The 138,675-nt window shown below is 36.0% G+C and overlaps 19 protein-coding genes, 2 long non-coding RNA genes and 3 pseudogenes across 24 annotated transcripts; 11 read left to right on the forward strand and 13 right to left on the reverse strand.

Annotated features, from left to right (window-relative positions):
• Positions 1-2,845: 2,845 nt before the first annotated feature.
• LOC111215921 lies at positions 2,846-5,552 on the forward strand (annotated as a pseudogene).
• Positions 5,553-15,263: 9,711 nt separating this feature from the next.
• LOC106451848 (organic cation/carnitine transporter 4) lies at positions 15,264-20,155 on the reverse strand. The gene is made up of 2 exons (XM_013893825.2): positions 19,651-20,155; positions 15,264-16,609 (listed from the first exon to the last, which is right to left on the reverse strand). The coding sequence occupies exons 1-2, from the start codon at positions 20,054-20,056 to the stop codon at positions 15,453-15,455; spliced, it is 1,563 nt and encodes a 520-aa protein (XP_013749279.1). The 5' UTR covers positions 20,057-20,155; the 3' UTR covers positions 15,264-15,452.
• Positions 20,156-20,935: 780 nt separating this feature from the next.
• LOC125603080 (probable histone H2A.2) lies at positions 20,936-21,620 on the forward strand. Its single transcript, XM_048774342.1, has 2 exons — positions 20,936-21,181; positions 21,266-21,620. The coding sequence occupies exons 1-2, from the start codon at positions 20,993-20,995 to the stop codon at positions 21,476-21,478; spliced, it is 402 nt and encodes a 133-aa protein (XP_048630299.1). The 5' UTR covers positions 20,936-20,992; the 3' UTR covers positions 21,479-21,620.
• A 9-nt stretch (positions 21,621-21,629) lies between these two features.
• Positions 21,630-23,334, reverse strand: LOC106453888 (putative F-box protein At3g20705). Its single transcript, XM_013896086.2, has one exon. The coding sequence runs from the start codon at positions 23,173-23,175 to the stop codon at positions 22,069-22,071; it is 1,107 nt and encodes a 368-aa protein (XP_013751540.2). The 5' UTR covers positions 23,176-23,334; the 3' UTR covers positions 21,630-22,068.
• A 205-nt stretch (positions 23,335-23,539) lies between these two features.
• On the forward strand, positions 23,540-25,367 carry LOC125575373. The gene is made up of 5 exons (XR_007335220.1): positions 23,540-23,873; positions 24,415-24,522; positions 24,641-24,695; positions 24,864-25,196; positions 25,285-25,367. It is a non-coding gene; the product is annotated as an uncharacterized LOC125575373 (long non-coding RNA).
• On the forward strand, positions 25,365-28,208 carry LOC106453889. The gene is made up of 8 exons (XM_013896087.3): positions 25,365-25,857; positions 26,043-26,214; positions 26,336-26,429; positions 26,513-26,592; positions 26,684-26,756; positions 26,895-26,938; positions 27,298-27,365; positions 27,646-28,208. Exons 2-8 carry the CDS (start codon positions 26,140-26,142, stop codon positions 27,647-27,649), a joined length of 438 nt encoding a protein of 145 aa, XP_013751541.1. The 5' UTR covers positions 25,365-25,857; positions 26,043-26,139; the 3' UTR covers positions 27,650-28,208.
• Positions 28,209-33,882: 5,674 nt separating this feature from the next.
• On the forward strand, positions 33,883-42,562 carry LOC125603074 (annotated as a pseudogene).
• Positions 42,563-44,501: 1,939 nt separating this feature from the next.
• LOC106453892 (TBC1 domain family member 17) lies at positions 44,502-46,203 on the reverse strand. The gene is made up of 10 exons (XM_013896091.2): positions 46,093-46,203; positions 45,894-45,999; positions 45,738-45,826; positions 45,619-45,669; positions 45,406-45,501; positions 45,248-45,327; positions 45,080-45,134; positions 44,957-45,016; positions 44,637-44,726; positions 44,502-44,546 (listed from the first exon to the last, which is right to left on the reverse strand). The coding sequence occupies exons 1-10, from the start codon at positions 46,201-46,203 to the stop codon at positions 44,502-44,504; spliced, it is 783 nt and encodes a 260-aa protein (XP_013751545.2).
• A 278-nt stretch (positions 46,204-46,481) lies between these two features.
• On the reverse strand, positions 46,482-47,804 carry LOC106451850 (polyubiquitin 11). Its single transcript, XM_013893827.3, has 2 exons — positions 47,668-47,804; positions 46,482-47,317 (listed from the first exon to the last, which is right to left on the reverse strand). Exon 2 carries the CDS (start codon positions 47,315-47,317, stop codon positions 46,628-46,630), a length of 690 nt encoding a protein of 229 aa, XP_013749281.1. The 5' UTR covers positions 47,668-47,804; the 3' UTR covers positions 46,482-46,627.
• A 1,818-nt stretch (positions 47,805-49,622) lies between these two features.
• LOC106453895 (pentatricopeptide repeat-containing protein At3g20730-like) lies at positions 49,623-52,984 on the forward strand. Its single transcript, XM_048774340.1, has 2 exons — positions 49,623-51,696; positions 51,792-52,984. Exons 1-2 carry the CDS (start codon positions 51,054-51,056, stop codon positions 52,862-52,864), a joined length of 1,716 nt encoding a protein of 571 aa, XP_048630297.1. The 5' UTR covers positions 49,623-51,053; the 3' UTR covers positions 52,865-52,984.
• On the reverse strand, positions 52,949-55,794 carry LOC106451849 (polycomb group protein FERTILIZATION-INDEPENDENT ENDOSPERM-like). Its single transcript, XM_013893826.3, has 13 exons — positions 55,534-55,794; positions 55,113-55,178; positions 54,841-54,963; positions 54,652-54,732; positions 54,472-54,564; positions 54,314-54,389; positions 54,146-54,225; positions 53,997-54,068; positions 53,843-53,902; positions 53,665-53,761; positions 53,517-53,580; positions 53,365-53,424; positions 52,949-53,237 (listed from the first exon to the last, which is right to left on the reverse strand). Exons 1-13 carry the CDS (start codon positions 55,762-55,764, stop codon positions 53,144-53,146), a joined length of 1,197 nt encoding a protein of 398 aa, XP_013749280.1. The 5' UTR covers positions 55,765-55,794; the 3' UTR covers positions 52,949-53,143.
• A 3,534-nt stretch (positions 55,795-59,328) lies between these two features.
• Positions 59,329-62,359, reverse strand: LOC106453896 (polycomb group protein FERTILIZATION-INDEPENDENT ENDOSPERM-like). Its single transcript, XM_048774341.1, has 13 exons — positions 62,153-62,359; positions 61,699-61,764; positions 61,337-61,456; positions 61,116-61,196; positions 60,920-61,012; positions 60,711-60,786; positions 60,546-60,625; positions 60,395-60,466; positions 60,261-60,320; positions 60,067-60,163; positions 59,911-59,974; positions 59,762-59,821; positions 59,329-59,639 (listed from the first exon to the last, which is right to left on the reverse strand). The coding sequence occupies exons 1-13, from the start codon at positions 62,303-62,305 to the stop codon at positions 59,579-59,581; spliced, it is 1,083 nt and encodes a 360-aa protein (XP_048630298.1). The 5' UTR covers positions 62,306-62,359; the 3' UTR covers positions 59,329-59,578.
• A 1,436-nt stretch (positions 62,360-63,795) lies between these two features.
• On the forward strand, positions 63,796-65,753 carry LOC106451856. The gene is made up of 6 exons (XR_002664581.2): positions 63,796-64,010; positions 64,310-64,447; positions 64,575-64,685; positions 64,909-65,013; positions 65,102-65,413; positions 65,519-65,753. It is a non-coding gene; the product is annotated as an uncharacterized LOC106451856 (long non-coding RNA).
• Positions 65,754-71,006: 5,253 nt separating this feature from the next.
• Positions 71,007-74,567, reverse strand: LOC106453898. Its single transcript, XM_013896096.2, has 5 exons — positions 74,083-74,567; positions 73,344-73,963; positions 72,651-73,241; positions 71,663-72,549; positions 71,007-71,573 (listed from the first exon to the last, which is right to left on the reverse strand). Exons 1-5 carry the CDS (start codon positions 74,565-74,567, stop codon positions 71,007-71,009), a joined length of 3,150 nt encoding a protein of 1,049 aa, XP_013751550.2.
• Positions 74,568-75,523: 956 nt separating this feature from the next.
• On the reverse strand, positions 75,524-78,371 carry LOC106453899 (annotated as a pseudogene).
• Positions 78,372-83,474: 5,103 nt separating this feature from the next.
• Positions 83,475-84,400, reverse strand: LOC125603075. The gene is made up of 2 exons (XM_048774332.1): positions 83,815-84,400; positions 83,475-83,632 (listed from the first exon to the last, which is right to left on the reverse strand). The coding sequence occupies exons 1-2, from the start codon at positions 84,398-84,400 to the stop codon at positions 83,475-83,477; spliced, it is 744 nt and encodes a 247-aa protein (XP_048630289.1).
• A 2,987-nt stretch (positions 84,401-87,387) lies between these two features.
• Positions 87,388-90,401, reverse strand: LOC106365963 (polycomb group protein FERTILIZATION-INDEPENDENT ENDOSPERM-like). The gene is made up of 13 exons (XM_048774372.1): positions 89,970-90,401; positions 89,649-89,714; positions 89,410-89,532; positions 89,229-89,309; positions 89,051-89,143; positions 88,896-88,971; positions 88,728-88,807; positions 88,575-88,646; positions 88,430-88,483; positions 88,232-88,328; positions 88,080-88,143; positions 87,928-87,987; positions 87,388-87,799 (listed from the first exon to the last, which is right to left on the reverse strand). Exons 1-13 carry the CDS (start codon positions 90,144-90,146, stop codon positions 87,658-87,660), a joined length of 1,185 nt encoding a protein of 394 aa, XP_048630329.1. The 5' UTR covers positions 90,147-90,401; the 3' UTR covers positions 87,388-87,657.
• A 3,241-nt stretch (positions 90,402-93,642) lies between these two features.
• LOC106453900 lies at positions 93,643-96,107 on the forward strand. The gene is made up of 4 exons (XM_013896098.2): positions 93,643-94,102; positions 94,207-94,661; positions 94,767-94,858; positions 95,093-96,107. Exons 1-4 carry the CDS (start codon positions 93,643-93,645, stop codon positions 96,105-96,107), a joined length of 2,022 nt encoding a protein of 673 aa, XP_013751552.2.
• A 2,668-nt stretch (positions 96,108-98,775) lies between these two features.
• Positions 98,776-101,670, reverse strand: LOC106451855 (protein ETHYLENE INSENSITIVE 3). The gene is made up of 2 exons (XM_048774370.1): positions 101,409-101,670; positions 98,776-100,923 (listed from the first exon to the last, which is right to left on the reverse strand). The coding sequence occupies exon 2, from the start codon at positions 100,894-100,896 to the stop codon at positions 99,052-99,054; it is 1,845 nt and encodes a 614-aa protein (XP_048630327.1). The 5' UTR covers positions 100,897-100,923; positions 101,409-101,670; the 3' UTR covers positions 98,776-99,051.
• A 454-nt stretch (positions 101,671-102,124) lies between these two features.
• Positions 102,125-106,723, reverse strand: LOC106451858 (DNA topoisomerase 6 subunit B). Of its 2 annotated transcripts, XM_013893834.3 has the most exons (18): positions 106,522-106,723; positions 106,380-106,432; positions 106,199-106,296; positions 105,964-106,069; positions 105,692-105,829; positions 105,470-105,521; positions 105,300-105,364; positions 104,997-105,103; positions 104,688-104,790; positions 104,509-104,594; positions 104,207-104,403; positions 103,979-104,094; positions 103,742-103,827; positions 103,502-103,574; positions 103,105-103,196; positions 102,865-103,003; positions 102,517-102,786; positions 102,125-102,438 (listed from the first exon to the last, which is right to left on the reverse strand). In XM_013893834.3, the coding sequence occupies exons 1-18, from the start codon at positions 106,616-106,618 to the stop codon at positions 102,289-102,291; spliced, it is 2,028 nt and encodes a 675-aa protein (XP_013749288.2). In that variant the 5' UTR covers positions 106,619-106,723; the 3' UTR covers positions 102,125-102,288. The 2 variants fall into 2 exon arrangements, with proteins under 2 accessions (XP_013749288.2, XP_013749289.2); XM_013893835.3 differs by lacking the exon at positions 106,522-106,723 and having other exon boundaries at positions 105,964-106,064.
• Positions 106,724-106,829: 106 nt separating this feature from the next.
• LOC125603094 (uncharacterized protein YMR315W-like) lies at positions 106,830-109,552 on the forward strand. The gene is made up of 12 exons (XM_048774373.1): positions 106,830-107,091; positions 107,242-107,382; positions 107,476-107,524; positions 107,721-107,738; positions 107,836-107,951; positions 108,031-108,144; positions 108,376-108,426; positions 108,518-108,606; positions 108,693-108,753; positions 108,843-108,920; positions 109,013-109,120; positions 109,224-109,552. The coding sequence occupies exons 1-12, from the start codon at positions 106,963-106,965 to the stop codon at positions 109,335-109,337; spliced, it is 1,068 nt and encodes a 355-aa protein (XP_048630330.1). The 5' UTR covers positions 106,830-106,962; the 3' UTR covers positions 109,338-109,552.
• Positions 109,507-111,809, reverse strand: LOC125603095 (CCR4-NOT transcription complex subunit 9-like). Of its 2 annotated transcripts, none has more exons than XM_048774374.1 (9): positions 111,507-111,809; positions 111,304-111,375; positions 111,043-111,132; positions 110,889-110,970; positions 110,593-110,699; positions 110,334-110,429; positions 110,074-110,264; positions 109,917-109,986; positions 109,507-109,822 (listed from the first exon to the last, which is right to left on the reverse strand). In XM_048774374.1, exons 1-9 carry the CDS (start codon positions 111,675-111,677, stop codon positions 109,721-109,723), a joined length of 981 nt encoding a protein of 326 aa, XP_048630331.1. In that variant the 5' UTR covers positions 111,678-111,809; the 3' UTR covers positions 109,507-109,720. The 2 variants fall into 2 exon arrangements, with proteins under 2 accessions (XP_048630331.1, XP_048630332.1); XM_048774375.1 differs by having other exon boundaries at positions 110,889-110,931; positions 111,507-111,807.
• A 17,875-nt stretch (positions 111,810-129,684) lies between these two features.
• Positions 129,685-131,951, forward strand: LOC125603096 (lysine-specific demethylase JMJ30-like). Of its 2 annotated transcripts, XM_048774376.1 has the most exons (6): positions 129,687-130,277; positions 130,371-130,580; positions 130,711-130,845; positions 130,932-131,075; positions 131,369-131,461; positions 131,567-131,951. In XM_048774376.1, the coding sequence occupies exons 1-6, from the start codon at positions 129,804-129,806 to the stop codon at positions 131,753-131,755; spliced, it is 1,245 nt and encodes a 414-aa protein (XP_048630333.1). In that variant the 5' UTR covers positions 129,687-129,803; the 3' UTR covers positions 131,756-131,951. The 2 variants fall into 2 exon arrangements, with proteins under 2 accessions (XP_048630334.1, XP_048630333.1); XM_048774377.1 differs by lacking the exons at positions 131,369-131,461; positions 131,567-131,951 and adding an exon at positions 131,221-131,335 and having other exon boundaries at positions 129,685-130,277.
• A 2,089-nt stretch (positions 131,952-134,040) lies between these two features.
• On the forward strand, positions 134,041-135,322 carry LOC106451863 (DNA damage-repair/toleration protein DRT100-like). The gene has a single exon (XM_013893842.3). The coding sequence runs from the start codon at positions 134,116-134,118 to the stop codon at positions 135,211-135,213; it is 1,098 nt and encodes a 365-aa protein (XP_013749296.2). The 5' UTR covers positions 134,041-134,115; the 3' UTR covers positions 135,214-135,322.
• The last annotated feature ends 3,353 nt before the right edge of the window (positions 135,323-138,675 follow it).

The raw sequence follows: 138,675 nt of genomic DNA on the forward strand, positions 1-138,675 counted from the left end.
CATCCGCCTCAGATTCTTAGCTACAACCATCATCATTAAACTCAATAGATCAGCGGAAAAAATGGTGATGAAATCGGTAAAGATCTCCGACAAGACTTCACTGATCTAATTTTTCGGTGACTTCTCTCTAGGACTTGCGGAATCGGAGTTAAGCGACGACACCTCTGTCACTATTGACACAGACAGTTCCCGGTTTCACTTACATGAAGGTGACCTCTAAGGTAAGGCGTCAAAACCCTAAAATCGTCTGCAAATTAATTGGTTTGATACATCCTAATTTAGATAACTCTAGGCCACCTTTTACTAGTAATTTTCTCAACATGGATGTATATGTTGTTGGGCACATAAAGCTGGTTAATGTCCAGTCTCTCATAAACCGGCCCGTCCTTGATGAAGTGGAAATAACTATCATACAGTCAGTGGTGAATCTAGAAAATATTTGAGTGGGAGCAAAAAAAAAATTAATGTATTAATAATTTTTGTTTGATGTTTTATTTAATAAAGATAACATTTAAAAGAAAAAATAAACTAAATAATACAGCTACAAAAATTTAAACCGGAAGAAAAAGAATGACCCATTAACAAAAAAAAACTGGAACTATTGTGAAAAAAAAATTAATTGACTGAAAAGAACTCATGAACGGAAAGACTCAAAAGAAAACAAGGTGAGGGTAGAACTAATACATGGAAAAAAAATCAGAAAAGTAAGGAGAAAACAATATTATAAAAATCAATGTAGAAAGGGAAGGATGGGGGAGTCAAGCCTGGTTAAGTGGGGGCATAGTGAGATAACTAGCCAACTAAAATGGAAGATACAAGTATATTCTGATACAAATAAATTTATTTGTAATTATTGTGGGGCAGCTGCCACCTTTTGGGCAATGTAGATCCGCCTCTGCATACAGCGTGATTTGATTCACCTCAAACTAAATAGTATGCTGGATAAAATTATTAAAAACCAAAACTTTTTCTTTATGACTTATTCTCGGGTTCACTGGGTGAACCTCTGGGAAGCTCCCACATTCCATTTAAATACGAGCCTCTTTTTGACAAAAAAACGAGCCTCTTTAAATACGTTGAGTCGGGCGAAAGATCAACATTTAAGAACTTCTTCTTACTCTGTAGAGAAAAAGAGGAACTAGACTATTGAAATGGGTCGGGCGTTGGGCTGTTTTGGGCTTTTGTTATTTATATTCAAATTTTGAAAGTTTTTTTTAACATCAAATTTTGAAAGTATATAAACACTAACATATTAAAATGAATCATCAAATAGCCGTTTAGCTAGAGGATCATGGCTTTTGAATCCGAACTTGGATATTGGAGGTTTCCTTTCTTATTTTTTTTCAAAAGTTATATTAAGGTTTCATCTCGATGATTCGTTTTCTTCGTGAACATGAATTGCTTTTTTCTTTTCTTTTTCTTCTTTTCTCTATCTAATTTTTCTTGTAGCCGTTTATAGAGAAGAATTTGAATCAGAACTTGAAATTGGGTGTTTATTTTTGTTAAAGAATGTTTAGGTTAATTTCAAATTTAATCTGAATATTTAGGTTACAATCTCACTCAGACGACGACGACGTTCCGTACAATCCCCCGGGTTTTGGTGAGTGCTAACGCCGCAAATGTCGTCGAGTTCGACAGAACGACGTCGTTTCTTCGATTCCTTTGCAACCGATTCCGAGAAGCTCCGGTCCGATCAACGGTTTAGGTTTATTCGCGTTCGAGAGGACGACGTCGTTTCCTCACCGGTTCTCAAATTTGTTCATGTTTAATCATCAGGTAATGAATCTGTTCGATTAATTGGTTGTTGTTTTTTTCAATTTTCATCATCACTAGTTTTTTTCCTCTTTCAGTTTTTTCTTGTGGTATTTTAGGTTTGCAGTTATACATGATACATCGCGAAATTTCCAGAAATCATCTGGGAGGTGGTGTAACTTTACTCTTTTGATTTTTATAATTTCACAATTGTATCTTTCTTTTGCAGTAAGAGCTCAGAAACTACGTAATCTCAAATGGGTTTTTCTCAATCACTCAAAGTAATACACATCTGCATGCATTGATATGCATCAAACATTCATCATGTGCATTCATACATTTCATCATATGTCATTCATACATTCATCATATGCATTCAAACATTCATCATGTGCATTCATACATTCATCATATACATATGCATACATCCATATAACATACATACCCAGCTTACTTCTTTCTTTCTTTTTTAGATTTTTTGTACGTTACTTATTTACAGCTTGCTTCTTTTTATAGTTTCTGTTTCTTTGTTGATTCTTTGCTTCTTTGTCCTTATTTTCTTTGTTGTCTATTCTCTTTGCTTCCTTCCTTGGTTTCGTGTTTTCTTAGTTTCTTCCTTAATTCCTTGGTTTCTTGATTCAATTGTTTGTATACCTGCTTGCTCGATAAGTTGGTTTCTATTTCTTCTACAACGGATGGATCCTGTAAGGCATCTGACACTTCTTCTCGTGATATATACTTTTACTCAACTGACCTTTTTATATCTGCCTTTTCTCTAACTTATTCAGTTCCTGACATGCAAGATAATACCTCAGAGTCTTAGAAAAACGGCTAGATCACATTAGCAGGATCCACAGAAGTAAGCCTCAGTACTCCCAAAGAGAAGATGGCTGCTTGACTTGACCAAGGCTTGGTTAGCAGAGCTTCTAGTAGTACTAAGTACTAACATGAACAATCAGTCCAGGTGACTTATAATCTTGTATCTTTATTATTTCAGTGTTTACTAATTAAACATCATATTGGGCATTGCAATCATAAAGTCTGTTTGCCTTGTAGTCGTTCACATGCCATTTTCACAATCACTGTGGAACAAATGCGCAAGATCAATACAGATTCTCCTGAAAATGGTATTTACAATGGGAGCTTGAAAGAAGAGTATCTTTGTGCCAAGTTGCACATAGTATACCTTGCCGGTTTAGAACGCGCCAAAAGAACAGGTTCTGACGGTATGAAAGTTAAAGAAGGTTAGTGTTCTTGTGTTTCATTTTTTAGACCAGCAATAAAGCCTTGTCGATTATTTTGTTGTAATGGAAGTTGATCATTTTTCACCAGGAGTTTACATAGATAAAGGCCTTCTTGCGCTGGGTAATGTCATTAGTGCGCTTGAAGATGAGAGAAAGCGTAAAGATGGTGCTCATGTTCCTTACATACAGTAAACTTACACATAAATAAAGGTATACTTGTCTTCTAATTTCTTGAATATCACATTGCTCAGTGTTTGCTCCTTTCTCACAAGTTGTTGCATGCTAACTTCTTAGGTAACCTGCAGGGTTCTTTTAAGCCCTTAACATTTTGGTTAATGCTAGTTTTGTATCTCTAATGCTTGCTATGTGGGTTTCAGCTTGCATCAGTACTGCAGATATTAATGCTGAGTAAACACTTAACACACTTAAATATGCAATCCGTGCTCGAAACATCCGGAACAAACTTGTTGTAAGCTATTCCGAGATATCATGTCAATAGAAGAGACCAGTTATTTGTTGAAACTAAGTTACTCTAATTTTCTTGTTCTATAATTTGATATTTATAAACATAGGTTAATAGAGATCATGTGTCCAGTGAGATGCTGAAAATGCGCCAACAGCTAGAGTACTTGCAGGCAAAGCTTCCCTTATGGAATGGAGGATCCTCATGTGCGAACTCCAGTTATGTTGACCTTGGTGTCTGGTTTTTACTTGAAAATTCAAGAAAAAATTGACGTATAAAGGAAAGGATTGCTTATCTAGAAACTGCTAATGAAGACCTTTGTCGTGAACTCCATCAGTGTCGTAGCAGATATGCTGGTGTAAAGCATTATGAAAAAGACTTTAAAGACATACAATATGTAATGTTCGAACTGATACATTTATAATTTTGTGTACTCATTATTTTTATGAAGCATTGAATTGTTTGGTGGTAGGATGAAATCATCGGTCTCGTCAAACCTGATGGGCTAAAAAGGAGCTTGCACAGTATGGAGTCGTCCAATTGTGCTATGGTTGAAGCCACAATAGGAAAAAGAAATCTTCCAAAGAGTTCTGAAGAAAACAATGTTATTTAAGACGAGACTTCTCATTATGTGCAGGTGATTCAAGGGAAATAGATGAAGAGGCAAAGGAGTGGGAGCACAAACTCTTGCAAAGTAGTATGGATAAAGAGTTGCATGAACTGAACCGTTGTCTTGAGGAAAAGGAGGTATCTTTCACTTGTTTTCTTAGAACTAAAACGTCCTGGAGGGTTTGAGATTTATTCTTGTCCATAACTACATAATTGATGTGTGAAAACAGTCTGAAATGTTGCTTTTTGACGGCTATGATCCGGCTGCGCTAAAGCAATATTTTGGAAGAAAGTTGCCGAGGTGGAGGATGAAAAGAGATTTGTTCAGGTGGAATTTTTTTTGCATTTGATGCTCAAGTCTCATCAAAAAGGACCATTTCGAGTTGTTGAACTGTTTGGCTATTTCTTGCTTTAGGGAAGAGAGAAACCGTTTGTTGGCTGGAATTGAGAACCTTGCTTCTGTTGGTGAAGTACAGAAGTTGCAAAATGTGCATGCTCAGAATTTGAAATCGCTTGAAGTACAGCTTCAAAACCTTAAGAAAAAGCAAGAGAACCATTGTCAGCTACTGAAGCAGAAACAAAAGAGTGACGACGCTGCTCGGAGGTTAGAGGAAGAATTCTATCCATCAAGGCACAGAAGGTATAAGCATGATGCGTTTTTCAACTTCGAATATATATTTTTCAGTTATCATATATACTCATGTCACATCTTCTCTTTGAAAATGCATTTGTTTGATTGTCTTCGTTGGATTTGATAGGTTCAGCTGCAACATAGAATGAAACAAGAAGCAGAACAGTTTTGACAGTGGAAAGCCTCCCGGGAGAAGGAACTTGTGCAGGTACCTTTGCCTTTTATATCTTACCTAAGTCCTTGCGTTGATATTTTTATCCATAAGAAATCTTCTCTCAAATAATCTTAGATTCTAACTGTACCTTTACACTTATACTTCCTGGCTAACAAAATTACGGCAAGATGGCAGAAAGAGCGAGTATGAAAGGCATAAGCTACAAGCTTCGAATCAGCGCCAGAAAATGGTATGCACAAGATTCTTACTATGTAATTCTATAAGTTTGAACCTTGAGTAGTGTTCCATGGTCTCTGAAAGATAAAAAGATTCAGCTGTGATATTAAGGAAAATTTTCACTCTCAGGTTCTTCAGAGGAAGATAGAAGAGGCTGCAATGGGTACCAAGAGATTAAAAGAATTGTTGGAAGCTCGAAAATCTTCTCCTCGTGAACACACAAGTATGTTTTTTTTTTGAAACAGAACACACAGGTATGTTGTAAAATGCTTTTAACACTTAAATGGAATCATGTCACTGAGTAAAGTAGTTGATATGTGAAGCCTGTTGAATAGTTAGCTTGGGCCCTACATGAGTTATCCTCGTATTTAAAGAAATTAAATGGTGATCCTTTTGTGCTTTTGAGATTCTAAGTAGAACACTCTTTGTGCAGGTGGTACACACGGTTTTGGAACAAATTAGGTGCGCATTCACCATATCACCTTCATTACAAATCTAATTCAGTTCATACTCTTCTATACCAATGAGAAGGCGTTGCAGCGATGGCTAGATCATGAATTGGAAGTCATGGTGAATGTACATGAAGTACAAGAAACAAAGCCATGTGTATGTGTCCCTAATGCATTTAGCCTTTGTAATAAGTTAATCATCACCAAGACTGTTCACTTTGTGTGGTTAGCCTTGTCGAAGAGTTTTCTGTGTTAAGACAAGTGGAAGAGTTGGCAGTGAAAGGCTTAAGTCCTCCAAGAGGGAAGAATGGCTTTGTTAGGTACTTCTTCTCGGATGAACTTTTTCATTCGGTTTCTAATTTTGCCTTTGACCTTATTTTACAAGTTTTGTCTCAGGGGATCATCGTTGTCACCTAATGCAAGGATGGCTCGAATATCTTCACTTGAGAACAGCTCGGCATATCTTCAAATTCTCTAGTAGCCATGGCCTCACAACTCTCTGAGGCAGAAGAACAGGAACATGCTTTAACAAACTGCCTGCTGGAACCAGCTACGTTCAGTGGGAGAGGCAAAGAACTTGCTTCAATATATGTTCAACTCTCTTGCAGAAACAAGGTGCCTCCAGATTCCAAGTGACACACCTCTAACATCAAAGAGAATATATTTCAGCGGTAAAATTAGCCTTCAACAAGTGTGTTCATGTCCTTTCTTTGTGCTCATGCAGGTGCCAAGCTTCTGATAAAGTTTGAACTTCCTGAACTCGATCAAACTCGATCGCAATCGATAAAAATCAAACGAATGAATGTATTTGCGCTTTGTATTAAGAACCAACTGAGAATCGCTGGCTTAACCCAGGCGAATCCTCCTCAAGTCTCTCGACTCAATCCAAAATACAAAAGCTAACTAACAACGATCACAAAGCGTCTTATTTAAAGCTTCCAACGAACTCTAACGGAAAACCCTCTTTCTCGTCTAGAGTCTCTCGCCTGCTTCCCTTTCTTTAAGACCCGCTAGTTGATTCCGAGTCTTCCTTCAAACTCTCCCTCTCTCCTCTCTCCCGCGCTTCTCCTTCTTCCATTCTTTTCTTCCTTCTCACGTAACGATATTGTAGCTTATCAATACCCCCCTTTTCGAAATTAAGCTTGTCCTCAAGCTTGAACTGTGGATACTGATCACGAAGCTCCCCATAAACGACCCATGTATTCTCTGATGACGGAAGTGCTCGCCACTGTACCAATAACTCCAAAGCCCCCTTATCATTGTAGCGAGTTTCCAGAATAGCTTCTGGAATGATTAACAGATCATCCAAACTTGTAGGAAGTGCTGGTAACGGAAGGACCTTATGCTGAGCCCCTAAGACCGCCTTGAGCTGAGACACATGAAAAACAGGATGAATCTTTGTCTCAGGAGGCAAAGCCAAACGGTAAGCTGTCTTTCCAATACGTTCTTGCACTGCGTAAGGACCAAAGAACTTTGCCGAAAGCTTCTGACACACGCGACGAGCCACGGATTGCTGTCTGTAGGGTCGTAGCTTCAAGTAGACCATATCTCCTACGGTAAACTCTACATCCCTTCTGTGTTTATCGGCGTTATTCTTCATTAGCTGCTGCGCATGAACGAGGTGATTTTTGATATCTACCAACATAGCATCACGCTCCACCAGCATAGTTTCCAAATCAGCATTAGTCGTAGAACCAGATTCAAATCTCAACAATGCAGGAGGTTCTCGACCATACACAACCCGAAAAGGTGAAGTTTTCAAGGAAGTGTGATAGGAGGTATTGTACCAGAGTTCGGCCCAACAAAGATACTTGTACCACGTTCGTGGATGAGACGACGCGAAACACCGCAGATACGTCTCCATACATCTGTTTAACACCTCTGTTTGTCCATCAGTTTGCGGGTGAAACGCAGTGCTGAACTTCAAAGACGTCTCAGATAAACGAAACAGTTCTTTCCAAAAAGAGCTTAAGAAGATCTTGTCACGATCTGAGACTATTGATTTCGGAAACCCGTGCAGACGAACCACTTCTCCAATGAATTTCTTCGCAACATCACTAGCTTGGAAAGGATGCTTAAGGCCAATGAAATGAGTATATTTACTCAAGCGATCCACCACCACGTATATGACGTTGTAACCAAAAGAGGTCGGTAAGCCCTCGACAAAATCCATAGACAGGTCTTCCCATACAGCCACTGGTATCGGAAGAGGCTGAAGCAGTCCCGCGGGGCTCAAGGTGGAATATTTGTGTGTCTGACACACATGGCAAGCCGCCACGTATTGCTGAACTGAACGTAACAACCCTGCCCAATGGAACCACCGTTGAATCCGCTTCACTGTTTTAAGCACCCCTGAGTGACCGCCTTGAAGTCCATCATGACATTCTTTCAGAATTGTAGTGACGAAGGTAGAAGAGCTGGGAATGACCAAACGATGTTTGTACCAAAGTTTGTCATCTGTGATTGTATAATGTTTTAAACCTGTGTCTCCTTCCTGTACCCTCTGCTTCAATAACTGTATCTCTTGAGACTCTTGTATTTCTTTATAGAGGTCCTGCAGCTGGAGAGAAACGGGAATGGTTATAGCAAATAAGGTAGCCTCAGAGACTTGTAAAGAAGAGTGTTCAATACGTGAAAGGCCATCTGCAGCTTTGTTCTGAATTCCCGGCTTGTAGATTATATCAAACTCATACCCCAACAACTTGATTAACCACTTCTGATACTCCATACTGACTTCCCTCTGTTCCAACAAAAACTTTAGGCTTTTCTGATCCGTGTGCACCACAAACTTTCTACCGAGAAGGTAGTGTTTCCATTTACGTATTGCGAGCACCACTGCCATCAGTTCCCGTTCGTAGATTGGTTTTAACTGCTCCCTTGCTGACAACGCATGGCTGAAGTAGGCTATAGGTCGACCCCCTTGCATCAGTACTGCTCCCACCCCAAATCCAGATGCGTCACACTCCACCACAAAAGTCTGAGTAAAGTCTGGCAGAGCCAATACCGGTGCCGTTATCATTGCTTTCTTCAAGTTATCGAAAGCCATCTGAGCTGCTTGAGACCAGCCAAACTTATCTATCTTCAAAAGATCTGTTAATGGTCGAGCTAAAATCCCATAACTCATCACAAAACGCCTGTAGTACCCAGTCAATCCTAAGAACCCGCGTAGTTGTTTAATGTTCTTGGGTGTAGGCCACACTCTCATTGCTTCTGTCTTTACATTATCTGTCGCCACCCCTGCAGCTGAGATAACATGACCAAGGTACTCCACTTGGCTTTGTGCAAACAGACATTTCTTTTTATTCGCAAAGAGCTGATATTTGTCAAACACCTTCAAAACCTCTTCCAAATGACGGACATGTTCCTCTTCGTTCTTGCTGTATATCAACACATCATCAAAGAACACCAGCACGAACTTTCCCAAAAAAGGGCGAAACAGATCATTCATCAGAGACTGAAATGTAGAAGGAGCATTTGTGAGCCCAAATGGCATTACTAAGAATTCGTAATGGCCATCATGGGTTCGAAATGCTGTCTTCGGAACATCCTTCTCCTCCATACGTATTTGGTGAAAACCCGCAGTCAGATCCATCTTTGAAAAGACCTTTGCTCCGTGCAGTTGATCCAGGAGTTGGTCAATCATAGGAATATGATACTTGTCTGCTATTGTTGCCTGGTTTAAGGCTCTATAGTCCACGCAGAATCGCCAAGATTTATCCTGCTTCTTGACCAAGAGCACCGGACTAGAGAACGGGCTTCGACTCACACGTATCAATCCTTTTTCAAGCATTTCCGCAACCATTGTAGACATGGCCTCCTGATGTGCTTGTGGGTAACGATACGGTCTTACATTGATAGCTGTAGTTCCTGCTTTCAGTGTAATCGCATGTTCCCTGCCTCTTACCGGAGGAAGGCCTTGTGGTTTGTCGAAAATGTGTGCGTACCGCTGTAACACTCTCTCAATGTCAACTGGTAACACTGGACGCACCTTCTTCTCTTCCTGCAACAAGCTAAACCAAGAATCACAGGGGACCTCCCACTGACCGTCATCCACAGAAAGACTTTGAAAAGCTGGTTGCAATTGGTGAATATCCAACTCGCCACTTAACATTGCTCGTTTTCCTTTATGCCAAAAACGCCAATCTTGAGTCATCCAATCAATCTCACATTTACCAAGCGTTCTCAACCATTGTATCCCAAGAACCAAGTCTACCTTTCCCAACTCAAGGGTGATGCAATCAATCTCAAATTCAAGTCCCTGCATCTCCAACTTGACGTTTCTGCAAATTCCTCCTGCGTTAATAGCAACACCATTCCCCAACACGACATGCATTTGTGTGTTTGAATTTGCAGATAGGCCCGCCTTCAATGCTAGCTGTGGAGTAATAAAATTGTGTGTGGCTCCGCAATCAATCAAGACCACTGCTTTTACTCCAGCTAACTGCCCCCACAGTTTTGTTGTTACAAGTGAATCAATGCCAAGGTAAGCATTGAGAGAAATTTCCATCAGTTGTGGTCCCTGTACATCCTTCTCCTCCGTATCAGCGGTTTCCACTTCTTCTGGATAAACGTCTTGCAACACTTCAACTTCTATGTCATCTATCAGCATCAATATTTGTAACTCCGCATTCGCACACACATGACCTCGGAACCAACTCGTCTTACATTTAAAACACAGCTTTAGCCTCTTCAACTCAGCTAATTCCGCTGGAGTTAAGTGTAATCGTGGTCTCGGAGGTAAGTTCTTGTGCGTTTCCGGTTGCTTACTTTTGTCGTCGGCAAGTGGCTGCAGAGCACGTTGACCAAACTGATTTGATCGGTGGTGTTTGTTATTGTAATCCGTCTGTCGAGGTTTCCCTCGTTCACTCATGACGTGACAGAAGGTACTGCTTTCCATCTTGATCACAGCAGCAATGTGGTTACGCAGACCTTTTGGTTCCTTGAGTTTGATGACCTCTTTCATTTCCTGTTTCAGTCCCGTATAGAACTTGCTGATCAGATTAGGCTCATCAATCCCTTTAACTTGAGTTATCAATTCTTCAAACTCCTTGACATACTGTCGCACAGAACCCGTTTGCTTCAACGCACACAAGCGATTACGAGGCTCATCATCAATTGATTCCGCAAATCTCTCCAGCATCCGCTGTTTAAAGTGGAACCAGCTCTCGAATCTCTCCTCCTCTGCCTCCCACAAATACCAATTCAACACTTCACCCGTCAAGCTCAGAGCCACCAATTCAAGCTTCTCCTGCTCTGAGTATTTTGCTGCTCGAAAATATCTCTCCACGTTCCGTATCCAACAGTACGGCATCAAGCCATCAAACGTAGGCAACTCAATCTTCTTTAACAAACTTTCTCGACTCGCAAACATATCTGTATTCCTCCGATAACCTAACGGATGATTCTCCGATACTGGTATCGCATCATGTACCTGAGGTTCTGAAGACGCTGCTACGTCTTTACCGTGAGGTTTCGACGAAGTCGTATTGGACTCGATTCTGTCGATTGCAGCCGCTATCTTCTGTAACTGAAACTCAACTGAGCCCAAACGTGACTCAACGGCGCCGACTCGTTCATCCGTCGTTGTGTTAGCCTCCGTCAGCTTCCTCCATCCCTCATAGATCACCTTTACCGTCTTCTCCGTTTCCACGGCCGATCGCTCCATGTGATCCAATCTTCCCTCCGATTCTTCGGTCAAATCCATCGCGAGATGCTCACCGCACCAATGATAAAGTTTGAACTTCCTGAACTCGATCAAACTCGATCGCAATCGATAAGAATCAAACGAATGAATGTATTTGCGCTTTGTATTAAGAACCAACTGAGAATCGCTGGCTTAACCCAGGCGAATCCTCCTCAAGTCTCTCGACTCAATCCAAAATACAAAAGCTAACTAACAACGATCACAAAGCGTCTTATTTAAAGCTTCCAACGAACTCTAACGGAAAACCCTCTTTCTCGTCTAGAGTCTCTCGCCTGCTTCCCTTTCTTTAAGACCCGCTAGTTGATTCCGAGTCTTCCTTCAAACTCTCCCTCTCTCCTCTCTCCCGCGCTTCTCCTTCTTCCATTCTTTTCTTCCTTCTCACGTAACGATATTGTAGCTTATCAGCTTCTTCCTTAATTCCTTGATTTCTTAACTCAAATGTTTGCATTTCTGCTTGCTGGATATGTTGGTTTGTATTTCGTCTAGAATGGAAAAGGATCATGTAAAGCATATGGAACTCTTTCTCGTGATATACTTTTACTCAGCTGTCCTTCTTATATCTGCTTTTTCTCTAACATGTTCATTTCTTACATGCAAGATAATACCCCATGCTCTTAGATAAACGGCCAGATCACATTAGCAGGATTCACTGAAGTAAGCGTCAGTACTCCCAAAGAGATGGCTGGTTGCCTTGACCAGTATTGTATTGTTTGTTTAGGAGAATGTCTGATGGATCCAAAATATTAACGGTAAATATTAAATTTTCATCTTCGTCTCATGTTGCAAAGTATCAGCTTTTAAGAGAAAATTGACATTGTTTATCTTTTTGAGTCTAAAACTGTTTGCATTTTTTTTTTCAGATATAAAAATAAATATATGTACTCTCCTCACTTCTTTAAAACTGTAAAATGACATAACAATTTGCATCTAGGAAGGAGAAGTGGATTATTTCACATAAGTCGACATTTTATCGTTGCATTACTGACCTTCAATGAAATTTTTTGAGATTTTCTTTCATTAACATTTTCCACTCTTTTCTTTTTACCTACATTCATAGTCCTGAACATATTTTTGTCTTTTGTTTCTCAGGTATGTTTGTTTCCACACTTGCATTGCACATCCCTGCACATGACTTTTTCTTTGTTCAAAAGTAGTTTCGTTTGCTTGAAGCTGCAAATCTTTATTCGTTACTGATAGGACACTTGTGACCAGTTTATCAAACTGTTTCAGGACTGTCAGGACAAAGGTACAATTATTTAGATCATCTAGAAGGATTTTGCTACACACGTATCCTACGTAGTCAAAGACACGTTTTTGCTTAATCAGGTCCATTGCAGATGAAACTCTAAATGCTTCTGCCAGGTATTTGTCTACGCTTTTATTCAGTTTACATGTGATGCACTTTAGGTATCTGCCATCATTCTAGAGTTGAATAAGAGTGTATTTGGATATGAGAAAGTCAATATTCATCTGGAGACATGTGAAGCTTGAGGTAACTGCAGAATGAAGCATAATGAGACTATGTTCGAGTAATGAAGACTAACTACTAAGCAAACACCATCTCACTTTTTTTTTGTTCACAGGTGTCTTTCTTCTATATTACGTCGGCTTTCTTTCTGTTGCTCTCAATTCAAGTCCCATGTTAGAATAGAGCTGGAGCAATCAAAAGTTCTTTCAATTTAATAGTTCATAGAAACTGCAAAGTGAGAATTCACTTGAAACATTTGTGAAGACATAATGTTATTCAAATTGATTAATATGTGTATGTTCTTTTCATCTTGGGTGGTGGTGGTGAAGTGAAGGATGTGTGCTTATTAAGAAAAGTATCAGGAATTCACTGCAGGTAACACCCGTTGTATACTCATTTTATATGAGCTTACTCTGATGTTTGGTATCTGGGTTTGTGTGCTTTGAGGATATTTGTATTTTGTTGTTGTTGTTGTTGAAGATGTCTACGAAAGTCAAAAGGGATTTGCATACATGAACCGGTCTTACCCATTTAATATGTAACCTTGATGCTATATTTGGGTGGTAGTTAGCTAGCTGACTTAGATTTCATATCATTCATTTGACAATTGTTTGATCAACTTTGCAGGTATCTTTTTATTAGAGGTGAAAACAGTTGAAAGCGGTACTGGATTGCAGATACTCCATCCGGTGAGGTGTTGGTCTGGCAAAAAAAAACAAATAAGGTATAAGGTATTAAAGTTTAACCTTGTCTTAAACCTGTATAAGGATTGTGACATTTTGTACATGCCTTCTTGGCATTCGTTTTGTGGACTATAGGCAGTGCTTGAGAGTGGGAATTTCAAGAAAAATTTGCATCTTTCAACTAACACAAGCTTCACTCTCTTCCGATATGGTGTTCATTCTTGTTGTTTTATTCAGTCTTCGATTTTCTTCTATGATTTGAAAGTTAATTTCTCTTTTATGTTCAGTGTAGCAGATTTCATAGCCAAGGTAACCGAGAACATTATAGGTATATACTATCGAAATCACAACAGTTATGCTATCCACAGAGTGTGATCGTTGTGATTTCAGGACATGCATTCATGCATCGCATTCATACATACATGCATATGTTCATGCATTGCATACACACATACATTCATGCATATTTGCATCCTTTATTCTAGTTTTGTTCATTTCTTTCATCATATGCTTAATTTAATTGGTTTTTTGCTTATTTAATCAATTTGCTTGATTCCTTGTTTTTGTTTTCTTCGTTTCCTTGATTGCTTCCGTACATGCTTAAGTTGTTTGCTTGCTTGCTTTTTGTGTTTTTTTTTGAACTGTTTTGTGTTTCTTTTTGCTTTCTCTGCTTCTTTCTATTTTTCTTCTTAGCGCTTTGGTTGCTTTTTTTGGGTTTATTATTTACTGCATGGCTTCTTTGCTACTTTCTCTTATTTGCTTACATGCTTCTTAAAATACAATAAATTATGCATAGCTAAATATTATTACTCTTACAGTTTATGTACACTTTAAATTATTATTTGTATGAAGACTATATTTTATTTTATAGCTGTGTATTTAAAAATATTAGTTTTAGTCTTTTAAACACTAATTAATACAAAATATAATTTATTAACAATAGACAATTATGTTAATTGTTACAGTTGGTTATTTTTCCGTAAATTGTTGTCTGTACAATTTTTATCATTACCAATAATATTTAACATATTTAGCAAAATTCAAAAAGACAAATTAAATATTTACACATTCTCATTTTGCAAAATATTATAACAGTAATGACACCGAAATTTATCGTAATCAAAACTAATAACTTTATATAATTTTAATAAAAAGTATTAATCAAAAATATTCCGCGAATCAAAACCTAGTAATAGTCTTAATTTCATATGAAAGATTATAGTAATTGTTTGAAAAACTTACTTACCACATGTCCATTGCTCATATATACTTATTAAAATGAGTATTTTAGAAATTCAAGAGTCTCCATTACTTATCTTCTGTTAGATACTCTTGTAATAAGAATTATTTCTAACTGTTAATTTTCAAAAGAAAATAACAATTACATAAATAAATATGTTAAAAATACTTAAATAAGAATACCTTTTGAATTATTTTGATCCATGAATTATATCAGTTGAGCAATTTCATTGAGAATTTCCTATAGAGTAAACCACTTGATATATCATAAGAAATTTATGAGATTACGAGAACTTTTGGTGTCATTAATATAGGTTCAGTCACTTTTTAACAACATTTAATAAATTAAATACTTCTTATGTTCATAAAAGTAAATTTTTTTAGAGTATGCACGCTTATTAAGAATTTAATAAATGTTTATAATTTAATTTATTTTTTATTTTATTATACACTTTCCAATGATATTCCACCAATGAAATTTAATCAATTCAAATATTCTCAATTAATGTTCTTCAAAAGTATAAAAAAGTACCTTAACAATATATAAAATCTATCTTTGTGGAATAAGAAAATATCTTACTTTCGGGAAAGGAGGTAATAAGTTTTAGTAAAATATCAACACCTAACGCATTAACCGGGTAACAAAATCATCATTAATTTTGTAAAAGCGTTCCACCATTCAAAACCAAAGACTTGCAAGCAAAATCACAACACTTGAAACATGAAGAGAGCAAAACAAGTTAGACTACAAACAAAACAACCCGTTACTTTTTTGCCCCTAAGATCTCCATGTCTCCCATATCTAAATCTTTTTCTTCTTTAACACACTTGATCTCTTCCTCTATTACTCTCAGCTTCATGCATCCCAAACATTGTATCATACATGGGCTTGTTCAACGTCTCCGGCAAGTAAAACGCAAGCCCCCCTCCCACTAACCCACAAACCGCAAACACACCAAACGGTAAACCCTCTCCTAAAACCACCACAAACGGCGCAAGAATCGCTCCCATCTGAGCCGCTTGAGTCGCGCAACCCAATGCGGCGTTCCTCACCACCGTAGGAAACAGCTCCGCTATATATATAAACAAAAGATTGTACGTTCCAGCCATTCCAAAAATCCCCAAAACACCTGAAACCATCCTAACCGTTTTCCACGGACCGACGCCTCCTACAACGAAACCGGTTATACAGAACACGCAGCTGAACCACTGAGTCCCTATGGTTAACGGTTTCCTCCCGTACCGATCTAACAAAACCGCTGTGATGGCGAAAGCTGGCATCTCGGTGACGGCGTTGAGGAAGACGTTGAGGTAGAGATTGGTCTTGAGGTTGCCTACGTTGAGGCTTAGTCCGTAGTATACTATCGAGACAGTGAAACTTATTGCAATGGCTAAGATAAGCCGTATCCGCGTTAGAGGCGAGTTTAAAACGTCTTTAAGCGATCCTTCGACAACACTATTCCTCTCGCCCTCCTTATCTTCCTCGTCATCTAGAGAAAGTGTGACACCAGCTGGAATGTGACGGCCGTTCGTTTTAGCTATCGTATGCATCAGCTCCATAGCCTCGTCTACTCTGCCTCTAACTAAATACCACCTCGGGGACTCAGAGATAAACGGAATGACGATGAGGAGGAAAAAGAGAGACGGTAATGACGATACAATGAAAAGCTCTCTCCACGACCTGAAAACGTAAGCTATCCCGGAGAGGAGCGCAATGCCGGTGGAGAAGAAGTAGAACGTCGACATTCCGGCTACACCGCGTTTGCTTGGTCCAACCGGTTCTGTGGCTAGGACGAACGCGGTTAGACCGACACCACCGGTGCTGAAACCGGTTAAGAATCTGAGAGCCACGTAGACCCAGTAGTTTGGGGAGAAAGCTGTTGCGATGCCAAATATTGCATTGATGATGCAGACAACTGTTAGTGAGCCTTTTCTTCCTAGCTTCGAGTCCGAGAGGTGTCCGAATACTCCCGCACCTGCACATAAGTCAAGTCGGTATAAATTTTCATTATGACATGTTTGTAACTAACCAGAAAACGTGATCATGAAATGTATACAATAATTGAAAAGGGTTAAAGACTTGTTAAAATAATCGATAGTTCATGTATAGGCACCTGCATATAGTCAAGTCGGTATAAATTTCATGATGACATGTTTGTAACTAACCAGAAAACGTGAATCATAAAAGTTAAAAAGGGTTAAAGACTTATTCAAAAGTTCGATAGTTCATGCATTGGGACCATAACATATGTATGGTGTAAAAAAAGTGAAGTGCTTTATGTTGGACTAGTGGCTCACAATTCTTTTATTGATATGATAACGATTATCTTTAACGTCATCGAAGTTTGACAAGTATGCAAGTGTAATTGGATATTCCTTCGGAGTTCGGATATCCTGTTCATTTATATAATATGTAGCAAATTTAGAGATTGGATATATATGCCAAAACCAAACTAGCTCTTTTTAAGAACTAGTCTAAACATAACCCACAAAAGACTACTACTTTTGATTTTTCTATCGGGAATTCGACCAAAAAAATCACGAACTTTGCACGAATTACCAAAATAAACCTGAACTTTTGGACTGGCTAAAAAAATACCAAACTTTTCATTGACTTTAAAATTTATTAACAATGTCTTTATTGACTTGCCAATTTAGCACACCGTTAGCAAACTTAACAGAAAAAAATTGACGTCGTTTATTGTTCCGTTAACTGAAACGACGTCGTTTTTGTTTTACATGATCTGAAAATAAAAACAAGTAGAACCCTGGATTTGAACTCGGGTTGCTTGGGTAAAATGAAAATATATTTAACCACTAGGCTAAAGGCGTTTTCAATATAGTTCCAAACACATTTAACTTTATTTGGTACTCACTGAATATAAAAAGTTCTCTAAAAACATAAAAGATCTTTAAAATTACAAAATATTGAAAAATAAAGATTTTGTAAAAAACAAATTGAACTTAGAAATATTTTTTTTCTTTAAATAATCAAAACATTTCCAAAAAAATTCATTTTTTAAAAATTAAATTAAAAATTGAAAAATAAAGAACTTTTTTATAAAATTAATTTTGAAATTAAAATAATTATTTTTCTTTAAAAAAACAAAAATCTTCCAAAATTTTCCATTTTTTTAAATTAAACTAAAAATTGAAAAAATAAATAATTTTTTTATAAAATTAATTTTGAAACTAAAATAATTATTTTTCTATTAAAAAAAATCTTCCAAAATTTTCAACTTTTTTAAAAAATTTAATTTTTAGCTGATAATTGTAACTTAATTTTTTGCATTTTCTTTGATTTTTTAAAAAATTTGGATTTTTTTTTAAAAGAAAATTTTGAAGATTTTTGATTTTTAAAGAAAGAAAAAGTTTATTTTAATTTCAAAAAATTTACAAAAAATAATTATTTTTCAATTTTTTGGAAATTTAAAGATTTTTCAAAAGTTTTTAGAGAATTTTTTGAGTTTATGAGAAATTAGGGTTATGTTTTGTTTTATTTCAATCATCCATGTCTTTTGATCAATAAAAAGAAATTTGTATCTAATCTTTTAAAAAGTCTCACTAGCCCAGTGGCAAAGCTCTCCTCTGTTAAGTTGAAGAGTGCGTGGGTTCGAGTCCAACCAACAACAATTTTAAGATTTTGTCTTAAACAAAAGAACTGAATGAAACGACGTCGTTTCACTAAACGGTAGTATTTAACGGTGGGTTAACACAGTTTTAACTGTCGGTTAACGGTTTGTTATTTTGGTCAGTCAATCGTAAGTTTCTTAATAAACTAAAAAAGTCAACGAAAGTTTAGGATTTTATTGGTCAGGCTCGAGTACATGTTTATTTTGGCAATTCGTGTAAAGTTCGTGTTTTTTTTGGTCGAATTCCCTTTTTCTATCACAAAGCCTATATATATATAAGTCATTACTATAATGCTACTTTTTATGTTGTCTAGTAGATAAGTGTGTTGTCACGTTTATTTCAAACGCGAATGTGATTTGTGATAATCATCATTATGTTCATGTTTGCAGACTACTTTATATTAAACACATTTTGATAGACATTTTTGAACAAACACATGTAGAAAGATGGATGAAATGATGAGTGATGGGCATAAAATAACCCAATGAATATATTCCAGGCAGAGCCACGAACAAAATATGTGTTCTAACTTTTCAGTTTTAAGTGAATTAAAGAAATGAACTATATTATGACTTTTATACCAAAAAGCCAACAAGATAAAATACAATGTGACTCATTTGTCAGTCACACGTATATCATATACTACAAGTAGCATTCGAGTCTACATGACTACAACTCACTTTGTTGTCGTTATATAGTTTCCTTTATTCTGCCGCAATACAGCTATAATGTAATTCAAATTCTTTCTGTTCTTTTGCGGTAATCAAATTCAGTTTTTTTGGTGAGTAGGTCAATTTCGACCGCATAATAAAATATGAGTGAATGCATTATCATTCATTTTTATTAAAAAAATTGAGATATATCTTTTACACTACCGAATAATGGTGTGTTTCCAAAATTTGGATAAATCATTAAAAGAGTCATGTGAACGGGGCACGTGGTACGATCCTGAAGGATCCGGATTCAAGCCTAACGTGGTCATCGAAATGCTTTAAATCCTGTTGGTCGATTGATATTATTTTAAGCACAGCTAAGTACAACTAATTATGTCAATCTATTAATTAGTTAACAGATAACCTCAAAAAGAGCTAAATCCGCTTAAATAAAGAAAGATATCAAATTAATATCCCATTTATACACCTCTCGTATATAGTAAAAATATTTTAATTATTTATTTGGTTGAATATGTGTGTTCCAAAATCTTGGATTCCTTGAAACATTAACACATATCCTCGAAGTTGGATTTTGTTTTTATTTTGCTAAACCTTAATTTTAACAGAGAAAAATTGACGTGTAATTCATTTTCGACAGCTGTTACTTTCTGTTTTTTCCAATTTTCAGAGTTCAGCGAAAAAAAACTTTGTAGGTGAAAAAACGAACTTACCGATCATGCAACCAGCGAAGAAGAGGGCTTGAACGAGACCGATCTTATACTTCTCGCCGCACACCAATCCCCACTCCGACACCGTGGAGCTTCCTTTGCCTTCTGTCCATTCCCAAGAACCCGGATCCATATCGCAATACGAAAATCCGACCGGACAATCCGACCCGACACACCTCCAGTTCGGTTCTTGATCGGCGAATATCATCACCATGGTGTGAAACGCCTCTAGTGCCCAGGCTAGACACGTCAGCACGAAGTGCTTCATCTGCCACCGACCAAACTCGCCGCAGTATCGCTGTAGCATATCGTCTATGCATAATCTCTCCACCTCGTCGGCTGCTTTCTTCGCTGGAGTATCCAGCAGCGGCTGCCGGACGTTGTTATTGTTATCCTCCGGAGATTCCATATTTATTTTCGAGTTTTTAGAGTATATTATTTTGGAGGCGTTGATTCGTTTGACGCAAATAAAGAGAAGCCTTCTTTGCCGTATTTATATTAGAGATGTGTGTGGAGAATGAGTCTCTTTTTGCTGGTTGTTATCTGAAAACAAAAGGGAAAAATATTTTTTAATCACTTTTTTTTAATGAGTTGTTCTTTAGGAAATTCGTATGTCACATTCTATATTAATCCAATTTCTAAGAGTAGATTAAAGCCAGGGTCGATGCAGAATATAATCTATATTTGGTTCGTTTATATAAAGCGTAAGCGTGGACTGTATTTACGTGCGTGTTTCAATAATATTTATGCTAAATTGTTCAACCATATAACAAATATATTTTACAAGTACATCTTAACATGATGCCATTCTCTTAATCAAATAAATTAACTATGCAAAATAAGTAAACATTATGTATATGTTTTGCTAGACAAAAACTTCCATTAATCAACAATTAACAAAAGTTACATACTGTAAAAAAACTGCACTGGGACTGTGAAGACTGAAGAGAGCCGTCATTTCCGCTAATTTCTCTGCACAATGATGACTAAATATTACAGCAAATGTTGTTAAGTTCATTTATTAAACGTTGTTAAAACCTTTCACATTAAATTCATTGACTAGTTAACGCACGACGTCACCAGTCACCACTAGTAATTGACTAGCTAACCGAAGGATACTTGGGTCAATCTCACACAAAAGTGTGCATCTTCCAAGTCTTGATTACTAACCGTTGATTCAAATCCCAATCCAACGGCAGACAATACAATCCGCGTGATTGCTTTCTATTGGCTTATCATCACTCACACGTCTCTACGCGCTAGTATATATAAATCACCGAGAGCGTTGTTTCCACTGTATAATTTTTTTCCCTCTACTTCGCTTTCAAAATTTTCATAAAACAAAATGGCGGGTCGTGGAAAAACTCTCGGATCTGGGGTTGCTAAGAAAGCGACGTCTCGGAGCAGCAAGGCGGGTCTCCAGTTTCCCGTGGGTCGTATCGCCCGGTTCTTGAAAAACGGCAAGTACGCCGAACGTGTCGGCGCCGGAGCTCCGGTCTACTTGGCCGCCGTACTCGAATACCTCGCCGCGGAGGTAATTAATTTACTCAGTTCTGTCGATTTTGTTAGATTAATTTCGTAAACCGGTTTTAACCGGTGTGAAATTGGATTTGTGTAGGTTTTGGAATTGGCTGGGAACGCGGCGAGGGACAACAAGAAGACAAGAATCGTGCCGCGTCACATTCAATTGGCGGTGAGGAACGACGAGGAGCTGAGCAAGTTGCTTGGAGACGTGACGATTGCTAATGGAGGTGTGATGCCCAACATTCACAATCTTCTTCTTCCCAAGAAGGCTGGTGGTGCTTCCAAACCTTCCGGTGACGACGAATAGATCTCAGTTCAGTTTCTATAATGTTGTCTAGATTTAGATTAGTCCTGTTTTAAATCGATCTTGTCTGTAAACGTTTGCAGTGTGTTTCAATTGTATTGTTTAGGTTAAACATGTCTGGTCTTAAAAGATTTGATCTTGAACTCTCTTTTTCTTTTGGGAACTGAAGATAGAACATCGTGAACTTGAACAATGTTTTTCTGTTGGAAGATCAATCAGTACATAATATGAAATTAAATAGCGCGATAGTCTAGTTGACACAAGTATACAATGTCGTCTTTCAAGTTTGTATATTTATCATATGGGCTCAAGGTAAGGCCAAGTTCTTGGATTTGTAATTATTAGGTTGAAGGAGTTATGTTTCTTGATAAAGAAAATAAAAGAGATTCACTATTAACTATAGGGAAAGTGAAAACTGAACACAGTACATCTAAATCTTTGAAGGTCTGTTAATTGAATTTTGAAGAGAGTACAAGTAGAGGATGATAAAGTCATTCAGAAACATATAATGAAGATGTCAAAACAATTGAGTTTCAAGAGAATATTAGAAGCAGCAGCCACGATCATTAAGGATAGGAGAGAGATAAGTTAACTTAGACTTGCACAGAGCTTGGAACATAACAGCCGACAAGATTGTAAAGTTTCGAGTCTTGAGAACCTATTCTCTCCACTTGTCTGATATCACCACTCTCCCCATCAATGATATATCTACTTTTTGTGTAACATCCGCCGTAAATATAAAAAACCACCACGGTCTTCTTCTCCTCGTCAATCAAGAAACTCCCAAACATACAACCATGACAGAGTAATTGCAACGTTTCAACTTTGAACAACTTGCTCCACGACACAGCGCCGGGCTCGATCTTATCCGTAACCCAAACATCAACCTTAGTACCACACTGGTGTTTAAACAACAATGCAAGCTTCTCTTCTTTAACCGAAGACAGAGACGCAAAAGAAAAAAACTCACATGGTATAGGCAGACGCGGTCCAAAACCCTCTCTCGTAAAATCAAAACACTGTAAGAAATTCTTTCCTGATTGCTTATCTTTAGCAAGCCAGTAAGAGTTTCCCTTCAAAGACACGCCAGGTTCAGTATACTTTATTACATTGTTGCTGTGAAAAGCTGCATGAGGACGAGTCTTCCATGAATCACAACTCAAGTCGTAGATGTCGAAATTATCACTGGTGCTTAGCCTAAAGATTTTATGGCTACCACATGATTTGTCGTATCCAAAAGCAAACAACTCATTATACGAACGTTGTATTGGGCATTCGATCCATCTTGTTTTACCCCAATACGGGTTATAAACCAAAAGCCAACGTTTGTTGCGTCTCCATATACATAGCAGTAAACCGTTGCAGTGAAAGACACGTTGTACAAAGCAAACTTTATCTGAGTTTTTTGGAGTAATAAGTATACCTTTACGATTTATGCATGGACCAAAGGTTTTGTTGTGAAAGTCATAAGGATTGACGCTTAACACAAGATCATTGGTATCCCCCGTGATCACAAGAACCACCCTTTCTCGTTGTGCTGCTGCTGCTTTTTCAATGTGCTTATTGGCAAAACTTTGATCTTTAGTTAAAACGTTCCAGCTTTTGCAAGTAGATCGTACTGTTACTATGGATTTCACCGGAACCCTAGAGAGAATCTCCTCTAGCAATTCCATAGGAAGATTGGATATCTTCGTCTTCATATTGTTTCAAGCTCCAAACAAAGGTCGATGAACAAAAATAAGTTTAGATCAATCTTTGAAGACTCTATTCCTTTTTTCTTCCCTAGATGCTGTCGATAGATTGTTATTGAAACCCTAATGATTGTTAACGCCTCATAACTCGATTCACTGCTAATGGGCCTTTTTATCCAGTGGCCCAATGACAATGATCAAATGAATAGCTTTTACTTAAGATGCATTCAACTTATCGTAGAGCTGCATGTGATGTCTGGCGTTTTATAGGAAACGTTAAACCCCAGAAAACTACGTAAGATTCATTATCTCAGGCCGGTCAGACAATTCACGCGTGCGTAGCGAGTAACCACGCACGTGCCAGTCAGTCTTACAGTAACAAACATCCTCACTAATTAACTGTCTGTCTTCTCTTTTGTGAATTTCCCAAGATTTAGCTCTAAGGACGCAACAGTTATGGATCATCCCACGCCTATGCTCCTTTTGTCTGCGGACACACAGCTTCCCGGATCTGGGAATCGATCGTGATCACGAGCAAGTCCATGAGGTGTTGTTCTTGATCCATCTTCTTGATTTAGAAGAGCCATAAAGAATCATCAGGGGACAATGGAGCCCTGGAGTATACTCTCAAGTATTGGCTCAAATCATTCACTAGAGATCAATTCAAGCTTCAAGGCCGTACAGCTCAGCTTTCTAATCTAATCTAGGTCCACTTCTTCTCCTTCTTCAGTGAGTTGAGCTGGAAAAGATTGTGTCTTTATGGTTCAGGTTTTGTGTGTGTGTGTTTGCAGATATTAATGGTTTGTGTTCGCTAGCCTACTGATGAACATCTCATTTGTTGTTGAATTGTTTCATCTGTGCATCTTAGTTTTGTCTTTTCTTGATTTTCAGATGATTTGTTGAAATAAGGAACCCCTCATGAGCATTGTGTGTGTATATCTTACTAGTTTCTATCATATAAGATTGTTAAAGAACATGGCTTTGATGTGTGCTAGTTTCTCTAGGATGATAGAATTGTGACAGTTTAAGCAGGGACTGTTAATGGGACTATAATAGCTCTGAGGTAGTTCTGATGGAATATAGATTCAGGATTCTGAAAAGTAATAGCATAGCTTCTGCTTGTGACAGTTTAAGTAGATAGAACATAGCTATTAAACTGAAATGTTATTTTATTTCTGTTACTTCTGCCATCTCTATTGTTCTCCACAAGTATTGATTTTTTTCTATTTCACTTTTCTGCTCAAATAGCTGCCATGCCATATGTCAGCAATCAGAGCCTGTAGTTGTGCAAATCGATAAAATTGATCTTGTTCTTGAAGAGAATCCTGATGCTGATGTGACAAAGGGCCCAAGCAGGTAAGGGAACCTTTCTTCATCTGTTTTACTTCTACTTAGTCTTGAGTGAGGCTTGCTTTATCCCCCAGAATATTATTGAGTCTGTGATTCTTGTTCTTTTTTTTTCCATTACGTTCAGTGCTCAATCTCCAACAGGCTCTAGAAAAAGTAATGGCTATGGATTCGCTGACAAGGTGAGGTATCTCTGCTACTTGGTCTATATTCCAAAAATTTATTTTCTGGAATCATATAATCCTTTTGTTTTCCTGAAACAATCATGTCTACACTGTGTCTTTTTTCTTCGGGTTTATAGTTCTTATCATAGGTCCTCGTGCAATTATATATTTCATTATGTTAAACAGATAGCAGATGGAATGACTTTACTAGTTAAGGTGGTGGGGCTCACCGTGTAGGAGGTGCACTGCAGCCTGGTAAGTTGCTTTTACTGCCTCAATTGTCTAGCAGTTGGAATTGTAGCTTCACGTCTATTAGCGGTATTTGATACATAAACCTGGTTATGATTTTTAATTATTGGAATTTATCTATGCCTTTCACTCTCGACCTAAATATGAATGCATTGGTTGTTTCTTATCTTATGTATGTGTAAGCTCTTGTACTTCGTATCTAGGGCTGCTCCTCTGGCATCCATTACAATACGCAACCTTGTTCTGTACACCACTAATGAGAGTTGGAAGGTGAGCTCTACGAGCATGATTTAAGAAAATCCTCTTTTTTTTTTTCCTGGAAGAATTAGTGTTTCTGAACCTTATTTATCATTTACAGGTTGTAAATCTGAAAGAAGCAAGGGACTTCTCTACTAACAAAGGATTTATTTATTTGTTTAAGGTTTTGATGCCACTCTTTTTTTTTTTTTTTTTTTTTTTTTTGATAAAATGTGAATTTATACCAAAAAATGGAACATTAGTAGAGTTTACAAGAGCTAGGATTAGCAGGAAGTTACAAATGGCTCAAAAAAAAAGGAAAAAACCATATTGGAACTAAGGTGGAACTTTGCAGTGAGAATTACTCATATTGGAACCATAGGGAGAGAAGTTCTTGGCAGCGCCCATGGGAAAGTCGAGCAAGGAGAGTGTCCCGAATCTGTCTGTCTAGAGACTTGAACAAAACAGAAGGGGGTTGAGTAGTACCATTGTGAATGCGGCCGTTCCTTTCCCTCCAAAGGATGGAGATGAGAGCTTGGACTGCAAGGCGATTCAGGGTGCGGGAGAGACCGTGAGGTGGAGAGAGCAACCATTGCATCAGGTGTTGCCAACTGTTAAGCGTGAACCCCGTCTGACCAAGCCGCTGGAGCAGCTGAGACCAGACCTGAGTAGAGACAGAACATTGTAGGAACAGGTGATCTCTAGTCTCAGCAGATTGACCGCAAAGAGAGCAAGATGCCACTCTTTTTACCTAGTTGTCCTTGATGCTACAATGTCTTTCATGGCGATTGCTTTCCAAACTACTTTATTCCTTCCTGATAATCATCTTTGAAGATAATATTATTGATATGTTTAATTTTTCTACCTGTTCATTGCCAGAAACTTGAATGGGAAGCTTTATCAGTTGATCTTCTGCCACATCCTGATATGTTCACTGACGCTAATTTAGCCCGCTCTGAAGAAGAAAATCTCAGAGATGATGATGGTGCAAGCAAAACGAGTTTTCTTTGGCGGAGAACGATTTTTAGAAGGAATTTCTGGCCAAGCACATGTAAAACATTTGTTTCTGATTGTCATTTTCACATGTATATATCGTACTATAGTAGGATGCTTTACGGAATTTAATGTTTTGGTGCGTTATCTATTAGCTCTGATGGTGGCCTCTTGTTCAGATTACAGTTCAGAGAACAGCACTAAACAGTCCACTTGGGCTTGAAGTCCAGTTACACATTCCAGAAGCTGTTTGTCCAGCTCTAAGTGAACCAGGTTTGAGAACATTCTCTCTTAGTTTTTAGATAGCCGGTTGATGGATATGGATAACTTAGTCTACCCATTATCATTGGGAATAGGGTTGCGCGCTCTCCTCCGCTTTTTAACTGGAATGTATCTATGCCTAAACCGAGGAGATGTGGATCCAAAATCTCAGCAGGTCCAAAATTCATATTTCTTGTCGATAATTTTGAAGGAAAAGTTTGATATTAAAATCTTTTTTCTCACTCTTTATGGTGTCTGTCAAGCAGTCTGCTGAAGCAGCAGGAAGGTATCTTCTCTCTGTTCTTGTGGACCATGTGTTTCTCTGCATTAAAGATGCTGGTAAGTTTCTAACATGCTTAAATATAAAATATTTTTCACATTGCTGGGCTCAAAGTATGACTCCAGTCAACTGTTAGCTAAGAGTGCATTTTTGTTGTTTCTTGGGTTTAACTTTTATCATTCTTCATGGCATTTCAGAATTCCAACTGGACCTACTGATGCAATCACTCCTCTTCTCTCGAGTATGTTTTCATCGATTTTTATCTAGTAACTTTCATGATACTGTTTCCTGTGTATACATTGACGCTTTCTTAGTTCTGGAACATGTATAAGTTTTGTATGAGTTTGAACATAAGACACACATTATCTATAATGAAATTAGATTCTGGACAAAGTGAGGAGTTCCATAAAGAAATTAGGGATATGACTAGCTTTAGCTCTCTCACTGAAATGGTCTAGTAGTTAATATGATTAATGCATTCAATAAACTATATTTTTCTTCCCAGTGAAGTTGATATGTTAAGTGCACTTCCTTACTCTGAGCATCTTATTGAATTATATGGCTCTGTAATCTTACATCCGTAGACATATATGCTTGCAGGCCTGTGTTTCGGATGGAGAATCAGCTAACTATTTGATTAAGATCTTGATTGGTGGACTATTTTTAAGGTGAATATATGTCTATAGCCTTTTTGAAAGTTCAAATTGCTCTCTGTCGGTATATCAATAATTTTCTCGTCGCATGTTTACTAGGCTGATCTCTGAGAACTTTTTAATTACTGTTGATAATTATATTCTACATGCTCAAATATTTGTTTCTGATGGCTCTTTCAAGAATTATACTATTACCTTTCTGTTACCACTGTTTATAGAATGAGGAACCCAAAAACTCACTTGACAGTGAATGCCAGTCAATATTAGTTCTTATGCAGTGATTGTTTCTGTGAAGGTGAAGCCGTGATGACCAAGTAACAGAAGTGGACAAACACGCTAAAGAACTTAACTCATGTCTTAACCGGGGTCGATGTAAACTGTACTACGGTTAAGAATACTTTTGGGACCACAACAGGAGGAAACGGCTACACTGCGGGTTCGGCGCTCACACAAGCTGTCCTCATGTGGGATTCAGAAGGAACAAGGCGTGCTTGTACCCTCCCTGCAAACGCAATCAGTGAGCTGTCTTAGTGTCCAAAGGAAGCGTCTGCGTTAGGTCATGAAGCGAGCTGCTCCAGGGTTTCTCTATAAAGAGAAGGAAGTGTCAAGAGAGAGAGATACGGTGTAATAGATAGAGAGAGAGAAAACTTGTAATAGCATAAACTGATTAGCTTGTTTTCTCAGTCGTAGGAATCGTTAGAGTGAATCTCAAGTGCTAGTGAAGGGCATTGAGGTGGGTCACTTAAGTTTCCTATTGTAAACTCTATCTGAATCTAGTGGATTCCGAGTTACCGACTCGGCCAGACGTAGCTACCCTCGTTAACGGGAGTGAACTGGATAAACTTGCTTGTGTGCTCCCTTTTCTTTTCTCTGTTTACTACTTCATCTTCTTCATACAACTCTGTTTCTTCAGTTCCCTTGAAGCCATATCCTCTGTTCTTGGTTTGTTGGGACTTCTCTAGAGGAAAGTCGACGCCTTTAGGGTCTAGAAGTCTTAACAGAGTGGTATCAGAGCTGAGGTTCAGTGAACCATGTCTTCAGCTCGAATAGAGGTTGAGAAGTTTGACGGACGTGGAGACTACACGATGTGGAAGGAGAAGCTCATGGCCCATCTGGATATACTGGGGCTGAGCGTCGTTCTCAGAGAAGCCGAAGCTACGGTAGAGAAAACTCCAGATCCAAAACAAACTGAAGAAGAAGAGAAAGAAGCTAAAGAAAAGCAAGAAGCTTTAGAAGAGAAGAAGAGAAAGGCACGTAGTACTATCGTACTGAGCGTTACAGACCGAGTGTTGAGGAAGATCAAGAAGGAGACGACAGCCGCTGCGATGATAAGTGCTCTAGACAAACTGTACATGTCTAAAGCCCTCCCTAACCGGATCTACCTCAAACAGAAGCTATACAGCTTCAAGATGTCTGAAAATCTGTCTATTGAAGGTAACATTGATGAGTTCCTTCAGATAATAACAGATTTGGAGAACACAAATGTCTTGGTGTCAGATGAAGACCAAGCCATTTTGTTGCTGATGTCCTTACCAAAACCTTTCGATCAGCTGAGAGATACCTTGAAGTATGGTACTGGCAGAACCATCTTAACGCTAGATGAAGTGATTGCTGCGATATACTCTAAGGAACTTGAGTTTGGTTCTATCAAGAAGAGCATTAAAGGTCAAGCTGAGGGTCTCTACGCAAGAGAAAAGGTAGAGACTAGAGGAAGGTCAGACAACCGTGAGAAGAACTCCAAGTCCACAAAGTCTAGATCTAAATCGAGGACTAAGAAAGGATGTTGGACTTGCGGTGAGGAAGGACACTTCAGAAGCGCATGTCCTAACAAGAACAAGTCTTAGTCAAAGAAGGACTATGGTGGTAACAAAGGAGAATCATCTGGACGAAAGAATAATCTTGCAGAGGCAGCTGGCCTCTACGTCTCAGAAGCTTTGTCCTCCACTGACGTTCATCTTGAAGACGAGTGGATAATGGATACTGGATGCAGTTACCATATGTGTCACCACCGAGAATGGTTTGAAGACTTAGATGAGGAAGCTGGCGGTTCTGTGAGGATGGGTAATCAGACAGTGTCTAGGGTGAGAGGGGTTGGTAGCGTCAGAGTCAAGAATGAAGCAGGTCTGAACGTTTTGCTTACAAACGTAAGGTTCATTCCTGAGATGGACAGAAACCTCTTGTCACTTGGAACCTTTGAGAAAGCTGGTTACCGTTTTGAGTCAGAGAATGGTGTTCTAAGCATCAAAGCTGGAGAACAAACTCTGCTCACTGGAAGAAGATACGACACTCTCTATCTGCTGCAGTGGAGACCAGCAGTTGCGGAATCATTAGCCATCGAGAGAAGGCAAGATGATACTGTACTATGGCATAGGAGATTAGGCCATATGAGCCAGAAGAACATGAATCTTTTGTTGAGAAAAAGTCTTCTGGACAGAAAGAAAGTGTCTACTCTGGAGGTTTGTGAAGACTGTATCTATGGAAGAGCCAGGAGGGTTGGGTTCAATCTTGCACAGCACGACACCAAGGAGAAACTTGAGTACGTACACTCAGACTTGTGGGGTGCGCCGTCTGTGCCTTTATCGCTTGGGAAGTGTCAATACTTCATTTCTTTCATCGATGATTACACTCGGAAGGTGTGGGTCTACTTTCTGAAAACTAAAGATGAAGCGTTCGAGAAGTTTGTAGACTGGATCAGCTTGGTGGAGAATCAGAGTGAGAAGAAAGTTAAGACTCTGAGAACCGATAACGGTCTCGAGTTTTGTAACAGACAGTTCGATGAATACTGCGCCTCAAAGGGCATTCAACGACATCGAACCTGTGCATACACTCCGCAACAGAACGGTGTTGCGGAACGCATGAACCGCACCATTATGGAGAAGGTGAGGACTATGCTCAGCGACTCTGGCCTTCCTAAGAAGTTTTGGGCAGAAGCCACACACACTGCAACCGTCCTCATCAACAAGACTCCCTCATCATCTCTGAACTTCGACATTCCTGATAAGAAGTGGACTGGGAGAAACCCCGTTTACAGCTATCTAAGAAGATTCGGGTGTGTGGTGTTTGTACACACTGACGATGGAAAGCTCAGTCCTAGAGCTAAGAAGGGAATTCTGATTGGCTATCCCGTTGGAGTAAAGGCATACAAGGTGTGGTTGGTTGATGAAAGAAAGTGTGTTGTGAGCCGGAATGTTATCTTTCAGGAGAATGCTTCTTACAAAGATCTCATAAAGAGAAAGGAAGCTCAACCTGAAGAATCAGATGATGATCACACAGGTTCTCATTTGGATTTGGATCTGGAAGCAGAAGAGGATACCATCTCGGGTGGAGAACGTACGAGTGATCAAGAGCATCATCATACTCTAACTCCAAGCTCTGCCCCAATGTCTCCTCTTCAGAACCATGATGAATATGACTTGGAGGCTGACGTAAATCCTACACCTCCAAGCTATCATTTAGCAAGAGACAGAGAGAGGCGAGAAGCCAGAGCTCCTAGACGTTTTGATGATGAAGACTACCTCGCTGAAGCTCACTGTACCGCAGAAGATGGTGGAGAGATTGAACCTGCAGGGTACAGAGAAGCTCAGATTAATGCAAGGTGGGGAGATTGGAAGCTGGCTATGGACGAAGAGATGAAATCTCAGAATAAAAAAAACACTTGGACCATAGTCAAGCGGCCAAGAAACCAAAGAATCATTGGGAGCAGATGGGTGTACAAGTATAAACTTGGAACTCCAGGAGTAGAAGAAGCAAGGTTTAAAGCGAGATTGGTGGCTAAGGGGTATGCTCAGCGAGAAGGAATCGACTATCATGAGATCTTCGCCCCTGTAGTCAAGCATGTATCCATAAGGATACTACTCTCGATCGTTGCTCAAGAAGATTTGGAACTGGAGCAACTCGACGTTAAAACTGCCTTCTTGCATGGGGAACTTAAAGAGAAGATCTACATGACTCCACCTGAAGGCTACGAGTCTCAATTCCAAGAAGATGAAGTTTGCTTGCTCAACAAATCTCTCTATGGACTCAAACAGTCTCCGAGGCAATGGAATGAGAAGTTTGATAACTACATGTCTGAGATTGGTTTTGTTAGAAGCGAGTATGACAGTTGTGCTTATGTGAAGGAGCTGCTGGATGGTTCGTTGATGTATCTCATTATCTATGTTGATGATATGTTGGTGGCAGCCAAAAACAAAGAAGCTATATCTCAACTAAAGAAGGAACTCAGTCTCAAGTTTGAGATGAAAGACTTGGGAGCTGCCAGGAAGATACTTGGGATGGAGATTACCAGAAAGAGGGAAGAAGGAGTTCTGTGTTTGTCTCAAGAAGGTTACCTAAGTAAGATTCTAGAGACCTATGGTATGAAGGAGGCAAAACATGTATCAACTCCCCTTGGAGCTCATCTCAAACTGCGCGCTGGTACTGAGGAACAGATAGCTCGAGATGAAGATTACATGAGAGAAGTTCCTTACTCCAATGCTGTGGGAAGCATTATGTATGCAATGATAGGGACACGCCCTGATCTGGCTCACCCTGTTGGAGTCATCAGCCGTTATATGAGTCAGCCTATCAAGGATCACTGGCAGGCAGTGAAGTGGGTCTTGCGATACATCAAGGGAACTCAGCAAACCAGACTCATTTACAAGAGAAGCACTGATTTCAGTATAACCGGGTACTGCGATGCTGATTTCGCCTCAGACCCTGATAGAAGAAGGTCCATTACTGGCTTAGTGTTCACACTTGGTGGAAATACTATAAGCTGGAAGTCTGGACTGCAACGAGTTGTTGCTCTCTCAACCACTGAATCAGAGTACATGTCTCTTACTGAAGCTGTGAAGGAGGCATTGTGGTTGAAAGGTCTGCTAAGAGAATTCAGATATGATCAAAGGAGTGTTGATATCCATTGCGATTCTCAAAGTGCTATTGCACTGTCCAAGAACAATGTGCATCATGAACGCACGAAGCACATTGATGTGAAATGTCACTTCATTCGAGAAGTTATTGCGAATGGAGATGTTGATGTGGTGAAGATATCTACGGAAAAGAACCCTGCTGATATATTCACCAAGACGTTGGCTGTAGGGAAGTTTCAGACTGCTTTGAACTTCCTACATGTCAAGTCTGAGTAGTAAGACTCAGAAGATCCGAGTCGGGAATCCTGCAACTAGATTCAAGGTATATGGTATCTCTCTTTCTCTCAAGCTCGCACACGCTATTGGTTTTGTCATCACAGTTTCAGGTGGAGATTTGTGAAGGTGAAGCCGTGATGACCAAGTAACAGAAGTGGACAAACACGCTAAAGAACTTAACTCATGTCTTAACCGGGGTCGATGTAAACTGTACTACGGTTAAGAATACTTTTGGGACCACAACAGGAGGAAACGGCTACACTGCGGGTTCGGCGCTCACACAAGCTGTCCTCATGTGGGATTCAGAAGGAACAAGGCGTGCTTGTACCCTCCCTGCAAACGCAATCAGTGGGCTGTCTTAGCGTCCAAAGGAAGCGTCTGCGTTAGGTCATGAAGCGAGCTGCTCCAGGGTTTCTCTATAAAGAGAAGGAAGTGTCAAGAGAGAGAGATACGGTGTAATAGATAGAGAGAGAGAAAACTTGTAATAGCATAAACTGATTAGCTTGTTTTCTCAGTCGTAGGAATCGTTAGAGTGAATCTCAAGTGCTAGTGAAGGGCATTGAGGTGGGTCACTTAAGTTTCCTATTGTAAACTCTATCTGAATCTAGTGGATTCCGAGTTACCGACTCGGCCAGACGTAGCTACCCTCGTTAACGGGAGTGAACTGGATAAACTTGCTTGTGTGCTCCCTTTTCTTTTCTCTGTTTACTACTTCATCTTCTTCATACAACTCTGTTTCTTTAGTTCCCTTGAAGCCATATCCTCTGTTCTTGGTTTGTTGGGACTTCTCTAGAGGAAAGTCGACGCCTTTAGGGTCTAGAAGTCTTGACAGTTTCCCTTTTTGGTTTATTTGTTTCACATGCATTTAGTGGTTAGGTGAACTATTGCTTTATGTTTATAGTATTGTTATAGTTTCTTGTGCATGTGTTGATTCAAAACCTTGAATTTAAGATTCGTGCATAAACTACTCATGGTTGCAATTCAGGGATGTTTTTCGCGCTCTCCCTGTGCTCTTGTCCAACCATCTATGAAAGCTGCTGCCGAAGACCTTGCACTTGCAGTTCCTGACTTTGGTATTAATAATGTTTTGAAACCATCACATCTATTCTCAAAGACGGTTATCCAGTGCCAACCACTCATGGTATGTTTGTGTGTATCAAAAATTTCTACTCTTCAACAAATTCTTCAGGAAGAAGCTTGTTTACGGATTTCTTCTGTTTTGGCTGATGGCATAGTTGTGATGTTTTACCAGATAAATCCATTAACTTTCTTCTTTTCACCCTCAAGCACAACTTGGAAGATTCAGCACATCTTTCAGCAAAAAAGGTCTTCGCTGGAGCAAGGCTTCACATTGAGAACTTATCCTGTGCGGAGGAGAAAGATCCTGTTTGCCAAAAGAAGTGGATTGTAAGCTATGCCTAAAAGAAACTGCCTTTAATTCTTTATGATAAAGTTTTGATATTTACCTGTCAGAAAGCTCTGTTTTTCATATTTTCCAGAAAAGCTCTGGTTTTTTTTGTGTGTACGTTCTTCATGGTTGATTTCAATCTCTAGTGACAGTTGATAAAAGGGGTAGCTTTTCGTGTAGTTTAGATCCAATCTGTGTTTATGGATAATGATGAGTGCTTGTGTGGAAAATCTCACTGTTTCGAAACCATACTTATTTGACCCTTCCTTGTACCTCAAGGCTCTCAAATTATGCAGCTACCAAACCATGGAGAAACAGTTTGTGTTGATCCATGGGAACTCTGTCACAAATGGGTTCATCTCGAATCTCCACTTGAACAACAGCTTGGTGAACTTATACGCAAGACACGAAGATATGAAACATGCGCGCAAACTGTTCGATAGAATGTCTGAAATAGATGTTGTTTCTTGGACAGCTATGATCTCGGGATATTCTCGATGTGGGTATCACCGGAGCGCGTTGATGTTGTTTAAACAGATGCGGCGGGAGTCTATTAGGGCTAATGACTTCACTTACGGGAGTGTCTAGATGTCGTGCAAAGATTTGGGGTGTTTGAAAGAAGGGACGCAGATACACGGGTGTGTGGAGAAAGGGAGATTTGCAGGGAACTTGGTTGTGAGGAGTGCATTGCTTTCTCTTTATCCTAAGTTTGGTAAGATGGAAGATGCTTGTCTTCTGTTTGATTCAGTGAAAGAAAGAGATTTGGTTTCTTGGAATATAATGATCGACGGGTATACTGCAGATACTTCATTTGGTCTGTTTCAGCTGATGCTCGCGGAAGGTAATCTACGAGACAAGTGCTCAGGTGCTCTTAATGAGGGAAAAAGTGATCTACCATACTCTCATGTGATCTGCCATACTCTTATCTGTTTTCATACTCTTAGAGAATGTGGTTAATATCTAAAATACCCCTGACCGATTTAATGAATAAATTAATCGAAACTCAAATTAATCCACTCTCTCTCTCTCCCCTCTCCTCCCTTACCCCCCCCCCCCCCGACGAATTTCGACTCGAAGATTCACTCGAAGCCCACTCGATACTTCCCTCGTACTCATCTTCTCGTGAATTCGTTTGGAATACGATCTCTTCGCTTGGATACTGGATCATCGAGCTATTAATTCCGTTATACAGGGTTTGTATTTCAAATCGTCGTTAAGACCGATGTATATAATCCACCATAGACGAACTCATTATTCACGGGATTTCGATTAGATAGAAGATTTCGTATTTGTGTATGAACTAATCGACGATCGGAAAGTTTGAATGGTCTGTTGTTAGGGAATTCGATAATCAACAACTGTATAATTGAATGTCGGGAATCAAAGCTGATAACAATTTGGTTTTGAATTGAAGACTCGACTCCATATTTATAGTTTTAATTGAAAAATTCTTATTCATTTGGGTTTCATGAACTAATCGAGGATCGGAAAGGAATGATTGAATGTCGGGAATTATGACGATTCAATCGAAGATTAGACGTTCTGGCTTATCACTAATTGGTTGGTTACTGACACAACTCTGTGACATGGTATAACGAAGTATAACTTTAATGGTTTAACTGTGTAACCAAGTATAACGTGAATGGTATAACTGAATAAACAAGTATAACTTTAAGTGGTTAAATGTTTTTATTGCAGACAATGTGTCCATTTTCGACGAACATACACTTTGATTATGATGGACATTATTCTAAGGATGGAGATGATTATGAATGGATTCCAACCGATGCTCGTTTGTATGCTATATCCTTTAAGACATCATCGTTGGAGGAGATCACTTATTCGTTGTTGAAAGAGAGGATATGCAGGAATATGGGAATAGATCCGTTTACGAAGAGGCTCAATTTGGATTACATTCCATTGGTAGTGGAACCTAAGACGCAATCGTATATTTTGGATGATGAAGATGTGTTTGTTTATCTAACATCAGTTGATAGAGAGCAAAGAAGAAGTATTTTGCATGTGGAGGACATCGAAGAATTGAAAATAGTTCAAATAACCGAGCAACTGTCGAGAGTTGGAGAGAGCTCTTGTAGTAGGAACTATTGTGAGCGTGAGAGTGGATATGGAGAAGAAGATAATGTGGGCACAGGTTTGGAGCACGATGAACATCCCCACAAGAAACAGAAGAAGAGTAGGTTGTAAACCTTTCGGTTTCAGTTTTGATGTGGATTAGGTTGTAAGCCTTTCACTTTCGGTTTTGGTGTTTGCCTTTCACTTTCGGTTTTGGTGGTTTTATCGTATGAGAACGTTGTGAGGTGAAATAAATTTTATTTGTGTGTTGTATAACTAAGTGAAACTGGTATAACTACGTTATGTAAATTGAATAATATGATTGTAAATTCTAAACTTTGTAATTTAATTTTATAAGTCATGGAAGTAATACGATTGTAGTTTATTATTAGTGCTATGTTAATTATGATTTAATCAGAATTGTTAAAATTCTATCTCATTGCTTGGTAGCAATCATATAGGAAATACAATGTGTTATCATAGCTTTATCGCTGAAACTGACCTCGTTAGATTTGATAACTCTTTATGGCACGAAATCAAGTTTATATGTACATGATCGTATGAAAAATGAACTCAGGAAACATAATTGCATTGGTATAACCACAAAATCATTAATTCAAGTCGAGTATAACTAAGATAAATTGAAATAATTAAAAAGTGCAACTTTGACGCTTTCTGTAAAACTGAGTACTTGGTGAAACTTACAACAGAAAAAACCGTGGGATTCTTAATTTTTCCGTCCAGCTTTTCGAATTTCTAATTTCCCAGCTTTTCCCAATCGTTCAATCGAAGTATTAAAGACCTTTTTTTTAGGTTTTCCCCATTTGCTATCTTCATTTTCTCTCTCTTCCTTAATCTTTCTCCTCTCTCTCCTCGTCACTCCCTCCCTTCCTAAAAACCGAGATGTCCGCCGCTTCATCTTCCATGACCGATGGTCGGAGACGGATACGAACTCCGGGGATACCTAGTAGGTGTTGGTGCGGGGTGGGCGTCACCGAGATCATCTCCAGAAGCAATCCAAACCCATATCGCCGGTATTATCGGTGTCTCTTTGCGGCTTCACAAAGGGTACATCCGTTTGTTGTTTATATATCGAACGCTTATGAATCACGCTTACTCGTTTTGAAAAAAAATCATGTTGTAGCTCGAGAACGACAATCATGTCTTCAAATGGGTTGACGAAGCCTTCACCGATGAGATACAGCAGCTGAACTACCAAGTTCGAATGCTCAAAGAAGAAGTTCAGAGTCTCAAAGCAACAATAAGGAATGAAGGAGATATCCGCGAAGGTCCCAAAAAGATGCCCATGATAAAGATATCAGGAGGTTGTGTTCTTCTTACCATCGTTTTAGTTGTAGGAATTATGATGTACAAAAAGTAATTGAAATTCCTAAGAGAATTCCAATTCCTATAACTAACTGTTATTGCTAAGCTATGTTTTTCTAAGTTATGCGAAGTTGAACAACCATGTAGTTTGATCTATCGAAAAAGTTTCTATTATTTTTAGTATGTTAGACAATTGAGAAAGTGAAACTAACACAATATCTGACCTATTTATACGAAAAAGTCGAACAGAGGATTAAGTTAAGCCAGAAGTTGGAACAAGGATTAAGTGAAACCAAAAGTTGAAACAAGTGAGATTAAGTGAAACCAAAAGTTGAAACAGGTGAGATTAAGTGAAACGAAAAGTTGGAAAATTGACTAAGTGAAACTATAAAGTTGGAAAATTGAACAATAGAGTGAACAAAGTTGTACCGACAATAGAGATAGTTTCACCAACATTAACACATAGTTGTACCGATATTTAAACAAAGTTTCACCGACATTAAACATTTACACGAGACCTTCAACCCCATATTTCTGAACATAAGGGTCGCTGTTTAGTACAGACTGCCTGAATTCCTCAACCTCTAGCAAACGCGGATTGAACCTGAAGTCTGCAAATCCACATTCGGTCTGAAGCCATATATCATCAGGACCAAAATAATCTGCATGGTCTTGATTTTAGCAAAAGTTCTACTCAACTATCACATTTAAAACTAGACACAGAAACAACACTTACTCGTAGATTCACAGACTCTCCACATCTTAAGGACCACAATCACCTGTCTACGATCCCCACCACTCATGTCATCAAGACCATCCCGGAAGGCAACTGCCTGAGTGCCGGTCACCACACATCTTATCTGATGGTCACTATTCAGAATAAAGAAAAAGTGCGTCAGTTACAATATATATATATATATATATATATATATATAATTTTGCTTGGATCATATGTTACTTTATACTCACATGTTGTCCTTTATGTAAAACTTCATCCTTGGTCCTGAAGGGAAATCGAGATGGGCTTCCGTGTTGAAGACCACTCCCATTGTATCTACCATATAAGTGTTACTCAACTAAATCAGATCGTTTCACTTAGTTTCACTTACATCTACAGAGTTATACAAAGTTCTGAAACTAAGCCATGCGACTGTTGAGATTACCATTCCTAAATCAGTTGTGATTACCATTCTTAAACCATTCCTAAACCATTCCTAAATCAGTTGTGATTACCATTCCTAAATTTGTTCGTTTCACTTAGTTTCACTTACCTATGGGATATTTGAGGTCACGCCAGTGCATGCGAGGGATTGCATGGATGCTTTTGAAATCAAAGAAAAGACGATTGTTCAGAGGTTCGATGATGCGGACTTGCGTAACGCGCGAAGCAATTAGTCTGAACGGAGAGCTAGTTGTCTTGAAACATGGGTAGGCCCGTTCAACATCTACCACAAAGATTTCCACCCATCTTCCCTCTTCCTTCTCAAGGCCTCTAAAATTTTCATAATTCCCATAAGTGTTCATCTCCATCTTGTATCCCTACAAAAATAAAGTACAAAGATCATGTTTATTACATGTTACAAGGATCAAGTTTTTATTTCCGACGGTTACATGTTTATTACACAATTGAGAGATGATGATATAACACTTACATCTTCATCTGCGAGGATATAGTTATAGTAAGGCCCACTGTTGGTAACATAGGAATAGAAAGGGTAGATCCTTTGTAGTTTCACTCTGAAACGCCAAGCCTTGACCGCCGGGTTATAAGTAACCTCGGAAAGCTTATCGTACTCTGCCATCTTGTTTGTTGAGAGATGAGAGAAGAGATGGAGTATTCGCAGAGATGAGAGAAGAGATGAGAGAGGGAGAGAGGAGAGAGGAGATGGAGTAACAAATGAGTGTTTAAATGCAGAATTCTCTTAAATGCAAGAGATGTAGCGTATAAATGATACTCGGAAGTGTAATGATTAATAAAAGAGACTTTTTCACAAGAGAAGTCGTGGGGACGTGTTTTCCTTTCGACGAGTCTATCAAAAGTCGTGTTCGTTCCACGAGTCTATCAACCTCGGGCAAAAATAGGAGTAATAGATTCTAATAGTTCATTAAATTACAAGTTTTTTCTCAAAATTAATATTATCCTTTTCATTGATTATCTCCTACACTGGTAGTTGCTATCATTAAATATATGAACTCTAAATATATTCACTAACTATTATACATTTTGGAAACTGACCATCTTTTAAAAAATAAAACGATATAATATCTAAATTTCGTTAAGTTTTGTATAGTTTCAAATTTTCGTACAATATAAATTGTTACGTTTTGCTTAGTTTCATAAATTTAGCCCGTGATCTCCACGAGTTTCACTTACTTATACATATTTATGTATGTTAAAATTCAGGAGAGGCGACTGTTGCAGTCAGAAAGCGTGTGAGATAAGTTGAAGTAGTTATGCTTTCTCGGGGAGAGAAATGGTTTAATCTCGGGGGAGTCTCGAATCAATCAAGTAATAATACTCATCAAATCAACCTGAGTCAATCAAGTAATAATACTCATCAAATCAACCTTAAATGGACACGCCACTGTTCAACTTCATTAAATTACAGGATTTAGACAATCGAAATCATTTAGTTTCGCTTGCGTATGTATAGTTAGATATATCTTAATAAATTATAGTTTTACAAAGTTTCAATTCCAACAGACGCGACTGTTATTCAAAAGACGTGTGACAGAAGTCATGTCTTCTCGAGGAGTCCATCAAATCACCTATAAATGGTTTATCACTTCTACAATTACACTCTACAATTACATACAATTTCGAATCTCTACAATTTCCCTCATCTCTCTCACACAATAACATTTTTTCTTTTATCAGAGTTAGACATGGATTCTCTCCCTCCTTCAATGCTTCATAAGATTCTCTCTACGGTAGCAACGATGAATATCCGGAATTTTAGTTCTGCAAGGATTGCTTTTCCCGGGTTCAACGAAGTTGGAAGAGAAGATCACTTCTACAGATCGGCCAATCTCATTTACCTGAATGACTGGGTAGACGAGGTCAGTGCTGTTCGAACATTCAGGCTTAAATGCTACCGTTCGGGTAATCCAGAGGCCATATACTTGAGAGGTATGTATGAGTTCTTCATCCTCCATTTAGTTGATGAAGGAAGGGAAAAAATCCATCTTGCTGGTGAGAGAGGATGCGAGTTGGCCCAGTTTGTTGATGGAATGCTGAACTTAGCCTTTAGCGTTGATCATAGGGGAATTGTTCACAACTACCCTGCCTTTACTCGTCAACATGTTTATAAGATGTTTCAAATCATCTGTAGTTGGCAACTCTCAGGCCATTGGGATTACGATAAACCTGGCATGTTTCTATCTGTGGCTGAAAGGATAGATCCTAATGTGCCATGTGATTGCTGGTGTTCCCACATAGACCCTCCAGAGTTTGAAGTCTCCCTAGATGGATCACGATCACGGTAGAAATGCGATCGTTGTTTCTGGAATTGTGCAGCTTGGGACTTCTGCTACCAAATACACTTGATTGTTCGCACATGGCCAATTGAAGATTAGTAGAAGTTTTATCTAGTTTTACTAAGTTGTTAAGTTGATGAGCTGTTATGCTCTGTTATTTCTCTAGTTCTATCTATAAACATTATGTAATTACTCTAGTTATATCTATAAACTAATCTTTTTATTTGAACTTCACTAAATATATCAATAACAACACATGTGGCCGAACAATAACGTAATAATAAATTGCAATCTAAATGTGGAGTACTCAATGTGCGATTTAGTTCAATTTAGCATAACTTTGTAACTGGGACAGTATTTATTTGTTCAGGTTTTATTACGCTACACAGTTATACCAAAGTTTACAATTACACTAAGTCATATAAAGGTTTCAGAAGTTAAGGCGAAATAGATCCGAATTTATGGATCGGGTCTGGATGGTCCGCGAAATGGCCCTGGTTGGGTTGTAATTATGTAAGTTTCTGTTGGCTCTGTGGTCTTTTAATAAATTTTCTGATTTAATTAAAGATATATTAAATTCCAAATCCGGTCAGTTTCGGGCAGGAGTATCTCAGATCATTTTTTTTCGGGCAGGAGCACCTGAGCGTTTAATTCGTAATCTACACTCTTGTCTTTCATTCATTCATATTTCAAAACGATCAAGTGACCCAATTTGGTTAGATAGCTTTGAAATGGTCAGTGAATTACACGGTTTTGCGACCAATATTGGCTTCGGGAGATCAAATGTTGCACTGATTAGGTCTCTGACCGATGTGTATGCCAAGTGTGGTAGCCTTTCCAGTGCTTTGAAACTGTACGAGGGCACCATGAAAGGAGACTTGATGGCTTCGAATGGCATGCAGATCACGAAAACGCAGATCAAACCCAAAACGCAGATCAAGCAGAACAAATGCAGATCATGCAGAATAAATGCAGATCATTCAGAGCAAATGCAGATCAAGTAGAACAAATACAGATTAACTAGTTAAGCTAATTTATCGAATTAGTGTATTTAACCAAATGTTAAAAATAATTTTGTAAATTAAATATCTAAAACAAAAATACAAATTCTTATCGATTATTTTTTTATTAATTTAATAAATACAAAGAAAGTTTAAACATTATATAAAATGTAAACACAAATTACAACAAAAAAAACTGTAAACAAAAAAATATTATCATTCTAATAAATATATTGAAACTTAAAAACTATATAAAATTCATTAAAATGACAAAGAGTATTCCTTTTCCCTTTAATTATTTTTATTGTCTAAATTAAAATCCAATTAAGATCCAAAGATGTTAATTAGGTCTCGATATAAAATCCTTAACCTGAATATTCTGAATGTCAACACCACATAATTTTTTTTAATTCATATGAAGACCCATAGAGAACTTATGTGTTGGGCTTTCCTTTATAAACAATTAATAGAAAAAAATAAAAATAAAATTCACATGGATGTTCATTGGTCATCAGCATTCTCCCGGCTGATTTTCCTCATGTCCATGCAGATCAAAATTTAACACACAATTTAGTTCTGCATGCAGATTTTATTATTTTATTATTTACTTTTTGTTCTGCAATTAATAAACTGAATGGGGAATAAATACAGATCAATCTGCATAATGACTTAACTGCATTTTGTTCTGCACTGCATTCATAGCCGATATCTTGCACTGCTATAATTACAGGTCTTGCACAGTAGAACAATCTCACAAGTGATACTTATTTTTTGTTATGTTTAGAGTTTAGGGGTTGTCTTTAAGGAGATAAATGGAACAATATTCTTAATAAGGAGAGTATCATAAATAGGTGTGCAATTTTCTTAAATAGTCATTTTTAAGTTTTTTGTCACAAAAATAGTCTTCATAAAATAAAATAAGCAAAATAGCCTTTTTATTTTATTTTTTAAAATATTTATTTTTTATTTTTAAAAAATTTGAACTCATTCCTAAAACCCAACCCCTTAACTCTAAACACTAAGCCTTAGATTATTTAACCCTAAAAGTATAAATGCATATTTACCCTTCAATAAAATCTATTTTGGTCATTTTACTCAGTGAAAATCTATTTTTCTGAAAATAAACTAAAAAATGCTATCCGAGATAATTTTTCTAAACCAAGTCGTTGCACTATAGTGGTAAGTATTCCCGCCTGTTACGCGTGTGACCCAGGTTCGATCCCCGGCAACGGTGAGATTTTTTGGTTGTCAAAAAAAGAAAAAGGGAATTTTTCTAAATTGGTTTACAAAAAAAAAAACTAATAATAATTCAAAAATAGAAATCACATAAGTAACAAGTATTCTTAATTTTTAGGAATATTAGTTCAAAATGAACATATAATTATGTCTTTGCTGCAAGATCAAATATAGCTAATATTTTTGAATAGTTTTGTTTTTTTTATGGTGGCACGAATTTGGAATTTAGTAAATAATTTAATGTATATATTTTTATTTAGTTTGAATTTTAAAGTATATGGAAAATGTATCAAGAATATCGACTATATCAAAATTATAGAAAAACAAAAAATAAGGAATTAAAATATTTAAAAGATCAAAACAAATTTAAAATAATTTAGTAAAGTCAAGAAGAATATAAAGTTAACATTTATATATTAGGTTAAGAAATTAAATTGATTTATTTTTTATATAAACATATGCATAACATAATTTGGATGAAAGTCAATAATACATCTTCCAACTCATTACTCTCATCAATTTATCAAAGTGTGATTGTAATTACGTTTGAACATTTTATTATTATATAAATAAAAGAAACAAATATGTCGAATTTCAAAATCGGTTTTTAACAAAACCGGGAAAATCTGGTAGATGGTTAAGCTATGTCTATTGCTTATTAGCCTGAAAGAACATGTAACATGTTATGTAACTACTAGTTTAGTATTGGTAAAGAAATTGTTAAATAAAACCAAATTTCAGTTATATATACACTGAAAATTACATGTTTAGTCAAAAATGTTAACACACTTATCATTGACTAAACATATGAAAAACAGTTTAATTTGTTTATAAAAATGTTTACCATACCTCTGTTATGATAGCTTAATGTCTAGAATCTGCAATGAGCTTTAGCTATTGAACTTAACTCCTTTTTTTGAGCAACTGAACTTAACTCCTTTTAGAGCCAAATCACAGTATAGTCTATCATTCTTCCCAATATCACACTTTAAAAAATCATACTATTCGGCAATATATGAATAAGGAAAGGCTAAATAGATTACAATTTAATTTAAAAATCAACGAAATCGAAAGTTCAAAAGAACCTCACCCAAGAGTATTAGAAAAGTACAAATTATAGATTGGTAATTTTCTAGCTTACCAATACCTTATTTACTCATTACAAAAAAACACTTTATTTAGTATCTCCATCTGCAAATAAAAACCAGTAAACAATTGAAAAATAATTAGTAAATTCCAAAATTAATTTACTCATTAGCTTGAGAATAGATGATCTTTAGTACTTAAAGTATGATGCTATACCTTTTAAACTAAATAACATAACTGATAAGCAATACATCAGACATATGACTAAACCATGCAAACTCGATTAAATACTCTAATCTAAATGATGTGGATGTGAAAGCATAGTTAAGAAATTATATGTACATGCGAGAAAGATAACGTAACAAATACCTTTGAGATTAATAATTTGATTGTCTAAATTGAATGCCTATTTTTCTTGGCATTAAAGAGGATGCAGTAAAGTTGAAGAATTTGAGATATCAAACACCTGAAACCAAAAAAAAAAATTGATACCCGCGACTATGGAGCATTTTACCAAGAAACTGAAACAATTAACAAATACATGCAGTTAATATACCTCTGTGAATTTGTTTGAGAATTTAATCGTTGTTCCCCATGATGGCAGCAACAATTTTGTCATCTTCAACACTTCATGTTTCTCTAGTCCCTATAACTGTACATAAACCAAACTTTTAACAGCAATCTGAAACATTACAATTATAGGGGAAAAAGTGTAGTACTCTTTATCATATTTTCAAAGGTGTTTTCAATCTATACTATACCCTGCTATATTTTACGGTAAGCTTTAACGATATGATAGTGATACCTTTGATCAAAAGGCATTCTTGTGATTTTACCTCATCTGCCTCTGCTTTTTATTAGTAGAAGAGTAGTCACCTTTCTCAGGAACTTTTCATGAATCTTCAACGCTTCTTTACACGCTTTTCCACCCAATATCTGCAACCAAAAACACACTAAAGAACTGAGTTTCTCATGAGGTATCTTGGCATAGAGAGAGACCTGAACAACGTCGTCTAGGCCTTTAGCTTCTTTCAAGAGACGTTTGTTCTTTGTTCTTTGTTTCAAGAACACTCGCCACAACAAAAACCATAAGCGTGCTGTCGTGTTGCTCGTTTTGACCACTCTTTATATACTTTCTCTCAAACTTACCATACAGCTTCAGTAAACCTCGGATCCTGTTTGGTTCCGTTCTCTGTTTTTTTATATGATGCAAACTTGTTTGTATTGTACTCCATAGCCCACATCATCTGAAACCACATTCTTATTATCATCATCAGTTCAAAAAGAAACCGTAACAGAACATGAGCTGTGTCTTGTTACCTTACCTCCCAAAGGTAAAAGGCATCAAGGAAGGAGAACTCTTTCCTGGACAAAACCATCAGCATCCTTATAGCAAACAGAAACTCTCCACCGTCTAGATCCTTTGTTGTGTAAAGAAGAATACATCTCCCAACTTAATGCATACAAAACAAAGCTCAAAAGAAGACAAAAGTAAGGAATGAATACCTAGACGTTGGTGGAGTCTAGGATCTAATGACCTGTGAGAGCATACCAAGTTGAGTCTGTACCCCCATTGATGTGTTTTCTCTCTGAAAATTCAAGAAAAATATAAAAACCATGAAAACAACAAAACAATACCAACGTTTTAGATTCTTACTACTCTTCCCATTGCACGCTCAAAGCACCAGAAAGCATCAGCTTCATCTTCTAGTAGGATTATCATTGGCGAACATATATCATCCATTCCTACACAAAAATATATAGTTAGTTACCATACAGTAGCTTCATCATTAAGCACCAAGATGGACTTTACCTTGAACATAACCAATATCAGGATTCAACCAAGCGAATATGGCAAGAACATCCCAAAGTCTTGCTTGGTTATTCTCACTCTCATAAAGCATAGATAACGATCCGTTCTTATAACATCAAGCTTCACCATATCATAAGCAGATCTTCAAGAACATAAACTTATGTATTAGTAAAACAACCATACCTATTTGACTCAGTACTAGCATCCACTGGAGCACACGCTTGTCTGTAACAGCAGTTTTCACAAGCGATTCTTGATTCTCTGCTGAAGATTCTTCTAATGGCTGACCATCTTCAGCAACGATAGCCATTGCTACAAACTTGCCACTACCAACGAGAGGAACTATCTTGTGACATTTTTCTTTCCAAGTAACTTACAGCGCATTGAGTTTAAGACATGAGGATCGACCAAACTAGTTCGCATTTTAAAGAAGACAGAAGTATCTTCTGTGGTTGTCTGGATCGTAACCACCTTGAATGTAATAAGCACACCTTCAAGGTGCAAAAACCCCAGCACCGTATGCTTTCAGAAACGACACAGCTAGGCATTCACCCATCTACAACGTAACCACAAGATTCGAAACAAAACTTTCAAGAGTAAAGAAAATATATTCCAAGATAGAAACATTCGAATGGGTCTTAGAACGGAAAGAGAAAGAGAGATCAATTATTTAAGAGGCTTTATAATGCCTCAAACACACACAAACCATGATAAGTTTTCAAGAAAACGAGACATTAAAAGCCACCACGGAGACGCAACACCAAGTGAAGGGTAGACTCCTTCTGGATGTTGTAGTCGGCTAGGGTGCGACCATCCTCAAGCTGCTTTCCAGCGAAGATGAGACGCTGCTGGTCTGGAGGGATGCCTTCCTTGTCTTGGATCTTGGCCTTGACGTTATCAATCGTGTCCGAGCTCTCGACCTCCAGTGTGATGGTCTTACCAGTCAAGGTCTTGACAAAAATTTGCATGCCTCCACGCAGACGTAACACGAGATGAAGAGTCGACTCCTTCTGAATGTTGTAGTCGGCCAATGTACGACCATCCTCCAACTGCTTGCCGGCAAAGATCAAACGCTGCTGGTCGGGCGGGATTCCCTCCTTGTCCTGTATCTTAGCCTTGACGTTATCGATGGTGTCGGAGCTCTCCACCTCGAGTGTGATCGTCTTTCCCGTTAAGGTCTTGACAAAGATCTGCATGCCACCACGGAGCCTGAGGACGAGATGAAGAGTCGACTCCTTCTGGATGTTGTAATCGGCTAGGGTTCTCCCGTCCTCGAGCTGCTTTCCGGCGAAGATGAGCCTCTGCTGATCCGGAGGAATACCCTCCTTGTCTTGAATCTTGGCTTTAACATTGTCGATGGTGTCAGAGCTTTCCACCTCAAGGGTGATCGTCTTTCCCGTGAGTGTCTTAACGAAGATCTGCATCTGTTAATTCACAAAAGCTTTAACATCAATACTCAAACTCAGAGCAATTGCAAAACACGAATCACATACAATCAACAACTCAATCACAGATCTCCAAGAATCGAACGAAACGGACACTAATAATCAAAAATCACGACCACATCTATCGTTTAATCTCAACAAACCGATTGAAATTCCAAGAAACAGATACGATCCAATGAAACAACTAATCGAAGAAGAAAAACCTTAATCGTAATAATAATCCAAGAATACGAACCATAATAATCAAAATAACGACGATATCTATCGGCTAATCTCTTCAACTATACGAATGAAACAGCTAATCAAAGAATAATAAACAAGAATCTAACCTTGATCGTAATTCGCGAGAGAGAGAGAGAATTGAGAAGATTGTATTTCGATTTGAGAAGGAGGAGAGATGTTTTGGGTTTGATTTATAAAAGAGGATGAGGCAGGCTAGGTCACGAGAAAGCTATGACGGTGAAGAAATAGCCAATAATACTTTGACACGTATAAAAGATTACGTGTGCTGATCGTTATTTAGTCGCAACCTTTAAATGGAAGGTAATCTTCTCTTTGCCTTGATTACTCTTATTTTTAGGTTTTAAGGAAAAAGAGATGGTTGCATTCTTTAACCAAATCAAAATAAATGAAACTAGAAATCTTTTCAAGCTTCTAAAATTAAAGTTAAAAAATAGTAATGTTCAAATCAAAATCATTTTTTTCAAAAAAATACAAACATTATTTTAACATTATTATTTTTACTCATGGCACATAAAAACTCATAATTATTGATTAGTTAACTCGTACATCAAACGCATGCCTGACCATATCTAAGATAACGAGTTTATTCAATCTAAGATATGAACATTTCAGGTATTGGTTCGATTTGGCTCGAGTATTTCAAATATTGGATAATTCGGGTAAAAACTAAATAATTCATTTACTACCTAATGATTTTTGGTTTGGATTTGGTTCGGAAAGTTTCGGGTTTTTGTTTGGTTTGGATGGTAAAATTAGGAGCCAAAATACCCGGAAATTTTTGGTTCTTATTTTGTTTCGCTTCTGGTTCGGTGACTTTCAGGTAGTTCGGGTAATCTAGGTTAAATATCAGATATTTTAGATAAAATATCGAATAGTTAGGAGCATTTATATAAAATCTAGGATATTTCGAGTTATTTTAGATAAAAAAAAATATTTAGATAGTTTAGATATTTTATAATAATTTAGTTTTTACAAATATTATATTTAGTTATATGTATATATAATTAATATCTTTATATGTTCGGATAGGATATCTGTACCATTCTTGGTTCATTTCGGTTATTTCAAATATATAAATATAAAAACCATTGGGTATTTGAAGTGTTCAGCCCGGTTTCAGTTTCGGTTATTTCGGTTTGGTTCATGTTCAGTTATTCAGGTTTTTTTTACCCAAGCCAAATTCAGTCAATGAAAACCTCTTCGGATATAGTTGTTCGTTGATGGTTCTTCTTAGAAAAAGGGACTAAGTTGGGTTTCCTGAAGAAGTACAAAAGATGCGTCTGAAAGAGGAAGCTTGACTGGAAAATACATATTGGTAATTGAGATTGTTAATGACAACATTGGAAAGAAGTGGCAGTTTCAGATTAGATAGATAGCTCAGTTTGCAATTTGGTTAAATATGCGAGATAAGTTGTTGTCTCCTTTTAATAACAGCTTATGATTTTAGTAGATTATTACTATGAGAATTGTATGAAGTCATTAGGTCTAATTTTCATGATGATCACCAATAACTCCGTTACCTGGATTGTTCTTCAGGACCATACCTGAGTCGAACACATTATTCCATGGATTGGATCTCTTGTCATTCAACAGCAAGTCTGTTCCTTGTTCAACAGATAATGTTTTGATCAATAGTATCACTCCTCGTTAAGATTTTTTCTTCTTCACTCTGAAAAAATAACCTCAATAGGTTCAGCATCTATTTGTTTCTTGTAGTACACGCAACCTCCATCCCCTACTTTTTAGCTTGTGGATACAAAATGTATCCAAATATCCTCGTCCTTTTGTTTCAGCCAATATTTTTCATCTTATTCAAAATATTTTCATATAATGTCTCTTAATTACTATAAAGAAAGATTATCAGTAAATTTGTAAAACAATGTTTGTTAATTAGATCATCCGATAGAAAAGCTCTTACAAACACTATGCAAATGTCAAATTGAAACGTGCAAATTATATAATTAAAAACAGAATTAAATAATATTTCAAAAATTGTAACATATGGTTATATTTTTATTATTATATTATTTAATTTAGTTTGGTATTTAGTATATCATTTAATGGTGGAGTGTTACAGCATGTGTTTCCAGTTTGTGGAACGCCAATGATTTGTAACAGTGTTTACATATTTTGGTATGTAAGGCATTCGTGAAAAAATCAAAAATCATCCCAACACAAAAAAATAAAAAAAATCGAGTTGATTCAACGAAGTAAATAGTGCCGCCAAAGCAATTTTAAATTGGCAGACAGAGAAGTAATGAAAATCGTCTACCATACTGCTGTATGATATCATGTGGTAGTATATAGAGGCTTAGATCAGTTGTCTTCTGGACCTTTGTCAATACTTTTCCAAGCATCTATGGTTGATGACAGGACACAAGGTATTAAAAACAACTTCCTTTTTATCATGTGGTACTAGTATTTAACCATTCTTGCTAACATATGCTGCATCTAGATGGAACTCTGGGAAAAGGGAATGGAGATGGTTTTGCACATTTGGGAAGGCCAGATGACATTGATGTCTCCATTGAATTAAGAGACTGGTTGTTTGCTTTGGAGGGCAGGGAAGGTGTGACAGAAAGGTGTTGGAATAATGTTAATGAGGATATTGGTAGAGAAGAAAGGTGTTGGCACACAAATTTCCACACTTTCCAAGTAATAGCCAAGAGTACACCAAAGCTTGTGGATCCAAATCAGAAAGCAATTATGATGCTCACAGATATCCTGTAGACTCAGTTAATGTAAGTATCTGTAAACCTTATATTTTTCCACTGCTCAATCCCATTCCTGAACTTTCTGAGATTAAATGATAGTCAAATCATCTTGAGGGCTGCCTTTATCATCCTGATTTCTTGTAGACTCAGTTAATGTAAGGTATTATGTAGACTCAGTTAATGTAAGTATCTGTTCACCTTATATTTTCAACAGCTCAATTCCATTCATGAGCTTTCTGAAATTAAATGATAGTCAAATCATCTTTGAGGGTTGCCTTTATCTTCCTGGTGTCTTACAAAATAAAATTCTTGAATGCAATAATAACTGTGGACCTTTAGGTGTTACTGAGCTTTTTTTTTAATTTTATTTGGGAAATGTATTATAGGTCATTATCTGCCTGGAGGAGTAAACATTGAAGCTAACATTGTGGCATCTGAAGACAAATCTGGTCATGATGACACGTTAAACTGGGTGGCAGAAAGTCTGAAATTCTCTGTTAAACAACCTGTAAGTGAAACTAGAGAGCTTGCAGAGCTTCACTTAAAGCGGGAAAATTTTGTATTTTTAATACGCCCAGAACCTATATATGTGTATGCATTTGAGCTACGCCCAAAAGTTTTGATATTTACAAGAAAAGCTCTGTTTTTTGTCTGTGTACTTTCTTCATGATTGATTTCAAACTCTACGAATGTGGGGGGACAGTTGATAAAGGGGATAGCTTTTCGTGTGATTTAGATCCAATCTCTGTTTGTGGATAATGATGAGTACTTGTGTGGAGAATCTCATTGTTTCGAAACCATACTTATTAGACCCTTCCTTGTACCTCAAGGCTCTCAAATTATGCAGCTACCAAACCCTCGAGAAACAGTTTGTGTTGATCCATGGGAACTCTGTCACAAATGGGTTCATCTCGAATCTCCACTTGAACAACAGCTTGGTGAACTTATACGCAAGACACGGAGATATGAAACACGCGCGCAAACTGTTCGATAGAATGCCTGAAAGAGATGTTGTTTCTTGGACAGCTATGATCTCGGGGTATTCTGGATGCGGGTATCACCGGAGCGCGTTTCTGTTGTTTAAACAGATGCGGCGGGAGCCTGTTAGAGCTAATGACTTCACTTATGGGAGTGTTTTGAAGTCATGCAAAGGTTTGGGATGTTTGAAAGAAGGGATGCAGGTACATGGGTGTGTGGAGAAAGGGAGATTTGTAGAGAACTTGGTTGTGAGGAGTGCGTTGCTTTGTCTTTATGCTAAGTGTGGTAAGATGGAGGATGCTCGTCTTCTGTTTGAGTCAATGAAAGAAAGAGATTTGGTTTCTTGGAATATAATCATCCATGGGTATACTGCTTCTGCTGCAGATACTTCGTTTGGTCTGTTTCAGCTGATGCTCGCGGAAGGTAATCTAAACTCTTGTCTTTTATTCATTCATATTTCAAAACGATCAAGTGACTCAATTTGGTTAGATAGCTTCTTGTCCTGTGTTCTATGTCAGGGAAGAAGCCAGATTGTTATACCTTTGGGAGCCTCTTGAGAGCTTCTATCCAAGTTAACTGTCTTGAAATGGTCAGTGAATTGCACGGGTTTGCCATCAAGCTTGGCTTCAAGAGATCAGATGTTGCACTGGTCAGGTCTCTGATCGTTGCGTATGCCAAGTGTGGTAGCCTTGGCAATGCTTTGAAACTGTACGACCGCACGATGAAAGGAGACTTGATATCTTGCACTGCTATAATCACAGGTCTTGCACAGCAGAACAACTTCACAAGTGATGCTTTTGATATCTTCAAAGAGATGATACTGATGAAAACTCAGATGGATGAGGTTGTAGTATCCTCAATGCTTAAAATATGCACCACCATTGCATCCATATCCATCGGAAGACAGATCCACTGCTTCGCCTTAAAATCCTCCCAAATCAGATTTGATGTTGCTTTGCGTAACTCTCTGATAGATATGTATGCAAAGTCTGGGGAGATTGAGGATGCAGTCCTTGCTTTCGAAGAGATGGAAGAGAAAGATGTGAGATCATGGACCTCTTTGATTTCAGGATACGGAAGACATGGAGATATAGAGAAAGCAATAAGTCTTTATAACAGAATGGAGCAGGAAGGGATCAAACCGAACGACGTCACATTTCTTGCTCTCCTCTCTGCTTGTAGCCATACAGGAGAGACCGAGATTGGGTGGAAGATTTTAAACACAATGATCAACAAGTACGGTATCAAAGTTCGAGAAGAGCATTTATCTTGCATGGTAGATATGCTTGCACGCGGTGGAAACTTGGAAGATGCTTATGAACTGATAAGAAGTGAAAATAGCATCACGAGTCTGAGCTCATCAACATGTGGAGCTTTTCTTGATGCGTGCAGGAGACATGGGGATGTGCAACTCAGCCAAGTAGCAGCAGCGCAGCTTCTGAGTATGGAACCGAAGAAACCAGTCAATTATATTAACCTGGCAAGCGTATATGCATCTAATGAAGATTGGGACAATGCTTTGAAGACTAGGAAGCTTATGAAAGAGACTGGTTCTTGCAATAAATCTCCTGGATACAGCATTGTGTATTGAACAGAAGGCTATAAGACAACAATCTCAATAGAGGTTTTAAAGACAATGTAGTACAAATGTTTTAACACTGAAGTGAAGTTGATGAGGCTATAAATATCTTAAGGTTTCAGGGAGTCGCAATAATATTTTCCCAAAAGTGTGTATTGTGATGAATATATTATGTTGCAATAAAACAATGGATAGTTTTTTAAAACCGGTGGCAATGAATCAACATGGACCATAGCTGAAAGAAAACTCTCAGCACTAAGTGCTAGATAGATAGTCTGCATTTTGTAACTCCTAATCCATCAGTTCCTGTGAAGACTCTGATGCTACTTTGGTAACCGCGTCCCAACGCCATATAGTTCCGTCCTCGGAGGCAGCAATAATTGTGCTACAATGCCATGGGAAGAAACAGAGTGTGTCAGGAATCAAATGCTTTGCATTTTTGTTTGGAGTAACTACTGATTCATAAAATAGTAAAGTTTCCAATGCATTGGTGAGAGAGAAGATGAATATACTTTCCATTAGTGGACATAGCGGTTTGCCTGATCACAGACTTTGATAGACTGTGTGATAACCTATACAGAAACAGAAAATCATGTCAAGAATACAACAAAGACACCAAAGTGAAGCTTATTCATTTGTATTTGAAGATCCGAAAGTAACTTACACTGTAACCAAAACAGGAGGGCAACTCTTTAAATCCCAGACATAAATCTTGCCTTTCTGATTCCCTGATAACCAACCAACCGACCAAGAATGTTTCACAAAATTCACAAGAAAAGTTTCAAGTATTGTTTAATAGATTATAGCTTCACCTATCGAAAGATAATTGAGAGAGAGGTCGCAAGAAAACTTGATAAACCAGAGATTACAATTTGGAATAGGGTATCTAAGTAGAACATCTGAAGTACCCTGCAAACAACAACAACACAAAGAACATTTTTAATAAACTGAATGAGTCTGTTGTGTATGGGATAGAAATGAGATCCTAACCTCTCCAGGAGAATTATCTATCAGTTGTGGTTCCCACAACAGTATCTCATTCTCCACACTCTGAAATTAAGATATAACACAAGAGTAACCTTTAGTTTTTTTTTAGTTTATTCCACCAAATAAGTATGATTTTATTCACTACTGACTGACTAACCTTTGAAAGAATAAAATCACCAAACCAACGGTTACAGTCTACATAATTTGTATGAACTGAAGTTGTAAATACCTACACATAGAAGTAATGTTATTAACAAAGTTCATCAAGACATGTACGCTACAAGACAGAAACAGAATACTACTTACAGGGAATTGTACAAATTTTGTTGGGAACTTTGATGGATCATCCTTCCATGTGAATGACTTATCGACATATGTCCAAAACTCTGAAGGCAGCCAAAGAATAATAGAGATCATACAACTGTAAGAGATATGAACTTCCTTTCAAGTGTTGTGCTCGGTTTTAACTCGTACCTTTCATTGACCATATCTTAATAGTGGTGTCCATACCACAACTAACAAAACGGTGCTCATCATGGGGATGAAAGTCCTACAAATTTACAAAGATAAAGATGGTTATACTTGAATCAGACGATTGTTTTCTTTCACATCCACTGTGTTTATTGGCTTACCACGCTTACAACTTCGTATCTATGACCTGCAGTTCCAGCAAATATCAGAATACAAATCCCAGTTTCAACATTCCACAGTCGAACAGATTCATCCTGATCCAATCAAAGACCGGAAAAGCTCTTAATCCTCCTCAACCAAGTAAATGAACATCAGGACATTATTAGAGAGAAGTGATATACCTTGCTAGTAGAAAGCACAAGTTGAGGTTTCATATGGTGTGTCTTAATTTCATTCACTGAATCCCCGTGGCCCACAAGGGTCTGCACAGATTACACAAGAAAGATATTGAACAACTTGCTAGTAGGATACATAGAACATCCTTTTAACTCTTCATGTCAGTCTAAAGATAATTAAAAAATGAATAATACCTTATGAATAATTTTATCATTGACGTTAAGGACTCGGATTATGCCTTTCACTCCCCCAGCCGCAACAAATGGGTTCCCTTCAACGCCACACGCCCAGCTTACAGTGTAAAATGACTCCTCCTTCTAATCACCAAAGCACATAGACATACATATATATACCCAAATAGCTCTCAATGAAACTTTGCTGTTTTTTTATTTCATGGAAAAGCTACTAAACTATATAATATGTATACTTCCTTATAGTGTCACAAAAAAAAAGTATACTTGCTTACATCTTCATCAGTGTAGGAGTGCAATGAAGAAATGCCACCATCTTCAAGACAATTGTACAAATTAATCTACATAATAAGAGATAAACCAACGGCAGTAATGAGATTCTATGACTCAGCTCTGTAAAGGTAAAATGAAATCAAGATAGAGCAATCAAGTTTATTAGATTATATGAAGTCACTCCAGCTTGTGTTAAAACAGAAAAAAGCCATGAACTTTCACTAAAAAACATTAAGCTAAGACGGTTCATAGTCAAGCTAAGTAAGTTTTCAATTTTATTCAGAGGAGTGATACGATAACATCACAGGACAGCAATCAGAAACCCAAAATCAGACTTAGAAAAAAAAATGACACTTTGAACAGACCCAGAACTTAAAAATCTTAAACAGAGATTTGCAAAAAAAAGAAGAGATATTTTTTTACCCCATTGCCACCAGCGGAGACGAAACAATTGAAGAAACGAGCATCGATGGAGTTAAAAACAACAGAGTACAAAGGTATCTTCCCTTCTTGAATCCTGTTGGTCAGTTTGTAAGATTTTTTGTTGGATGGAGTCAAAGACCCGACAAGTGATTCGTTCCCTAAAGCTATCTTCGACATTTCAAATCTCTCGTCTCTCGGAAACTGCTCTTGTCGAAGCTTACCCAGTCTCATGCAATAACAAGTCTTCGTACGTTTCCACAATTTACTGTTTTTTTGTCTTTTTGTCAACTCGTTTTTTATAAGCAAGGAATTAATTTAACAATATATTTTGGGCAAATCTCCAAAATAGCACCTTTCTAAGTTTATATCACAAAAATAACACTCAAAAACTAAAATGACCAAAATAGCATTTTATCTTTTGAAAAATTTAAATTTTTTTATTTTTCAAAATTTGAAATCTTATCCCCAAAACCTCACTTCTCAACTCTAAATCCTAAAACCTAAACTCTAAATCCTAAACCCTAAACTCTAAACCCTAAACCCCACCCCTTAAGTGCTATTTTTGTGACTTTTGGCCTTGAGTGCTAGTTTGGGAACAAAAACTTGATTTAGTGCTATTTTGGTCTTTTTCTCATATTTTTTTTGGATTGTCTAATAAAAAAATTAGAGAAATATCATAGAATAGTACTAAATCTTTTTATAATCAAAATAGCTTTTAAAAATTAATTTGATCAAAATATATTTAATTAAAAAGGTAAATGACAATATATATATTTATATATATATAATAAATAAATATTTTTTAAAAAATTATAAATTTAATTTTTAAAAAAAATATTGGAACCTTTTTGAAAGTTTTCTTCCAAAATGTTTTTTTATTAAACGATTTTTAAAAAAGTTAGAAAGATTTTCCATCAGTTTCTACGAACATTTTTAGTGTGCTAGATACAAGGCCGGCTCAGGTACATGGGCGAGGCGACCGTCCATGACCCATAAGCAAGAGGAAGATGGGTCCATAATATTTTTTGAGTATTAGAAATATAAGAAGCAGAACAATTAGAAATGAAAAAAAAAAAGAATGTTTGTATGGGCTTTCATTTCCTCATCAACTATTTCAATTGTCGTTGTTTTATGAGATCATGTTCCTCATCAACTTATAGTAACTAGATAATTACATGCGCTACGCTGCGGGATTTATTTTATTTTTTATTTTTTTATAAAAATATTTTTATGGGCAGTTCTTCCAAATATATTTTTAAAAGTTTTTGTTAGAAAAAAAATTCGGTGAGAAAATTACCAAAATAGATTTTATTAAATAGCCAAAGACACTTCTACCCCTTATATATAAATAATAAAATTAAAATTTTTAAAAATTAAAAAAAATAAAGATTTATAATTTTTAATTATATATTTTCAAATTCGAACTTTTTAATTTTTTTTAAAATTTTATTTTTGAAACTAGGTGTTTTATCCGCGATGCGGGCTTAAACATTTTCATAATTTTTGAAAAAGTTCTTTGTACACTATATTCATTATACTAAAATAGATCTTAAAATAACTTAAATTATATTTTTAATTATATAATTAAAAAAATTATTTGATTAATATTTAATTATATAACTTATGTTTTAACTTTTTATTAAAATACTTTTTCAGATAACAATACAATATATATAGAAATTATCTTTTTTTAATTATATTTTTATATTTTGGATAATTCAATATTCTATTTTAATTATATAATTAAGAATTTTATTTGATTAATATTTAGTTATATAATTCATGTTTTTAACTTTTTATATATAATTCATGTTTTTAACTTTTTACTAAAATACTTTTTCAGATAACAATACAATATATACATAAATTATCTCTTTTTAAAATTATATTTTCAGATTTTGGATAATTCCTACTATTATTGATTTTAATCAATTATCTAATCAAATAAATTAAAATTTCGTTTTTATTTTCATAATTTTTGAAAAAATTTCTTTGTACACTATATTCATTATACTAAATAAATCTTAAAATAAGTTAATATTATATTTTTAATTATATAATTAAAAAAAATATTTAATTAATATTTAATTATAAAATTTATCTTTTAACTTTTTATTAAAATACTATTTCAGATAACAATACAATATATATATATATATATATATATATATATATAAATTATCTTTTATTTAGATTTTTAGATTTCGGATAATTCAATATTCTATTTTAATTATATAATTAAGAATTTTATTTGATTAATATTTAGTTATATAATTCATTTTTTTAACTTTTTATATATAATTCATGTTTTTAACTTTTTATATATAATTCACGTTTTTAACTTTTTACTAAAAGACTTTTCAGATAACAATACAATATATACATAAATTATCTCTTTTTAAAATTATATTTTCAGATTTTGGATAATTCTTACTATTATTAATTTTAATCAATTATCTAATCAAATAAATTAAAATTTCGTTTTTATTTTTTTAATTTAGTTATACATTAAGAGTATAAACGATATTAACCACTCTAACTTTTAACGTGAAAGCTCAATTCCAAAAATTTATTTTGCAAATAATAGTATAGATTCAAAATGCTTTTGAAAACTACTTATAAAAAAAATTATTTTAAATATTTTTTTTAATTTTCAAAATTTTAAACTCTACTCCCAAACTTTACCCTTAACTTTAAACTTTAATATCTAGATTAGTTAACCATGGAGGTATAAATGTATATTTATCTCTTTAATGTAACATTTTGATCATTTTGATTCTTAGGGGTTGTATTTGTGACAAAAACATTTTAAGACTATCTAAGGGTATTTCTCCATTTTCCATTTGTTAATATAAGTTTTGTATCTAGAAATTTATAATCTAAACATATATTGTATTTTTTATATTTTGGTTATTGAATAATAATTATTTATTTGATATTAATCTTTAGCAAATTAGCTTCCAAGTTAATTTTTTTGCACATTTTCTCTCTGCGGTGTAAAATTTTATTCTTTTTAATAATTTTTTAGGGTTTTAGTTTCCAGTTTGTGATCTAAAATACTCTAATTATTCTCCTTCTGTTTCATGTAAGTATTTGGTATTTTAAAATTTGTTTCAATATGAATATCAGTTTTACTTTTTATATATTAAAAAATAAGTTCAATCCTTATCTTTACCTTATTTATTGATCCAAATAATGTGGAATTCTAATAAAATAATATAGAAAACTTAATTATTTTCTTAATATGTGTATTTGATAGCCGACTTATAACCAGACTTAATATGTGTATTTGATAGCCGACTTATAACCAGACTTATGTATTTGATTCTTATTTTGATTTCGTATTCTATCCTTTTTACTAAATTATATACACTAATTTTTTTTGTAGATATGGCCACAAGCTGAAACCTGTTGCTGCTACTGTTGTTATGCGCAGCTTTGTTGTTGTTGTGTGTAGTGTCGTACTTGAACCCATTGTTGTTGTTCCCTTGGAAAAACGTTTGGTTACCAAAGTGAAGTTAATGAGGCATAAATAAGCATCTTCAGGTCTCAGGGAATCGCAATATGTGCTAGATAGATAGATAGTCCGCTTTCGTAGCAATGCATATCTTAAGACTCCTAATCCATCAGTTGCTACAAAGACTAGGCTTGTATTATGTAGATTGTAACGTATTGATAAGAACACCATTGTCCACTTTTGCACCAATGCATATATTTAAGTCTCCTAATCCATCAATTCCTACAAAGACTTGGCTTGTGTTACATAGATTGTAACGTATTGATAAGAAGTTGTGATTTAAGAGAAGATTATTTTTCTATTATTGATTCAAAACAAGGATTACAAAGAAAGCCTTACACACGAGAGACTCTTCTCTCTTTACAACCACTTAATCAAATCATTGATATCTCTCCCCTATACTCTTGCTTATAGACTACTTAAATACTCACAGTACCAGCTGGCTGCTTTCCAAGATCGTCTGACCTGTCTCGTATCATTATTCCTTATTCCTTATGTACTTCTAAAAAGCAGCCCGCACATCTTCTTCTAGGGCCTCTCCACGTCCCAACGCCATAAGGTCCCGTCCTCGGAGGTAGCAAGAATTGTGCTACAATGCCATGGAAAGAAACGGAGTGTGTCAGGAATCAAATGCTTTGCATTTTTGTTTAATGTAAGTAACAACTGATTCATAAAATAATGATATATTGGTGTGAGAGAAGATGAACATACGTTCCATCAGTGGACATAGCGGTTTGCCTGATCAGAGACTTTGATTTATAGTGTGATAACCTGTATAGCAACAGAGAGTCATGTCAAGAATACAACAAAGACACCAAAGTGAAGAATTCAATTGTATTTAAAGATACTGTGTAACTTACACTGTAACCAAAACAGGAGGGAAACTCTTTAAATCCCAGACATAAATGTCGCCTTTATCATTCCCTGATGACCAACCAACCAAACAAGAATGTTTCACAAGAAAAGTTTCAAGTATAGTTTAAATGAATAGATTATAGCTTTCTGATCTCACACACCTACTGAAACAAATTTCATAGAGAGGTCGCAAGAAAACTTAATAATCCGGTGATAACTATCTGGAATAGCGTATACAAGTCTAACATAAAAATCACCCTGCAAAAACAGCAACACAAAAAAACTTTGATCTGTAACAATTTTTAATTAATTGAATTACTTAATTTGTCGTATAGAGTAGAAATGAGATCCTAACCTCTCCAGGAGAATTCTCTTTAAGTTGTGGTTGCCACAACCTGATGTCACACGCGTCACCCTGAAACCAGATATATAGAACACAAGATTAGCCTTTCGGTTTTTATCTTATCCATTATTGACTCCTGGGCTAACCTTTGAAAGAATGTTATAACCATACCAACGGTTACAGTTTAGTAAATTTGAACGATCTGAAGCTGTAAATACCTGCACATAGAAGTAATGTTACAACAAGACATGTGTGTCACTCGTTGTTACAAGGACGAAGAAACAGAAAAATACTTACAGGGAATTGTACAACTTGTGTTGGGAATGTTTTTGGATCATCCTTCCATGTGAATGACATTTCAACATACTTCCAAGACTCTGAAGGCAGCCAAAGAATAATAGAGATCATACAAACTGAAAGAGGAAGGAAGTTCCTTTCAAGTGTGCTTGGTTTTACTCATACCTGTCAATGACCATATCTTAGTAGTGGCTTCCATATCACAACTAACAAAACGGCTCATATCAGAGGCATGAAAATCCTACAGATTTATAAGATAAGATGGTTAGACTGAAGTGTCTACATTTATTATATCAACTATCAAGTGACATAAAACTGAATTAGATTATTGTTTTCTTTCACATCCACTGTGTTTAAAAACCATATTGGCTTACCACACTTAGAACTTCGGATCGATGACCTCCAGTTCCAGCAAATATCAGAATACAAATCCCAGTTTCAATATTCCACAATCGAACAGATCCATCCTGATCCAATCAAAATCGTAAGAGCTCTTAATCCTCAATCCAAATAAAATGAACATCAGTACCAAAAAAAAAAAGAAGAAAAAGCCAAGAGGTGCATATATACCTTGCTAGCAGAAATCACAAGTTGAGGTTTCATAGGATGTGTCCTAATTTCATTCACTGGACCTTCATGGCCCACAAGAGTCTGCGTACGTGCGAGCACATATTACACAAGCAAGAAATCGAATCACTTGCTAGTGGGATACAAATAACATCCTTTAACTCTTAACATTCTTTAACTCTTTATGTCGGTCTAAAGCTGATATAAATAAAATGCAATAATACCTTATGAACTATTTTATCATTGACGTTAATGACTCGGATTCTGCCGTTAAATCCTCCAGCCACAACAAATGGGTTTCTTTCAACGTCACACGCCCAGCTTGCAGTGTAAAATGACTCCTCCTGATCACCAAAGCACATAGACATATGTAGCATCAATGAAACTTTGCTGCTTTTTATTTCATGGAAACTATATTATATAGTCTATATAATATATATATATATATACAGTGTGTTCAAAAAAAAAATATATATATATATATATATAGAGAGAGAGAGAGAGAGAGAGAGAGAGAGAGAGAGAGAGAGAGAGAGAGAGAGAGAGAGAGAGAGAGAGAGAGAGAGAGAGAGAGAGAGCTGCTTACATCTTCATCAGTGTAGGAGTGCAATGGAAATATGTCACCATCGTCAAGACAAATGCACATATTAATCTACATAATAAGAGATAACCAAGGGCAGTAATGAGATTCATGACTCAGCTCAGCAAAAGTATAAAATAAATAAAGATAGAGCTATCTAGTATATATGGTAATGAAGTCACTCGAATGAGTGTTAAAATAGAACAAAGCCATAAACTTTCACAGAATCTCCAAGAGCAAAAACATTAAACTAAGACGGTTCATAGTCAAGCTAAGTAACTCTGCACTTTGAAAAGAAACCCATCAAGCAAAGTTTTCAATTTTATTCAGACAAGTGATACGATAACATCTCAGGATAACAATGAGAAACCCTAAATCAGACAAAAAAATGATACTTTCACAGATCCCCTAACTTGAAAACCTTAAACGGAGATTTCGTAAAAAGAAGAGATATTTTTACCCCATTTCCACCAGCGGAGACGAAGTAATCGTAGAAACGGTCATCAATGAAGTTAAAAGCAACAGAATACAAAGGGGTCATCCCTTGTTGAATCCTCTTGGTCACTTTGTACAATTTCTTGTGCAATTGAGTCATCCCTTCTTTCTTCCACATTTCAAATCTCTTCTCTCTGTCTCACTCACTCTCTCTCTATCTGTTCTCTCGGACACTGCCCTTGTCTTATAGCCACGCAACAACGAGTCTTTACACCTCTTTGCAACAACCAGTCCTTGAAAGATAATCTTGTTAACAAGTCTCATGCAACAACAAGTCTTTGTACGTATGTGCAACAACCATTCCTTTGAAAGATATTCTTGTTAACAAGTCTCATCCAACAACAAGTGTTTGTACGTATGTGCAACAACTAGTCCTTGAAATATAATCTTGTTAACAAGTCCCATTCAACAATTAGCCTCTCGGACAATTACGGGTTTACCGAAAATTAATATATGTTTATAGTAGAAAACTATCTCTATTACCACTAAATATCTATCCTATACTAAAAGGGGAATATCCTTACCATTTAGCCTGTCCACGTAAGCAGATTAAATCAACCAATGAGAAAGTTTAATTTTGCCATATCACCATTGCTGATATAAAATGAACTTTCGTGTGGGTTGTATTACAATTATCGTTCGGCCCACTACAGCCCATGTTAAGTAACCATGTTTCGTTTCAAGAATCCCGACTTATCCACTTCATCTTTTTTTTCTGATATTTTTTCCTTGCGTTACTTTCTCAATTTATCATGATCATCAATTTATTCTTAAATGTTTTGTTCCATCTCCCCTTAATCCTTCTCTACAGTTCTATATCTAAACCTAAATCAAACTCTACTCTGAAAAGCTACAGCCATGGCCATGAAATCCACCGGAAAAAAAAATCTATGCCATATAGCTCTCATGTATTTATCGATGGCTTCTCCCGCTCTTCCACTATCCGCATCTCTGATTGTCGTCGTCAAGATCGTAACTTCTGGATGACGATTCAATCCTCAGGTATTCCTACTTCAGTACATATGCGATGCCTGACTTACATGACGTTTCTCACCACAAATACATGTGCATGATGACTCTTAAAGGCTCTAAATCCATCATCGCAACTCCTCACACCGTCTTCTTCGACGACATGGTTGCCAGAATCCTAAACCAGATGCTTATTAGTCTTCAACTACTCTTCATCGACGAGAAGGTAAGGCCTGCTATTCTGAATCCTTTATTTTTCTTGCTCTGAAATTCCAATATTAATGTATTATCAGGTTTGGGTTTAAAAAGACAGAATTTGCATGCTAACGGACGAATGCTAATTCTAACTGTGATTTCATTATTAGTTTCAGGATCTGCTATTAACGACCAGTTACACACATTTTTGTGACAATTTTGAGGATAACAAAGATGCAGTGGTGAAATGACAACAATTTAATTGGTCAGTTCCGTATGGGGTTATATTCATCATTCTCATTTTTATTGTTCCCCAGGAAGATTGATTTACAGTATTTGATGTTGAGTTAATTGGTCAGTTCGGTATGAGTCTTTTTTGTGGAATTGATACGAAAGTTTTAGCCTTTATGGCTATTGATATTTGATCTGTTTGAGGAGAAGTTGTTTGGTTTAGTTCTGTATATGATAGGTAATGATGATGCTTTTGTTAAAAGGTTCAAGCTTTCTTCTTTGTGTTTGGTTTCTTTAGGAAGCAAGATGATTACGAGGTAGTGAGGAAAGTGGGTAAAGGCAAATACAGTGAGGTTTTTGAGGGGATTAACATGAACAGCAACGAGAAGTGTGTTATCAAGATCCTTAAGCCTGTCAAGAAGAAAAAGGTTAGTGTCTTACATTATTTAAAGTTAGATAGGTTCTTTTGTGAATTGTTATTTATGTGATCAGCCTCTTCGTGCGTTATCAAGATCTGGCTCTTTCTGATGACTACAATACTCATTTGTTCAACTGCTAAATCTTTTTATTTTAATCTATGCTCAAGCTTTCACATGTTCAAACCTGATTCTTAATCTTGATTTGATTTATTACCAAGTTTGACTGAATCGTTCATAATCTTGGTTTCATTCAACAGATTCAGATCTTATGTAGTTTTAAGGCTGACACTGCCTTCTTGCTCTTACAGCTGTACTTGCAGCTGAGTTTCTTTTCCTGTGAACCCTCAACCACTCCTCTGCAAATGGCTGCCTCCGATGGAATTTCCGCTGAACTTGCTGCTGAGCACACAACCTTTGACGATCTCGGCCTTGGTCGGCCCTCTCAGGTAATCACCTTTACCTTATCTCCATGGTTTGAACAGTTATTTGAACCTAAAATTCATTTTCATCATATCTCCCTACCGTTGTCATTATGTATGTTTCACTATGGGGCGCCGCTGTCACAACTTTTAGGGAGCATATAAGCTTCTGTGATATTACACACTCTGTCATGGTGGACACCATGGTTAGTTCCAAGTTATAGTTTGACTTGAACATTTACGCCAGCCAAGCTTTCATCAACAGGTATGTCGCAAGTCTCACTCAAAAATACATGACCAATCATTTAAGTAAAAATGTATAACATATGGTTCCATGATTTTGTTTTTCAACCTTCATGTCTGTCCATATTGCAATTTATATTAACATGGGTCTGCTAACTATCTATATGGGCATTGACATTAAATATATGTCTTCGTAGTAATTTTACAAAAAAAAAAATGTGTCATCCTCATTTTGGGAGGTGCAGCTGCTGAGGATTTCCCACATGTCGAGACAATGGGAGAGATTCAAAAGCAAGAACTTGTGTCAATTGGGGGATCTTTGCACGCACCTTTCCAAGTCCACCGACCAGGTTACTATAACTCTATTCTGCCATTTTTGCGAGAACTATATCATTTTATGAAGTACCTATTGACATCTCCTCAATTGCCTTTGTGAAGACCCATGAAGCTGACGAAACTCCCTAAGAAAGGTGCAGCCTCTGGCCCTAGAGGTGTCCGTCTCCGCTCACAGTCAACTCATCTTACGTTTCCATAAGCATTATCGACACTGTGTCATTAACAAAAAAAAAATTAACGTATGATAAACTAATTGGCGGTGGAGTGTAAGAGCTCCCAAGATGCTTCAAAGAACTTGCTGGCAAGCAGTGCCTCTTTCAGATTCGAGTGACACCCTACAATTTCACTCCCCAGTCCCCACTACCGGACCTTCACAGTGTCTACTGGAGATGTGGATGTGAAGACCATTCAGGGGTAAGCTAAGCTTTGTTTTTTTTAATATAAATTTTAAGCTAAGCTTTGTTGAGATAACAACCTGGATGGAGGTGATCTAGAAAAAAAACTTCATATTCGTATCAGGGTGAAAGTAACAACAGAGCTCCACAAGTGGTAAGCCAAAGTGAGCAACCACCGGCTTCTGTAAGCGATCCGGTAGATGCGGCTACAAAAGTGATGGCAGTGGATCAACAACACCACCCAGCTTACAGTTTTAATTAACTTTTATTGATCTGCATCTACATCATCCTATATATATTATAATCAAAAGATAACCACTTTAAATTTAAATTTCAAGCATTTTAAATTTGTTATAAAATATAAAATTTTATAAATTAACCATAATTTATGTATTTTATATATTATATGTAAATATATTTTTCCGAACCCGGGCGTAGCCCGGGAAAACCCCTAGTACAATACTAAAAGGAGAATATCCTCCATTCTAAAGCTATCCACATCATCTAATTAAATCATCCAATAATGACTATTCTTTCTACCACGTCTGCTATCCCTTAGCCCAAAACTTCACATCAAAATCAATTTCGACTGTGATTCATCTTCCTGGATTCCCAGCCGTTTTTTTCTCAAGTTTTCATTCTTCAACACCTCCTACCTAATTAGGGTATGGAAGATCCGTCTCTTCTCTTCATCTCTTCGTCTCTTTTTTTTTTGCTCAAACATCTCTTTGTCTCTATCTCTTCCTCTCTGTCTCTCTCTCTCTCTCTCTCTCTCTCTCTCTCTCTCTCTCTCTCTCTCTCTCTCTCTCTCTCTCTCTCTCTCTATGACTCGTCAAGATCCAAGACCTTCTGTTTAGTTTCTTTTCATTAAAAAAAACTTTTTGTTTAATGTTTGCTCTGTTTGTATTGAAGCGTTAGATGTAACAAATCATTTCTTCTTTCGTACAGGAGATAATAATGGTGGCATAGAACACAGACCTCATCCAGGTTATGGTCATGGTCATGATGTTGCTTCAGTCATGGTCACGGCTGATAAAAGTATATTATCAGTTTTTTTTATGCTGCCTTAGTATCTCAGTTAATATTTTAAAAATAAAAAGTACGTTTATAAATATAAAGGATATACTCCTTTTAGTATTAGAAGATTATTTATGGATTGGGCTTGAATTTATGAACCTTTATAAATATTTTATAAATGATTTTAAACATTTTTAAATGATTTATAATGTCAGTTTTAGTTTTTCAGAAATTTAAAGTATTTATGAAAATAATTATATCTTAAAGATAAATTTAAATAATGATATCAAATTTGGGGTAAAAGCTAAAATTAAAATTCTCTCAGAAATCATAACATACATTTGTTTCTCCAAAAATTCTAAAAAAGGATGTTCATGTCTAATTGCAGCTTCTAATGTTTTTTCCTTCCATATATTTAAATTTATTTTTTTCAAAAGAAATTTTGGTTCATACACTATTATGCGTTGTATTTAATTAGAAAACAGTTTATCCATAATTGTGTTTCAATTTACAGAAGTCCAAAGCCACATAAGACTTATTTACTATAATGTTATCAAAATTATATTAGAACAAATTTACAAAAACAACATCTATACATTCTAAGAAGAGTTTTTTTTTTGTTTATCCTAGAGGGCGTGGGTTCACCAGCTAATTATCTGTCATATCATATTTATTTATTTTTAGAAAAAGCAAAATAACAAAAATTTGCTAAGTTATATTCTGTATTTAAAATTTTAAAAAAGTACAAATAAATTAAAAAAATAGTACTAGCTGCAAAAAATGAGTTTTTTTAAAACATTATTAATGCTGTCAGTAAAATTACACTAAACCCTAAAGTCTAACTATTATACCTTAAACCTTTGGGTAAATCCTAAACTCTAAATCGTAAAAACTAAACAATAAATCATAAACACTAAATCCTAAACGCTGTCAGCAAAACTCTAAATCTTAGCCCTAAACCCTAGGGTTTAGGGTTTACCCAAGGGTTTAGAGTTTAATTACCCAAAGATTTAGGGTTTACCCAAGCATTTAGGGTTTACCCAAGGGTTTAGGATTTACCCAAAAATTTAAGTTTTAGTTTTTAGGGTTTAATGTTTAAGATTTAGGGTTTATTGTTTTGATGACGGTGTTAACAATGTTTAAAAAAATTTGTACTATTTATTTATTTATTTTTACTTTAAAAAAAAACATAACATAATTTGGCAAATTCTTATTATTTTGTTTTCTTTTTTCAACTACTGAATATGAGCTCGCAGACTTTTATTGGTCGGTGAATAAATAATTTTTTTAAGAAATATCAAAGTACGGATCAATAATTTTTCTATATTTAAATTATTGGTCACTAATAATAGTATTATTACATCACTTCCAATCAATATTAATATTATTTTATAATTTAATATTTTTACTATTTAATAATGTATAGACAAATTTTAAATGGTTTCAAATCTAAAAAAGTTATCAATCATCAATTTTATAAAATTTACGTAAAACAATAATAATAAATGCAGGTGCATTATTGAACAAATTTGTTTGTTCTGATGTGTTTACTTATATGAAATTTTGATCCCTAAAATGTTTCATACAGAAGTAAAGTTTGCCAAACATAATAAAAGAAAAGTAATTCAAATTATCTTCCTAATTTTACTGTGATAGTCAGGTTACTCTTTTTCATTTCATATAATAGAAACTTAATTGAGATTAATATAAATAAAATTTTAAAACGATAAATAAAATTTTAAAACTAAATTTCCTCATTTATACAAAATATTTACCATGAAAGTAAAAATAATAAGTTGCAATTGATTAAGTAAACACAATTAATCTAAAATTAAGATGATAATTTACATGTGAAAAAATATGAAAAAAAAATTAAAAGTATATTATCTGCGCATAGCGCGGAAAAACGATCTAGTATTATTAATAAATAGTCAGATACCAGTTATGAATTAACTTTAATAATTAAAATTACCGGATTATCTAGAAGATATTTTGAAGACCACACGTTCAAACCTGTTAACAAGATTACTTATCTTTCAAAAAAATATAAAATTACATAACATTAGTTTCTAACAGTTGGTGTCAGTAATTGAGCTGAAATCTATATAATTTTCTACTGGGCTGAGACCGGCGAGTGATCTAAATCCTGAACTTTTCTAAATAAAGCATAGTTTCACATCGCTTGATTAAACAAATGGCAACTTAGTCTTTTTCAGGACTCGAATCAAAAATCAATTGATATACGATTTTTCTCAAGATCTTCATTCAATAACCACCTCCACCACCGTCGCCTCGTTACATAGTATAGTTTTTGTCCTAGGAAATATATAGACCTAGATCCTTTTAATTATTTAGAATCTTTTATTAAAATAATAAAATATTCAAGTAGACCATATTTAGACATGTTCGGAAATTTTGAAGTTGAAATGACACATAATTTCTGACTTGATATTATAGAAACTAGGTCAGGAACCTATCGCACGGAAACTCATTTTATATAAAATAAATATATCACTTTGTAATTTATATTTATATAAAAATTTTGTAATTTTATTTTTTGAAAAGTTCTCATGCCAAAATGTAGAATATATGTGTTTATATTTAGGGAAATTGCCATAAATACCACATTCATAATACCACTTTTCATGTTTACACTAACCATTTTTACCCTCATTTTTAATGAAGGATAAAATACAATTATATCCTTAGGGTTAACTAATGTAGACTTAGGGTTTAGAGTTGAGGGGTGGGGTAGAGTTTTTGGAATGTGAAATTTATGATTCTAATAAATATATAAATACTTAAAAAATATATAATTTTTTTTTTAAAAATAGTTTCAAACATAATTTTCGTTTTTTCAAAAAGAAATTTGAAAAAGTTAGAAAAACAATTCGAAAAAAAAAATTTCAAAAAAAAAAATTTATAAAAAATTTCGAATTTGAAAAATTATAATTCGAAAACATAAAATTTTTTTTTTTTAATTTTCATTTATTTTTAATTATTTTTTATTTATTTTTGATGTTTTTATTTTTTTTATTTCAATAATGATTTATTATATATATAAATAACAAAGGCATAAGAGTCTTTTACCACTTAATGAAGAAGGTATTTTTGAAAATGTCTCATTAGTGGTGGTAAAAATGAAAAGTGGTACCATAAAAGTGGTAAACATATAATTTCCCCTTATATTTATTTGTATATAATATTAAAAATGTATATTTTATAGTTTTATATGACAAATAAAATACAAATATGTTAATATCAATTAAAAATATAATTATTTTATTAGTTTATGTAAGTTATTCTGAATTTTAAATATTACTTAATATTTTTGAGCTTGTTAAAATAATCAAACACATTTAAATTTGATTGTTTGCTAATTTAATAAAATAATTTATAATGACAAGAATGACATTTATGATTTTTGAAGCAGACGAGATCTTTTTATCATCCCGAAGGACCCGAACCAATACGTTTTCCAAAATGACAATGGCACCTCTTTAAAAAAATTTAACATGTCATCCTCTCTGATGTTCTACTCCGATCCCAATCTGATATGGAACGGAAATATGAATTGACCACCAAAAACAATAAGGATTCCGCCGTGGGCTTCTCATCTGCGACACACAAGATGAGAATGAAATATAAATAAGATAAGATAAATTATTAGAATATGAGTACAACTAAACTTATGATAAACGATTGCTTGACACACAAGGAACATAGATAAAAAAAACTTAAACTCACGACGACTTCACGGGTGATGACGGTGGCTCCGGCTTTGTGCGTCTCTTCTTCACATCATACATCTCTCATGTCTGCGAATGACCACGCACAAGCGCTATTGATCTCCAACGACGAAGCCGTGTCTCCAGTGTAGCGCCGTGACCAGGTAACTGCATATAATTTTTGTTTTTATCATTTTATTTGATTAGTGAAAATTTTATTTTGAGAAAGACATGAACAAAAACTATTTATAGATTTTCAAAATTGTATTTGAATAGTCGTATCTTTTCAATTTAAAAATAGTTATTTTGAAATGATACATATATGAATAGTCACAATTTTTTAATTTAAGTAGTTACATTTTTTTTAGTTTAAAATTATTTATTTTGAAATAATACTTATATGAATAGTCACAACTTTTCAATTTATAGTCACATTTTTTTAATTTAAAATTAGTTATTCTGAAGTGATAATTATATGAATAGTTACACCTTTTCAAATCAAATGTATTTATTTTAAAATGATACTATTATAAACATAATGGTTAAAAACATAACTTTACGTCTTCAGCCAATACTTTTTCGTAATCTATATATAATCACAAACATATTTTGTACCCGCTGACATCATTTTTCTTATAGGAAAAAAAAAGTTTCAGTCCGGTGGTCAGAACTTTTTGTTTTTATAATCTAAAGGATACAAAATTTTCTTGCCTACGTCATCAAGGAAATCGTTTTTGCCAACTCCTTTCCGAATGGTTTTTTTTTTCCACTAGATTTTCCATTGAAATAACCAAAAGTTCAGGATCAAACATACACACAGACGTCCATAAAAGTAGAAACTTATAACAACAACAACACCACAAAACATTAAGAACACCATCTGGGAAAGCCCCTGGCAACATAAGACTGAAACCAAACATCTTTTAAAGCAGTAATAGCTATATTCCGAGCTTCCCTGTTCGCAGCAAACGGCTCATTTTCCACCCTCCATACCAAAACATTCCTGAGAATATTTCTAATCTCCACCACTTTAGACCTGAAGGAAGGCCAAGCTTTGGGTCTGTTAATTGCATTAACAAAACACCCTCCTTCAAATGAAAAGTGAACTCTCAGACATCTATGACTAACCATGCTTTCAACGGCCCAGACCAAACCTAGGTACTGAGCATGATCTTTTGAATCAACCTGAGCAAACGATCGGCGACTATGAAGGAGAACATCTCCTCTTGAGTCCCTCAGAACCCACACAGCACCAGCCATATTCTTTTTCTTCCCCCACACGACCCCAACATTACATTTTAACACATCTCTTGGGGGAGCTTTCCATACAGCCGCTTCTATAAAAGTAGGCTCCCTATGAGCCCCGAAGCATCTTCCATCCATATCTTGTGCAGCATACCATAACTCAGCTTCCTCAGAAGCTTTGCTACAAATCTGATCACTAGGAAAAAGAGCACCTTCAAACAGCAGGGCATTTCTATTTTTCCATAAATACCATAGCATCCATGGAAATTTTTTGTAACTTGTAACAACTCTTTCCGTTTTTTCCAATTAACCAAGAGATAGTTGATGTTGGCAAAGAGTGAACCATCATCAAAACCTCCTCTTGGGATAGGAAAACCAGAAAGCGTCCATACCTGTCTTGCAAAAGTACACTGAAACAAAACATGGTTTACTGATTCTCCATCTGCTCCACATGTTTGGCAAACGATATCAGATTTCAGGCCTCTATCCTGTAAATGGTCGAAAACAGAAATTGCTCCTGATATAGCTTTCCATATAAATCCTTTAATCTTAGATGAAGTTAGAAGTTTCCAAACATCTTCCTTGAGAGGGTTAATTGATGGGCAAACAGACTGCTCACCAATCAATACCTTATGAAGATTCTGAAAAGCTAGATCATACCCTGTTTTAACAGAATAAAGCCCACTTCTAGTATGACGCCACACCCAAGAATCTTTCTCCAGGGACATAGGTTGGTTTCTTCTCAATATCGCTATGTCACCAGGCACAAAGATCTCTTCCATTATTCTTTCATCCCATCTCCCCGTTTGATGGTTAATCACATCTGCCACTTTTAGATTCACATTAAAGAGTCTCTGTCTTCCCAACGGGGGTCTACATAAACCATTCACATCTTCCAACCAAGGTTCCGACCACACATTAATGGTCTGTCCATTTCCAACCAAATGCTTCATACCTTGCTTTAAGAGGTTCCTGCCAAAGATGATGCTTCTCCAAGCATACGACGGTCTTCGTCCTAAACAAGCATTGATGAAGTTATTGTTCTCAAAATATTTACCACACATAACACGAGACATCAAACAATCATCATCATCAATGATCCTCCACGCCTGTTTAGCTAACAACGCTTGATTAAAGCACTCAAGGTCTCTGAATCCCATTCCCCCTGCTCTTTAGGTAGACACAATTTATCCCAACTCAACCAGTGAATCTTTCTTTTATGCTCATCTGAAGACCACCAGAAAGTCGCCATGGCACTATGAAGACTTGCTATAAGGGTTTTAGGGAATTTAAAAACCGACATAGCAGCCACAGGAAGAGCAGAGGCGACAGCCTTAATCAATACTTCTTTGCCTAAGGTTCTCGCATGCCACCCAGAGATTGTTTTACACAACCGTTCTTTGATATAGGAGAAATGCTTGACTTTAGAACCTTTTAAAACTTCAGGCAGGCCTAAATACTTTGCTTCTCCTCCCTCTTTTTCGATCCCCAGACATTCTTTGATCTTGATTTTGAATTCCTTCTTAACCATTTTCCCAAAAATGATAGAGGATTTGGCATGATTGATCACCTGTCCTGTGGCCTTTCCATAACTGTTAAGGACCGACAATAACTCCAAGCTTTCGACCTCGTTTTCCTTGCACGAAAATAGAGAATCATCTGCAAACAGCAGATGATTTATTGAAGGTCCATGATCACCAAACCTCATTCCCATAATACGCCCCTCACGTTCTGCTCTGGACATAAGATGAACGAGGCCTTCCGTACATAAAACAAACAGGAAAGGAGATAGAGGATCGCCTTGACGGAGTCCCCTTTGAGGTGTGATCATTCCATGAGGTTGATCATTAATCAAAACTGAATACATCACCGATGAAACACACTTCATAACTCAGGAAATCCATCTTTGGTCAAACCCTAAGGCACACATTAACGATCTCAAATATCCCCACTCCACACGATCGTAAGCTTTTGACATGTCTGTTTTTACAACCATCTGCTGTGAAGCTATATCATCATCAATGCCCAAAGAGTGAACCATTTCATGTGCGATCGTAATGTTATCAGTCATAAGTCTCTCCGAAACAAAAGCTGATTGAGATGGAGAGATGATCTCCTTAAGCCATGGTTGCAATCGTCTGACCAGTATCTTCGATATCGTCTTATACTCCACGGAGCAAAGACTTATTGGTCTTAAATCAGAAACAGCCTGAGGATTAGGTATCTTTGGGATCAAGAAAAGGTGGGTATAGTTCCATTCTCTTGGGAGAATGCCATGCTTAAAGAACAATTGAACCTCTTTAACAAACTGTTCTTCTATAATGTCCCAAAACCTTTGGAAGAAAAGTGCAGACATACCATCAGGCCCTGGAGCTTTCGATGGATTGATGGAAAAGACAGCCTCCTTAACTTCCAAAGCAGATACATCCTTAACGAGATCCAAATTCATTTGCGAAGAGACTTTAGGAGACATATCATGGAACCAAGTATCGAAAGGGGAAGGATTTGACGATCGGAACAGCTGATGATAAAATTCCACTGCAACCTCTCCTTTCGCCGCTTCCGAGAAAACCTCAACCCTTCAGCATTAATCAACTTGACAATGAAATTTCTTGTTCTAGAAGATCTAACAGAATTATGGAAGAACGAAGTATTTCTGTCCCCTCCATTTAGCCATTTATCTTTACTCTTCTGCCACCAAAAAATTTCTTCATCTCTTTGCGCTCTAATCAACTCCCTCTTAAGATAATGAATAGAAGCTATGGAAGGTTGAAGCACAGATTGTTCCCGTTCTAAAGCAATCTGAGCCTGAGTAATCCTATCCCTTGAATTGATGTTTGCAGTGTGCTTCAATCCACGAAGGGATCTTCTACAGGCTTTCAACCTAAAAGAGACAGACGCATTACGATAACTGCCTGCAAAATCCCATGCATTAGCCACATTATCTCTAACCCCATCAACCTCCAAAAGTCTTTTTATCAAATTTAAAGTTTCCTCTGTAAGAATCTTGAGGTTCGATAAGGTGAATGAGCAATGGCCGATGATCAGATCCTCTTTTATCCATAAAAGTCTGATTAGAACAAGGAAATTTCCTGAACCAGGCTTTATTCCCAAAACACCGATCAAGTCTTGAATGAACCCACGAATCATATCTTTTGCCACCCCAAGTGAAACCATCTCCATGCGCCTGAAGCTCCTCCAGATCACATGCCTTTATCATTTGATTAAAAGGAGCAAAAGAGTCATCAGATCTCCAAACACCACCAATCTTTTCCCCATTGTGCAGAATATCATTGAAATCTCCAAAGACACACCAAGTTTCTCCCCTATTCACACCTACCTGGTAAGTCTTTCCCATAACTCTCCCCTGCTATACACGGTAGACGGCCCATACACACGAAGCATAAAAGGAAAAATCCCCAAACTGCATTATGGTATCCAGAAGGTTTTTACTTACATGAAGAAACTTAATTTTCACAGATTTCTTCCAAAAAACTGCCAAACCCCCCGCGTGACCCTCTGGGTCCACTGTAAAATCCTGATCATACCCTAGCCATACTTGTAAATCAACCAAAACATTTCTACACTGCATAGTTTCCATCAGAAAAAGCACCTCTGGAAAATGTTTTTGACGCATTTCCCTGAGGCGAGGAATCGTCAGGTCCTGAGGCCGCCCCAGTCCCTGACAATTCTAGCTAATTATGTTCATCGGGACTTTGGCGATCCCTTACTCGGGATCACCCTTGACTCTTTACGCCGAGCAGCGTTCTGAATCTCCATCTCATCTCCAGAAATCTTTCTCTTGTTTCCAGCCTGCTGAGCTCCTTCTCCCTTTCCATACAGCTCTTGCAGGATGCTAGAGTTAGCCCATTGTTGCTCTTGTCTCTTTCTAATGTAAGGCCTTCTTCTCTGCTTTGAAGAGTTATGAGAAACCCCGGATGGTTTGCTACCCGAAGGTCCCGCACCATATTCCGTAGGATTTCTTCCAACACAGAATGAAAGGTCCTTAGGCTCCTCAAGTTTTAATCCCATAGTCGACCCTTGAGCAGAGCATACCATGGCCTTCATCTTACCAGCACTATCATTCTCATCAGACAAACACGGCTTCTCTTTATATTGAAATGAGCTCCCAACTCTGTTAGCATTAATAGCAGAAGCCATAAGTTTCTTTGTCTTCCTTCCTTCATGAACATTTGAATCCAGAGGTTCATTAAGGTCAAGGTCAAAAACAGGTCATTTTCCAATATCAATCTGCATAGTAAAGATAGGCTTGGATTCCATACGCAGCATCGTCTTTTGAACAAAATGATCTTTATCCGCTTCATCAACTGATGATCGAATCCTCTTAATTCTTATTAACCTGTCCTGATCTGTTGCCATAAGCATATACCTCCTCATCTCCTCTAACACATCATCAGATATCTTTCTCCTTCCTGTGGCTTTGCACACATCTACTTGATCTTCTCTTAGAATCCCGTATAAGGGATCCTCCTTTCCAATTATAGGTTCCAATAATGTCAATTCACCAAGTCTCCTCTGTCTTCTATCCAAAGCCACTTCTTTCCTCTGTTTAACTAGTAGCGGGCAAACACCTTTCTCGTGATTAAGTCTTTGACACTCATAGCACCGCTTCTGTATCCTTTCATAATTGAAGTAAACAATCGAAGATCCTCCTTCAGGGAGATTCACCACTTTAGATTTCCGCAAAGGTCTCGACACATCAAATCTAATCTGAACCCGAACATAATCCCTTACTTGAGGCCTCTCTGGATCAAAAGCCACCACCTTGACTTCACCAATTAAATCCCCCAAAGCCGTAATCGCTTCCTTCGTGTAGTAGTTTAACGGCATATTTCTAATTTGTACCCAAATAGGAATAAACTGGAGGAAATCAACTGGAGGCTTCTCAACCCATCGATCAATCGCCAGCGTCCAATCATTGAAGGTGTGAACTCCTGTCTCCAGAACATCCACCAAGTCATGCTCATGATCGAAGATGAACTGAAAGCGTTCCTTAGAAAGCGCCACCCCCCTCACCTTTCCTTCCTTCTGCCACTTTCTAGGCATGTTGTATATTAAAGCGGACATCTTTTGGCAATCAGGATTCAAAATCCTTCCAATCAGGCTCCTCGAGTTCCTTTCTGTTGAACTGAGGAAGATCAGGCATATTAAAGGGCTCATCTTCTTCCTCTAAAGAGAGAGCCATCATCGCTTTATCCATAGCATAAGACATCTTAATTTTTGAAAGTACGATCTGGAAATTATTCTTCACCGCTAAGAACAAGAACAAACGTAAACTTTCTTTGAAGATTGAACCGAAAACTTATCGAAAGATAAGAAAGTTTGTATACGTGTCACCGGAAAGACTAAACAGCTGTGCTCCACTCAACGAAATAAAGGATTTCGAGAGAGAGAATTCTAGGCCCAAAAAAGGGAAAACTTTATCTTTCTTTTCCGAATAGTTACTTATGAAACAACACAACCCATATAGAGAAACAAACTTGTCTTTTCATTTTTTGAAACACAAAAAAAATGAAAAAACAAACTTGTCTTTTCATAGTCACTATTATTATTGTTTAAAAGAAATGGTTGAGATTGCACACTTTTTAATCCAAGGGTTGACCATTTGTTTTTGACAAAAACATAAAACGACACTACGGAAACGAAGTACTTTTCTATATTTTATATTTATTTTATTTTTAAAACAGAGAATGGTTGAGATTAGAATACCTTTAATCCAAGGGTTGTGTTGAGACAATATTGATTTTGAATCGAACTCTCAGCAACCCAACGGAGAAAACGCATTGTAATAATTATATCAGCAAATGCTAAATTGTTTTCAGGTTGGCTTTAGTTATATATATATTAATTTATTTTACCTATGCTTATTTGTATCACTAAATATGTTTGTGATTCTTAATATTGAGTTGTATTGAAAGGTTTCGGAATGAATAACTCTTTTTCAGATATCAGAGTTTTTTGGGTCTGATTCTAACCTTGTTATATTTCTTTTTTGCGAAGGTTAATACCAGTTAGAAATTACCTTTTGTAAATCTTACAAACAAGCTTCATTTAATGGAAAACACATTTTGGAAAGAAAAAAGAGGCAAAAATCAAATAGACAACATTCCTTCAAGAAAAAAAAACTTTTCAAATAAATGATAGAGCGAAACAAATATGGAAAAAACCCGAGTGTGCCTAAATCAATTCTGAGATTTTGGGTGGAAAGGTAATTTAAGAGGAGATGGAAAACGATAACAGGGATGAGTCTTTAAAAACACACATATATATAGATTGATAAGGGATGCTTCATCTAAGAGTTGTATTGTTTTGAGATGGAGACTATTCGGTGAAAAGATGCAACGCACCGCAGTTTTGTTTTTTTATATCATTAAATTCAATCAAATATGACCGTTGAACTTAAAACTTTTTTCTTTTAAAAAGTGATGATATCACCAGTTTTGGTATGCTATTATATATATAATTTTTTTATAATGAAAAGATACAATTTTAAAAATTAATAATATTCAGTTTGTTATGAAAATATACAATTTTTATAATGAACAGACACAATTTTTCAAACTAATACATTTCAGTTTTTTTATGAAACAACACAATCAAAGTAGTTATTTTGAAAAGACACAATCTTTTTTGACATGTTTTAGAAAAAATACAATCTTTCAACATAGGTGGGATTTACAACCTTTGGAATTAATTGGGATTGCTATTATTAGTAGATTGACGTCAAACTTTCAACTTTTATGGTCAAAACATATAGTCCTTATTTAGCTAGCTGAAATAGAAATTGGTGAATATTAATTACGCTGCAACGCAGTTGACAGTTGACACTCTGGCAAAGGGGTCCTTTTGGTCCTAAAGTAATGTCATTAAATAATCTAAGAAAAATTCAATTAATTAATCAGATTTGAATATTTATTTGGCTGCTTGAACCTACTCTCTTTGTTTCAAAATGTTATATTTTAAATTTTTCACATATTTTAATAAAACACAATAAATATGCATAATATTTTGTAATTATTTTTCCATAATTTTAAGCCAGTAAAAATTTAATAAGTGCATTTTAAGTTTTTGAAATTTGAAATTAGTTAATAAAACATGTATTTAAAATATATAAAAAAAAATTGAAACAAAATCTTTTTTTAAATATGTAATTTTATGAAACAGAGAGACTACAATATAAAATATTGAAATTAATTGAATTGGTAAACGTGTTTCAGACTGTATGCAGTGCTTGTGGGATAAAGTTCAGGAAGGAGGAAAAAAGGAGATCAAAAGTTAATTAGTGATTGATTGATTGTTGTATTTGTATTTGATCACTAATAAATGAAAAGAGGGAAAATGACTGTTAGGCAAATGATATCAATGTCTCTGAATAAGTTTTGTGAGTTTGCAGTTTTTATGAAAAATAGTGTTCCGTTAACTACATCAACAACCAAATTATTATACTATTAAACTCTATTTAGCAAATGATGTTACTGGCATTAATTTTTTTAATGAATACAAAAGCATATGCAAGTGTTTGCAAAATAATTGTATTAAAACTATCATTTATTTAAAAATAGCTTTGGTATTCAATTGGATGAATGGAAACCGAGTGAAGAGAATTAATCAAGCTTCATTAGAAGTGCCAAAAATATCAAAAGCTATTCAATTCTTTAAAATGCCTACCACCAAATTCAACATATATACACTTACATGAAAATTCATTTATAGAGTGGATAAAGAAAATTAAACAAAAGAAAAAGGTATTTAAGAAGAAGAATCATTTATATCCTTTTTTATTTTCCTTTTGTTTGGTGTGTGTGTGCTCGATCGCTGGTCAATGGGAACACTGACCCATGCTCCATTACCAAACGAGCCACTTGCAACAAACACGTTTGCTTTCACGTACAATCTTTACTATCATCTTCTTGTTATAACAATTAATCCAATCTTATATATGTGATTGTTGTATAATATAACTTAGGAGCTATATTTATTATTTATATATGTGTGTTTGATCGATGGAAGTAAGAGAGATCAGATGTTTTATGTGTGTGTAGTAAAGCGAGAGAGAGAGAAATTATAGAACTTGTGTTTCAAATTATTATCGTTTCAAGAGAACTACAAGTCCTATTTATACTACTCTCACGTCGGTTTAACATGCAGATATTTGACAAAATAATAATATAAAATGGACAGATATTTATGTCCATTTAAAGACAAGACTTGATGGATGATCATTGACTTTTCAACCTTTATCTTATAACACTCCCCCTTGATCATCCATCTTATACGTATTACGTAGTGCCTCGTTAAAAACCTGGTCACGGAAAAACCCATTGGGACAAAAACCATGACAAGGGAAAAAGAGTACACTGTCGTAATCTCCCCCTGAAAGTAGTGGACCTTGCTTCCTCGTTACAGGTCACGCAAATGCCGCATTCCGATACCATAGACGTGTTTTCGGAATGTTGTAGTCGGAAGAGCTTTGGTGAACAAGTCAGCCGGATTTTCGAATGACCGTATATACTCAATGTCCACTTTTTTATTTTTCTCGAGCTCCCTTATATACGAAAAAAATCTTGGAGGGATGTGCTTTGTTCTGTCGCTCTTGATATAGCCTTCTTTAAGTTGAGCAACACAAGCCGAATTATCTTCAAATATTTTCGTTGGCTCTTTCTCGTTGACCATTCCACTTGATTCTTGTATGTGGTGACTCATTGACCGAAGCCACACACATTCTCGACATGCTTCGTGAAGCGCGATAGTTTCTGCGTGATTCGAAGAGGTTGCAACCAGAGTTTGTTTCTGGGACCGCCAAGAGATCGCGGTTCCACCAATTGTAAAAACATAGCCGGTTTGCGATCGAGCCTTATGAGGATCTGATAGGTATCCCGCATCTGCAAAACCAACCATACCAAACTCGGGTTTTCTAAAATACTTTAACCCTAAATCAACTGTACCTTGAAGGTAACGGAATAAATGTTTTATTCCGTCCCAATGCCTGCGAGTAGGAGCAGAACTATATCTCGCCAGTAGATTAGTAGCAAAAGCTATATCTGGTCTGGTACAGTTTGCAAGATATAACAGCCCACCGATAGCACTCATATAAGGTACTTCTGGACCTAATATCTTCTCGCTATCTTCGCAGGGCCTAAAAGGATCACTCTCAATATTGAGAGTTCTACCAATCATTGGAGTACTCAAAGGAGTCGCTTTGTCCATACGAAAGCGTTTCAATAACCTTTTCGTATAGTTTGATTGATGCACAAATATTCCTTCTCGGAGATGCTCTATCTGGAGTCCAAGACAAAACTTTGTCTTGCCGAGATCTTTCATTTCGAACTCCTCTTTCATATGAGTTCGAGCATCATCAACCTCCTTTTGAGTTCCAATTATGTTCAGGTCATCAACGTATACATCAATGATCACAAAGCCAGATGACTATTTCTTTATAAAAACGCATGGACATATCGCATTATTAACATATCCTTTACTCAAAAGATATTCACTTAAGCGATTGTACCACATGCGTCCGGATTGCTTTAATCCGTAAAGTGATCGCTGCAACTTGACCGAGCAAATCTCCCTGGATTTTTCTTTCAATGCCCCTGGCATTTTCAATCCCTCAGGGAGTTTCATATATATATCGTTATCCAACGATCCATACAAATATGCAGTCACAACGTCCATGAGATGCATTTCAAGATGTTTAGACGCCGTTAGGCTCATCAAAAATTTAAACGTAATTGCATCCATTACCGGGGAATATGTTTCCTCAAAATCAATTCCCGGTCTCTGAGAAAAACCTTGGGCAACTAATCGGGCTTTATATCGTGTTACTTCATTTTTCTCATTTACTTTTCTCACGAATACCCACTTATACCCAACAGGATTTATATTCTCAGGCGTTATGACTATAGGTCCAAAGACATTTCTTTTATTCAGGGAGAGTAATTCAATTTGAATGGTCTTCTTCCACTCCTCCCAATCATGTCCTTTTTGACATTCTAAAATGGACCTTGGATCGGGATCATCATTTTCATGATCGATTTCTTTGGACACAGAAAAGGAGAACATTCCATCAACATCTTTTATCTTATTTCTGATCCATATTTTTTCATCTCGGGCGTAGTTGATGGAAATCTCATACTTTTCTGTTCCCCTCTCGTCATCTGGACCATCTTTATCTATGCCTTCTTTCAGACATTTTTCAGTTTCAGGTTCTTCTAGAACCTTTCCATTTATGTCTTCTTTCAGACATTTTTCAATATAAGGTTCTTCTAGAACCTTACTTTGTTCATCCAATTTCTTTTTCTTTCGAGGATTTTTATCTTTAAAACCCGCTGGTCTCCCCCTCTTTAATTGAACCCTAGGTTCATTCATTTTGTTTCCATCAGCTTGTTCTTTAGGAACATCAACTCTTGATGGAACATTTTCAGCGGGTATACATGATTTCGTCACCCTTCTCGTATCTGTGAATGCATCTGGTAACTGGTTTGCCAAATTATGCAAATGCACAATTTTCTGAACTTCCAGCTCTTTTTGATTCGTAGGAGGATCAAGGTGTAACAACGACGGTGTACACCAAGTAATCTCTTTAGGAATTTCTCTAATTCCTCCCCCTAATGTTGGAAATTCATCCTCATTAAAATGGCAATCGGCAAACCTTGCCGTAAACATATCACCAGTTACTGGTTCCAGATACCTTATTATACTTGGTGACATATAACCCACATAAATTCCCAATCTCCTTTGTGGGCCCATTTTTGTTCTTTGTGGCGGAGCTATCGGAACATAGACCGCACACCCAAAGATACGGAGATGGGATATATCTGGCTCTTGCCCAGATGCCAATTGTAAAGGGGAGTACTTATGATATGCACTCGGTCTTAACCGAACCAGTGCAGCCGCATGTAATATAGCATGACCCCATACAGAAATTGGGAGCTTTGTTCTCAAGACTAACGGTCTTGCAATCAACTGCAACCGTTTTATTAATGACTCGGCCATGCCATTTTGTGTATGCACATGGGGAACTGGATGCTCCACATCAATCCCCATTGACATACAATAATCATCAAAGGCTTGCGATGTAAATTCACCAGCATTATCAAGCCTCACTTTCTTAATGGCATACTCTGAGAACTGCGTTCTCAGCTTTATTATCTGGGCAATGAATTTTGCGAAAGCCGTATTTCGTGTCGTCAAAAGAGACACACTTGACCATCTACTAGATGCGTCAATCAATACCATGAAATACTTAAACGGCCCGCACGGTGGGTGGGTCGGCCCACATATATCACCATGTATTCTTTCTAAAAACATTGGTGATTCATTGCCTATTTTTTGCTGGTGATGGCCGAGTTATAAGCTTTCCTTGAGAACATGCATTACATGTAAACTCGCCCGTTTGCAAAATTTTTCCGTTTTTCAACGGATGGCCATTCGAATTTTGCACTATCTTTCTCATCATGACTGATCCAGGATGTCCTAGCCTTTCATGGCATATTTTAAATGTATCAGTAAACTTCATGTTTACCACGGCATAGGACTCAGTCGTGGTTATTTTCGTACAATATAGTCCAGAGGATAACATTCTTAACTCTTCCAATATATGTTTCCTCTCAGACTTAATGCAAAGAAATTCAATGTCATCTTTACTCATAGTCTCAATATGATATCCATTTCTTCGGATATCCTTAAAACTTAACAAGTTTCTATGAGACTTGGGGGAATACAAAGCATCACTAATTTCAAATATTGTTCCCCCTGGCATTGAAAATTTCGCTCTTCCAGAGCCCATAATAATCTTTGGATTACCAGATATTGTACTTACGCTTCCAGCGCAATATTTTATTTTGAGACTGGAGAAATATTTCTTATCTTTGATTATCGTGTGCGTTGGCGCACTATCTGCTAAACACAAATCTCCATCCATAGTCTCAAAGTTTGGCATTCTTTCTGAATTTAAAATATTCATAAAACATATATTATTAAACATTAAACATAACAAACATAACATATATCTTACAACAAAAGATATAGATACTATAATACAGTCTATTTATATCATATCGATTTATATCACTCATCGATACTCTCTGGCTCAACCAGAAAGTTTGATACGTCGAGATGAGTATCATCGTTTAAACCATGAAAGGATGGCCCAGGTTCATCAGAGATGAAGTTAGTTTCACCTCTTCCTTTCTCTTTTCCCTTTTGGGATTCTCTATACAGATCGGCTAAATGTTTTGGTGTACGACAGGTACGTACCCAATGATCTTCCATGCCGCATCTGTAGCAAACCCTCTCCTTGTTTGCCTTTTATCATCCTGGTCTTTTTCATTCCTTTCATTTTCGTGGAAGTCTTTATTATTTCTTTTATCATAGGGACGGAATCTTCTTCCTCGTCCTCTTCCACGACCATGATAACGGTTTCCACCACGTCCACGACCTCGTCCTCTCCTATTATCATAACTGGATGATGCAACATTCGCTTCTGGGAATGGAGCAGATCCAGTGGGATGAGCTTGATGGTTTAAAGTCACGAGTTGATTATTCTGCTCCGCTACAAGGAGGACTTGCATCAACTCCGAGTAACGGGTATATCCACTCACCCGGTACTGTTGCTGCAGGATTACATTTTCAGGATGGAACGTGGAGAGAGTTTTCTCGATCATATCATAATCACTTATTTTCTCTCCACATAACATCATCCTCGAAGTAATTCCGAACATCGCAGAATTAAACTCACTAACACTTTTGTAATCCTGGAACCGGAGATGGATCCACTCGTGTTTAGCTTTCGGTAAGATCACATATTTTTGGTGATCGAACCTCTCTTTTAAAGATTTCCAGAGGTCACAAGGATCCTCTTTCGTAATATATTCATCCTTTAAACCATCATGGATGTGGTGTCGTAAAAATATCATGGCTTTAGCCTTTTTCTCATCCGACACCGTTTTTGAACTATCGATGGTTTCCAAAATCCCGTTTCCTCTTAGGTGCATTTTTGCACCCACTGCCCAGGTCATATAATTATTTCCCGTAATATTCAGGGCATTAATTTCGAGCTTTGTCAAATTCGACATGATAACTGTATTCATAGAATAATATATAAATATAGTAAAGACGGGAATTTAAATGCATAACTTAAATGCATAATTTAAATGCAGAAATTAAAGGCATAAAATAAAAGCATAAACTTAAATTGCAGAAATTTAAGTTGCAAAAATTTAAATTGCAAAAATTTAAATAGCATAAATAAAATCGGGAGGCTCAGCCTACCACATGATCCGAGGAGTCATAGACTACCATATTGATCATTTTTTCAAAGTCTGAGGAGACATGGTCTACCATTTTGACTTTTACTTTTTTCAAGATCCGAGGAGACATAGTCTACCATTTTTGACCTTTTTTATTCACAGAGGCAAAGCCTACCACGTGTTTCTCTGATCGTGAAGGCATAGCCTACCATAACGATCAGTCGGGGAAGGCATCGCCTATCATCCCGAACGGAGAAGGTCCAGCCTCTCACTCCGAAACAATAATAAAATTTAAATAAATTAAGTATATTGAAATACATAAATTTAAACATTACCTCGGCTGGTTTAAGAACTTTCGGATTGATAAACCTCAGTTGGTCAGAGCTTCGTGCTGATAACGTGTTGTATAATATAACTTAGGAGTTATATTTATTATTTATATATGTGTGTTTGATCGATGGAAGTAAGAGAGATCAGATGTTTTATGTGTGTGTAGTAAAGCCAGAGAGAGAGAAATTATAGAACTTGTGTTTCAAATTATTATCGTTTCAAGAGAACTACAAGTCCTATTTATACTAATCTCACGTCAGTTTAACATGCAGATATTTGACAAAATAATAATATAAAATGGATAGATATTTATGTCCATTTAAAGACAAGATTTGATGGATGATAATTGACTTTTCAACCTTTATCTTATAACAGTGATAACTTTTTTTTGATAAAAAAGTGATTAATTATTATCTTCTGGAGTTTGTGTATGTGCTCGTGTTCTGTGGTCGGTGAGAGCACTGACCCATGCTCAAATACCAACGAGGCCACTTGCAACAAACACATTCAGTAACTATTATTCTTGTAAAAATAATTAATCAACCAGGCCATACTTTAAAGTGGTTTACGTGCCTAAGAAAGGTTTTGTTCAATGTTTATGTTTATTATAATTATTTTTTCAATAATTAAGTGAAGTTAAAAATAAGGTATTTAAGAAGACTTATTCTTGGGCACCAACTAATATGATTGTGTTATTTTATATTTTATATCTTTTAAAAAAAGAAATAAAATATTGTTAAGTTATATTATGTTTTTAAAATAAATAAAGTAATAGTTGTAGAAAAAAAAAATTTTTAAAAGATTTTAACGTCATAGCAAAACATTAAACCCTAAATCATAATCTTTAAATCCTAAATCTTTGGATAAACTCTAAACCATTGGATAAATCCTAAACTCTAAATCAAATACACTAAACACTAAAACACTAAGACACTCAAGGTTTAGGATTTAGAGTTTTAGGATTTAGGGTTTAGTGTTTAGTGTTTTTGATTTAGAGTTTAAGATTTAACCAAAGGTTTAGGGTTTACCCAAGGGTTTAGGATTTAGGATTTAGGATTTAAGATTTAGTGTTTTGCTAACGACATTAAAAAACATTTTAATTTTTTTTTTAATTATTATTATTTTTTTATTTTAAAAATATAATATAATTTGATAATATTTTGTTTTTTTTAAAGATATCAAATATGAAATAACAAAATCTTATTAGTTGGTGAACCTAGAGGTTCACCCAAAAATACCTTAAAAATAAGGTATTTAAACCTTTTTGCCAAAAGTTTTGTTACTTTTCTTTGGTTTGGTGTCATATGATGTGTTCGTGCTCGATGCTGGTTAATAGAAGCAATGACCCATGCTCTATTACCGACGAGCCACTTCAACACACACCCATGTTCGTACCCATGTACGATTTCAAATATCATCTTCTTGTAATAAATAATACCAAGATTCGATGTGGTTTCAAGACGCATCAAACTGTTAAATCATCACACTATATAACAAAGAAAAACATAACAACAAATAATTAAGAGAAACTCCAGCTTATATAATATAAAATATGAAAACTTACATTATGTTCGTCCTGCAGTATATGGGGCGTGTAAACTAAAAGAAGCTGATGATGAGAGAATTTTCACCAGCCGAGACTAAGACACACACAGTAACAAAGAGTTTCAGAGACTCCCTTACAACAGACATTACCAGTGAGGAGATAGAGAGACAGACCCAGAAAAGTATTATATTGTAGAGTGAATGTAAGAACACCAAAGATAAAAAAAAAATAAAGAGAAGATGAAATCTATTCCCCAAGACTTAGAACCATATGGATACATCTTGCTGCTTCTGCTGCATACCATCCATCGTTCCTACTACTCCCGGCATTGGCATATCATCTCTGTAATCGAATGAGGCCATATCGAATGGTGGAGAATCAAACACAAGCTGAAACCTGTTGCTGCTACTGTTGTTATGCGCAGCTTCAAAGTTGTTGTTATTGTGTGTAGTGTCGTACTTTAACCCATTGTTGTTGTTCCCTTGTAAAAACGGTTGGTTACCGAATGGAAGTTAATGAGGCTATAAATAAGCATCTTCAGGTCTCAGGGAATCGTAATATAAACAGCAATATGTGCTATAGATAGATAGATAGTCCGCTTTCGTAACAATGCATATCTTAACTCCTAATCCATCAGTTCCTACAAAGACTAGGCTTGTGTTAAGTAGATTGTAACGTATTGATAAGAACACCTGTGATTTAAGAAAAGATAATGTTTATATTGATTCAGAATTTTTTTTTTATTTGCTAGATAGATAGTCCACTTTTGTAACAATGCATATCTTTAGGTCTCCTAATCCATCAATTAAAGACTAGGCTTGTGCTACATAGATTGTAACGTATTGATACGAAATTGTGATTTAAGAGGAGATAATGTTTTATTGATTCAAAACAAGGATTACAAAGAGAGCCTTCCACACGAGAGACTCTTCTCTCTTTACAACCACTTGATCAAATCATTGATATCTCTCCCCTATACTCTTGCTTATAGACTAATTAAATACTCACAGTACCAGATCACAGTTATCCCAGATCCTCTGACCTGTCTCTTATCATTATTCATTATTCCTTATGTACTTCTAGAAGTTAGCCAGCACATCTTCTTGTAGAACCTCTTTTCACTCTATTACTTTAGTTGGGACTTTCCCTCTCTCCTCCTGTACTGATGCAAGATAGGAGGTGGCTGGGCCTCTACCGTAACAGCTTGCTCCTTGTTAATCGCGTCCCAACGCCATATAGTCCCGTCCTCGGAGGCAGCAAGAATTGTGCTACAATGCCATGGAAAGAAACAGAGTGTATCAGGAATCAAATGCTTTGCATTTTTGTTTAGAGTAATCACTGAGTCATAAAAATAATAAAGTTTCCAATGCATTGGTGAGAGAGAAGATGAATATACTTTCCATCAGTGGACATAGCGGTTTGCCTGATCACCGACTTTGACTGATTGTGCGATAACCTATATAGCAACAGAGAATCATGTCAAAAATACAACAAAGACACCAAAGTGAAGCTTATTCATTTGTATTTGAAGAACCGAAAGTAACTTACACTGTAACCAAAACAGGAGGGCAACTCTTTAAATCCCAGACATAAATCTTGCCTTCCTCATTCCCTGATGACCAACCAACCAACCAAGAATGTTTCACAAAATTCACAAGAATGGTTTCAAGTATAGATTAGTGTATATATTATAGCTTTACCTATTGAAAGATAATTGAGAGAGAGGTCGCAAGAAAACTTGATAAACCAGAGATTACAATTTGGAATAGGGTATCTAAGAAGAACATCTGAAGTACCCTGCAAACAACAACAACACAAATAACTTTAGACTTTAGTATGCATCCCCATTTAATTAACTGAATGTCTCTGTTGTGTATGGCGTAAAATGAGATCCTAACCTCTCCAGGAGAATTCTCTTTCAGTATTGGTTCCCACAGCAGTATCTCATCACTCTGAATAGAATACAAGTGAAACCTTTCGGTTTTTAGCTTATTCCGACCAAATGAAATATGATCGTAATCCATTATTGACTCGTCGACTAACCTTTGAAAGAATAAAGTCACCAACCCAACGGTTACAATCAACAAAATCTGTATGAACCGAAGCTGTAAATACCTACACAGAGAAGTAATGTTACATCAAGACATGTATGTCACTCGTTGTTACAAAAGGACGAAGAAACAGAAAAATACTTACAGGGAGCTCTACAAATTTTGTTGGGAACTTTGATGGATCATCCTTCCATGTGAATGACTTCTCGACATATGTCCAAAACTCTGAAGGCAGCCAAAGAATAATAGAGAGATCATACAAACTGAAAGAGAAATGAAGTTCCTTTCAAGTGGGCTCGGTTTTAACTCGTACCTTTCATTGACCATATCTTAATAGTGGTGTCCATACCACAACTAACAAAACGGTGCTTATCAGAGGGATGAAAATCCTACAAATTTACAAAGATAAAGATGGTTATACTTGAAATGTCTTTATATATATTAATTGAAAGAAGCATATTGGCTTACCACACTTATAACTTCGTTTCGATGACCTCCAGTTCCAGCAAATATCAGAATACAAATCCCAGTTTCAACGTTCCACAATCGAACAGATTCATCCTGATCCAATCAAAGACCGGAAAAGCTCTTAATCCTCAACCAAATAAGTACATTTTAGAGAGATCTCAGAGAAGAGACATCATACCTTGCTAGCGGAAAGCACAAGTTGAGGTTTCAGAGGCTGTGTCCTGATTTCGTTCACTAAATCCCCGTGGCCCACAAGGCTCTGCATTGCATATGTGAGAGCAAATATTATACAAACATAAAACATCCATAAAGTACTTCATGTCGTTCTAAAGCGCTATTATATACGCAATAAATAATACCTTATGAATCTTTTCATTGTTTACGTCAATGACTCGGATTATGCCTTTCTCTCCTCCAGCCACAACAAATGGGTTCCCTTCAACGCCACACGCCCAGCTTGCAGTGTTAAATTCCTCCTCCTTCTGATATCCAGAGCACATAAGACATATATATATATATATATATATATATATATATATATATATCCTCAATAAAACTTTTATTACATGGAAACTATTTAATATGTGGACTTGCTTACATCTTCATCAGCGAAGGCGTACAATAAAGATATGCTTCCATCTTCAAGACAATTGTACAGATTAATCTACACAATAAGACATAAACCCAATGGCAGTAATGAGATGTTATGACTCGACTCAGTCAAGTTAAAATGAAACCAAGATATATAGAGCTATCAAGTTTAACAGATTAATTTTAGCAAAAAAAAAAAAAAGTTTAACAGATTAAAAAGCAACTCTCGACAACGAGTGTTAAAATCCGACAGGAAAAAATAATGATACTTTCACAGACAAGAACCTGAAAACATTAATGGATTCGAAAAAGAAGAGATCTTTTTTACCCCATTGCCACCAGCGGAGACGAAACAAGTGAAGTAACGAGCATCGATGAAGTTGAAAGCAACAGAGTACAAAGGTGTCTTCCCTTCTTGAATCTTATTGGTCAGTTTGTACGATTTCTTGTTGGATGGAGTCAAAGACCCGACAAGTGATTCGTTTCCTAAAGTTATCTTCGACATTTCAAATCTCTTCTCTCTCTCTCTATCTCTCGGACACCTGCCCTTGTTTTATAGCCATGCAAGTCTCATGCAACAACAAGTCTTTGTACGTATGTGCAACAACCAGTCCGTGAAAGATATTTTTGTTAACAAGTCGCTCTCATGCAACAACAAGTCTTTAATTTGTAAGTCTTTACAACAACGAGTCCTTGAAAGATAAATTTTGTTAACAACAACAAGTCTGATTATCTTTCAACAACTAATCCTAGATCCTTTTAATTATTTAGAATCTTTTATTAAAATAATAAAATAATCAAGTAGACCATATTTAGACATGATCGAAAATTTTGAAGTTGAAATGATACATAATTTTTTACTTAATATTATAGAAATTGACGTCAAACTGAATGGTGAAAATATATACTGTACTTAATTATTAGTGTTAGTTGAAATGGAAATTCGTAAAATGATCCACATTGGTGAATGTTAATTACGCTGCAATGCAGTTGACAATTTACACTCCAAGTTAATGTCATTAACTAATCTCAAAAAAATTCAATAACTTAATTAATAAGGTTTGAATATTAATTACGCTGCTTGAAGTTGAACATACAATATAAATGATTGAAATTAGTTTAATTGGTAAACGTGTCTCAGACTTTATGCAATGCTTATGGGATAAAGTTTAGGAAGGAAAAAGAAAGGAGATCCAAAATTAGTTAGTGACTGATTAATTGTTGTATTTGTATTTAGTCAATAATAAAAAGAGAGAAAACGACTGTTAGTTAGGGATATGAAATCAATGTCTCTGAATAAGCTTTATGAGTTTGCATTTTTTTTTTTGAAAAATAATGTTCCATTAACCACTTCAACAACCAAATTATTATAATTAAACTCTATTTAGCAAATGATGTTAATGGCATTAATGTTTTTGAACAAAATTGCATCTTGATTTTTTTTTTTTTTAAAGAATACCAAAGCATATGCAAGTGTTTGCAAAATAATTGTATTAAAAATATCATTTATTTAAAAATAGCTTTGGTATTCAATTGGATGAATGGAAACCAAGTGAAGAGAATTAATCAGGCTTCATTAAAAGTGCTAAAAATATCAAAAGCTATTCAATTCTTTAACTCATCTTTAAATTCTAACTCACTTGTATTAAATTTCTTTAAAATGCTTACCACCAAATTCAACATATATACTTACATGAAGAATAATTTATAGAGTGGATAAAGAAACTAAACAAAAGAAAAAGGTATTTAAGAATACCTTACATGCATGAAGAATCATTTATTTATTATTTTCTTTTTGTTTGGTGTGTTTGTGTGTGCTTGATCGCTGGTCATAGGGAACACTGACCCATGCTCCATTACCAAACTATCCACTTGTAACAAACACATTTTCTTTCTAGTACAATTGTTAGTATCATCTTCTTCTAATAACTAGTATTAAACCAATCTTATATCAGTAGTAACTATTTTTCTTTTCTTTTGGAATGCGTGTGTGCTCGTGTTCCGTGGTCGGTGGGAGCATTGACCCATGCTCAGCAACCAACGACCCACTTGCAACAAACATATTCAGTAACAATTATCATATTCTTGTAAAAGTTATTTAATCAACCAGTCCAAAATTCAAAGTAATTTAAGTCCTTAACAAAAGGTTTGTTCAATGTTTATCCGAATTTAGTTTTTCATTAATTAAATGGTTAAAAAGAAGGTATTTAAGAATACATTTTATCCCGAAAGTTTTGTTTTTTTCTCTTTGGTTTGGTCTAGTATGATGTGTCTGTGCTCGATCGCTGGTTAACAGGAGCACCGACCAATGCTCTGTTACCAACGAGCCACTTCAACACACACGTTTGCTTTCAAGTAAAATTCTAACTACCATCTTCTTGCAATAAATAATTCCAAGACACGCATACCACTTTTCAATCATCACGATATAACAAATAAAACATAACAACAAAAATGTAAGACAAACTCCAAATTATATTATATAGTATGAAAACTTACATTATGTTCGGAACTGCTTGGTGATCGGGCATCATTGATTTGGGCATTCCTCGAGAGTCGAATGTTGCGGAAGCTGTTACTAGGCAGCGTCCAAGACGGCGCCATCGTACTGGTATCCTGCAAGAGGTTGAGAGACAAATTATGATCTATACAAATAGCCGGTGTGAGAATATGCAGGACACTGATCTATGGCGCAGGAGGTCGGGTTTCAAGAAGAGATTCTCTAATCACGAGACTTGGCTTCTCTGCCGCCCAGAAAGAACTGAAGTAGATTGGGATAAGGGGATATGGTTCTCTCACTGTACCCCTAAATTCTCCTTTATGACATGGCTGGCGATGCTAAATAAACTATCAACCTTAGACAGAGTAGCTACTTGGAACAGAGGGACAAACCCAACCTGTGTTTTATGTAGTGTTGAAGTGGAGACAAGAGATCATTTGTTTTTCAAATGTTCTCATTCAACCATGATCTGGGAGAAACTGGTGAAAGGCATTATGAAGAGAAGATACTCAAACAATTGGTCATTTATTACGAATATAATCGTGGATAGTGGTATGGAACCAATCTCTACATTCTGTTTCAGATACTCGTTCCAGTGTGCTCTTTATACGATCTGGGTCGAGCGAAATCGACGTAGACATGGAGATAACCCAAGAACTGCAGTAATTCTGGCGAAGCAAATAGACAAAAGCATCAGAAATCGTTTATCCCTTTTGTCTAAGTCAAGAGACAGAAGATATGGAGGAGCTTTGGGTGTATAGTTTGGTTCTCGTTAATGTTGGGAAAAGGAATAGAGAAGATGACCTCTAAATCTCTGTAGCACGTGATGTAAAAAAGACTTTTGATGAATATAATTTAAAATTCATTAAAAAAAAACTTACATTATGTTCGTCCCCCAAGTGTATGGGATGTGTAAGAGTTTCACCAGCCAAGATCAAGACACACAGTAACAGTAACAGAGAGTTTCAGAGACTCCCGTACAAGCGAGGAGACAGAGAGACTATAGAGATAAGGACGTAACTTGGAGATAAAGATAACTATTTGTATTATGATTATTTGTAGTCCTTATCTCCTTATGTTTAGGAAATCATCTTTGTATATAAACGACATCTCGTACATGAATAAAGACAACAGTTTACATTCTATTTTATGGTATCAGAGGTAAGACACGATCCTTGATCTTTCTTTGTTTCCTCTTCCTTACTTACAAAATACTACTACATAGAAATCGATTTGATCATCCTTCACGTCTTCATCATAGAGTTCTTCTACTTCTTCTACTATGGAGAGTTCTGCATCAGACTCTCAGTACGTTCTACACCACTCCGACAATCCTGGTGTCCTAATTACACCAGTTCTTCTCAAAGGAGATAATTAATCTGAGTGGGCTACCGAGCTTTGGAACTCTCTCCAAGCAAAACAAAAGATCGGGTTTATCGATGGCTCAATCATTAAGTCGGCGTCTAACTCTGATATTGCTCGCTGGACATCTATAAATTCAATGATAGTTGGCTGGATCCGTACGTCAATCAATCCCCAAGTTCGATCAACTGTATCTCACGTTGCATATGCTTCGAAGCTTTGGGAGTCTCTCAAGCAACGTTTCTTAGTCAAGAATGCCGTCCGCAAGCACCTTCTTGAGGATGAAATAACTAACTGCAAACAGAATGGTCAATCTGTTCTTGACTACTACAGCCGTCTTTCCAAGCTATGGAAAGAAATTCAGAACTTCAAGCCTTCCGTGTCTTGTACGTGTGCTGCTGCTGCAGGTCTTGAAAAAGAACGCGAAGATGCTAAAGTGCATAAGTTTCTTTTTGGTCTCAATGAAGTGAGATTCAATGCTATACGATCTCAAAGCATTGACGAAGACCCTCTTCCTGATCTAAACATCGTGTATTCCAGAGTTATTAGAGCTGAACAGAACACATGCGAGCCGCTGATACAAAGCAAGACGCAGTGGGGTTTTCAGTCAAAACAGATCTATCTACATCTCCTATTACTGCCGCAGCTGCTGTGTCTCGAAGCCGTGATCCTAACTGTTCTTGCACACATTGTAAGCGTACAGGTCATGAAGCTTCGGAGTGTTTTCTCCTACATGGTTATCCGGATTGGTTCCTTGAACAACAACAACAGCACAACTCTTCTCGGAACTTCTCTGGAAACAGGGGTCGCGGTGGTAGATCTCCTAACTCCGGTGGTCGTGGACGTGGTCGCGTCAATACTGCATCTGCTTCTGTCAATGCTCCAGTATCTTCATCTACGAATGATCAGATCTCAGCCCTGATCAGCCTGCTTCAGTCACAGCAATCACACCTCTCAACTGACCGTCTGTCTGATAAAACTGAACTTTCTGATATTATTATAGATACGGGTGCATCGCATCACATGACAGGCGATTTGTCTCTATTACAAGATGCAATTGACATCATACCATCCGCGGTTACATTCCCAGATGGAACGGCCTCGCGTGCTACAAAAACAGGCCGTGTGTCGCTTACCAAAGATTACAAACTTCTAAATGTTCTTTATGTGTCAAACTTCAATTGCACCTTGATTTCGGTTTCGAGACTACTAAAGCAAACCGGCTGCATTGCTATCTTTACTGACACTCTTTGTGTTTTACAGGACCGTTTTACGAGAACCCTGATTGGAGCCGGTGAAGAACGTGAGGGGGTGTACTACTTCAAGGGTGTTAGAGTTGCTAGTGCACATCAGACGTCTGCGAAATCTATTTCTCCTACAGTCCTATGGCATCGACGACTTGGTCACCCATCCTGTAAAGTGCTTTCTACATTACCTGTGTTTTCTAGTTTAAAAGTTGATCTTGAGGAATCACATTCATGTGACATTTGTTTTCGTGCTAAACAATCACGATCAGTTTTTTGCGATAGTTATAATAAAGCTTTGGAGCCTTTTTCTTTAATACACTGTGATGTTTGGGGACCATATAGAACACTCTCGTCATGTGGAGCTGCTTATTTCCTTACCATAGTTGATGACTATTCTAGAGCTGCATGGACGTACCTTATGTTGGAAAAATCAGAAGTTCAAAACTTGATCAAGAACTTTTGTGTAATGAGCGACAGACAGTTCGGGAAACAAGTCAAAACGATCAGAACAGATAATGGCACTGAGTTCATGGTCTTATCCTCTTACTTCCGACAGCATGGAATCCAACATCAGACCTCGTGTGTTGACACACCACAGCAGAATGCTCGTGTAGAACGCAAGCATCGCCACATCCTCAACATTGCACGGGCTCTCCTATTCCAAGCAAAGCTCCCTGTTACTTTTTGGGGCAAGAGCATCCTCACCGCAGCACATCTCATTAGTAGAACACCATCCATTGTTCTAAATGGCAGTACTCTCTACGAGTTACTACATGGCTCCAAGCCTTCTTACGACTCACTACGCATCTTTGGCTGTCTCTGCTACGCCCAACGCTGTCCTCGCAACATAGACAAGTTCAGTGACCGCAGCCGCAAGTGTCTCCTTGTTGGCTATCCTTATGAGAAGAAAGGCTGGAAACTATATGATATTAATAGCAATGAATTCTTTGCGAGTCGTGACGTGATCTTTCTTGAAGATCAGTTCCCAGGAGTTCCAGATACAAACTATGTCACACCTCCTGTTTATCAACCAGATGCTGCAGTTGATGAATGGTTATTTCCCCCTTCTCAGACCTTGCCTGAATCGACCAGTACTACTCCACCGGCTGGCTCCAGTAATACTACTATACCGGCAATTCCTACCTCTTCCTCACCGATTGAACAAACTGCAGTAGATACTACCCTATCAGTAACACATGATACGACTAGTACTACCTCTCTTCCACCACCTGAGCCGTCACCTTCTCGACCTAGCTCTCCCATTGTGGAACCTACCACTACATCTATCACCACTACAGACACTCCTCCATCGCCTGGCCTTCCTGAGCTATTAGGCCAGAGGTCATCGCAACCCTAAACCATCAGGCCTCCTCAAAGACTATGTTGTTAATGCTTCCAAGACAAGTACACCCCCACCCCCACCCCACCGTCTCTCTCGCTTCACGGTACATGAATAAAGGCAACAGTTTACATTCTATTTTAGAGACAGGCCCAGAAAAATAATACGAAATGGTTGTACACAGGGCCGGCTGAGGAGGGGGACAAGCGGTGCGACCGTCCGGGGTCCAAGTCCATGTCTCCCCGTATATTAATAGTTAAGGGGTCTAATTTTTTTAAAAAAATCTATAATAAATAAAATTGAAAAGGACCCAAAAATATTTGATATGCATATAGTTTTATTTTCATCACAAAATATACATAATATTACTGGTTAAGTTATAAAAATATTTTAAACATTATCTAAATATAAATCTTAGAGGGTAAACAAAAAAAATTTTGTCATAGGATCCATAACAATGTTAAGCCAGCGCTGGTTGTACACGGACATTCACTGACATAACCAGGTTTGTTGCAATTCATATTTATTTGATTTATTAGAATTTTTATTTATTATTAGTTTTGTACGAAAACTCAAAATACCCTGTTGGCACTGAGGACGTATAAGAAAAATGGTGTGAAACCAATTTTCTTGAGGGTTAGAAGATGAAAATCAAAAACCAAAAGCAGGCATTAAGAGCAGACAAAAGAGACCGACCAACTTACCGGCAAAATGAGAACCATTTTTCTCAACAATGATCTCAACTCGCACGTCTTTCACCAAGTAAGCAAATGTGTAATGAAAGAACTCACATTGATGAACAATCACTTGAAACCACCATCATAGCAGAGCAGACAGCAAAATCAACGTCCTTCCACTTCACCAAAATGTGTGTATTTTCATAAGCATCATCAATGCCTAAAGAAGTCTCCCCAAACCCATGGATCAAGGCATTAACAAACTCAGCAGGAGAAAACGCCACAAGCAGAGTGGGACTTCACAGCTTAAGCCAACGTATTGGCTAAGTCCAGAAAGCGCTTCAGCATCTGCAACTTGCTCTCTAGGCTTATGAACTGCCAATTAAAGTAGATTAGCCTTGACCAAACTAATAAACACAAACACAAGACCATCAAAAGCAGTAAAGCAAAATACAACACTTATCCGGTGGACCATTTGTATGAATGGATTGTGTGCTTTTGTTGCGCGGAAGTGTGTACTTGTTCGCTCGTTCACTTACCCATGCATACCGTCTACCCCACGAGCCACTTGACGACAAGCACATGCACAGTTGCACTAAGTGCTTAACTAATGCAAAGTGATTGTATAGTAAAGTGTAAACGTCACTGCTGATGGAATATGATTGTATTGTATCAATCTCCTTTTGAACACTATTTACTGATGATAATCAATTTATTAACCTGTGTGTTTGTTTATTTTTCATTTGATCTGATTCCTGGACTCAGCGAGAAGATGGGGGAATCAAGATCGACGGTGTTTTCAGTAAAAAATTTTTGAGTCTAATGATTTTCGAAGAGCCGGTGTAAGTATATATGTGAATTGTTTCCTTTATTTATAGTGGATAAAGAAAAAGAAAAAACTAGGAATAATGAATGTTAAACAAAAGAAAAAGGTATTTAAGAATACCTTACATGATCATAAATTTTCTTTTTATTTTCTTTCTGTTTGGTGTGTTTGGGGGCTCGATCGCTGGCTGGCCTTTGGGAACACTGACCCATGCTCCAATACCAAACGAGCAAGTCGCAACAAACACGTTTGCTTTCTAGTACAATTGTTAGTATATCTTTTTCTAATAACAATTAATCCAATCTTATATCAGTAGTAATTACTATTTTTTCATTTGGAGTTTGTGTGTGTGCTCGTGTTATGTGGTCTGTGGGAGCACTGACCCATGCTCAAATATCAACGAGCCAGTTGCAACAGACACATTCAGTAACAATTATCATATTATTGTAAAAAATATTTAATCAACCATGCCAAACTTCAAAGTGGTTAAGTTATTAACAAAGGTTTGTTCAATGTTTATGTTATTCATATTTTGTTTTTTCAATTATTAAGTATATAATAAGGTATTCCCTCAGATAGTTTTTTATAGCTTATTTTCACAAAAATATATCTTCAAAAAGGAAAATGATCAAAAGAAGTTTTATTGAAGGGTAAATATGCATTTATTCAGTTATGCTTAACTAATCTAAAACTTAGAGTTTAGAATTAAAAAGTTGGATTCCGTGATGTGTTCAAATTTTAAAAATAAAAAATAAATATTAAAATTTGTAAAATAAAAAAGTTATTTTGGTCATTTTATTTTTCGAGAGTTATTTTTGTGATAATTTTTTTTAAAAAAAAACTATTTGAGAGAATTGTCATACTGAATGTAATAAAGTAATAAAAATATTGATAAAAAGATATTTAAGAATACCTTTTATTCATAATATTTGTTTTTTTTTTCTTTGGTTTGGTTTCATATGATGTGTTTGTGTTCGATCGCTGGTTGATAGGAGCACTGACCCATGCTCTATTACCAACGAGCCACTTCAACACACACGTTAGCTTGCTTTCGAGTAAAATTGTAAGTGTCTTGTAATAAATAATTCTTGAAGCCGTTTTGAGACGTACCAGACTGTTCCTTTTTTTTATAACACACACCAGAGTATTCAATCATCAATATACCACACGTAACAACAAATAATTAAGAGACTCCAAATTATATAATATAATATAAAAACTTACATTATGTTCGTCCCCAAAGCATATGGGGTGTATAAAACTAAAAACAGCTGATGATGAGAGAGCTTCACCAGCCGAGACCAAGACACACACAGTAACAGAGAGTTTCAGAGACTCCCTTACAAGCGAGGAGACAGAGACAGACAGACAGACCCAGAAAAATATTACATTGTAGAGAGAATGTAAGAACACCAAAGATAAAAAATAAACCAGAAGATGAAATCTATTCCCCAAGGACTTAGAACCATATGGATACATCTTGCTGCTTCTGCTGCATACCATCCATCGTTCCTACTACTCCCGGCATTGACATATCATCTCTGTAATCGAATGAGGCCATATCAAACGGTGGAGAATCAAACACAAGCTGAAACCTGTTGCTGCTACCGTTGTTATGCGCAGCTTCAAAGTTGTTGTTGTTGTTGGTGTGCGCCGTATCGTACTTGAACCCACTGTTGTTGTTGTTCCCTTGGAAGAACACTTGGTTGTTCACTCTGTTTGGAATGTTCAAGTCTTCAAAGAAACTTCCTTCCACCATGTTTCCTTGAAACTGGAGATGTTCTTGATGATTCTGGACCGTTGGTTGAAGCAGTTGAGTCTCCATGACCATAGAAGTTTGGTTTTGGTTGCTCTGGACGTTTCTGTCGTACATGGACATGAGCTCGGAGATCATCTTCTGTCCATCTTCAGGAACTCCAATACCGGTTAAGTCAATTGGCTGAGAAACCGAGTTCACTGGCCTTGGCTGAGAGAATCCAACCACCGGCTTAACTTCACTGACATGGAACCTGGACGGTGCTCCATAGGGTAAGCCGCTGTCTCGATGTGGACAAACAAACTGATGGTTGTCTCTTGAGTTCCTATCAAGAAAACCACGGCTGACATCGCCATGCGCGCACCCAGTGTTCTCGCAGGTGAAGATGGTTCTGTCCATCATAGTGTTCAGCTCTCTGCTTGGCTTCCTCTTCCTCATGAACTCCGATGGAACTTCTTCCTTCACAGGGAAGTTAGCAGCCATCCCAAAGTTAACTTTCTCCGGCTTGAGCTCCTCCACTTCATAGTGAGTCTCCTTCTCCAAACCATCAACGTCGTACTGACTACAATCATTCATCAGAAGCGAGCAGCTACCACCACCGGACAAAGAAACAGGAGGACAGGACTCAGGGTAAAGCTCCCTAGCCAAGGACTCTTCCTGGTTAATAATAGCAAGCCAAGTAGCACTCTCCTTAGCAGTCATCTTATCCTGCAAGCACTTGGACTGCCTCACGAGCTTCCTGATCTTCGCAATATCAGGAAACATATGCTTGATAACCGCAGTCAACACTCCAACCTTCCACGCCTTCTTGAGATCATGAGGCTTCTTGTAAGGAGCAGGACCTTGGTCCTTAGGCAAACCAAGCTGCGGCCACCAGTCCTCTTTCCCATTAGGCCACCACGGAGGAGGCACGCCTTTCTCCAAAGGAAACCTTCTCTGAGGAGGATCACAGTGCTGCATCAACGCCGACAAAAGCGACCCCAGAGTCGTGTCCTGAAGCTCCTGCAACGTATGCGGAGTAGGTCCAATGGGGTTGCTACCTTCACGAACCCCAGGGATGTTGTTCTCCGCTTGGTACTTACTTATAGCAGCGGGACCGTTCCGATCAAACCTCACCTTATCTTTCCACCACTCCCTGAGATTATCAGAGGCCCCAGTCACAGGCTTCCCGTTCTCAGGGATGATCCCATACACAAAGCCCTGAGCTTTGCAGACCTCCATCATCTTCAGCATGTACTTCAAGATCCCGTCTTGAGCTCTGGACATCTTCTTCCTCCTGGCTTGCTCCTGAGACTGCCTCTGCTTGGCTGCGTCGACTCCTTCTTTGCTGCCGCTCTTGTCCTGCTCCTTGAGACGCTTGAGCCGCATCTTGTCCCTCCACATCCTCCTCTCGAGCTCGTCGACGTCGATCTCGTCGTCGGTGTAGTCGTCTTCAACGACTGAGTCGGGTTCGGGGTGTGCGGGCGCGGGACAGAAGTCAACTTCTCCGAGAGATGCGGGGGAGAAGAAGTCCATGTTCCCGCACATTCCCATCTCGTTAAACATCATCGTGTCTCTCTTCAGAGGCGATTAAACCTGGGAGACACGTAAGAATCAATACATCAATCAAAACCCTAATTCCAGAATTAGAAAGGGGGCTTTTTTTTGTGGGATTCAATCATCGTTTAGAGAAGCGATCAAGTAATAAGACAAGACATCAGATCTTATGTTTTTTCGACTTGAGAGTATCAAATTCAGACAGAGCAGAATCAATCTATGGGTTCGGTTACAAAAAATAATAATAATCCACCGGAAAATCTAAATATAGAAAGGATCGTTTGTGAAGACATAATAAGAAATAAAAATTGTAAATTTAACGCTAAATATTTTTTTAATATAGATCAAAGATATTGAGATTCAACAGGAAAATAAAATTAGTAATTAGACATAGAGTTAGATCGTAGTAATTTGGAGTCAAAACCGATGGATCTACCAAAACCCCCCGTGAAAACAAACCTATCTACCGATCATCATCTAGAGTATCAATAAATCAAATTTGGAGAAGAGAAGAAGTTGGTTACCTGGAGATTAACAAAGCAGATGAATAGAATTTGATTAAAAAGGAATCTCTGCCTTTCTCTTCTCTTGGTTTTGCGGAAAATGAGAGGAAATAATTAAACCCTAATTCATCGCCTAAAAAAGTTAGAGACGAGAAAGATGAAGATGAAAGAGAGAAGAAGAAGAAGAAAAGTCGACGAAGGATCACGTGGGTCGAAAGCGACTTTTGTTACTTGCGTTTCTTTGTGGAGTCTCTCTGTAGATCATGGAGAGAAAGAGTGTGGGTTTATATATATTTTTATTTTTTAAAAGATCATTTATTGTCATTTATTTTTCTTATTATAAATTATTTCAGAAAGTAATTAACAAAGCGCCTTTTGGCACTACTCACTGCTCCTCGTTTGGGGTTACTTTTTTTGTTCACTTCCCTCTTTTTTTTATTAAATATTACGCGGTGCAAATTTAATGTTTTTTCACTCGTATTATTAATTGACGCGAAACTAAAAAATCCGTTATTTCTCCCTCTTTTTTATTATCTTCTTTAAAATATATATCCATTATCCATAACTGCATTAAAATTGGTCGGAATTTTTTTTTTTACAAAGAAACCATTTTAATAAGTTTACTTCACCGACATCTAGTATACAATTTTTAATCTAAAGAGGTAAGAAAACATTTTAATAAGTTTTCGAGCTCAAGATTATTATAAATAATTATCATCACGTCCTACAACACGTTGTTGAAACGAATCATAAATATTTTATGATTTCTTTTTGCACTTTTCGAGTGTCTGAAAACTCCCAAAACGAAATTTATTCTTAAACAAAACACACACACAAGAAAGTGAAGAAATGGGACTGAAACTTGTAATAGTGATGAGTCGAAAATAGTAATAGAAACAGTTTACAAGATGAGCCTGAAGACAAAGGTCGGACTGTGAAGATCAATGAAGTTGGAATGGTTGGGATTCAATTGTTGGAGATATATATTTTCTCTGGGTTCTTCACTCACTCCACTCTGTGTTGCATACTCTAATGCCATCTCGTAATCCACCTGTAAAACCATTGCAAACATTCAAAGTGATGATGATGATGATGCAGCAATTACTTAAAACGAGTGATTGATGCAAACCTGTTCCACATGCTCAGCAAGCTTTTCTTTCAATGTTTCTTTGGTGATTATAAGTTTAGACACTTTCTCAAGCATAGCTGTTTCTTCCTCTTTGTAGCGCTTTCTCTTTTTTGTATGTTCTTCTGTCATTTGTTTTAGAACCTCGTACACCGCTCCAGTTGCATCCGGGATGTACCTGCTCAAACTGCGTTTTCTCTCTTGTTGTTCGCGTGCTTGAAGCCTCTTGACTATTTTGGATTTCAGTTGAATGCAGCATTGTTGAATTGCAGACTTGATGGAAGGAAAAAAATGACAAAAGTTTGATTTAACAAGTTGTGCAGCAGATAAAGTCGAGAAGTCTGAGGTTACCTTGACTGCAGTAGCTATTTCACTGATGTCATCTCCTATGTATTCTTTCCCTGTCCCTTTGAAAGGAATTTTTGTACTCACTATGCTCACAAATACTCCTATTTTATCTTGCGTCTGGTTAATCTTATAGCTATTCCAACTGCAAATGTTTTTCAAATTGCCCCAATTAGTAAAAGAAATTTGGAGAAAGATGCCAAATCAAATGAGATTTAGCCAAGCAAGCTTAAGAAGTCTTCTCACTTGATTCTCTTTAAGGCTGTCCTGGTCACAACATCACCTCCTTGTTCAAAAAGGAGAGGAATCCGGTTTGCAAAACGGAATATGTTGATCCCCTGTCATTTCAGTTCCCACAAAGTCCCCATAAGAAAGTAAAAGATTAGTATCGTGAGATCAAGATAAGTAAGGAATAATGCAAGAAGATATTTTTATTTTCCAAATCGAGAAACTCGCTTCCATTTCTCTTTATGTTTCTTCATGGTTTTATAAGAGCGATGGATATCATCCATGCTAAATTTTAGTTGACTTATGAGACGTAGTAACAACCTATAACCTTTGGGAATTACTCTCTTTTGAGTGTGTTTGCAAACTTTGCTGCGAACGAATATACATGAATAAACAAAAGGAGGATATGACTTGCCTGTTTCACATCTCTTCCACCCACACTAACACCAGCTTCAACAATGAAAGGATGACCTTCAAATACCTGAGCACTGAACATAGATTCCAGGAAGAAGTCAACGCTTAACATAGCTCAAATCAACCACGAAGAACATAAAGGTAAAGATTGACCGATGAAATTACTATATGATAGACTATTATAGCACACCATATTTATATTCCAATGCATTGGCAGAAAATTGAGGGTTGAATTGACAACCTGCCTGAATGCGTTGCCACCATATCTGGATGCAGCTCCTTGATAATCCCTAGACGAAGATTGTATTCTCCTGCCGGGCTAAGACACTACAAGAAAAAAAAACAGAGTATGATGAGAACTAACTTTTTGCTATAATCCAGATGCTCTACCAAATTAAACTTTTAAAAGACCCTCAAGAGAGACATAGGAATAATAAAGCAGTTCCCAATGTACAGCTAAGAGAAAGCAGATGCTTACATCACCACTAGGGTCGTCGAATTTAGCTTGGCGGAATAACTGATGTATGCGCACCATTTGCTGAGATGTCACAGACTTGACAGCCATGCCAGGGCTGAAATCGGGTCCCATTTCCCCTGAAAGAAAAAAAAGTGATTGACTTTGAGTCGAGGGATATTATAGATGGTTTTCTTTATATTATATCGACATTCAAACTTATATAACAAAAGAGATCGGTGTCATACTTACCAATTAATCGCGCTGCAAGGTTTTTGTTAATATTCACAAATTCATTCTGAAGAAACTGCAGAAGGGTCTTTTTGGAAGTGTCTGTAACAAGGCGCTTGATAAGCAGCAAGTCAACTGACGAAGGATGGTGCTTTGTCTCGATAGGAATTGGGGGCATCACATCCGTTCTTCGAGTAAATTTTACAGTGACATTTTTCCTATATTATATTTTAAAAAAAAATTGAACAACTTAATAATGCTGCATGTGAACAGATATATATATGTGACAGGGCAGCAAGAAGACAGAGAGACAGATATCATACTCGGGTGTTTCTGAAATAAATCTAAATAGAAACTGCGCATAAGGAGTAATAACAGCCATTTGGCGCATGTAGTGCAAGATCTTTGACTGGAAAAGAAAAAATAAAACGTGTTAGACATTCTGCAGACAAAAATATCTAAAGAAATAAGGTACAGCAAAAGGACTATCAAAACTACTTACTCTGTATGTTGTCCAGTTTCCCTCAATTACCACCTGTATTTCGGCTCCATGCCATTTCTCTTTGTTGGCCTTCTTCTCGTGTAGATGAATGTGAGGAATGTTCCTGCAAGTTAACCATTTAAAGATCATTCTTTGACGCTGAGCTAAATGATGACTTTCTTAAAAGATTCGAAACAGTCAAACCATACACAGATAATCATGAGAAGACGTCGAATATTCAAAGGATTCATGGCTATTATTGTCACATGCAGAAACATAAACAGTTAGGTAGATAGCTTCAGAGAAGCTGTTCATGTATTCAAGGGGTACCTGTGAATATCAATATCCAATCTGCAGAACGTAACATAGTTTTGGCTCTTCATAGATGAAGAGATCTCTATGGGGAGGCCTGTACTCATTTTGGACCAAATTAAAGCCTGCACGCCAGGAGAAAACAGAGAAAATAGAAGAGTTAAACAGGTTCTCTAGGAAAACTTTAGTTATGAAGGGTAACATTCCATATTTAATGCATATTTTTACCACTCCTACACTCTCCATGTAAAGTATAAATTACAAGGCCAAGCACAGATATTAAACATGCTATATAAGAAATCAAAAGAAACAAAAGAGTACCATCTTTGCCCCTAAACCAAACTTTCCACGAGTTTGCTTCAGTCCATACTTCGTCCCAGACAGAACTGTAAGAAGAACAATTCTTAAATCTAGCCTCAAGACAAAAGCTTTTTATAAGGATGATACGCAAGGCTAAATAAATAAAGTGAGAGTGGCCATTAGTTATTTACCTCTGCCAAACATATTTGGGATGTCATCGTGTGGCATCCCCTTACCATTATCCTACATTATGATCAACTCAAGTCAAATCTCAAAAAACAAAATGCACAAGAACATATTTATATTCTGAAGGTATATATGGCTGTAAGCCTGTCACTGTTACTAACCCTTGAGACTGAAATGGCACACAGCAATATCTGTAGAACTAAAACAAAAACAATTCAAATACTCACCTTACATGTAACCTTGTAATAGGATGCTTCCCCACGAGCCTTTAAAACCTTAGAGACTCCAGGCTCTTTGTTTTTCTTTCCTGAAGCCAAATTTTTGGCTTGTATCTCACTGGCACGAGCTTCCTTTACTAACCTTTTCTACAAATCAGGAAACAAGTACCAAAAAAATCAGAATTGTTAACAATCCAGAAGAATGCAGAACAGTGAAACAAAAGCTGCTTTAACCAGACAGAGTGAGACAATTAAGAGAGAGAGGGAGAGAGTTGGAGGACCTCACGGGCCTTGTCAGTCTCGTAGTCATCATAGAGCTTGGTGTCAACACGTTCCCGATCAATAAGACCAATCATGGAATTGAACTTAGATTTTCCAATCTCTTCGCTTTCAAAAGAAAACAAGACAGTCGGTGAATCTAGTGACAGTAAGAAAACTGGTCAACAGAACTTTAGATTTGTCATATTGAATGATCTCAAAGTACGTATTCTGATATGTGAAAGGAAGGGAACGTACATAGTAACTTCAACCTCAGGGAGCTCAGAGATGGACTCAGAAGAATCAAGAGCGTTTTCAACAAGCTCTCTCACTGTAGTGTACAGTGACTTCCCTGGCTGAAAAATAATCAACAATTTAAAACAAATCGGGCATTAAGGTTCCATTGTTTTTGAACTGAAACAAAGGAATCGGAGCTCACATTATCGAATCCAGCAATGTTCTTGTTCTCGGCGAAAAACTCAGCTGGAGATTCTGCAAAATTCAAAAGAGATTACTTTAAATTCAGCTCAATTAAAACTCAAATTAACTCGAAAATGTGGAGATAAAAGTAGTAGCATTACTCTGCTTGAGAGTGCTCTCTTTGCTGCTGTCTTTACTGTTCTTAGAGGTCTTAGAGCTTCCCTTCTTCGTTTCAGCTGGACTATCACCTCCGGCCATCGAGAAAGAGTATCAATCAAATCTCAGAGAAGAAGAATAGATCCGATCCCCCAAATTCGAAGCAGGGATATCTAGGGTTGGTTATATGAAAGGAGGGAAGTTGGGGAAATCGATGAGAGAGAGGTTGATTATAGCTGATTATAGGGGTAAAACGGTAATTTCGACCATGAAGTTATTCGATTCAGTGAGCGATTTAAAGCGTTTGCGATTGGATTCGACAAGCAAAGCGGTTACGATACATATGACGTTTGCGGTTGAGTAAGCAGCAACAGCAACTGTAATTTGTCCTTTTGTTTGTTTGCTTGGATCAGATTCAAAAAATCTTAAACGGAGAAAAGAGAAAAATGGCGAATGCTTCACCACCTGGAATCGCCATTCTCGGAGCTGGGATCTTCGTCAAGACGCAGTACATTCCTCGCTTGGCTGAGATCTCCGATCTCGTCAACCTCAAAGCCATTTGGAGCCGTTCTGAGGTAACATTCGATCACTGCGCTTGATCTGGGAGATGATTTGAATCAACGACGAATATGTAGCTTATGTAAAATACACCATTAGGCTTGCTTCCTTATCATCTCATCGCCCCTGATCGAATCGGTTTGGTGACTTATGGTTTTTGTTTGAAGGAATCTGCGAAAGGAGCTGTGGAGGTAGCGCGGAAGCATTTTCCTGGAGTGGAGTGCAAATGGGGAGATGAAGGTTTGAATGAGATCATTCAAGATAGTTCCATTCTTGGTGTTGCTGTTGTCATTGCTGGCCAAACCCAGGTATATCCTTTAATCATATAGTTGGAACATTACCAATCAATTGCGTATTTTTGTTCTTACTGAGTGAACTCAAAATCTTATTATGCATTTTAGGTTGAAATGTCTCTGAAGATGCTCAAAGTAGGAAAGCACGTCCTTCAAGGTGACTTGTCCACTTCTTTAATCCGAAAAGGCTGCCTTTGATTGCTCAAACATGGATAATGGTCGAGTTTTTGGCTCTGTTTTACCGTTACTAAACTAGTAATGTTATTGCTACATGAAATGTATCCCAACTTAAAAACACTAAAGAGTCTTCTTCTTTCTTGATATGTATGTTGCTGTCCTGGATCGGTTTTCAGAGAAGCCAGCTGCTGCTTGTAAGTTGATGATCACTGCTCTTGTTTAAACCAGCTTGTCATCCATCCTTTTTTACATGAGAGATGTGTAGCATGATCCACGTTTTTTTTGTTGCAGCAATCGGTGAGATTGAAACTGCAATGACCAGCTATAAAAATATTTCTACTGATTCCCCATGCCGTCCAATCTGGGCTGTGGCTGAAAATTATCGTTTTGAACCAGCTTTTGTTGAGGTAAATGCTACTTAGTGTCTTCCTGGCACTTCCTGTTGAGCAACTAACATTATATCTCATGATTTGACTTTTTTGGCAGTTGAAGAAACTTGTGGAAGAAATTGGGGATATGATGAACGTCCAACTTATTATCGAGGGATCAATGAACAGTTCCAATCCTTACTTCTCAAGCTCCTGGAGACGAAACTTGGACGTACGTAATGCTTTCTGTTTTTGCCACAATCTTTTTCTATCAGACTCTGTTGCATCTCCCTAACACGCTGCTTACTTAAATTGTAACTTACGAATTTTATGGCTCCAGATGCTATCATCCTGCCAGAATCATTTTGCTTTACAACAATTATATCAATCACACATATATATATATCCCGACGAAGCTGTGTGTTATTTTGTTAATATTTACCCGTCCGCTCTTCATATGCAGGGTGGTTTCATCTTGGATATGGGTGTGCATTACATTGCTGGGTTAAGAATGGTACCGTACATCTTCATTAACTAATAAATACGCTTTTCCGAATATCCCGCTTTTGGGCCAAAATTTTGATGTATTGGTTTGTGATGAACAGCTTGTTGGATGTGAGGTAACATCAGTCTCAGCCACCACCTCCCATGTTGATAAGACTTTACCTGCACCAGACAACATTACATCAAACTTGTAAGTTTAGATACATCAATCCCATGTTTCTTAGCACACTAATTTCACATGAATACTCTAATCCAGGACGTTTCTTTGCTCTGCAGTCAGCTAGAGAACGGGTGCTCTGGAGTCTTTGTGATGGTCGTCTCTTCAAGGTCTCCAAAGGCATGTAGTAAGACTTAGATGTTCTGCTTTCCACAACGCTTTAGCCTAAGAACCATAGTTTTTTTCTCACAGAAAATTCTGTGTTTTAGATATTATGGAGAGTCGTAGGATTAAAGGGCACTGTTCAACTTGAGCGTGGAGTTCAAGATGGCCGACATGGTTACATGGTTTGTATACTCTTAACATATGATCAACTGAAGTATATCCATATTTTGCTCGAATCTAAACTAAAATGACTATGATCTTCTGAGCTTTTCAGGCCACAGTTTACGGGGAAGGAGGGACATCGAGGACCATCTTTTACCCGTTCAGTGGAGTGACTGAAGAGCTAAAAGCATTCTTCAATGACATCTCAGGAGCTTCAAAGGTAATCCTCGAATCTTAGCCCTTGGAAATGGAATGCAGGAACTCAAAACCTTGGTGGTCTGTTATCTAAACTATCCTAATGTGTCCTGACGCATTTGCTGCAGGAGCAAGAGCCTCGTCTATCATACGTGGAAGGTGCTCGGGACGTTGCTGTTCTTGAAGCAATGCTTGAGTCTGGTGCAAGGAACGGAGCTGTTATTCCCGTTAAAAAGTTCTAGCTTTGAAGCTCGGACAAGTATTGTGAAGACATCAAGAACCACCAAAGAAGCATTGTCTGAATAAAGTCTCATGGGGATTCAAATTCAAACCGAAACTATTTTGTAACCAATCCTTTAATATCCCGATCATTATTATGCACTGAAGCTTATTAAACAACTACACGACGCATTGATGAAATTAATTTTCATGGGAATTCAAAGCAATCCTTTTATTATCCGAGCACTATGCACTCTAGGTTTGCTGTTCTAAAGCTTATTAAATAATTACAAGAAGAATTTCAAAAGCCTATAACACATCATCCAAGTTAAGGCATCAAAAGTACGTGAATAAATTAGAAACAAACAAAAAAGCAATACAAGGATAGGCCTGAGATGGTTTCAGCTCAAAGCATGTGCTCAAATCCTCCACCTTGATGTGATGGGACTCGACCAACTCCAACATTGTGAACCAGCTGTTGCAGCCACCTCCTCGCGATTTGATCCTCCTGAAAACAAGCACAACTCCAAGTTTCAACTAAGCTGCCATGTTTTAGACGAACAAGTTCAAAACCCCGAGTCAATGTATGAAAAATGACTTACGCGAAGACAATTGCTGAAGGTTCCATCTCGCAGCGAGTCAGGGAGACAGCTTCCGAGTGCAGCACAAGCCCTAAGTAACACATAAAAGACAGAGCTCAAGCATGAAACAGCCAGCCAACACACATCAACGAGGAAGTTTGTTTCGAGCTAAACGAACCTTGGGTTGTCTGATAAACGGAGATAACAACGAATGATATGCTTCAAAAGGCGTGGAGAAGGCTGCTCCACAAGTGACTGAACCATGTTTCCCAACACTCGACCAACAGCGAAAAACCGCTCCGCTGTTGTGCAGATGTAATCCATCCCCACATCATCCAACAAGATCTTCTGAACTATGAATGTGGCAACCTAACATTATCACAGCAAGTTGATTCGTAAAAAAGGCATTAATCCACAATATCATTGTAAAAGGCTTACAGTTTTCGACAGCTCGCTCCCCATCTCCATGGTGCGGAGGCACAGAGGAATAATTTCGGTTGATAGAAGGAAGCTAATGACCTCTGTATCATCAACCTGGTGAAAGAATGATGTCAATGATCTTTCTTATTTCATACACTAACTAGCTAAAAGGCTACTACTATTTACACATTAGTCCTTCACCTTCAGCAAAAGTATGCTGGGGAACCTCAAAATAGAAGGGGGAAACAAGCTACAGTAAAGGGACGGGATGGTTTACCTTAACAAGAGCACCAATGACACCTAAGCTAGTAAGGCGCAAGTACTCGAAAGGTCTTGACTTACTCGTTGTGTTCAGGAAAGGGTAAAGGTACAGTGGGATGTGAGCTGTGCATAAGAAACAAAACAAGGCATAACAACGAATCCATCAGTTGAAATAAACTGAAATCATAAAGGAGATATACAATAAACAGATAACTACCACAGATAGCATTAAATAGACAAGATGATACGATAAAACATTTAATGGTACACAATCTTATTTGTATAACCCAATGAACAGAACAAGAACAATACCCTTGAGAAATAACATCCTTGTGTCGGAATGAGAGGCTACGCACTGAAGGGTATGAAAACAAGAAATAAGTGTGTCAGGAATCTGTTAGGCAAAAGACATGAACATCAAACCAAACATGCTAAAGAGTAAACCAGAAATATCCATGTGAACAACCTGAAGAAGGGCGAGTGAGTTACAGACACGGTTGGACTGAGCAGGAGTCAGATTAGGAGGAGCAAGAACAGAGTAGATAGACACTATCTCCTGCGAGCAAACAGAAGAAACTAGTCAAATCATACAACACTAACACCAAATGAAATAGCATTTTGCTTAGGTATCTTACACTTGGATAGAAAAGAATCCTTTTTGCAATCCGTAGACTCGTCAGTTTCTAAAAAAATAAATATCATAAAGTTTGTAGATTGAAGTGATTACCTGCAACAAGGCAGCAATGGTACCAAAAGAGTTCCACAAGAGAGGCGCCAAATCCTGAAACAGTTCTCTTTTCTACAAAAAGAACAACAACAACTAATTCAGACACTGAGATTGTCAAAAGCACATCATCGAAACCCTAGCTCTTGTTTCTTGGATCAGACCAAAACCAAAAACGACAGCCAGTTATAGATTAGGAGGAGAACCTTGGAAAGCTCGAGGAGAGCATTCTCTCTGAGTTCAGGATTGCTGAGATCGAGAACCAACTGCTCCGCGGATGCCAAGTTTCGATCTTTGTTCGCCGGAGCTCCTGCGGCCGACGTGCTGGGACCGCCGAAAGGTGTGCCCATGGAGAGAGATGGAGGTAGATTCGCCATTCTTCCACCAGATTCGATTGTCTGTCTCTCGCTTTCTCGTATGTTTACTTACACCTTTCCTCGTTTCTCTCGAGTTTGAGGAGTTCGGTTTCTCCTCTGTTCTGTTCTGTGTGTATTTCTGGAAATGACAATTAGGACCTTGTTCTTTCTTCCCTTTTTTTAGGCTTCGAATGGCATGCAGATCATAAAAACGCAGATCAAACAGAAAACGCAGATCAAGCAGAACAAATACAGATCATGCAGAACAAATGCAGATCAAATCTGTATGACGTGTATTAAGTTTTACGTTTTGTCCACGGTTAGATGCCATATCTATAAATTTAAAAATAATATTAGTTCAATTATATGAACATAGATATAAAAAAAATGATAAAACTAATTAAACATAAGATTAAAATAATGCATGTGTTATAATGCGTATAATAATCATTTTAAAATAATAATTAATTATAAAAATATTTAAATTTATAATTATATGCAAATAATACACGCAATATAAATAACATGCATAAATTTATTAAATTAAGAAAGGTTATCCGATCCGTTATATGCATATATATACATATATTTAAAGAATTATATAAAAGTTATATAAATTTTATATTTTATATAAATTTTACAATATTTTATTTACTGAATTAGTAAATTATTTATTAGAATTTTCAAAAGTAAATAATTTTTTTGTTATAAAATATTATTATTTTATATTATTTTATAATATTTATATTATTTTTTATTTTAATTTATTTTTTAATATATTTTTATTTTTATGGATCGAATCGGATATCCAGTCAAAATCTAAAATTTTCCGGATATTAGGGACATAGAATATTAAGGGGGATACGGATTGAATCAGAACATATAATTGATTATTCGGACGAAACAGATTGGATCATCCGGATATCCGATATGTGTTCACCCCTATTTTTAATATGTATATATATATATATATAAGTGTTTGTCAAATTTAATAATATTATTTTATATATATAGTATGTCATTTTAATTATTTGTATAAGAAAATTCATCTTAAATTCTTTATAAAAAACAAAACAAAAAACTTATACTTAAAGATGAATTTTAATTTGTGAAGGAAAGAAATAAAGTAATATGAAATATTGATAACTAAAGGAGAAAAAGTAGTTGTCAAAAAAAAAAAAAATGAAAGACAACACTTCATTGGGCTCCTGTGTTCGACTAGCCCACTTATTCCAATTGCTTGCAGATCAGTTTTTTATCACATGAATTCTCCTGCATGCAGTTTTCTTAATTTTTTAATATTATAATTTCTTCTGCATTTTTAATGTTGATTGGAAATAAAGTGCAGATCAATCTGCATATTAATTTTTCCTGCATTTGTACTGCATTTACTCTGCACTACATTCATACCCTTAGTCTTTCTTTTTTGAAAATCTTATATATTAAAATAGAAGTCACAACTTCATTTCATGTGTGATTTTTTTAGTTAGACAATTTTCTAGAATAGAGTCACATTTAATTTTCCTATTATTTATTTATTAATGTTACCTAAATGATCTTATACATTGTCACTATAAAAAATTGCGTACTGTGTGTTTCACTATAGAAAATAAACTAACTATAGAGTCTCAATTTCTATGACCATTAACGATAACTATTTTCAATGTTACTATACATGTTGTTTTTCTTATAAACTTGCTATGAATCAATTTTCATGTGTCTTTGGTATTACGGGTGATTGATGATTCCATTCTAAATTGTGTTTTTTCTTTGAACAAACTTCTATGAACTTAAACAATCATACCCAATACTTAAGAAAACAATAAATTTGCTAAAAGTGTTTTTTTTTCTTCTGAATTTCTGTGAACATGAATAACCATACTCCAGAACACAGCAAACTCGCTAGAAGTGTTTTTTCTACATAAACTTTATTCAAGTCATATTTCATTTAAAAATAAATTATTTCAAATGTGGCAGTGTTAACAACGAATAAACTTTTTATGTTGTTAGTCTTAAACATGAACACTGCTCTTTTTGTAAATAAGATTATTACTTTATAAACCAAACACAGTTTACTCTTGGAGAAGATGAAGTGGTTCACTATTGACGTAAATATTAAAATCAGATATAAAATATCATATAATTTAATAAAACATATTACCAAATCTGTTCAAATCTACCGCAAATATCGTTATACATATATTCCCTAAAATTTTGTTAAATTACAACATATATATACCATGATTTATTTTATTAATATATGGGAATATTCTTTTTAACTATGTCAACTGTTGAATATTATTTACAAATTGAGCTAAATACATGAACATGATCGTAAAATATATTTTTAATAAATTGAATACAAATATGAATATACTTTTTACGTACCTGCCAATAATAGTCTACTATTTATTAGTCATATGTATTCAAAATCCGGCTAGCTATAAACCAAGAATATCAAAAATTAGTCTTTACTCTTTAGTTATTTGTGTACCGGTTAGCACTCCATTTAGTAAATATTCACATGTTATTATGAATACAGAGACACATTCAGTAAATAATACATAAAATTAAATGAGTTTTGAGAACACATATATTTATTGAACTATTTAAATATATCATACAAATGATCTAATATATCAAAACTGCAATAAAAATGAACCAATTCTGCATAAATCACATATGTTTTTATTCAAATGAAAACCACAACTAAATATTTTAAAAACCACCAAGATCCAAGATTAATCGTCTCTTAATTTTGAAAAAAAAAAAAAATATATATATATATATATATATATATATATATTTAATCTATTAAACAGAAGTCATGACTTCTTTCATATGTGATATTTTAAAATAGACCTTCTCTTAGAATATTAGTTACATTATTTTTTATTTGCATAACCTAATCCTAACAATATATTTAATTCCCCTTTTCCAGCAAGATTAAACAAAACAATTATTTTGATTTATCAGTTAGTGTTTAGATTCTTTACGTGAGGATCGAGTGCTCCGGCGTTCTTGGACAATTAATCAGCCCACTACCAGCATAGCATAACTATTAACCTTTCTTCATAAAATTGCAGTCCCTGCAGTTATTATTGAACTCTAAACCTAACGTAAAACAAACTATAACATGAAATTATCAAACTAATTTGAGCTTATTCTGTTCTGATAATTTAGCTAGGCTGTTACATAAAAAACTCCTGGTCTAACGTTGATGATATATAAGATTCAGAATCAACAATATATCATATATATTAAAACAGAAGTCACAACTTTGATTTATGTGTGATTTTTTTTAAAATTGACTCTCACTAGAAATCAGTTATCATTCATTTATTACTAATAATATAGATTAATAATATATCATTCCTAATATAACATCAACTCCTACAAACCTAGATTGGTTAACAAACTCACATTTATTCATGTGTGATATTTTTATTTGGATCATCATTTAAAATTTGTATTAAATGTATTTCCTTAATGCCAATATATAATCTTCTAACTACTTAAATCATAATATAATTTGATATCTTTTAATTTAAAATAAATATATATATATATATATTTATTTAATTTTCTTAACAAATTTGTTGAAAATCATTATAACAATATCTTAATTATCAAAAATTGTATATAAATATTTTCACTAATTTTGCAATTAGTAATGAAATTAATGTTATTATACATTAATATATATATATACTCAGTTATCTTTTATAAAATGAAAAAAATTATATCAAATTTTACTATTTTATATTTATATCTATCATTTTAAAATAAAATATTGTATTTAACTAAATACGATAAAATTATTTTAAACTGATAAATTAATATAATATGTTGGTAGAACGGTTAACATTAGTAAATTAGATAATTCATGTATAAAATTAACTTATATTAAACTTTATATATATATATAGTTATTATATTAAATGAATAAACATAAAAAAATATTGATAAAGAAAATTTAGCGCTTGAAATAACGGATCAGGATCATAATAATTGAATAAAAATAATTTTCAAATATATATAATAAAAAATACCAAATATATATGATGATTTGAAATAATCAATTAACTTACAGCATGAAAACTATCAAATTGTTATATTTAAAATAATTATATATAAACATTTAAATATATAAGTAACTTTAAAAATATATTCTAATTATGTAAAATATATATATAAACATGAAAATTAATACCCGCACAGTTGCGCGGGTCCAAATCTAGTATTACATTGTAAGGCAGTTTTAAGTTTTTAATAACAACATAAGGCAGTTATGACTACTGAGGTAGTTTTTGTTAACTAAGGGTATGACTGGTTTTCCCGCTACCACCCGCAAACGCAGCTTTTGCGGTTGGTAGCGGTTGTTGACGTTTTGCAACAATCGTTCAAACCGCTCCAAACCGCTCCAAATCGCTTTGAACCTCATAAATTCAAAGCTGGTTCCAGGTAGCGGTTGCGGGCGGTTGCGGGAGGATAAAAAAATTTCTTTTTTTTTCAAAACAATATAAATACAAAATAAAAATATTCAATAAAAAAATTAAATTGGAATTATAAAAATGCTAAAATATATCTATTATATTTTAATTAATATTATAAAATTTTAAAATAAAAATATTTTCTATATTTAAAAAAAATTAAACTATAACTTTCTAAATATAACTTTTATATTTATTATAATATTATTATTTTTGATATTTTTATAATTGTATAAAATGTAAATATTGTTAGTTTATTATTTAACTGCTGCTGTATTTGGTAGTTAACCAGTCATAAATATCCGGCAAACACACCAATTTCTAACCGCAGAACCAGTCATACAAATCTCTTAAAACCGCTAGAAACCGCAACCACCCGCATCCGCAAACTCCCGCAATCGCAACCGCAACCGCTGCGGTTGAACCAGTCAGGACCTAAGTCATTGGTGTAACAAAAATGGCCCCATAATTTTTGGAAATTAGTAACTTTCCTTTTTTACTTGGGACCACACGTTTGAAATCTAAAACCATATTAAAAAAAATCAGAAATTATCAAAACTTTTTTTTTTCTTCACATTGTCACACTTTTCTCCGTCTCCGCCGCTTCTCTTTTTTTTCGCCACAACTCTTTCTTCTCCGCCACAATTATTTCATCTCATCTTCGGTATGTGTTTTGCAACTCGTCTCTGTCGTCGCCGTGACTTAAGTTCTCGCCGCTGTCGAAACGTCATATCTTCTCCTTCACCGCAAGGCAAAACAGTGGTGGTTCGAGCTTGCTATGCCGTGTTGTGTCTCAACTCATCTTTCCTCGTCGTGATTCATCGTCGCTGTGACCTTCATGCCTCTCCGACGCGCTCTGAAACTGGCACGATAAGCTTGAGATCAACAATGTCTAATTTGAGTATTTTTGCAGATTTGGTCCCTAAACTTATTTGTTATTTATTTTGTAACCCAACACTTTTTAAATGTTAAAGTTAGTCTTTAATTTCGTCCTAAACTTCAGAAACAACATTTTAACCCCTTGTAGTACGAATAAATCTATGAAAATACAATAAAAATAGCTAAAGACACACCTAAATGACTTAAATGAACACAAATAAATATGAAGAATCATATTGTACTACAATACGCATGTACAACAATAAACTATGTACACAAATTTTTTTACCATCCACATGTACAACAATACACATGTACATCAGATTCATTTCTCGTTGTTGCCTTCGTCGCCTCCTTCTCGTTGTTGCCTCTGTCTCGCCTCTGTCTCGCCTCTTTCATCTCCTCCATCTCACCCCCTTTGTTGCAAAAGCACGATGAGCAACAATAATAAGATACTCAAAATCATTAGAATCATCATAACTTGTGCAGTGTACAAAAGAACCAGTGTACATCTGATTTTTAAAAAATACATTGTACATGTGGACATCGAATACATGCGTACACGTTGACGATTTTTTGTGGTGCTAAATGTGTTGCTCCCATCTTGATCTAATTACAGGTTTAGTTGTGAGTATTGTTAAGTTACAATGTAACATCTATTTCTGGTCTCTAAGATATCTTGATCCAATCTGATTTTTCAGTTGTTCTCGTAGAATACTTACACAAGTCTTATCTTTCTATGTACAAAGATAATGAAGAAAACAAATTAAGAAGTCAGGGGGAAATTGCTCAAATGATGTATCTAAGTTTGACCCTAAGCGACAAACCAAATAATCTAGGACACAATGGTACTTCCTTTGTAGATGGATTTGCGAGCGTCGATGCTTTGTTTGGATTCAGCCACCATATGCACGTTAAAAACATCTGCAATACTATGTCCCATATGTATGTTTTATGGATATGTACGGATTTACAAGCATTACAAAACATCTAAACGTATAGCAACATCTACACAGAGTTTCCAACTTGTCCATATGGACACTACCTGATCATGTATATTGTTACTAGTACTACTACAACAAAGGTGAATGTCAATCAATATTCATTACATCTTTTAAGATATCACAACATGTACATTGGTATTTAAGATGTCCACATGGACTCCTTTTATCAATATACTATGTTCACATCACAGTTTACATTGTATATTGTGTTCACATCACCGTGTCCACATTAAACACAACACAAGTATCTGGCCATGTCCAAACTATGTACACATGTACAAAGATTACTCACTATGTACAAATGTACAAAGGTTTCGCTTTGTGCATATGTACACTATTTTGCTATGTCCAAACATACCAATATCAGAACACAGCTGAATGCAGTATCTGATAAAATAGTGTACATACTTGTAAATTTCTTTTATAAGTATATCTTAAACACGCAAACACTTTTAGATGTGTTTACAAATAAATAATATAATAGTGTACATACACATTATTATCCATGTGTACGACCCATGAATGTGTACATATTTTGTTTAATTTCAATTTTTAAATCAGTGGCATTTTAGTAAATATGTCTTCTTCTTCCCCAGAATTTTAGGGTTTTCTGCAAAAAATTTACGGCCGCCATTGGTTTCTTTCACATAATGTTTCATTCTTTTACGTTTTAATTATAGGTTACATTTCAAGATCTTAGTTTTATCATTTATAAAATGTTTTTCAAATTTAGATTTTAAAAATAGTGAATTTTTTATCAAGGGAGATGAGTTAAAGAGCACAAGGGAGATGAGTTAAAGAGCGCGGCGGAGGTGATTCTTTGATGACTAAATGAAGCAGCAGAGTGGTGATTCTCCGTAGGAGCTCGCCGTTACTCGAGCAATAACAGAGAATGTGGTCGTTTTTGATTTACAGCCGCTTCACCCATGATAGCTTGAGCAATGATAAAGGGTGTGGCCTTTTGGTGCTTGCAGTACAGATCTGACTCTAATTTAGCGGCTAGTAAAAAAGACGTAGACGGTGGTCGGAGTGATGATTCTTCAAGTTTTGCTGCCATTAAAGAGAGAGAAAAATAAAATTAAAAACTGTAGGACCCATTTTGTTAGAAGAATAAGTCTAGTTGGCTTGTAGTTAGGAAAAACTACCTTAGGAGCAATAACTGCCTTATATTGTAATAAAAACTCATAAACTGTCTTATAGTGTAAATCACTCTTCTTTTTTCTTGTTTTTCCCAAATCCCGTGATTTTTTTCTTCTTCTTTGGAGTAATTTAAATTTAACTTTATAATTAATTTATGAAGCATGAGTAATACCCAGGTTCGGAATACGTGTAGGGTGGAACAGGACTTAGCGAGTTATATAAAATTGGAAAGTATTTAGAGAGTACTCGAAGAGTAATTTTTGCGTAATTCTATCGGATATAACAATGAAGATGTTTTTTCAAAAAAAAAAAAACAATGAAGATGTTGTGGCATAACGGTTTATTTAGAAGGATATATTGACCTAACCCTGGTTCAAATCCATATAGTATAACTTTTTATGTTTTCAATCAGTTTTTAGGAATGGGTAATAAGGTAAATGTCTTTTCATCCTTTTTTCTCGCCTCTTCCCTATCTCAGACCTAAGTTGCAGCCGTTTTTTTTTGACATAAAATGATTTTTTTTGACTATTTACTTGATTTAACTATGTTTCTCTATTATTTACTTTGAAGTAAGATGAAAACTGAAATTGTCGATTTCGAGCTTCAAAATGTCATAATCTGTAACCACGCCTCTACAGAACTAATCATGTCCCGAGAACTTATCAGTTTCCTTCCACGCACCATCTATATAAACAAACTCTCGAATGTCCCGATGATTGCCAATCAAAGGTTTGTGGAACCATATGTTGTCTTACTGGAATTGTGAGGTGAGCCTATGCCCATACATCACCGTCTACTTCAGCGATTCTCAGAATTTCATGTGGATTTTCATCTTTGTTATTGAAAACCTTATTATTTCTATTTTTCCAAATGTACCACAATATCCATGGAAAGTTACTAAAGTCATATTCTTCTAGTAATCTCCAAAAGAGATAATCCATATTAGTAAAGACCGAAGATACCCAGGAAAAAAAGGAAATTTTCACAAAGCCCAAGTCTGCAAAGCGGGGGACATTCAAATAGCACATAATTAATTGACTCTTCCTCTGCACCACAAATATTGCATCGAATATCACAATTGATGCATCGTGCTCTTAAATATTTTGTAACTGGTATAGTATGTGTAAGATCTTACCAAATAAAATGTCTGAATTTCGGAGAACACCTAAGTTTCCATGAGAAGGCCAACAGAGGTTTAATATTTGGGCCATAAGATACCGTCTCTTTGGAAATAAGGATTCAATCATATACTCTGATTTGACAGTGTATTTTCTGGACTCTGTGTAGGACCCACCCATAAAAATCATGCCTACCATTCCGACTTATAGCCATACCTCTAATAATATCAACATCATCCGGATGTATATATACTTTCGGCAAATCGACATTCCAGGATTTAGTCACCGGATCAATAAGATGGTCCACTTTTAAACAAGGATTTAAAAACTGTGGTTGCATTTTTGGTTCAGCTGATCTCGGGCGAGGAACAGGAATCCACAGAACATTCCATACGGAGATGGTCTGTCCCATTCCTACTCTTTTGATTAACCCTTTGTTTACCAGAGATCAAGCCGAGCATATACTTCTCCAGCCATAGGAAGGTGAATAAGATCTGTGAGGATTCAATGGATCTGTATTCCAAAAATATCGGCCTTTAAACACTTTTGAAAACAAACAATCTGGTTTGTCAATCAAACACCATAATTTCTTCGCCAATAGTCATATTGAAATCATGAAGATCTCTAAAGTTAAGACTTCCCTCTTTGGATTTACATACTTTATCCTAGGAGAACCAGTGTATACATCTTTTATTGTCACCACTGCTCCACCAGAAGTGGGCAAAAGCCCCTGTAATTTTCTTTATAAATGCCTTTGGTAATCTATAGCAAGACATGACATGATTCAGCATTGCTGAAGCTACTGAATTTATCATTACTTCTTTTCCACCTTTAGTAAGAAACTAGAATGTCCAATTGTTCACCTTATTATTAACCCTTTCATTCAAGGAACTGAAACTTGTGTTTTGGATCTACCCAAACTCTCTGGTATATCCAAATAATTTTTCATGCCTCCTAACTTAGTACCACCAAGTTTATTTTGAATTTTCACCCTCTGTGAATCTGGTACCTTATGCCCAAATTGCAAAGAAGATTTATCAAAATTTATTAACTGGCCTGACACTGCTTCGTAGTCTTTTAGGAGCTTTAGGACAACATCACATTGAGCCATATTTGCCTTACAGAAAAACAAATAGTATATGTGAAACCGCAGGACCTCCGCGCGATATCTTTAGTCATGTTAACTGTTTCTCTCTCTGCTCTCTCCTAATATGTGCAATAAGAGCTTGCATACATAAAATGAATAAGTATTCAGAAAGGGGATCCCATTGTCTCATCCCTCTCTCTGGAACAATGCTCCCTTTAGATTGACCATTAAGTAAGACCTTATAAGTGAGCGAAAAAATGCAAGTCATCACTCTGGAAACCCAGGCCAGGCAGAAACCCATTTTGAATAAAAGCCGCTCCATGAATGACCATTCTACCCTATCATAAGTTTTATTCATATCCGTTGTAATCTTCAAAAAAATTTCTTTGCACGCATTATTAGTTCCCAGCCCGTGGAACATCTCCTAAGCAATAAGAATATTATCTGAAATTAATCTGCCAGAGACAAAGGCCGATTGCGTTTCTGAAATAAGAAGTGGCAAAATGCGCTTCAATCGTTGACACAAAACCTTAGAGATAATTTTGTAGCCGACATTATATAGGCTAATGGACCGTAATTCCGTCATCCTATTTGGCCCAACTGTTTTAGGAATAAGGCAAATATTTAGCATATTTAACCTATCATCAAAAGAACCGGAACTAAGAAAATCATTAACCATATTAACCACATCATCCTTAATTACTGACCAAGATTTCTGATAAAATAAAGCCGTCATCCCATCCGAATCCAGAGCTTTCTCAGGATGCATCATAAATAGTGAATCCATTCCATAATCCATTCCGAAAAAAACATGTTTATAAATCGATGACCATATACAATACAACAATCTCTCAGTACAAACCAACGCCATAGAGGAGGGTACCATATTTAATAAATCCTTATAACCAAATTTTTCCAACTCTGGTAAAAAATCCCTGTAATAAACATCACCCAAATCTCATTGTAATGATCAGACAATAGCTCAACACACCTAAAAAGAAATATTTAATTTCTTCAAAACCTACTCCACAACAAAAATAAATATAAGCCGACAAGGTCTTCCTGTCTTCATGGCCTCTGATTTTCCATTGCCTTTGTGTTAAAACCTTCCTCCGGAATAAGATGCATAAGAAGTCATTGAAAGAGTTTAATGTATTGTTTCTCAAAGCATCACGACCATCGTCCTTCCACTTCATAGACACCCATCCCTTGTATAGCATCCCATATAGTTTACTACAAATACTCAGTACCATGACTTCCAAACAAATTCAAAAACACCCAATTCCATCTGTAAAATAATCAACAAAACATTGCAAAAATAATGATACCATGTGTTTTGTGATACGAATATTTACATCGTTTAGAAACTGGATGAAATTCTTAAAAAAATTATAAAATGTTTTACTAAAACAAATAAGCTGATCATTAAAGTGCAAATCTTCTAAAAGACCTAAAACCAAATTTTATGACTAAAATATTTTTTTTTATCATGGTATCCGGAGCCTCAGATCTGACTAACGCAATGACTATCCACCAGAGCTTAGCCGGAGAGCCCGCCGAGGCATCCAGGAGGGCTGGTGATCAATCCATGTAAATCCTACCAGTGACCATACGTTAGCAAGCTTCTCCGTATTGGGTCCGAAGGTCCCACAAGATAATCACATCCCAGTGGCACTCGAACCCATAACTTCTCAGATTGAGTTTAACCACTGGACCACTAGCACGTGGTTAAAATAGATTTTATTAAACCACAATTCTCTATCATATTATTAAATTATAGAAATTTATATGCATGTCTAAGAGCTCCTCCCTGTTTCTCATGATTACCCGTAATCTCATTTAATTCGCTAATAATAGACCAGGGTTCATCTCTTGAAATCTCTAATCTTGTAAGCCTCTCCCGCACCTGATCTCTAAAATGTTGGTTTGGCTCACCATAAACAAATAACAGAAATATCATTTTTTCTTTATATTCTGTCTCGACATCTATATATGATTTTGTTAATAGAAGAAAGTATATTGACCTTACAAGTGGAGTCATAGAATAAAGCCAGACTACCACTTCTCCCTTGAGGATAAACCGTATGGAGATGAGAATACCCAATATGAAATTAAAAAGACTGCACAAAATCAAATTGTTGTTTTGTTTCCGAAAGAAAGAGAAAAACAAGTTTATGTTTCTCCCAAATTTCTCTCAAATAACTAATAGTCCATTTACTACCGATGTCCTGGAAATTCCAACTTAAAATTTTCATTTATCTCGAAACAACTAGAGATAGTAACAGGAGGGATCGTATAACCTAGCGGCTAGCTCGAAATATCATATAACCCTCATAATCCATTCCATAAACCATTCCGTAAAAAACATGTTTATAAACCGATGACCATATACAATACAACAATCTCTCAGTACAAACCAACGCCATAGAGGAGGGTACCATATTTAATATATCCTTATAACCAAATTGTTCCAACTCCGGTAAAAAATCCCTGTAATAAACATCACCCAAATCTCCTTGTAATGATCAGACCATAGCTCAACACACCTAAAAAGAAATATTTAATTTGTTCAAAACCTACACCACAACAAAAATAAATATAAGCCGACAAGGTCTTCCTGTCTTCATGGCCTCTGATTTGCCATTGCCTTTGTGTTAAAACCTTCCTCCGGAATAAGATGCATAAGAAGTCATTGAAAGAGTTTAATGTATTGTTTCTCAAAGCATCACGGCCATCATCCCTCCACTTCATAGACACCCATCCCTTGTATAGCATCCCATATATTTTACTACAAATACTCAGTACCATGACTTCCAAACGAATTCTAAAACGCTCAATTCCATCTGTAAAATAATCAACAAAACATTGCAAAAATAATCATACCATGTGTTTTGTGATACGAATATTTACATCGTTTAGAAACTGGGTGAGTTTCTTAAAAAAATAAAAAATGTTTTACAAAAACAAATAAGCTGATCATTAAAGTGCAAATCTTCTAAAAGACCTAAAACCAATTTTTATGACCAAAATAGCTCATAAGGTAAGAAATGACTAAAATAGATTTTTTTTTATTATGGTATCCGGAGCCTCGAAAGGATCCGACTAACGCCAATGACCGTCCACCGGAGCTTAGCCGGGGAGCCTGCCGAGGCATCCAGGAAGGTTGGTGATCACTCCATGTAAATCCCACCAGTGACCATACGTTAGCAGGCTTCTCTGTATTGGGCCCGAAGGTCCCTCAAGATAATCACATCCCAGCGGCACTCGAACCCATAACTTCTCAGATTGAGTTTAACCACTGGACCACTAGCACGTGATTAAAATATATTTTATTAAAGAACAAAAAGACTAAAGTAATTTTAGTGAATAATACACTTAATATAAATAAATAATTTAAAATCAAATTCTAAAAAAAAAATTAAATTTTATTCCTTGGATCATAAATTTTAGAAAATAAATTACAATCCCCAAATCTTAAACCTCTTCCCCCCAAAAATCCAAACCTTAAATCTAAATTAACTAACCCTAAGAGTATATGTATTTTTTTGAATGAAACATAATTTTATCATTTTCTACCTGTATTTTATTTTTGCAATAAAAATTTTTTTAACACTACTAAAGGATATTTCTCATCATTAAAAAGAGACATCTGGTAGAAAAACATCTCAAGTAAAAGTTTTCTATGCAATGAATTGGTTCCGTTTCTTATTATGTTTTCTGTTTGTTTAATATTCAGATACAATACCATCGTTTGTTCACACGAAATGAAATGAAATACACTTGTTATATATGAAATGAAATACACTTTAAGTATTAACTAGAACTTGATCCGCGCCTCCACGCAGGTATTTGTTTTAACTTTTGTTCAATGTAAACTCATAAACTGCTAGTTTTATTAAAAAAAAATCTCATTTATATTTTTTATGTTTTGTAATTTACATATAGAGTAGAATATAGTATTTTATTATATAGATTTTTGATAATAATTTTTTTATTTGTACATAATATTATATTAAAAATTTATAACTTGATAAAATTTGATGTATTTTACTATTCATATATTAACTTGTTATTTTTTGTTAATTTATTTTAAAATGAAACAACATACTAAAAATTAATTTTTTGCATTAGTTTTCTATGAATTATTATTAGTTTTATGATATTTTGTTTTCTTGAAAATTGAACTCTCAATTTTTTTATATTTGACTATATGCAATTTAGTTAATATTCATACAATATTAATAATGGTCAATATATGAATATCGATTATGTTAGATAAGCTTTAGAATTGTAATTGGTTAATTTAAATTGATTTTAAATGTAGTGACAGAATCTGTAAATAAAAAAAATACAAAAATAAAGTACTTAATTTATTGTAAATACAATAGTTAAATGTTAAAATAAAAAATATTAATAATAATATTATTCATATTTCCAAACAATTTTTATTTATATTGTTATTTATATTTTCAAACAGTATCAAAAGCTATTTCAGTTTTAATAATAATAGATTGGTTTGGAATAAGAGAATCTTTAGTAAGTTTCTAATAAATACTTTTTATTAATATAATTTTGAGACATCATGTTGGAGCGTTTAGCAAAAAAAAAAAAAAAAAAAAAGACATCATGTTGGAGCAAAAGCCTATAAAAGGATTAGTGTAACCTGCATTAACAACGAGGAAAGAGTTACCTAAGACCTAAGAATACGAGAGTAGACGTCGAAAACGAGGTGTGTATGAACCCGAGATAAGGGCTCGAGTCTTAACTTGACCGTTTATTTGGTGTTGTAGTTTTTTTGTTTTTTTATAACCGTAGTGTGATCCCAAAGACTTTCTAAGACCAATGACTAATCACTATAAAGCTCACAGTATCTGCGTTTTTTTACCACTTAAAGCACTCCAGGTGGTCAAGGGAAATCAAACCCAAGGCGGTACTCACAGCTGTGAATCTTTTACCAATTACCACTAGGCTAGATCACTTGGTTAAAACTATTAACAGAAAAAATAGTGGAGTTATTGAGATGGTTGAATATGGAGTATTGCATTTCTTACTTTCTAAATCATGTAAATTGTCGTTTGATAAATATCAGTATGCATGAAGATGTCTATCACATTGTTTTCACTAGACGGGTCATGTGCTGGATGTGCATTTTTGCACATAATCCAGCTTATTTTTGCTTGTCGTGATTCCGGACCCCAACCATAGCTAGAGATTGCAATTTACAAATGTTTTTCCTAATTGTATTAGAATTTCTTTGGTTTTCGTAGTGTTTTTTCTAGTTATTGTTCAATGTATCACTTTATTTATGACTATCATGGGTTTGATGTTGATAAATTGTTAAGGTAGTTATCAAATGCTGATAATGACTATTCCTCTCGTTTGAAATGATTGTATGATCAAAAGTTAGCTAACTAGATACTTTTAGAATCAGGTGTTCAGAAAGAAAAAAAAAGATACTTTCAGAATCCATATATTGTTCAATTACATCTTCATATAAAAGAGATTATAATCTCTAATAGTAATGTATAATTATATCTTTCACCTGTACGTGTTTTGAGAAACATTAATTATGGAGTGATCGGATGATGATTTTGACATACGATCTATCTTGTTTTCAATTATAACAATGAGTTCTTGTCTGTTGCTTAATTGATCATTTTGTCTAATCGTTTTGGTTATAAATTAAGTTTGAGAGTATTATTGAACTAGATGATGTATAGACGACGCACAAGCCCATTTGTCAACATTTAGTTCAACAGAGAGCCATTCTTTTTTAGAAAAGGTGTCTAGTTCATGTGGAACCTCTGCATTCTACAATGGGTTTGATTACGTATTTAAACAAAATGGATTAGTTGTCTTGGATAAGATACGTTCAACGTGTCCTAACTCCTAAGTAGTCTTAAAAGAGTGATACTTTGTATATCTAGTTCAATATAGAAAGATTCATTGTCTTTTTGAAAACTGTTGAGTTCATGCATGATGCATTGATGCCCTCTGCCTTCTACAATGGTTTGGTTAAATCTTTAAACAAAATAGAGCAAGGCTCATTAAGTCTTTGCATAGATACATTCTACGTGTATCGAATGTGCGTGTATTTGAATGTGTGTGTAGTGTTGCAAGTATCCTGTAGTCCAATGCCAAAAGGTATCTAAAGAAAATATCTATGGAAAAATATCATAAAAGCATTGACTATAGCGCCACGTCGACTATCACCTAATCATAAATATCTTTGGAGTTGTTTTCTTCTTTTTTTTTAGTCCACTGGAATTTTATTAAAAGAAACTCAGCCCAACAAGACCAAGCCCTAAACAAACCAAAACGAAAAAGCAAGACGAAGCCCAACTAACATTAAAGAAACCCAACACACGGGCCCAACACAGAAAGGAAAACCGTCGAGGAAGCAAGCTACGGCACGTCATCTTCCACGTGGACGATCGCCCGGCGATCAATGAGACACGGGTCAAGACGAGGAACCACTTCCTTCCACCGGAACCAGAGGAGGCGACGGAACTCCGCCGACGACGAAGACGAACCACAGAAGAACCAATCTTCACAGAGGCTCAAACCGAAAGCCAAAACTGGTGGATCTACAATTCAGAGAAGAAACAACGACGCCTACAATCGATCCTAATCAACAGAGGATTGGAGCGAGAGGCAGTCGGACAACGAAGAACTGAATCGTAGATCGAGCGGTGCCGGCGAGAACGATTCCATGAAGACATCGTCTCCCGGAGACAGAAGCCGACGAAGTCGACGCTGTGAGAGTCGTCGCTTCCCGGAGGCAGAGCCGGACGATGATCGGAGGAACTGATCCACCACCGGAGACAAGAGCCGGACGGTAAAACCGAAACCGGCAAACAAAACATCTAACTCTCACTCCCACAAATCAAACTCTAAATCTTCTGAAAGATAAAGATGAGATAAGAAGATCAGAGGATTTAAGAGAAAAATTTCTCACTAGGAGAGGAGAGAAGATGGATATTTGATTCTCAAAAACTATAGGAGTTGTTTTCTTCTTCTGCGCTAGGCAATTGTTTTATATAAAATTCCAAATCATTAACATGTTGTACAGATGTCGCGCTGACTGTAACACCACGTCGACTATCAGCTAAATGAAAAAGGCAAATAGTATTTGTGTCTACAAATATGACGTGCCAGTTAGTGCACGTCACATACGATCCGGCCAATGCGAAAGCGACATATCATCAACCGCTTTTTCTTTATCAACCGTGGAAAGTTCTGGAGCATTTGTCGGATATTTATTTCATTGGACCGACCTTATGTACTTTTAAAAAGTATAACCGAGATTTTAATGAACTAATCAATGTATCACCACAAATAAATAATGTATCAAAGTAAACGCAAGCATAAATATTTAGCATGACTTAGTGATAAATAACTACATTTAAATTTTTAGTTTTTCAAATGTGAAGAGTTTTTTTTTTCTTTCAAAAAGTTAAAACGGAGCTTATTTATATTGTTACTAATCATGTATGTAACACTGAAAGACAAATATTAGCAAGCCAAAGATGTGTGTTAAGAACACTCTAGTTCTATAAATACTTTAAGAAAGACAAATTAGTTTTTAATAGTGACATATTATTTTATTCGAGAAAGTAAATATATACAATTTTACATCTGATAATTCTTTATGTTTATGATAATTTATATATAGTATTTTTTATTAACACTGCCATAAATTTTTACGAAAATTCATGTTTTACATTTAATTTATTTTCTAATTCTTTTCTATTAATATATTTAGTTATTACCAAAAAAAAATTTAAGGTTTGAAATTCAGATATTTAGAACATCTCTATCGGCAGATTTTTTTTTAGCATTTTAAAAAAAATATCAAAATGGAAATATTTGTGTTAGAAAAAGTTTTTATAAAAGACATTTTTAGACTCTTCATTACAAATGTCTTTCTTTAATTGAATATCTGTTTTTATTAAATTTAAAAATTAAATAAAAACTAAACTATTAATAAAATATGATTATTTTTATCATTAAGAAACTAAAGTGACTATCTCCATCATTGGATGTGCTCTTAGGTCTATAAACACTAATAAGTTTTTAGTCAAACTAATATATTTTTATTAATAAATATTTAGTCAAACAAATGAAATAAGAGGATTAAAATAAAAATTAGTTTATATGTGGAAGGTGCATTTATGATAAATTAAATATTTGGAATGTAAATACAAAAAGTATCAGGGATGATTGCATAAATAATACGATTTTTGAGGGTTTACTCCTAAATAATTGACAAGAGCAGAGTGATAAATACAAAAATATCTTCACATCCTAATCATCACTCAAAATATCTTCCCACTTCCCCTTTTCCACTTTTTAGCTCACTTTTCCCCAACTCTCACCTCAAAATATCTTCACTTAACCCCCAAAACCAAAACCCGACCCGAACCATGTCAGGAGCTCCCACCGCCGCTTCCTCCGGCAACCACAGCCTCCATCTCCCGACTCCAACCCTCGACGCGGAGTCGCAGTCCCTGCTGCAGTCGATCTCCGCTCAAGGCGGTTACGCCTATGCTCGCATGGCGGCGCTAGCAGTCGCCGGCGACCAAAGCGCGGCGGAGGCGGCGCGTGATATGGCCTGGGAGCAGCTTCACTCCGGTCCCTGGCACTCTGTTCTCCCCGTGTGGCGCGACGCTTACTCGATGGCGTGTCTCCACGTGGCCAAGTTCCATTTCGCCGCCGGCGAGTTTGGGGAAGCCCTCGGCGCGCTCGATATGGGTCTCATCATGGGAGGGACGCTTCTCCGCAAGGACCTCCACGACTCTGTGCTCTTGGTCTCCTCTGAAGCTCGTAAGAAGGCTAAGAGCCTCGGAGATTTCAAGGGTGAGAAACTTGTCCCTGAAGTTCCCGTCGACGTCAATGAGGTAAAAAGCTCAGATCTTGTTAACATTTTGGTAGGATTAGTTTAGTTTGTCGGGAACTGACAGTGTTGGGTTTGTTGAAAACTTTACTTGCAGGTGCTAAAGATTCTACCTTTGAGGTCATTGACTAGTGGAAGAGTAGACAAGAGGTCTGACTTATCTATGGAGGGGTTTCTGCGTGATTATTTTCAGACAGGTACACCTGTTGTTATAACCAATTGTATGGCTCATTGGCCTGCTAGGACCAAGTGGAACCACTTGGACTATCTCACTTCTGTTGCTGGTAACCGTACCGTTCCCGTCGAGGTGACTTACTCATCGTTTCTTCGCTTATTGTATCTGTAATCATGTTTTTAGTTAGCTTTTGAGTGTTGAGTTAGAGTTTTGACTGAATCAGAATAGCTGAAAGCTGTTAGAAGTTTGAAATGCTATACAGGTGGGGAAAAACTATTTGTGTTCAGATTGGAAGCAAGAGCTTGTGACGTTTTCCAAGTTCCTTGAACGGATGAGGACCAATAGATCCACCTCCGTGGAGCCTACTTATCTTGCTCAGCATCCGTTGTTTGATCAGGTATCATGTATACGTGTTGTGCATCATCATCATATACTGATTACTTGAAGCTATGGCTTATTGGTTTAACATGACTGGGTGGGCAGATAAATGAACTGAGAGATGATATATGTATTCCTGATTACTGTTTTGTCGGTGGAGGGGATCTCCAATCTCTTAATGCGTGGTTTGGTCCGGCTGGGACAGTTACTCCCTTACACCATGATCCACATCATAATATACTTGCTCAGGTATTTATGGCTTCAGATCTTTTTCCATAAATGAACATGGCTTCTTGTCTGTGCTGCTCCCTCTCTTTATACGCTTGTCCCCAATGTATACGTTCTGTAAGTGATTAACGAGCTTCTTCTTCTTTGATGTTCTTGCATAAGAAAGCCTGATCATCTCGCTGGATTGAAGCCTGATGTCTGAACAAAAACTAAACTCTTAGTTTGACTAACCAAACTTATCGTTTCACCCCGGAAAATTTATTTAATTTTTTTTTCATTCTCCTATTTAATGTTTGATATCATCTGTTCTTCAGGTTGTTGGCAAGAAGTATATAAGGCTTTACCCATCCTCATTGCAAGACGAACTTTACCCTTATTCTGAGACAATGCTTTGCAACTCTAGCCAGGTAAGTTTTCTAATCCTATATTCAAATCTGATACTGTGTTTAAACGGAAGCTGAGTCGACTTGATCCTTGTGTCCAAACGGGGTGGTTTCAAACTTTGGTTGAAGGTTGATCTTGACAACATCGACAAGAACGAGTTTCCAAAGGTGGTGGAGCTAGAGTTTATGGATTGTATCCTAGAGGAAGGCGAAATGCTGTACATCCCTCCCAAATGGTGGCACTATGTCAGGTCTTTAACAATGAGTTTCTCGGTTAGCTTCTGGTGGAGCAATGAAGCAGAGTCCTCTGATTCTTAGCAAATGGAGTATTTTTAATCTCTGTTTCTGGTTTGTTCACTCTGTCTCTTACGTCAATTGTGTTAGATCTTAAAAGTAAGTAGAGAAGAAAACAATTGCTCTGAGACTGAGCATGAAGATGTTTGTTTTGTCTAAGCCTATGTTGTAAAAGACAATTGAGAGCTTTCAAGTCTTGACACAGACATTTTTGTGTGTATCCTCATGGTTTGTCTTTGCATTAAGCCAGGAAAGGTTTAATGAGCATCCATTTCTAAGGAAGAAATGGGCCAAAGGCCCAGTTCAATTTAGTATTCGGTTCTCTTTTGCTACATTTGTCCACGAAAATCATCCGGTTGATTTATGGACAATTGGATCAAAGGTCTTAGAAAAGTATACTCTTTTTTTTCTGAATTTTAAAAGCTCACGAAACACATCAGTTTGTTTATATTTTAGGATTTACAAGTTTCTGTGTGTTTAAAATTAAGTGCTAGAAGAAAAGTTGAAAGTTTATTTTTATGCGATGAGAAAAGAAAAGTTCAGTAAAGTTTTAGGGTTTAAAAGCTAAGCTTATATGTTGAAAATAAAAGTTAAAAGTTAAGTTTTTATGGGTTTAAAAGTTAAAAAACACATCACTTTGTTTAGATTTTATGGGCTTAAAAGTTACGTTTTAGAACTGGAGTTTAAAGTTGATATATACTCCTTCCCTTTCAAAATAAATGATGTTTTTGAGAGTTTAAAATGTTTTAAAATATTTGATGTTTTGATATTTTTATATTAGTTTTAGTTTTACAAAACTGTGTCACCAATAATGTTTTATAGTGGTTTTTATGATTGGTTGAATTAGTTTTACTTTATATTTTTAATGTTACTTTTTAAGAAAAAAAACTATTCATTAATTCTTGTGTATTCATATTTAAAACATCAAGTATTTTGAAATAGAGGGAGTATTAAACTATTTTACTATTATCTCTATCTTACAAAGATAAAACTTATGAAAAAAATTATTCACAAATAATTTTTCTATTATTTAATAATTGTAAATTTCAAACTTCGAAATTTATAAGTTTAACTCAAGACTATCTTATTACATTGTTTTTTTTTTTCAGAAAGATACCCTTTCTATATTATCTTAGTATTATCTTCACAATTTTATCACCAACCAAGGCTTTGGAGTTCGTGGATGATTATAACCAGAAACAATAACTGTAATGTTTTGAGTCTTTTAACACGTAAAATACCCGCAAAAACCTATCCTACAAACTTTGATAAACTCAACAAGTAAAATAGTCAAAGGTAGTACTGATGTGGCAACAAACAGCGAATTCAAACATGAATATTAAACTCATTTCTACAAATTCCTAATGGAGTAATAATATGTCTCATATTAATCATTTATGAATGCCATTGCCAATTGCCAAGAACAAGAAAAATGTATCGCAGTTATGTCTCTTTGTTTATGTACCCTGTGGTTCTATACAAAACCGTCGGTGCTGAACTAGATGTGCGGACGGACAAAGTATCGTAAAATTTCTTTTTTTTTCTCTTTCTATCGTGACATTTTATTCAACGTAACTACAATTATATGCGATTCGGAAGATGCGTAGAAGAATGCTTATGAAAGAAAAACGATTAAAATGCAAGGACATGGCAACGTGGCATCATGGTGACTTTTGATTAATTGTAGACGAATCTTATCTAGCCGGCAAGTCTCATCGGAAAATCTAATCGTAGCTTCAATTATTTGCATGGAAACTCTCCCCCACTTCCAGTTCCTGTCTCTATCTTAGTTTGTCCGCAAGCTTCCCTATTGATATCTAATGAATGTGCTTCAAACTCTAATCCATGTGTGTGGTTTCTACATATTTGTGTCCACATAACTAGTATTACAAACCATTTAATTCCATGTTATTCATTAAACAAAGCCACATGTTAAGAAAGTTATCACCAATTTTGCAAATATTTAAATCACTTACATTTTCTGAATCACCAATTTATTAGTTTCGGTTTAAGTACCATTATATTCCATAACAATGTTAGTATTTCGGTGTGTAGTATTAAATCTCACATGAATTTGCATTTTATGTTGACTATTTAATGTAGAATTTTAATGATTAATGAAGATTACACGAACACACCATTATTGTTGTTTCGAGTCCAAAATGTCTAATCATAACCAAACCGAACTATTATCTAATAACTATGTAAAAATAATATTTAATGTATTTTTGCCAAGTATTGTCCTTTCTCTTTGTTTATAAATATTTATTTTTAAAATTCGTTATTTATTATTATTCGCTATTTATATGCCCATAACGTTTATCTTCTACACTCACACATCAAGTCCCAATTCCCAACACTGTGACAAAAGAGAATCTCGAACAATGAAGCTCAACGTCTTCGTATCACTCCTCCTCCTTCTAGTCTCAACCGCAACATGCTGTCCGCCTTCAGACCGCCGTGCACTTCTAGCTTTCCGTGCAGCACTCCACGAGCCATACCTCGGCATTTTCAACTCATGGACCGGCCAAGACTGCTGCCACAACTGGTACGGCGTCAGCTGCGACTCGCTCACTCACCGAGTCGCCGACATCAACCTCCGCGGCGAGTCAGAAGACCCCATCTTCGAGCGAGCTCACCGAACCGGTTACATGACCGGACACATCTCTCCGGCGATATGCGACCTCGCTCGTCTCTCCGCCATCACCATCGCCGATTGGAAAGGTATCTCCGGCGAGATCCCCACGTGCATCACACGTCTTCCTTTCCTCCGTACGCTCGATCTCATCGGAAACCAAATCTCCGGCGGGATACCAAACGACATCGGAAGGCTACACCGGTTAGCTGTTTTAAACGTAGCGGATAACCGGATATCCGGTTCAATTCCAAAATCGTTAACCAACCTCTCTAGCTTAATGCACTTAGACCTCCGTAACAACCTCATCTCCGGCGTAATCCCGCCGGACTTCGGCCGGTTAACCATGCTCAGCCGCGCATTGCTAAGCGGTAACCGAATAACCGGTCGAATTCCTGAATCACTAACCCGGATTTACCGGTTAGCGGACGTTGATCTCTCAGGTAACCAATTATACGGCCCGATTCCAGCGTCCCTAGGCCGTATGGCGGTTCTCGCGACGCTTAACCTCGACGGAAACAAATTCTCCGGTGAGATACCACAAACTCTGATGACGTCATCGGTGATGAACTTGAATTTGAGCAGGAACATGTTGCAAGGGAAGATACCGGAAGGGTTCGGACCAAGGTCTTACTTCACTGTACTTGATTTGTCTTATAACAATCTCAAGGGACCAATCCCGAGATCAATTTCTGGTGCGTCGTTTATTGGCCATTTGGATCTTAGCCATAACCATCTCTGCGGGAGGATTCCGGTGGGGTCGCCGTTCAGTCACCTTGAAGCGGCGTCGTTTATGTACAACGACTGTCTTTGCGGCAAACCTTTGAGGGCTTGTTTAAAAAACTGATTTTATGTAATCTTCGTTTATTAGACCTTATTATATTTTATGATTATGCACTGAAGAAAAACATAAATGTGTGCTACGTTCGGTACTTTATGATTGATTATTATCACGACCTGCTCTACTTACAATAGAACTGTTTTCTGTAAGTTGTATCCATATCAATACCAAAAAAAATATGTTACAAAGGAATTTAAACCTCATATCTACTATACAAACGTTAAATTTTTTATCAGGCTACAGAGCTTATATAGCTTTTCAATTAGATTGATTACAAAAGATAGATAAAATGGCACTAGAGAGGGTAAGTAAATATTGTATCACCTAAATCGACATACCATACGGATACAGTTGTACATTTATTAGAATCATGGAAACTTATTTACTACTAACATATTATATACTATAATTACATAATACATAACATAGAATCTATTCACTTGAGTTTGTTTCTGAAAAAAAAAATATTCTAGGGATAAATATATACATTTGGGGATATATCAAAGAAAAATTTAATGCAGGAAAATCCAACTCACATGAAAAATAGGAACGAATGAATTAAATGAAAACATTAAGTAGAAAGTGGTGTGGTGTGGGGTAATGATAATAAAGTGTGCAATAAAGAAAAATAAATGGGCAGAAGCATTGCATGTGAAACTCTGTAAGCATTTTGCGGTGAGTGTGACCTCAGGACCTGTCGCTGCTTCACTACATGGGTCTACTCACTTGCATTCATTTCTTATTGTCTCTAAATTAATATACCATTTTAATTATAAGCTGCATTGGGCCCATTAGAGCCCATATAACTGGACCTGCGGACGTTCCAATTTATGACTGTCGACTCAAAACACAAACCTTGTATTCTGTACGTGGTGGTGGTGGTACGCAAAAGTTTCAAGTTATTGATGAGATTCAATATCACTAGTAGCAAGTCTGAACCTGTTTCATTCTCATGTTTTAAGAATAGGTTACCAAGTCAACTAATGTGAGCTCATTAATTCTTCTTATAAGTTGAAAAAAACACCTGAAAGTTAACTATTGAAAATTACGTTAGTGGCAAAGCAAATAGATGAGGATGAAAAGAAAATTGTATTGTAATCAAAATCTTCAACTATTCCTGCTATGGGCTTGTATGGCGTGAGTTTGGGCTAGTGTTAGGCTGTTAGCCGAACACAACACGTGAAATTACCTTCTTTTATCTTTCTTAATGCCATTATTTCCTACTTGTTACAATTTTTCGGCAATAACAAAGGAAAAGTCGTAATACGTTGGTGTTCTCTCAAAAACATATACAATTGTGGACTCTACTAAGTCAAGCGAAATCAGATGCGGCTGAATGGAGTATTGTGGAAGATAATAAAGAGAAGCAGACCCACAGAGAAGGAAACTATGCAACTAATAATTCAAATCGCATATGGAAGAAACCAGGAGATGGATGGATAAAATGCAATCTTGATGGTTCCTTTTCTACTTCTACTAGAATAGGTAAAGCAGGATGGGTAGTGAGAGATTATCAAGGTGTCTTTAGAGGAGTAGGACAGGCAGTAGGAGAGGTGGTCAACAATGCTTTTGAAGCGGAGTGTCAAGCATTAATAATTTCCATGCAACATTGTTGGAGTCGGGGATACAGAAAGATGGTTTTTGAAAGTGATTGTAAGAAACTCATCAACATATTGGATGGCCAAAGTCTGAATTTCCAAGCATATAATTGGATAAGAGAAATAAGATGGTGGAGTCGACAATTTGAAGCTATAAGAATCATATGGATTAGAAGAGGAAGAAACAAGGTTGCAGACAAGCTTGCTAAAGATATGATTCCATATGGAAATCTTTTTCACTTTCATTTTTATCCCCCTGTAACAATAACAAATTTACTACACAGGGATTATGTATCTTCTTTATCAAGTTAATAAAATATGTTGAAGTTAAAAAAAAAAAAAACAAAGGAACAGAATTCAAGAAAACCAAAAAAAAAAAAAATCTCCCAAATTTCAAATGAAAAGAAATTTGCAATTGTTACCATATCCAATCTTGGGATAGTCTTTAACTAGTTGTGTAATTTTCAAGGCTCTATCTTATATGGTACTATTACTTTTGAATCTATACAACACATAATTGAGATCCACAGCGTAGATCCTTGATCCTTTATAGTTATTTAGTTGTGAACCCACGTTAATTGTGAATCCATGTAAAATGTTTATTTTAGCATTGATGATTATATAGCCCTTATTACAAGAATTAAGATAAGAAAACAAACAAACATAGAGTAAATAAATAAGTGTCTGCAGAGAATTCAGTGTCATAGTCTTCTCTATCTCTTACTTTGTTTCTATACATAGCTAATAGCTTGTAATGATCATGGTTATGTTTCCATTTACTTTAATGGATTTAGCTTTTATTAGTTAAACGACTTTATTAGTAACTTATCAACTCACTTCATAATTAACATGGTGAATCTGAAATTGCTGCTTGGTTTTCGATAAAACTGTCATGTACTCCATTCGACATCTTTATTTTATGGTTCCTTAGACTTTTTTTTTTTTTGGTCAAATGGTTCCTTAGACTTTAGTTAGAATTTAGCCATAGCAATTAGGTTGCTCCAACACAACGTGTGGTCACCTTCGTTGTATTGAATTAATTTGTCTTCTGACTTATTTATTTTGATTTTCTCCATTTTCTATTTTTTAAATAAAATTATTTTGACATTATTAATTATCTTGATGGGTTTCAGTGAAATAATATCGTTTGTCATTTAATAAAAATGCCAACAAATAATTATAAGCTTTGTCCCCCTTTCATTTTCAACTTTACCTTCTTTTTGTCTTTTCCAGTAATCCTCAAAATCCACTTTGCTCACTACCTTCTAGTGAAAATTTTAACGGAAAAAACTAACAAACACAACAAAAATAAAATTTATCTGTAAAAATTAAATGAGAAAGCATGTGATTTTACCATATCTGGGGCAGTATTTAGTTACGTAATTTTCAAACGACTCTATCTTTAGTTACCATTACTATTTCTATTGTAGATCATTTTCTAATAAACTGTGGCATATATATACAATATTTTATATGTTCCATAGTAAAAGTTTGTAACTATTTCTTTTGTACGATGATACAAATTGCTATGCCACTTTCTAATATTATTTGACATAACTGACTCTTAAATTCTATAATTTTATATGGTTGGTTAAATTACGTATTCTAACTAATTATTAAGTAATGGTTTTATAAAATATGTTGGGTTTTTTGCCAAAAATATCTTATGGCGAAGGAGTATATATAATGCATTATTATGCATGTGATATTTTTAACGCAGATTAATTTTTATTTTAAAATGATATCTGTTAACACAGATTATGCTATTGAAGAAAATTCCGCTGATGAGCCCGTTCTTTTACTGATAATCAAGATTCTGCTACTAAAGAGAAGTCTGCTGGTGAGCCCAAACACTTCGATGATAGACCCT

The sequence above is a fragment of the Brassica napus genome, unplaced genomic scaffold, assembly GCF_020379485.1.
Source record: "Brassica napus cultivar Da-Ae unplaced genomic scaffold, Da-Ae ScsIHWf_3088;HRSCAF=3902, whole genome shotgun sequence".
NCBI classification, from domain to species: domain Eukaryota; kingdom Viridiplantae; phylum Streptophyta; class Magnoliopsida; order Brassicales; family Brassicaceae; genus Brassica; species Brassica napus.

Excerpts from the sequence above, each read along its gene's own strand:
- LOC106451848 (XM_013893825.2), bottom strand. The coding sequence starts at position 20,056 with ATGGAATCTCCGGAGGATAACAATAACAACGTCCGGCAGCCGCTGCTG. Across the intron at positions 16,610-19,650 it reads CTTCGCTGGTTGCATGATCG|GTGCGGGAGTATTCGGACAC; the intron begins GTAAGTTCGTTT and ends ACTTATGTGCAG.
- LOC125603080 (XM_048774342.1), top strand. The coding sequence starts at position 20,993 with ATGGCGGGTCGTGGAAAAACTCTCGGATCTGGGGTTGCTAAGAAAGCG. Across the intron at positions 21,182-21,265 it reads TCGAATACCTCGCCGCGGAG|GTTTTGGAATTGGCTGGGAA; the intron begins GTAATTAATTTA and ends GGATTTGTGTAG.
- LOC106453888 (XM_013896086.2), bottom strand. The coding sequence starts at position 23,175 with ATGAAGACGAAGATATCCAATCTTCCTATGGAATTGCTAGAGGAGATT.
- LOC106453889 (XM_013896087.3), top strand. The coding sequence starts at position 26,140 with ATGATGATGGTGCAAGCAAAACGAGTTTTCTTTGGCGGAGAACGATTT. Across the intron at positions 26,430-26,512 it reads TCCAGCTCTAAGTGAACCAG|GGTTGCGCGCTCTCCTCCGC; the intron begins GTTTGAGAACAT and ends CATTGGGAATAG. Across the intron at positions 26,757-26,894 it reads TCTCTGCATTAAAGATGCTG|AATTCCAACTGGACCTACTG; the intron begins GTAAGTTTCTAA and ends ATGGCATTTCAG.
- LOC106453892 (XM_013896091.2), bottom strand. The coding sequence starts at position 46,203 with ATGGCTATCGTTGCTGAAGATGGTCAGCCATTAGAAGAATCTTCAGCA. Across the intron at positions 45,827-45,893 it reads TGATATTGGTTATGTTCAAG|GAATGGATGATATATGTTCG; the intron begins GTAAAGTCCATC and ends ATTTTTGTGTAG. Across the intron at positions 45,017-45,079 it reads GCCTAGACGACGTTGTTCAG|ATATTGGGTGGAAAAGCGTG; the intron begins GTCTCTCTCTAT and ends TTTTGGTTGCAG.
- LOC106451850 (XM_013893827.3), bottom strand. The coding sequence starts at position 47,317 with ATGCAGATCTTCGTTAAGACACTCACGGGAAAGACGATCACCCTTGAG.
- LOC106453895 (XM_048774340.1), top strand. The coding sequence starts at position 51,054 with ATGATGAGTACTTGTGTGGAGAATCTCATTGTTTCGAAACCATACTTA. Across the intron at positions 51,697-51,791 it reads TCAGCTGATGCTCGCGGAAG|GGAAGAAGCCAGATTGTTAT; the intron begins GTAATCTAAACT and ends GTTCTATGTCAG.
- LOC106451849 (XM_013893826.3), bottom strand. The coding sequence starts at position 55,764 with ATGAGACTGGGTAAGCTTCGACAAGAGCAGTTTCCGAGAGACGAGAGA. Across the intron at positions 54,565-54,651 it reads TTGTGCTTTCTACTAGCAAG|GATGAATCTGTTCGACTGTG; the intron begins GTATATCACTTC and ends TGATTGGATCAG. Across the intron at positions 53,762-53,842 it reads TAGATAATTCTCCTGGAGAG|GGTACTTCAGATGTTCTACT; the intron begins GTTAGGATCTCA and ends TGTTGTTTGCAG.
- LOC106453896 (XM_048774341.1), bottom strand. The coding sequence starts at position 62,305 with ATGTGGAAGAAAGAAGGGATGACTCAATTGCACAAGAAATTGTACAAA. Across the intron at positions 61,765-62,152 it reads TCTCCGCTGGTGGAAATGGG|ATTAATATGTGCATTTGTCT; the intron begins GTAAAAATATCT and ends CTTATTATGTAG. Across the intron at positions 61,197-61,336 it reads ATGATAAAATAGTTCATAAG|ACTCTTGTGGGCCATGAAGG; the intron begins GTATTATTGCAT and ends GCACGTACGCAG.
- LOC106453898 (XM_013896096.2), bottom strand. The coding sequence starts at position 74,567 with ATGGAGATGGTTTCACTTGGGGTGGCAAAAGATATGATTCGTGGGTTC. Across the intron at positions 73,964-74,082 it reads AGAGATGAAGAAATTTTTTG|GGTTGAGGTTTTCTCGGAAG; the intron begins GTGGCAGAAGAG and ends TTAATGCTGAAG. Across the intron at positions 72,550-72,650 it reads CCCTAAAACCCTTATAGCAA|GGGGAATGGGATTCAGAGAC; the intron begins GTCTTCATAGTG and ends CCTAAAGAGCAG.
- LOC125603075 (XM_048774332.1), bottom strand. The coding sequence starts at position 84,400 with ATGCACCTAAGAGGAAACGGGATTTTGGAAACCATCGATAGTTCAAAA. Across the intron at positions 83,633-83,814 it reads TGGTGGAAACCGTTATCATG|CCGATCTGTATAGAGAATCC; the intron begins GTCGTGGAAGAG and ends CAAAACATTTAG.
- LOC106365963 (XM_048774372.1), bottom strand. The coding sequence starts at position 90,146 with ATGTCGAAGATAACTTTAGGAAACGAATCACTTGTCGGGTCTTTGACT. Across the intron at positions 88,484-88,574 it reads GTGACTTTATTCTTTCAAAG|AGTGATGAGATACTGCTGTG; the intron begins GTTAGTCGACGA and ends TATTCTATTCAG. Across the intron at positions 87,800-87,927 it reads GCTATGTCCACTGATGGAAA|CACAATTCTTGCTGCCTCCG; the intron begins GTATATTCATCT and ends ATGGCATTGTAG.
- LOC106453900 (XM_013896098.2), top strand. The coding sequence starts at position 93,643 with ATGATAGTTGGCTGGATCCGTACGTCAATCAATCCCCAAGTTCGATCA. Across the intron at positions 94,103-94,206 it reads ACAAAGCAAGACGCAGTGGG|GTCATGAAGCTTCGGAGTGT; the intron begins GTTTTCAGTCAA and ends GTAAGCGTACAG. Across the intron at positions 94,859-95,092 it reads GTTGCTAGTGCACATCAGAC|AACACTCTCGTCATGTGGAG; the intron begins GTCTGCGAAATC and ends GGGACCATATAG.
- LOC106451855 (XM_048774370.1), bottom strand. The coding sequence starts at position 100,896 with ATGATGTTTAACGAGATGGGAATGTGCGGGAACATGGACTTCTTCTCC.
- LOC106451858 (XM_013893834.3), bottom strand. The coding sequence starts at position 106,618 with ATGGCCGGAGGTGATAGTCCAGCTGAAACGAAGAAGGGAAGCTCTAAG. Across the intron at positions 106,297-106,379 it reads ACATTGCTGGATTCGATAAT|CCAGGGAAGTCACTGTACAC; the intron begins GTGAGCTCCGAT and ends ATTATTTTTCAG. Across the intron at positions 102,787-102,864 it reads AAATAGCTACTGCAGTCAAG|TCTGCAATTCAACAATGCTG; the intron begins GTAACCTCAGAC and ends CCTTCCATCAAG.
- LOC125603094 (XM_048774373.1), top strand. The coding sequence starts at position 106,963 with ATGGCGAATGCTTCACCACCTGGAATCGCCATTCTCGGAGCTGGGATC. Across the intron at positions 108,607-108,692 it reads GACAACATTACATCAAACTT|TCAGCTAGAGAACGGGTGCT; the intron begins GTAAGTTTAGAT and ends TTTGCTCTGCAG. Across the intron at positions 109,121-109,223 it reads ACATCTCAGGAGCTTCAAAG|GAGCAAGAGCCTCGTCTATC; the intron begins GTAATCCTCGAA and ends CATTTGCTGCAG.
- LOC125603095 (XM_048774374.1), bottom strand. The coding sequence starts at position 111,677 with ATGGCGAATCTACCTCCATCTCTCTCCATGGGCACACCTTTCGGCGGT. Across the intron at positions 111,133-111,303 it reads CCATTGCTGCCTTGTTGCAG|GAGATAGTGTCTATCTACTC; the intron begins GTAATCACTTCA and ends GTTTGCTCGCAG. Across the intron at positions 110,971-111,042 it reads ACTCACTCGCCCTTCTTCAG|ATTCCTGACACACTTATTTC; the intron begins GTTGTTCACATG and ends TTTGCCTAACAG.
- LOC125603096 (XM_048774376.1), top strand. The coding sequence starts at position 129,804 with ATGTCAGGAGCTCCCACCGCCGCTTCCTCCGGCAACCACAGCCTCCAT. Across the intron at positions 130,581-130,710 it reads ACCGTACCGTTCCCGTCGAG|GTGGGGAAAAACTATTTGTG; the intron begins GTGACTTACTCA and ends AATGCTATACAG. Across the intron at positions 130,846-130,931 it reads AGCATCCGTTGTTTGATCAG|ATAAATGAACTGAGAGATGA; the intron begins GTATCATGTATA and ends CTGGGTGGGCAG.
- LOC106451863 (XM_013893842.3), top strand. The coding sequence starts at position 134,116 with ATGAAGCTCAACGTCTTCGTATCACTCCTCCTCCTTCTAGTCTCAACC.